Source organism: Cheilinus undulatus, linkage group 20, assembly GCF_018320785.1.
Source record: "Cheilinus undulatus linkage group 20, ASM1832078v1, whole genome shotgun sequence".
In the NCBI taxonomy this organism is placed as follows: Eukaryota; Metazoa; Chordata; class Actinopteri; order Labriformes; family Labridae; genus Cheilinus; species Cheilinus undulatus.
This window is the reverse complement of record NC_054884.1, coordinates 4,973,723-5,096,045: the sequence shown is the minus strand read 5'-3', so window position 1 is coordinate 5,096,045 and position 122,323 is coordinate 4,973,723. Positions and strand designations below refer to the sequence as shown.

At 39.1% G+C, this 122,323-nt stretch overlaps 3 protein-coding genes across 9 annotated transcripts; 1 reads left to right on the top strand and 2 right to left on the bottom strand.

The window, feature by feature from the left end:
- Positions 1-2,056: 2,056 nt before the first annotated feature.
- Positions 2,057-16,817, top strand: zgc:194990 (uncharacterized protein LOC568410 homolog). Of its 2 annotated transcripts, none has more exons than XM_041816307.1 (11): positions 2,057-2,146; positions 2,515-2,613; positions 3,618-3,709; positions 3,818-3,916; positions 6,444-6,551; positions 9,134-9,292; positions 9,478-9,618; positions 9,922-9,973; positions 10,299-10,325; positions 15,248-15,274; positions 15,365-16,817. In XM_041816307.1, the coding sequence occupies exons 3-11, from the start codon at positions 3,647-3,649 to the stop codon at positions 15,922-15,924; spliced, it is 1,236 nt and encodes a 411-aa protein (XP_041672241.1). In that variant the 5' UTR covers positions 2,057-2,146; positions 2,515-2,613; positions 3,618-3,646; the 3' UTR covers positions 15,925-16,817. The 2 variants fall into 2 exon arrangements, with proteins under 2 accessions (XP_041672241.1, XP_041672240.1); XM_041816306.1 differs by having other exon boundaries at positions 2,462-2,613.
- Positions 16,818-18,176: 1,359 nt separating this feature from the next.
- On the bottom strand, positions 18,177-76,015 carry itgb4 (integrin, beta 4). 5 transcript variants are annotated; one of them, XM_041816224.1, is made up of 43 exons: positions 67,306-67,373; positions 67,054-67,170; positions 53,330-53,412; positions 49,208-49,290; positions 46,429-46,530; positions 46,100-46,304; positions 45,917-46,013; positions 45,638-45,809; positions 44,226-44,489; positions 44,028-44,117; positions 43,795-43,917; positions 41,990-42,157; positions 41,812-41,888; positions 41,501-41,706; positions 40,912-41,015; positions 40,731-40,826; positions 39,480-39,612; positions 39,272-39,397; positions 37,817-37,935; positions 37,698-37,731; positions 37,398-37,592; positions 37,203-37,306; positions 37,052-37,110; positions 36,934-36,957; positions 36,698-36,846; positions 36,430-36,609; positions 36,198-36,346; positions 33,944-34,151; positions 33,543-33,860; positions 33,264-33,436; positions 32,994-33,174; positions 31,531-31,668; positions 31,263-31,445; positions 31,049-31,177; positions 26,264-26,431; positions 26,030-26,179; positions 25,567-25,710; positions 23,644-23,793; positions 23,360-23,548; positions 21,295-21,450; positions 21,027-21,191; positions 20,124-20,222; positions 18,177-20,038 (listed from the first exon to the last, which is right to left on the bottom strand). In XM_041816224.1, the coding sequence occupies exons 3-43, from the start codon at positions 53,403-53,405 to the stop codon at positions 19,908-19,910; spliced, it is 5,817 nt and encodes a 1,938-aa protein (XP_041672158.1). In that variant the 5' UTR covers positions 53,406-53,412; positions 67,054-67,170; positions 67,306-67,373; the 3' UTR covers positions 18,177-19,907. The 5 variants fall into 5 exon arrangements, with proteins under 5 accessions (XP_041672158.1, XP_041672159.1, XP_041672157.1 ...); XM_041816225.1 differs by lacking the exons at positions 67,054-67,170; positions 67,306-67,373 and adding an exon at positions 75,951-76,015; XM_041816223.1 differs by having other exon boundaries at positions 67,054-67,373.
- Positions 76,016-83,753: 7,738 nt separating this feature from the next.
- LOC121528924 (SAP30 binding protein) lies at positions 83,754-115,625 on the bottom strand. 2 transcript variants are annotated; one of them, XM_041816574.1, is made up of 11 exons: positions 115,503-115,625; positions 111,556-111,665; positions 107,312-107,356; positions 101,828-101,867; positions 92,012-92,100; positions 88,977-89,000; positions 87,767-87,858; positions 85,664-85,776; positions 85,532-85,590; positions 84,931-85,018; positions 83,754-84,523 (listed from the first exon to the last, which is right to left on the bottom strand). In XM_041816574.1, the coding sequence occupies exons 1-11, from the start codon at positions 115,594-115,596 to the stop codon at positions 84,345-84,347; spliced, it is 933 nt and encodes a 310-aa protein (XP_041672508.1). In that variant the 5' UTR covers positions 115,597-115,625; the 3' UTR covers positions 83,754-84,344. The 2 variants fall into 2 exon arrangements, with proteins under 2 accessions (XP_041672508.1, XP_041672509.1); XM_041816575.1 differs by lacking the exon at positions 88,977-89,000.
- Positions 115,626-122,323: the final 6,698 nt, after the last annotated feature.

Genomic DNA, 122,323 nt, shown 5'->3' with positions numbered 1-122,323 from the left:
AAATAGGAGACAAAAAAGTGAAATTATGAGATGAAATATCAAAGTTATGATAGAAAATTTCAAAATTATAGGAAAAAAGTTACAATTGTTCTATAAAAAGTCATAACTGTGACATAAAAAGTCATAATTAGGAGATAAAAAGTTGAAATTATAAGATTATTCTATAAAGACTCATATTTATGATAAAAAAAGTCAAAATTATGAGATAAAAGTCAAAATGATAAGACAAAAAGTTAAAATTTTGATAGAAAAAAATCAAAATTATGAAAAAATAATAAAAGTATGAAACAAAATTTGTATTTATGAGATAAAAAGTCGAAATTATGGGATAAAAGTCCAAATTATGAGATAAAAAGTCATTCCTTCTCTGTTTTGTCCCCTCTCTTTTACTTTCTAAAACATGATCTCACTTCTCATGCTCAATTAAAAACATTATTATTATTATTATTATTATTATTATTATTATTATTATTATTATTATTTTTATTTACATGCTATAGTTGAAATTACCTGGGATCCAATTCCCCACATATTAGAGACACTATAATTTCATCTTTTGATCACATGATTATGAATTAGGATTCTTCTTCTTTTTTTTATTGCCAAATTTTCACATTTTTCTTTTCAAGTGGCCAAAACTACACTAAAATGTTATGTAGTTTTCGTCTGACATTCAAAATGTGTGATTTTTCTCTACTGTGAGTAAATGTATCAAAATGCAATGCATCTATATCACTTTTGCCCCTAAACTGTAGAAAGCAGGGACCCCAGGATTAGCAGAGTCCAGAGAACACACTACCATGATTTGGTACCAGATTTAGGAAAGAGAATAAATGCTTGGACTAAAAGTAAAGACTAAAATGTGAGGACTTTTTATGGACTAAACTAAACTAAAAAGGTAGACATAACTAAAATGTGACTAAAACTAAAAAACATTCATCAAAATACCAAGACTGAGATAAAAATTAAAAATAGCCGCCAAAATTAACACTGTAATCACACACCTGCACTACGCCTATGCACATATTTATATGCAAAACCCTTTTACTAATGACAAAACAAATTAAAATTTAACAAACAAATTTTACAAAAAGCCCAACACGAAATTATAAAGTCTGAATCACTTTTACGAAACTTGTAACAAATTTACAAAGTCTGATTATTGCACTTCCAGGCCACCATAGAAATCAGGGGATTTATTTGTAGATATTTGGAAATTTTATACGAAATTCTGGGAGAAGGAATATCCTACATTTTTATGGCAACTTCAGGGGAATTTATTTGTAACTTCTTGGCATATTTTGGGTGGAATTTTCATGGAAATTTCAGGGAATTTGAAATTTCTGGTGAGAATCTGATTCAATCTTTCAGCTTTTTTTTCCCCCAGAAAGTTTGACAGAAACATTTGGGAAATATTTCAGTATTTTTTTTTTTTTTTTTTTTTCAAATTTGTGGGATTTTTAGAAAATACTCAAGCATTTCCACACAATTGTGACACCTTCTTTAAAGGAATACAGTTTGCATGTAGATAATCAATCAATTAATAAACCAATCAAACAAAATTTATTTATATAGCACTTTTCATACAGGACAATGTAGCACAAAGTGCTTTATAAGCAGAAACTTACTATGTAGATTATGGAAATTTATAATTTATTGGTATCTATTTTCATTAAAAATGAAGGCGTATTAAGTAGTTGAACTGGCATTTGAATGGTTAGTTTCCTGAAAATTAATACAAATTTGTTATTTCTCATCAGGTCTCATGTTGATAGAAAAATTTATGTTTTTTTTTTTCTGCTATTTAAGTATGGCTTCCATTTTTTTGAACACAAAGAGGCTGTGGATAACACATTTAAAGGTGTCTGAGGATTAAAGTGCACGTATCAGTATCAGTTGAATGACCCTTCTCAAATCCAAATCCATAAAAGTCGCCATATTTGGACTCTCCACTTGTAGTGACGCAATAGCGACTCCACGCGGCTCCTTCTTTGAACTGCAGCTCGGTGGTACATTAAAGCGCGCGCTGTGGTTGTCTTTCCGCAGTTGAGGTGAGGATGAAGCAGGAGAGTACCTCTGAGCAGAGAGAGGCTGGGTTTTGGATATCGCTGAAGGAGCAGGGCAAATAAAACCCGCGTGTTAGAAGGTAAAATCACCACTTTGTTCTCATTTTATGTGAATTTCTAGAAGTTTTCCTCGTGCTTCTGAAAATGCTGTCAGTAAGTGATTTTGCTTGCATGCTAATCGTAGTTGACCATTTTGGAAAAAAATGCTCTCTGCTCTGCATAGCAGCTATTTTGCTCGTCTGCATTGCAATTCCACTAAAACATTATAGAATATAATGGAAAATGTGTTTTTTTTCCCACTGTTCATTCAGCTTTGAAAATACCCTAAATACTTTTAAGTGCTGCTTTCTGTGCACGGTTGATTTAAACTATCTGTTTATGTTGGTGGCTTGCAGGTAGAGATCGGTCCCAATAATAGAAGGTCACTACTTGTGTCTGTACTGCAAAGGTACCCATGGTAATCCTGGATTTCCTCTAATCTGGCAGCTCCTACATACACAGCTCCCCTGCATTGATCACGCGAAAATAAACCCTTTCATCAAACCAGGTGAGAATGAACACCTCTCTGAGTTGTTTTTTTGGTGATTCATTGTAATGACGTGTGCTTTTTCCACATTTAGCTTCAGTTGTTTTAACAAATTGGATTCTATATCAACTTAATTGATTAACAGGCTCAGGCACCAGGCATGTCCTTGTCCTCTCAAGCACGTGTTTAGACGTATGTAAACAGCTTTGACATATGACTCACAGGGTCCACCACAGACTATGAGTTCAATAACCAATTAAGTCATGTTTCATCTATGCACACTGCCTGATACTATGATAAAATACAGTTTCAGTCTTGGCTGATAGCCCTTCAGATGTTTTCTCTGCCAAAGTTCTCAAACTACCACCTCCATTAATTTTCCTCAGTCCTTGAAAAGTCAATACCAGCATCCTTTGGCTCAGCTGCCACCTCTTCATCACAGAAAGAACAGCAAATCCCCTCAGCGCATCAAACTGGCGTGCAGGGGTGGACTGCTGAATCAACAGCAAACCGGTCCAACGATCCCCCGCACCCTCCGCAGTCTTTTAAAAATGCTCTGCACTGCTGTCTCACATCTCCTAGGGAATAAATTTCCAATTTCAAGGCCATGATCAAGATGCCTCTACCCACACACGTCAGGAAATTCAGTTACTGTGCAGTATTTTCTGCCTGTTACTACATTGTTTCTACCTTAGCAGCTCACTCGGGTGTTTTTGTGTGTGCTGAGTGAGTGGGGGTGTCTCTTTTCTACTAATGTGTGGGTCCTCTTCTCTCCCCTCCTCCTCCGGTGATAGCTTTCATAATGAGCCCTCTGTGGGTTTGTGGTGCAGAGGTGTAGTGAAAGTTCTGCAGTGCTTATCTGTTTCTCTCTTTACACGCACTCGTACCTTTTGCCACCTCTCATAAATTACGTATTTCTGCCCCCTCATCGATTTGCGTGTGGGCGACGGGAGCCCAGTCAGCTTCACTTCAGCTCTGAGTGAGTGAGAGCCAGCGTACTAAAGCCTTTTATTATTGTACCACAGGGCATCGGCCACACTCTCCCGCTGCCAGCATGATGAAGGACTGCCTGCAGTTCCTTATCGAGCCGGCCAAGAAGCTCAAGATCCGGCTCAAGGTACAATAAACAACTCCTCTGATAGTCAAAGACCTGCTGCAAGTGCTGAGTTTGCTCCAGAATGTGCCTGTTTTTGGTCTTTTGTAATCATCAATTTCTTTGCTGCAGGAGTCTCGTAAGCGAGTGAAACTTGAGAAAAAGGAGCCGCTGGTGGAGAGTCAGGTCTTTATCATGGAATTGGCCCGAGAGCTGAACAAAATATGCCAGGTAAGCACTCTTGTCTCTTTCTCTTTTTAGTAGCAGGCAAACATGCATCTGTGACGTCTGACTCTAGAGCTTGTCTGGCTTGGTTTGGACAGCGTTGGAGTCTGGTGTCACTGACACTGATATATGGAGATGAATTTCTTATGTTTCATAATCAAAGCTTAATGCTACCTCACTGATACCGGATAATAGTAAAGATGGACAGAAAATCAAAGAAAAGTGGGGGGAGACACTACACACACTCTTTTGCTTTTTCAATGGCTACCCATTAGTTGAATTTCTTCAATTCTACGGCTGTTGAAAGATAAATTTGAAATTGCAGTAAATCTCATAATTTCTGTAGATCATTGCAATTAATCAGACAATTTTTATTGCATTTAAAATTCCACTATTTTGCTATTTTTGCTATGTTTAATCTTTTTTAATCACTTTTCTTACCCTTTTCACCACTTTATTTCAACCCATTTTTGCAATTTTTGATCAATTTTTACCACTGTTATTATTTTGCTTCTGTTAACTTATTTTGCCACTTTTATCCCATTTCACCACCTATACTGCCCATTATTGCCAGTTTTTGTCTTTTTGCCACTTTTTAACCCTTTCCAACACCCTTTCTGCCTGTTTTTGCCTCTGTTAATCCATATTTTGACACTTTCCACCTAGAGGTGGGAGAAAAAATTCAATTCTTAGATGCATCGTGATGTGGAGGTGGGAGATTCTGAATCAATTTATAACATCCCATTATCGATAATAATAAATTATTTAAATATTTAATACTGTGGAATAGCAGGAAGCTGCCACCTTTGGTTCAATGCAATTCTAAATTTCCAGTTTACACACATCTCCCATTAAAGGATAGTGGAAATTTTACTTATTTCTTTTTTTTTTACTAAACACAGATGCATTATTTTTATTATGATGACACAGTGACAACAACAGAAACAGAAATTTAAAAAAAAAGTGCATTAAAATGCATCAATAATCGTTTAAGAATCAAAATTATAGCCCTATGAATCGTAATGGAATTGAATCGTGAGGTGCCTAAAGATTCCCACCTCTATTTCCACCTATTTTTCTCTCTGTTAACACATTTACTGCCACTTTTTACCCTTTTTCACCACTTTTGACTTAGTTACCAACTACTTGTTCCATCTTTTTTACCCTTTTAAACCCATTTTTGAAACTCTCTGGCTATTTTTTCCGTTATCTAATTTTTGCCACTTGTATATTAATTGTTGTAAGAAAGGGGGTTTATATTTTTAAGAAGGCTATGAACTACAGCATAAATTAATACAAACATAGTTGATATGATAGGACTGGTTATAATTCAGGTTAAACAAATATGGTTAGCACAGCTCAACATTAAAATGGGCCATGGTTTTGTGGACCTCCATGGGCTCTAGAAAGCTTGGTGTCAGTCCACTAGTGATAGTCCAACTCTGTAAAGTCAACTGATATAAGCTTGGCTCACTGTAATTACAAATCCCATCATGCCCTTGGGCAGAGTGTCTAGGTGTGTTTAGACATTTTCCATGTTTCAGTGATCCCTGCTTGGGTTCTTTTGCTCATGCATCTGGTGGATTACTTTTGTTTTTGATGTGAGACACATTTGAAACATGAGTGAAGTTATCCACTGAGTTCCTGCATGTGACTTTAGGTGCTCCTAAAGGATGCATAGTGTATATTCTTCATCAGTATGCATTGTCTTGCTGTGAGGTTGACTCTCTGCTTTGTTCTTTACAGAGGAGAGTTACTGCAGCTCTGTTTTAATGTAAAATATTTTACCTTTAAAAGTGTAGTTCAACTTTATGAGGTATGGACTGACAAAGACACTTTTAAAGTGTTAAATTTAATCTATTTGAGTTTAACACTGTACATCAAAGTATCTTATTATAAATTAACAGAACACAATGAAAACAATACTTTTTTTTCTTGAATATTGTTAAATATGTCTCGCTGAAATTAAATTCAAAATTACAACTGTCTTTAAATCAAGGTTTGCTTCAGCACTAAAGCAGGACCTTTGATAGAGTCAGATTTCTTCAGTTGCACAGAAGAGAAAAGGAAGATTTCATGTTTGTGTTAAACTGTGGAGAAATTCACAAAACTAAAAATAATTAACACGTTTATCCCAGGAGAATTAGCCCAAAGAAATCAGAAATCACTGTTTAGAAGTTTAATATTTAGAGTCTTGGACCGAAATGTCTAAATTGATATAAAATGACCTGTTTATGTCTTTTTTTTTTCACCTGTAGTATGTCCAACAATTTTAAATTACTCAGAGCTCCTCACACACTGTGCACTTAAATCCCCAGGTTATTGGTTGAACTGACAAAGACACAATAGCAAACTTTTTTAAGCCACCTTTATTTCAAGAATTATGTTTCTGCCTTGGTTTTCAGTGTCTTTTTTAAAACTAATAATGTCTTTCAGCCTGTTTAGGGCTGATGGTATTTCTGATGAACAGAACTATTAAATCTGTCATCAGTAGTTTTCACTGACATTTTCTCTTTCCCCACATTGTCTCCAGAGGTCAAACATCCTCAGCCACATCTGGACCAGTGAGGACATTTGGCCGGCCGCTGTGTGTCGTGATTTTATTGTGGAGTGGTCGGCTGTGCTGGAGAAGAGAGTGCAGGTGTGTTGGGTTTGTTGTTGCAGATTTAACCTTAACCATTTTGGATTTTGTCTCTTATACTGTTATACTCTTATACCGGCTCCTTTTCGTAATTTTTAGCCTCTTTAGTTTAAGTGGACATAAACTGAAAAACATCGTAGTCTAGTTTTAGTTGATAAAAAGTCCTTAGAATTTGGTCTTCATTTTTAGTCAAGGCATTTATTTTCTTTGAACTGATTTAATCCGCCAGATTTTGAAATTGACATAAATGTAAAACAGTCATAATTGACTTTTATATGACAATTTTGACATAACTTATAGGAACAGTGGAGAAATATCAGGGATTTTTAGTGTCCAACAATCGAGCAATAACATTTTAGTCTTGCTTTAGTCTCTGTGATAACACTAAATTTATTATTTGAGTGTTTTTATCCCTAAAGATCTGTTTTTAGCTATTCTAAGTCTCGTCTTTCTCATGAAAATGTAGTCCACTGACATTTTTATGCATAGTTTTAGTTGCTGAAGTTAACACTGACTTACAGTCAGGTTTTTTTTTTATTTCAGTGTGAGAAAAAAAGATTTTATTCCATTGGGTTGTAAGGTACAAAATATATTTCACTAGTGAAAGCACACTATTAGGATAAAACTGACTGGAACTAAAACATAAGTGTCTGCCCCAGTCTGAGGCACAAATCGTGACTCTTTTTTAATAGACGATAATAAAAAAAAATGAAAAATGACTTGAGTGGGATATATAGGTTGTTTAGAGCAGGGATCATCAACTGGCGGCCCGAGGGCCATATCAGGCACCCAAGTCTTCCCATCCAGCCTCCAGAACATTCTTAAATTCAGAAATATAAAGTGGAAAAATAGGTTGATTTATATAAGGTACCTTTTAAAAATTCCCTACAGCTATTAAAAAAAAAAATGAGATTGACAAAAATGGTCTGAAATGGTTTAATGTTTGATTCATTTTACAGAAATATGCCTGTCACCTATTGTTAGCAAATATGATACATGATAAACACATATTTTGAGTTCATTATTGATTAAAACTATGGTTTTCTTTTGACCTCAACACTAAATATATTTTTTTGCACAGGTTTTTCTCCTATCAGGGCACACCTTTATAGCATTCAACTCAGTGATGTCGAACATAACTGCCCTGGAGATATTCAGCTAAAATATCTCAATCGCCCCCTTGTGGCTGGCTATGGTATCTTACTTTTAGAGGCTAAAAATGACATACATTTGAAATGAAATAAATATTTTCAAAGTATGTTAATTAGACCAAAATGTCTCTGGATTTAAGTTTATTTGAAAATCCAGTCCCAAAGCATCCACCAAGCAAAACCTGGCCCTTGTATAACTGTAGATGACCCCTGGTTTAGAGTGTTGGATGAAGTTTGAGTGAAGTTATAGACTTAGTGTCTTGAAACCAGCAGTGACAGTCACCATAGCTAAACCCTCAGATTCAGACCAAAGGTTTGAAGAGACGAGTTGACACTCACACATGCTTTCTTCAACGTTCTAAACTCCTGTCAGTTCACATCGCTGTGACTGAAGGAGACAATGTCATTTTGAAGCATCAGCTCCCGAGGTCACTTAGTTTAAAGTTGATATTCCTGAAGTTATAGCGAAATAAATCTGTCTCTACAAAGAGGCTAGTCCTGCACATTAACAACAAAAATTTCCACAGTCAAATTTAGCTTCTACAGCCTTGAATTTCTCATGTATTATCTCATGTAGGGCTGGGCAATTAATCATAAAAAATTAAATTAAATCACAACATGGCCTGCTGCATTTTTTTACATAAGGTGCAATATTTTTAAAACCTGAAATGTGCGTCAAAATATCAGTATAGAACCTTTTTAAGCAGCTGAGATGTTGTGCATTACATATCATACAATCATCAAAGTGCTATATTTTAAGAACAGTCTACAAAAAACCTACTTGGTCATTTTTATATGTTTTTCTTATTAAATATGAGAATGATGTAAAAATGATCACTCCCTTCAATACAACAATTCTTAATAAATTTGCAATGAGTTAAAATCATCAGTTAGATATTTTTCACAATTGTTTAGCCTTAGTTAAATCCAATATTATGTTAGTTTTAATATACAGTGATTTATTGCTCGTTTGTTGGAAAATACATAATATGAGGAACTTAAGAAATATTGCATATCAAATTGCAATCACAATATTGGGAAAATTTATCACAATTAGATTATTTTCCACTGTGCGCCACATGGCACTGTGCATAGCTGATATAAACAAGAGACTTTTCATAACAATATTTCTGTTTCTCTTTTATATTTTTATCTGCCTTTGGGGAATGAGTACATCTATGTTTTTTGAAGTTTTAACACGAAACTGCACGTTTATTCTCCTGTCTTCTCTATCAGCTGAGAATTATGCTGCAGCTTGAGGTATGCTGCAGCATTTTCCCCTCTGCATTGGTAAATTTATGCACCTCTGCCTCAGCCTCAACTGCTTCCTGTCTCATGCATCAAGAAAAAAACACTTAATTGTAGATAGCTGAAGATTCTATTTGCATCAGTTTTCTAATAGTTGCAGCTCTGTTTGTGTTTATTATTCAGCCAAGAATCACACAGTCTGACTACCAGTATGAGAAACCAGAGAAGAAAGACTGGAAAGAACAGCTCCTCTGCATCCTGGAGTCAGGGGGGGAGTGTGACATGGGGCCCCACAAAAGAGTCATCATGGACTGGGCACGGGAGATGAAAAGCAGACCTCAGGTAATAACAGACGATGAGGATGATGTGTACCGGTGACTTGGTGTCTCCTCTGCTATTAACCCAGTTCTCTCCATGCATCTGATAGGGATGATTAAGTCTCACCCTGCCCTTGTCAATCACCCCATCATAATACTCAGCAGCGTGAGCCGACTTTGTTGTGTAACCCTGACTGTGGTTCTTTCAAGCCCACAATCTGGCCGGGGGAGCCCGTCCTCATGATGCTAGACGACCTGGAGTTCCAGTGGAAGAGGGGTCGTCTGCCCAACCTGCTGCCCGCCATGGAGCTCATCATGCTGGCTGTGCTGAATGCTGACAGCCCTGTGAAGGTGTGTGAGTTTGTCACATAACACCCCTCATTAGCATGTGTTAAATTCTGGCCTTGTTACAGAACCAAAGAACCTGTAATGATTAATGACTGGATAAGCAGTGGACCAGTTGCACAAGCAAAAATTCTACATACTGTACCTTTAATTAGCAAAGCTTGATAACATGACACACTTACATGATTTCATTATAGTAGAGTGTGAGGCATTATGCATGGTTATGAAACCTAGTCGAGCTAATCTCTTTATCCCTTTGTTAACCTCACCTTGGCCTGCTTTGTCTGTATGTGTTGTGATTGTGTTTAGGAGGATGTGACAAAACAATGGCTGGTGAGAAAGCAGAGGAGCCAGAGGATCGGTGCGTGCATTTCAACTCTACTTAACAAATGAAAGTCATAGACACAACCAGGCTTTAATAAAATTACATATGAAAGAGTCAGTCAGCTTCAGGAGGCTGAAAGGTCGTCGCTAAAGTGTGAATCGCTATTGATTAACATGGCATGTGTGCACATAGAAGCACTATTGACTTAATTAAATTCTAAAAGCGCTAAAACTTGCTGAGTCATTTTCATTAGAAGTAATCAGGGTCAATGTTTGATGAAAGGGGAGTGCAGAAAAGTAGCTTACGAGAGCTTTGTGGTGTTTAGAGTGAAAGTAATAACAGTGTTCACCTTTTCTTTCAGATGCTGTCCGCTACATCCCTCATAGTGGTGAGTGCAAGTCCTGACTGCTGTTAAAACTGACAAAGAAATACTCTAAGCATTCAAATATATCATCTACTTTCATGATGCTGATTTTCACGGGTAAAGATTAATGCTGATGCTGAAATTTTCTTACATGCAGGTGGATCTAAAAGTGAAATATTTATATAGTCTAGATCGATGGTAGGAATGGGTGGTATTCATTTTTCACAGGGGTATATGGTACTGTCAGGTGTTTAAAAGCTACATTATGCAAGCCCTTGTTGGCATGCACAGCAAGCAGAGCATGCAAATCTATAGGCGTTTCATTAATGCCTTTGACAAAATGCTTCAAGTCTGTAAAAGAAAACATTTTTATTAGGCGATGTTAACAGGAGCGCTGGGAGTGATTTATAGTTGCAGCATTGTTTCACTATTTAAAACTGATTTACAGTGCCTATAAAAAGTATTAACCCCTTGGATGTTTACCCTTTAAGGATTTTATAAATCATTTAGGGTCAATATAATTTTTTTTTTTTACCAAAGTCAAAGTGAAAACAGATTTCTACAAAGTACAATTCATGAAATATGCAGTGATTGTAGTATAAAGACACCTGTGTATGGAAGGTTCAGTCACTGGTTGATCAGTATTCTTTGCTACTATTACACCATGAAGACAAAAGAACACTTCAAGCAACTCAGAGAAAAAGGTTATTGAAAAGTGTAAGTCAGGGGATGGAGACAACAAAATCCAAAACACTTAACATCCCCCAGAGTTCAGTTAAATATATCATCAAGGAAAGGAAGAAATGACACTTGTGTAAAGCTGCCTGTATTAGTGGTGTCCAAACTATGGTCCGGGGGCCAAATGTGGCCTGTGGCCCATTTTTGATTGTCCCCCTCAAAAATTCTTTAAGTTAAATGAAATATGGCCCTCAATAGAGAACACCTGCGCTACACTTTATTATTCTTCTCAGTTTCAGCACATGGCAGTGCTACCATGCTTATACTGTAAACATTTTGACATGAAGGATTTATTGCTGTTTTTTCAGGACTAAATTGAGACGACTCTATAAACAGTAAAAATAATGGCATCCACAGGGAGTAGGTGGCCTAGTGGTTAAAGGCACTCCCCATGTACGTGGGCGGCCTGGGTTCAAATCCAACCTGAGGCCCTTTACCGCATGTCTCTCCCCCACTCTTGACCCTGTTTCCGACTCTATCCACTGTCCTCCCCTATCTAATAAAGGCACAAAAATGTCCAAAAATAAATCTTAAAAAAAAAAAAATGGTGGGGACAGCATCATGCTGTGGGGATGCTTCTAAGCATAGTAGAAATTTGTTATCACTTTGATATTTAAGAGTTTTTTGTTTTTTTTTTGTTTGTTTTGTCAAAAAAGCCAGATTGTATCGATCATGATTGATTTATAAAATCAGTAAAAAGGTAAAACATTCCAGAGGGTGAATATTTTTCTTAGGCACTGTAGTTACAAAAGGGCATGCACACATTTGATTTTTACTTCATTTAATTCCCAAGATAGATAGGTACATCACTGACTGAACTACAAGTCACTGGTCTGCAGATCATGTGTTTGATTGGGGGGTCAGACATCTCACACTTAGTAGCTGCTGAGAACTCAGCACTCCATGAGGCTCCAACCTCATGGAGTGCTGAGTAAGCATCTTAAACTCCTGTCAGAGGTTACAGGTGACTGCTGGAAAAGTGAGAAAGTAAGAGCCTGGTGCTGATTCAAGGCAGAGCTTGAAATAGCAGGGCAGAGAGAGAGAGCGGAAATCTTACGGCTTAGACAGGCTGCCAATTTGGAGGATGTTAGTCAGGTGATTGGATAATGATGCGTGTCAGGTGTGAAATCAGTGCAGGTCAAGTTGTCTGCCAAGTGTCCCTCCATTTTTTACGCTGAGGGAAGGTGGCAAGTCTTACTGTTTTATGTAATATTCTAATGTGTAACTTATGTTTTTTTTTTTAAATAATAGATCTTAGTGTGACTAGTTCATTAAGACCAGATCTGGCTGGATAATTAAATATCTATCATCAGTTGTTCCATTCACATTTAAAGCTATGTTAAAACTAGCACTGTCTGCATTAATGCAGTCATCACAAAGGTCCAAAATTAGTGCATAGGTTTTTTTATGGCATTAATCAAATGCTTTACTGCCCCTTTTATCCCACTTTGATTCAGATTTTGCAGCTAAAGTGATGTAAAATAACTCCACCATCTCTTCTTAATGTCTCATTTTAGTTTAAAAATCTCTCAGACAGCTCAGTGGATGGGTTAAGATCAAACATTTCACTTTTTACTCTCCTCTTATTTTTATATCCAGAAGATTTAGGATTTAGCAGATAAAATTCATGCCATAATCTGCAGTCTACCTGAAGTTGCTTATTTTCTTCCAAAATAAAATCAGCGTTTTAAATGCAAAATAATAAAATGTCAAAATGTGACTAAATATTAATGGCAAGTAACGATAAAAATTCTGAGATCAATTGCAATGACAAAATAAATCATTTGACAGCCTAATTTTCAATGAAAATTTACAAAAGTTGCAAATTATGTCACACTATACAGATTATATATGGTAAAATAAAATAGATTTTAGATTATATAAAGATTATATAGTCTGACTTAGAGACTAATGCTGCTTTCCATTTGTCTTGGAACTCGGATGTCAGAGCTGAGATTAACATTACAACCGAGATAAGTGTGTTCCAGTTGCTACTGGTTGGTAACTCAGGATAGTTGCTCCAAGTTTCCGGGTCGAAATTCAGAGTTTAGGGCACATTTTTGATGACATTATTTCCAAGTTCCAAGATTAACTGGAATGCACCAAAATACAAGTTTTAGGCATGTAGGGCCCTTGGAACATCTACAGTACAAGTAGGGGGTCGTGGCAACCCTACTATTGGCCCTGGTGGTACCCCAAAGGCCAGCTCATACTACACAAAATCTTGACCCATCTTGTCTCCGCGACTGTGTGCAAGTTCACAGGTCATCGGGGGGGCGGGTCAAAGAGTGTCAGTCACTTTACAACGGAAGCGCTCTATTTGACTTTAGCATAACCTGGCACGCCAGATGGTAAACCTCTCATAGACAGCGTATGGGAAAGGGCAGAGCCTTTGAAAAAAAAACTCAGAGGTTGATTGGATGAATGTTCTGTCCGTCACATCTTTACGGGCCAATCAGAGCAACAAAACACGTGATGTAGCCGCTACCAAGGGGAGTAAACTCCACAGAGAACTGCATAACGCGAACCATGGCAACTGTAGACATGTCAGTACACGACTTTTGTCGTTTAGAATAGAAAACAACTCACTGCTGTTCTTTGTTCTTCTTTCAACAAAGAAATGTCATCAAGTTCTGATAAAACTGACGATTTAGCAGCATCCACGCTCATCTCTTCCTCCGTAATTGCACCGGCCTCTTGTTGCTGCTTGCATACGTCACGACTCTACCATGCCTGAAAGCTGACGTTGATTGGTCCTTTCACTTTCTAACTGGGCCCAAACGGTTCAGATGGGAGCTTTGCAAGATGGATTTGCCAGTGAGAAACAAGGAAACGGGCGTATCTATCTGCTTTGCAAGGTTAACTGTAGCAGTCTTAAGCTTGTAAAAGAAGGAAACAAGAAACAGTTATGGACTGGATTATGGATAATAATTTTGGGTGTATCAGAAGGAGGACAATATGGACTGGCTCTCCTTCAGATAGAACTTAAGGTATGCATGTTGTTACGAAAATAAAAAACAATAAAAAGAACACACTAGTTCCCCAGAGGGAGAAACAGTAGGAACTCTTGTAAATGATGATGCAAAAATAAGGAGCAAATGCTCTCCTGCAGTTAGACGTTGGGATTCACTTTGTTGACATTAGGTCAGGGTGTTAAACTAGATGACTATGAAAGAAGAATTCTGACATGCTAGTCTTGTTGAATCATAGCTGTGGCGCGTCTGGCATGCATCGTTTAATTATGCCACACTTCAGTGTGTTTGTCAGCGCATTCGGTGTGGGTTTTAGGGCTGAATAATTTTGGAAAATAATCTAAATGCAATTTTTTTTTCCCCAAAAATTGCAATTGCGATTTAATATGCAATTATTCCTTAACTTTCTTTTATTCCTAAACAAGGGCTAAACAATTCTGTAAAAGTGTTTAATTCTGATGATTATGACTCATATTGCAAATTGGATATGAATTATTGCATTGAAGGGTTTTTGTCATTCTAATATTTGATAAGAAAAAAGTACAAAAATGAAGAAGGTAGGATTATTTTGTAGACTTCTAAAAAATGGCACTTGAATGATTGCATATGTTATGTATAACATCTCTGGTAACTGGTATTTTGACACAAATTTCAGGTCAAAGAAATATTGCACTTTCTTCAATTTGAAAATTGCAGCAGGCCGTATTGCGATTTAATCTTATTTTTAATTAATTTCCCAGTGGGTTTGTTTTCTTTTTCAACTGAATATTTTACCTTGTCCCAGGTAATATGCAAGGACATTCAGATCACAACTGAATTGTGTCAATCCTTCAGCGCCCAATGGTGCCTTCAGGCAGGCGTGCTCACTACATCTATGCCTTACTTCAGCCTACATTTTTGGCCCAAACATGCCTTCAACTTCTGCACGGTATTGAAAGGTGATTTAAGGTTTCTGTGAATCATAACACAACTATAGCTACCATCATATTACAAAGTCAGCACTGTAAGCTTTCTAACAATCAGCTGCACAAAGACATTTGTCCTTCTGATTCAAGTAAACTCAGTAATAATCCAGTGTTGTGCTTTGGGTGTAGTATTTACCACAGCCTATCATTTCTCAGACTTTGCATGAGCATTTGTGAAATGTTGACTGTCGGCCCTTCTGATGTTGCACAGTTGATTGACTCATGATAGAAAAACAGACGTGTTTTAAGAGCTTTTCTTTTGTTTTCACAGTGTGGAACTGGATTTGTGATGCTGCAGGTATGAAAAACATCTGTCTGATCGACTTTATTCCTTATTTTTGTCCTTTATTTACATTAGTTTTAACTGTTATAATTTGTCCCTCCACAGAGGATGTCACTCTGGATTCAGAAACAGCCAACACAGACCTGCTGATCTCCAGCGATGAAAAGCGCTTGCGGTGCGGATTGGAGCGCCAGGAAGTCCCACGCTGCCAGAAACGCTTTGACGGTTGGTGGTGTGCCACGGGCCAGGAAGGCTACACTTCAGGCCGCCACTACTGGGAGGTGGAGGTTGGTGAGCGGGATTGGCGTCTCGGTGTGGCCAAGGCCTCCGCTGTACGGCAGGGCTTCCGCACGCTCAACACAGATTCAGGCTACCTGACCCTGCGGCTGGAGAGGGGCACGGATCTGAAAGCTCTGACCGTGCCGGCCACCTCGCTGTCACAGAGCTTGGTGCCTAGGAAGGTTGGGGTGTACCTGGACTATGAGCAGGGTCAGCTGTCTTTCTACGATGTGGAGAAGCGCTCTCACCTGTACACCTACAACGAGAAGTTCACAGAGAAACTGTACCCGCTGTTTGGGACTGTGGAGGTGGTTAAAGACCTGGTGATAAGGCCTGCAAATGTCAGACAGCCATGCCTCTGCCCTGGGCCCTGCCTCTGGACCTGAACTTCTTCTGACACTTAAGTCACCCCTCATTTCGGATCCAAACTAAGCCAAAGAACCCAGGTTTCTATTCTGGACCATGGTTTAGGGAAATATCACCCAATGGCCAGGCTTTTTCTGTGGGAGATATGGAAAAAAGTCACCATCATTCTTTGATACACTATCTTTTCCTCTGCCAAACAGGGACCTAGATGGGCTGGCTCCAAACCTGGGATGTATTTTGATAAAGGCATTAGATATCGTAGGCATCAGCTGATGAAGATCTGCATTGGTATTGACTCCGGAAGAACATTTCTGTCATGATGACATGTTGGTTACAGGCTTTAGTTATGCTCACAAGATGCATTTTTGACTGATCAGATGATTTTATGCTAATCGCTTTCCTCGGAAATACAATTTACGGTCGAATGCACCTTAAAACTGTTACACTGAAATGAATATGGCATGTTTCACATGTAATGTGTTGCAGATTTAATCCTGTTTTTACAGTAAGAATATGCATATTTTTGAAAAGCATTGTATATCATGTCTGCATTCTCTCGTGGGCAAAGAGTAAGCATAGTGTAATTCAACTTGAAAAACTTTATTGACCATGCAGAAAATACATGCATAGGTTATTTGCAGAAGATGTCACCCAGCTGTAGACAACTCCCCTTGGGATGCAAGAAGTGATTTCTGCATAGAGAAACGCTACCAAAAGGCCATGTTTGAGCTGATTATGACTATGCCAAGCATACAAGGTGATAGAATAAAATCAGCATACCTTTGCGCACCATCAGAATCATCACTGCAAAGAACCTATAGAATTTATATCTGATGTGTATGAGTTGGAAAACATTGGTAAGTGTGATACAGAAAACGGTTTATTGAGTGGTGTTGCATAAAGAATCATGTCATTTGTTCAAAGTTTATTTTTAAATTCCATTGGTTTGAAAAGCTTTTGTCTTTTATGCCAAAAAAGTAATACTTAGATCTATTTTTGATGACTTTTTCACAATTTAGGGCTGAAATGAATGCTGTTAAAGCATGAAAGCACAGTAAATGGAGGTGCAAGCCACACCTTAGAGCCTGAGTGCTCAGACACAGTGCAGCTGCCGAGGGCTTTCTAATGCAGTGACCGTAAACAGACTGGGTTGATGCATGTGAAGAATTGAGGCTTACTGCTAGCGTCTTTGTCTCAGGCTTATGGCGAATGTTTGTCAGGCATGAGCTTATTCCTGCGGCTGTTATTATGTGTGCAATATTAAGATGCCAGATCAATGCAACAGTGTCAATAAATTAAATTTAAAATCTCCATTTTTTTTCTTGTCCTGGTTGTGGGACAGTAGACCAGCTCTTTACTCTTGCAGGACTTCTTGAAGGAGCATGGGAGTTTGCTCATTCAGTCTGAAGAGGGTTTATGATCATGTCCCTAGGGGGGTCATGTGAGGGGTACTGGGGTTCTGTGGCAAGCCATCAGGGTCCTGTATGACCAAAGTGAGAGTTGCGCCCACATCCCCAGCACAGAGTTGTCTCTGCTCCTCTTTGGGGTTTTCATAGCCAGGATCTCAAGGTGCAGTCAGAGGGAGGGGGGGTTTCTGGTTCGGGAAGCACAGAATTTCATCTCTACTGTTTGCAGATGATGTGGTTCTGTTGACCTCCAGCAGGAAAACAGTGCTTTGCTCCCTCAGGGTTGAGAGTGAGTCTTTGCCCCAAGTGAAGGAGTTCAAGTATCTCGTGGTCTTGTTCAAGAGTGACGATAGAATGGAACATGAGAAGAGGGAACTGAGCCAGAGAGCAAAGCTTTTAATTTACCACTTATTCTTGTTCTAACCCTCATCCATGGGCGTGAATTCTGGGTAATGACTGAAAGAATGAGATTGTGGGTTTAGGTGGTTGAAATGAGATTCCTTAGGAGGGTTTGGGCTCAGCCTTGGAGGCAGGGTGAGGAGCTCTGACTAACAGAGGGATCTTGAAGTAGAGCCACTGCTCCTTTACATTGAAAAGAGCCAGTGGAGATGGTTCGGGCATCTGATCAGGATGCCTCCCTGTGGAGGTCTTCCAAGCACGTCCAACGAGGAGACGACCCCGGGGCAGACCCAGAACTCTCTGAAGGGATTATATATCCTGTCTGGCTTGGGAACACCTCTGAATCCCTCTGGAGGAACTGGAAAATGTTGCTGGGGAGAGGGACGTCTAGGTAGACTTACTTCACCTTCTGCCCAAAATCTGGATAAGCAGAAGAACATGGATGGACAGAAAGAAAAATACAAATGCAATCTTTTAAATCTTTATTAAGTGCAAAAGAATTGACATACCAAAAAAGGAACAATGCAGAAAACAATCATTGATACACGTCGATCAAAAGTACAAGAATACTTGAGTTTGTTTTTGGTGTTCATCCATTTATCTACATGAGAGTTTTCTGACAAAAATACCCACTTAAAATGTTTGTTACAACAGAAAGTTGAGCCAAAATACAGTAGAAAATGCATGGAAGCAAATACAATCTCAGTGTCTTTATTAACTATTTCTCAAAAATCTCAGGCGGTCATCGATGAATGCTGATAAATGCTGTTATAGCACTGTGAGTACACATTAAAACCCATCTGCAGCAGTATTTGTAGTGGGAATTTTTAGAAATACAACACATCAAACAGATCTTTGATCGGGGGTCTGCACTGCCAGTAAAATCTCGCCCCAATACTGGTCTGAATGAAAAACCTTATTTGGCTTTAACCTAATGTTGGTCCGCTAAAGTAAAAATCTTACAAAGTTTTAAATATGCTTGAAAAAAGGTTTAAAAAACTTTAATATAATACAAAACTATGAACAAAACTCCCAAACACACCACTTTTATAATCGTGATCGCTCTGGATAAAAACACATGGCTGAAAATCATGAAAATAAACTTTAAAAAACATCCACAGAAATATGAAGACATTCTCTCCTGCACTTTGAAAGGAAAGTTGAAATTCACCAGAGCGTGTCACACTGACGTCTCTTACAGACAGGTGGAAGATAGCAGACCAGGGGAAAGGTCACTTTGGATTACTGAACCGCAGCCAGATTACTGTCCGCTGTACAGGTCTGACTTTAAGCTCAGAGAGTTTCCAGATCTCATCAACAGAAGAGGAGTTCATGTGAAATGCTTAGTGGAAAAACATGAGCGGATAAAAGCAACACTGAGCATGACTGTAAATGATCAGATTAGAATATGCATGGAGATAAAGTTTGTAACAGACAGGACAAAGCCTTTACACTGAATTTGTTTGTGGGGTTGCAGAATCTCACATACAGGTTCATCTCAAAACAGAATATCATTGAAAAGTTCATTTCTTTTATGCGATTTACTTCAAAAAGTTATACCTACATATATTCTTGATTCATCTCATGCATAATGAAACATTTCGAGACTTTATTGTTTTAATCTTGACGATTACAGCCAATAATCCACCATCTATGAAAAATAGAATTTATTGAAAAGTCCAATTTAGTTTTTTTTTTTTTGATCGCCAACTGGTCTGACCCAAATCCCACAGAGAATCCTGGGCTTCATAACACCCCAGCAGGACCACGGACTGATCGGCTCCATGCCACTTAACATAGATGCTGGAATTTGTTCAAAAAGGAGCTACAACCAATTACTAAGTGCATAAATGAGCATAATTTCCCAAATGTCAACATTTTTGCATTAAAAAATCATTTTTTGGACTGATGTGTTTTTGATATTTTAAAATATTCTGAGCTGTAAACTGAAATAAGCAAGATTAGAAAAAAAAAAGTCTTGAAATGTTTCACTTTGAGTGAGATGAATCTAGAATATATGAATGTTTCAGTTCTTGAAATACATCCCAGTAAAAATTTAACTATTTAATGATATATATTTTGCTGCACCTGTATGTATAAAAACATGCAGTGATTGTGATCTCTTTTCAACAGAGAGTATCAAACAGGATTATATTGGACCTTTGTGGTTTACATTTTGGCACAGTTAATTTCAGATTTTAGGATTCATAAAACATCTTCTTTGTGACCGTGGCTCCTCCTGTGACGCTCCTCTGAACCACTTCCTTGGTGATCTGACGGGTCATCATGCCACTGGTCTCTGTGCGCTGTGTGGTCATCATCATCCCATCTGTCAGACAAACACAGCCAATATTAACGTATGAATGCTTTCTTATCCTGATGCAAGAGGAATGACTGTGATGCCGAAGCTGTACCTGAGAAAAAGGATTCTAGCATGTTGTCATTTGTTCGCACTGGCATTCTGGAAATTTCTTCCATCTGCATTGATTGCATGTTGTACTGAGACATTGCACCTGCAAGAAGAGAAACACATGATTAAGATCAGAGGATCTGAACTGGTCTAGAGCCAGGAACCACCACAGCTGTTTTAATGATTCAAATATCCAAACTAATCAAATTTAATTCATAAAATGCTGCAGTTTGGCCTTTATAACATGATTAAACAAAGAGACAAGCTAAAACAGAAACTTTTATAAAGTGCCCCTAACCTTTGGGGCGTGTTTTTTTTCTCCTCTTCCTGGGATAACATGCAAATTTATGTATTTTCAACAAATTAACAAATTAAAACCCAGCTTTTTTATCTCATGTTGATGAGATAATGAGCTGAAATCTCAACAGAACAACCTAAATTTACTGCTTGTCACTGCAAAATTTAGTAAATCAAAAGATTTTTAATCTCGATGTTTTTTCTCTTGATTAAATAAAGGTTAAATAAATAAAATAAGTTAATATTTACTCAAAACGCAGATATCTAGCAATATTTTTGTTCAATACATATATAAAAGGTACAATTATCTATCCAATAATGTGAATTTGTCTGATAATGCAGGGTTCCTTTTAAGCATTTAAGCCCCTGGTGGCCGAAATGAGTATTACAAAAACAAATAAAACTGTAATACTTTACCCAGTCCTTAAACTTTTTTCCCTTTTTTTTTAAATAGCATCTTTATTTTTTCAATTAAGCTAACTTTATCCAACTACTTTTTTCATAGCTGGTATAAAAAATATATATTGCTTGTTCTTAATTCTTCTCTGAGGGTTCCTGTTTGAATTTAAGAGCTTCATTCATACACTAAGTTCCGTCAGAAGCATCTTACCTCCATCCTGAGACTCGATGGTGATGATTCCCTCTCTCTCAGGACCAAAGCCCTGTGTGGTACGAGCCTGGACTTTAAACTTGTAGGGAACGTTCTCCGTCAGGTTTGGGACGGTCAGACTGGTCTCAGCGCTGTCTCCATTCACCTGGAAGGACCGAACATCTCCTAGAAGAAACAAGACAGGAAATAATCAAGCTCAAAAACACAGGCAGGGTCATGACAGTGTAGAAAAAGCACGCTTAAAATGTTTATTTTCTGATATTCTCACCTCCACCATGCAGCTGTTCACAGGTGACCACATATCCGAGGATGTCTCCATTGGGTTTACGAGGTTTATCCCAGCTGAGCTGCAGTGAATCAGGACTCAGTGCAGTGAAGACCAGGGGGCCTGGGGCACTGGGAGTGCTCAGAGTAAAAGGGGAGCCTGCAGGGAAATATGAAAAACACCAGTATAAGAAGAGAGGCACTACATTGATGGGATACATGGAAACAAACTCAGCAGGACGGGTCTGCAAGTTAAAGAAAAAAAGAAACATTTACTTTCTCATAGAGGATTTGATTTTTATCCTTAATTTTATAACCATCTAAGGAAGATTTATCACAGCCTGCGTCATTATAGAAGACTAAAGTCTGAATGAACAATGAAAATGTTTATCGCCTCTGGAAACTATAACTAAACACACTATACACTCAAACTATCATATATTATAACATCAATTTTAAAAATACAATCACTAAAATTAAAATAGAAATAGCCAAATGTTATATAATTTACAGTGATGTGAAAAAGTATTCGCCATCTTTCTGATTCCTAATTTTTTTTTTTTTGCATATTTATCACACTTGAATGTTTTGGATCATCAAACAAATTTTTATATCTCACAAAGACAACCCAAGTAAATAGAAAAAATTCAGCTTCTAGATGATGATTTTATTTATTAAGGGGAAAAAATCCATACCTATCTGATCCTTTGAGATAAAGTAATTGGCAGCAATAACTGAAATCCAGCATTTGTGATAACTGGTGATGAGTCTTTCTCATCACTGTAGAGGAGTTTTGGCCCACTCTTCTTCACAGAATTGTTTTAACTTAACTTTGGAGGGTTTTCCAGCATGAACTGTCCGTTTAAGGTCACACCAAAGCATCTCAATTGGATTTTAGTCAAGACTTTGACTTGGCCACTACAAAACCTTAATTTTGTTTCTCTTGAGAGGTGGACTTGCTGGTATGTTTCAGGCCACACACATTCCAGAAAGTTCAACTTTTGTCTCATTAGTCAACAGAATATTTCTCCAAAAGTCTTGGGGATCATCAGGATGTTTTTAGACAAATGTGAGATGAGCCTTTGTGTTCTTTTTTTGTCAGCAGTGGTTTTGGCCTTGGAACTCTCCCATGATGCCATTTTTGGCCAGTGTTTTTCTTATGGTTGAGTCGTGAACTCTGACCTTAACTGAGGCCAGTGAGGCCTGCAGGTCTTTGGATGTGGTTCTGGGTTCTTTTGTGACCTCCTGGATGAGTCGTTGTTGCACTCTTGGAGCCATTTTGGTTGGCCCAAAATGACTCCAATTTTGGTTCCCAGTTTTCTCCATTTGTGGATAATGACTCTGACTGTGGTTTGCTGGAGTCCCAAAGCCTTGGAAATTGCTTTGTAACCTTGTCCAGATTTAAAGATGACTGAATATTTTTGGATGGCGCCATGATTTGCTGCTTTTTGAGACCTTGCAGCCTACTTCAGTTTGTCTGGCGGTAATCAGGCCTGGGTGCGGCTGGTGAAATTGAACTCAGCTTTTGAAAAAATGTGGTTAATCACACTTTATTCATGATTAAACAACAGTGGGGACTTGCTTTTTCATATAGGGCCAGGTAGGTTTGGAAGGTATTTTCTCATAACAAATGAAACATTTATTTATTGGCTTTTTTGCCTTTATTTGATAGGACAGTGGATAGAGTCGGAAACGGGGGAGAGAGCAGGGAGAGACATGCAGGAAATGGTGCCACGGGCCGGATTTGAACCCGGGTCGCCTGCGTATATGGCGTGCGCCTTAACCACTCAACTACGGGCGTGCGGATCTGAAACATTTACATTTGACAAATGTACAAATCCTAATAAATCAGGTAGGGGAAAAATGCTTTTTTCAGAGCTCTTTATTGTAAAGAGAATTCAGGTCAATGCTGGTTTACTTGATTCCTGAAAGATGCTCTGCTGTCAGTGGAGGATTTGAATGAGGACATTTATAACCAGTACAGCTGAAAAGTGGGCAGTCACATTGAGCTTTATAGTGTCTTTGTGTTAATGGAAAAGTTGTGACAGAAAAATGTGCAGAATCGGTACCTGGCATGGGGCAGAGAGGACTCTTGGGATCGACAGCAGACTCGATGGTGATGACTCCCTCTCTCTCTGGACCCCAGCCCTCCTGGCTCTGAGCCTTCACCTTAAATAGGTAGGAGTGATTTGGCAGCAGGTCCTGGATGATGACAGAGTTCTCTGCTGGGTTTGTCACATTAATACGCTTCATCTCACCTACAAGAGAGGAGACATTTTTTGAGAGATTAGCATGAAAAGATGTAGAGCAGAAGTAAAAGATAAACTTGAATAGCAGTGACTGAATGATTTACCTCCGTTGAGGAGCTGGTAGAGAACACTGTAGCCCAGGATGTCTTTCTCACAGTGGGGCTCCTGCCAGCTCACCTTTAGGGCAGTGGGGCCCAGAGCGGAGAACACCAGTCTGCTGGGGGTGTCTGGGACACCTGGAGAAAGCCGGGCATCTGATGGGTGACACAGAAAGACCATTAAATATACTGTTGGATATACTTGTTTGTGTGTGTGGTCCACCTCTGATTATACTCAGACATTAACGACATGGATATCTAGACTGAACCTATTCAAAGGTGAATTTCAGCGTTAAACTTTAGACCTTAGTTTTTTAGACTATGGGGGTTTAAATGACTTCACAACTTTTTGGGTTTCAAGACTAGATTGCTGATATTGCTGCAGCTAAAAGAGCTGTCAAGGATGCAATAAATTCAGTAAGCAGTTTGGGGTCTGTACTGACATGCCCAGACTGCTCATTTTTGCCACTTTTAAAGCTTTTCCTCCCCTTTTTCTGCCTGTTTTTGCCAACTCTAAACCAATTCTTACCACTTCACGCCTATTGTTGCCTCTGTTGACCCATTACTGCCACTATCAACCAGTTTTACGCCCATTTTTTCCCCCCATTTTAACCATATTTCACTATTTGTTATGCCTATTTCTGCCTATTTTTCTGCCTCAGTTAACCTGTTTTGCAACTTCATCCCATTTCAGACACTTTTTAATTCCCTTCAACCACGTTTTATGCCCCATTTTTGCCACTTTAACCCATTTTTCCTATTTTATTTAATTTTCGCTACTTCTAACCCATTTCTGATGCTTTTAAAATCCAATTTCACCACCTTTTCCACCAATTTTAGCAAATTCCATTTTCAAGAAAGGGATTTATATTTTTAAGAATGCTAAATACTATGGCACAAAATAATTAAAAAGTATTTGTTTGTTTGGCAAGAGTGGTTATTATTCAGGTTAAATGTTAAATATTGATATCATAGCTTAACTTTAAAGTGGACCATAATTTTGTTGACCTCTGTGGTCCCCTAGTCTGGCTTGGCCCCAGAAAGCTCCCCCCTTTATCCCCCCTTATGGGCAGCCTTGTCTGCACATGATTAGTCTTTAATATGCATGGCTGTGTTCAACTACCTTCAGGTACAGTGGGGTCTCCAGTCTCTGGCACCTTTATTTTAGGGGTTGCAGGCTGAAAAGGTTGAGAACCACTGTGCTGAAGCATTAAGATTGGCCTCCACAGGATACAAGGTGCCTGGCCCAAACCTTGAGAAACAGCCCCATACATTATCCCTTCACCACCAAACCTCACAGTTGGTGCAATGCAGCCAGGGAGGTAATGTTTTCCCAACTTCTACCAAACACATTTCAGAACACATTTCCCCTGCTCCAGTCCAGTATTGGTGTACTTTCCACTCCATCAGATGCTTGGCTTTCGGCTTGGTGATGTGAGGCTGCATGCAGCTGTTCGGCCTTGGAAATCCGTGATTTTACATGGTGTTTAGCTTTGTGGCTGAGTTGCTGTTGCTCCTAAACGCTTCCAGCAGGGAGGAAATGTCACAAACTGTCTTATTGCAAATGTGGCATCCACCACAGTACCATGCTTGAAGTCTCTGATCTCTTCAGAATGACACATTTTATATTACAAATGTTTGCAAATGGAGACTGCATGACTAAGTGCCTGATTTTATTCACCTGTGGCGATGGGTCTGATTGAAATACCTTAAATCAATAATAAACAGGTGTGGCCAAATAATTTTGTCCATAGAGTTGGTTTGATACGCTCTCAAAATGGTCTAAGTATTGAATGAAGAGTGCTTTTACCATGATATGAAAATGAGACAAACTCAGAGGCAGAATAAAGATGACAGAAGAGGGGTGCATGACACCTTAAACCCAGCAAACACATCCAGTGCCTTCATGCTTATATCCTGCGGACTTACCCTGGAGCACTTTGTCCAGATTATACAGAGCTTCATGGACGTCTGAAGATGGCGTCCTGGCCCTCGAACCCTGAGTCATGTTGAAGCTGAATTGGCTCTGAGAGCTGCTCTGCATCCCAGTGTAGCCGAACCCACCTGGTGGCGCTTTGAGCAGAGGGCAAAGAAGGAAGAGGACAGGTTTGTAAAGAAGAGAGGTCCAGGAAGTAGCACAATGAGAGAGAAAGGGAGAGGGGGGCAGGTAGGGAGAAACAGGGATAGTCAGCGTAGCTCCTGCAAAGTCAGTGCGCAGCCAATAGCCCCAACCCTGCTGTCCAAGCCCTCAACCTCAAGCACTTTCACAGTTCACCGTGTAAGAGGCCTCTTAATTATAGAACTCCAAAGAAGAGCTACTTTTTAACTAGAAAGACTGACCTAACGCTTCTTAAATTTACTGCGGAGTAAACAGGAACCACCTAAAACCTACCAGGACTTTGGAGCTTGCTTGACAAATCTCCCATGACAATAGAGTCCCGGATGTGCTCATCTGTGTAGCCCCTGTTCTCTGAGCGCTTCCTCATGATGACATCTGTCGTGTGAACTCCTCCACCAATCATTTCCGTCCTACGAGTACCTCCTTCAGGAGAAAGAAAGGATGGTAAAGACAAAGCGTATCAAAACATTTCAATTCAAAAGATGCCCTCGTGGGTATGTATCTAACCTGGACCAGTCATGTAGGTGGTGGTTGTTTCCGTGGTGAAGGTGCCGCCGCCTCCTCTGTAGTTTGAGCTCAAAGTGGACATCGGAGAGGATGAAGCTGACAAGTTGCGCGTCCCTGATCCGCCTGGGAATAGGAAGTTCTGGTCCCACTTCCCATTCACTGTAAAATCTGTGAAACAGCACATTAGGGCCAGATTTGTTAGCAGACAGAATACAGTACATGAAAATTTCAAGCACTGAGACATTGATTGGAGCAACACAGTGCTACTGACGTCAAGCACCCAAAAGCAGGAACAGCCAATCTACAAAGGAAGCACCCGCAGTTTTACATCAATTTTCAACCTACAGAAGAAGCAACACTTCAGCAGGTTTGCATGGCAGGTTGGCCTGACATACAAGGATAAACTTTGCCATCTGAAGACAGTTTTGGTTCTATTTCAACAGACTAGTGATTATTTAAATCATACACTCCATGCCCTATTGAGTAACTAAACTGTAGTAAAACTGCATTTTATGTCATTAGTTAACAGTGCCTATAAAAAGTATTCAACCCCTTGGATGTTTTACCCTTTAATTGATTTTATAAATCAGTCATGGTCAGTATAATTGCGCTTTTATTGCAAAAAAAAAAAAAAAAAAAATGTTAAAAGTGAAAACAGATTTCTACAAAGTAATGACAATTAAATAAAAATATGTAATGTAAAATAAGGGACTGCATAAATATCCACCCTCTTCAAGTCCTCCAGAATGTTCCTGTAATAAGCATAATTCATTTTCCCGTCTACATGCCTTCTCGGCAGCTGAGAAGCCTTCCCACAGCATGATGCTGCCACCACTATGTTTCACAGCGGGGATCCGCCAAGCATGGAACATAGAACTTTCTTGCACTTGGCCATGGAGTCTCCCACATGCCTTTTGGTGAACTCTGGTCCAGATTGAATCTGATTTTTCTTCAACAGTGTCTTTCTCTTTGCCACTCTCCCATAAAGCTCTGACTGGTGAAGAACCCGGCCAACAGTTGTTGTCTGCAGAGTCTCTCCCATCTCAGCTGCTGAAGCTTGGAACTCCTTCAGAGTAGTCATAGGTGTCTTGGTGGCCTCTCGCACTAGTCTCCTTCTTGCATGCTCACTCAGTTTGCAAGGACGGCCTGATCTAGGCAGATTTGCACATGTGACATATTCCTTCATTTCTTAATGATGGCTTTAACTGAACTCTGGGGGATGTTCAGAGCCTTGGAAATGTTTTTATTTTTGTACAGTCAACTTAGACACATTCACTGCAATCAGGTGATCCACATTTCACTTATTGTGAGACTAACAGCACCAAGTATCTGGACCTCTGATTAATTAGGTCAGTCACTTTAAAGGAGGTGAATACTTATGCAGTCACTTATTTATATCATAGTGATTATGATGTGAATGAAGACCCCTAGCCAAGGCTCAGTGGATAAAGGGCATGTTTTAAGAGGAGGATGGTGATGATAAAAAAAAAAAAAAAACTGTTAACAAACTTTAGGAAAAGGCAGTTCTTAAAAATTTAGGGTCTAAACTTCCAAAATGGTTTGATGCCTTGTCTCTAGCTGCAATTGAGGCTGGGAAATAAAGATTTTTGTAAACATTCAACACCTGTGCTGTGCAAAACCTCTTTTTTTATGCAGCTTTAGGTCAAAATGGATCAAGCAAGCTTCATAGGTTTTCTTCACGTCAAAATTCCAACAGAACACTGATTAAAACTGTCTGAATGGCTCCATTCACAATAACCTGCAACCTGCTGAATAATAATGGGTAAGAGTTCACCATACTGGTTTCCTTAAGTGCTTCAGGAAGCACAACAGAGTATAAAATCATTATAGCTGCAAGAAAATAATGTGATTGCCCTGCAGATATGAGGCTACATAAACAAAACAATCATTATAACAGCCACAAAGTTACTAAGCCTTTAAACACACCAGACAAGCTGCTTCAAATTCACTACCTCCCCAGTGGGATGGACAGAGCACAGACAGAGACAGGCACCTGGAAAAGCCTGCCCCTGATCATCAACTGGAGGAGGGGCAGTTGATGCCAAGCCTCCTCTGTGTGCAGGAGGATAGACGGGATAGGTGCAAACTAGGGGCAAGTGGACAAGGACTGAAGCCCGAAACGTAACGATTAGGCAAACACCGATGTGTCGACAAGACCAAATCATGAAGGCAGAGAGAAACGCTGGTTGCCTTGCCAGACACCTCACTGGCCGTGCAGAATAGCTGGCATGCTAGCTCCCTGTCTGTCTTTCTGTGGGTCTGATGGAGTTTTTCTTCACCTGGCAGGTGTGATTTGGTGTAGCTGGGGTGGGGGGTCTCATCTGAGCTCGTCTCTGTGTCTGTGCTGAGCCGATTTGGGATGACGTCCACTCGCTTTTTCCATGACACCTTACGGAGATCCAGGTTGGATCCCACCAACTTCACATGATTCCAGCCTTGTATGCGGGGGTTACAGGGGAGAAGCAAGCAGGCGGAGGATAGATATGTAGCGGAGAACTATCAGTGTCTGGGTCTCCTGAACATTACTCCACAATAAAAGCTCTTCAATGTATATCTATCAAAGGGGAATTCTTAAATGTGAGCATTTCCAAAAATCTATGAATGTAAGACTATATTTTCTACACAGATAACGTAGACACGTAGCTCACATAACTGCTTTGTGAGCTTAGCTTTAGCTACATTAGTCACATAGCTATGTAGCACTGTTATCTACAGCTTAGTTAGCTTAACCAGTGTGATCTCTCACACTCCGGATTTGTAAGATATGGCAGCTTGCTTGGTGCTAAGGCTTCAAAATTTGACATTTAAGATAACTAGTGTTAATTGTTGGCAAAATTGTAAAGCTTACTTTTGGTCTAGGAATATTAAAAACTACAAAATCTTGATTTTGTGGACCAGAGTTGGATTCCAGTATTAAAAAAAAGGGCAAATTCTAACTTCCTTTGAGAAACTGGCCTTCCACGCTCATTACTTTTGTAACTTAAATATTCCCAGTCATTCTTAACCTAACCACATGTTCTTGTGGTGCCTTAACACAGTGGTTCTCCCCCGAAAATAAAGGTGCCAGAGACCGGGGACCCCCACTGTACCTGACGGTGATTGAACACAGCCATGCACAATTAAGGATAGTCATGTGCAGACAAGGCTGTCTATAAAGGGGGATAAATGGGAGAGCTTTCTGGCACCCAGCAAAACTGGGAGCCCATGGAGGTCAGCAAAACTATGGCTCATATTTTATATTTAACCTGAAAAAATAACCACTCTTATCAAACAGACAAATATCCTTTTTTCAATCATTTGTATAGTAAATAGCCCTCTTAACGATGCAAATCCCTTTTCTTAAAAAAAAAAAAAAAAGAATTAAAATGGTTTAAAAATTGCCAAAATGGGTTAATAATAGCAAAAATGGCTGAAAAGGTGGTGAAGCTGGATTTTTAAAATTAGCAGAAATGGGTTACAAGTGGCAAAAATGAGAAAAAAAGGCAAAAAAAAGGCAAAAATGGGAAAAATAGGGGAAAAGGGGATTTAAAAAGTGGCTGAAATGGCTTTAAATTGGCAAAAATTGGCAGAAATATGGTGAAATGGGATGAAAAATAAATATAAACTAGCAAAAAGGGTTTACTTAGAAAGAAAAAATGGCAGATGTTGGCAGAAATTGGTTAAACTAGTAAAAATTGGCATATCAAAAGGTGAAATGTGGTTTAAAATGGGAAAAATTGGGCCTAAATGTGGTAAAAGGGGGTTAACAGTAGCAATAATGGGTCAACAGAGAAAATTAAACTTAAGTGCCAAGATTTGGTTTAGAAGTGGCAAAAAACAGGCAGAAAAAAAGTGGTGGAATGAGTTTACAATCAACAAAAATAGGTTTAAGATGGCAAAAATGTGTTAAAATTGGTGAAAAAAAATGATGAAAAGGGCATCTGGAGACCCCCTCTCAGCATCTCGCAACCCTCAAGGTTGAGAACCACTGTCTTTACATGTGGAAAACTTGGACAATTACAAGATTAACCATCAGTTCTTATAACAACACATCCAGAACTCATAAGTTGTACACCCCATCAGTCATATTTTGAAGCGTAGAGCTGATGATCAAGCTGCCACAGCTGACATGTCAGGAGTATGAATGTTTTTTATAGTGCAGAAGTTCAAATTGTCTTTGAGGTGAAGGGCAACGTAAGCATTATCTTTCAGAGAAAAATATGCAGAGCAGAGAATGACAGGCTTAATGAGAACAGGCTTTGCGGTTTGGGATCGTAACGTACTTCTGTTGCAGATACCAGCAGATGCAAAGCAGATTTTTTTGCTGCTTAGCAGGGGTGTTGCCTGCAGAGAAAGTGTCCCCCAAATGAAAATGTTGAAAAATACAATTTCTGAGCTTCAGTAGTCTGCCGAATCCCCCTAAATGACATTTATAAAATATGTCAACAAATTAAAGAGTAAAATATAAAATAGGGAGAAGTCTCACATGCTGGGTGAAATCCTATAGATCTCATTTCAGTTTACTGCTTCACCCTCTGACAGAGCAGTGATACCACAGCATTTACTGCGCACGTGTTGGGGTTCAACACTTTGGCTGCAAGAACAAAGCAAGATGCCTGGGAGCACTGATAACAAGGGCTGACATAATTATATCCATATCTATCTGAAAGTCTGGCAGTCATATGCATCTTTCCAGAGCCAAAAAATGCATTAGAATGAAGCTCTAGCAGAGTTTACACCGTCAGCTGCTGAAATAAGCTTGTGGTTTTGGCTCCGGGTACCTACCATCACCAGCGACGCTGGGTGTCTTAGAGCCTGCAGGGGACTTCATCACCTCATTGCTGTACATCAGGAAACTGTCATACTCATCTCCCGCCTCTGCATCCACAATAGGGATATCTGGAATGATGGGAACTATGGACAGAGAGAGGATGAAATAAATCTCTTGTAAGGGAAAAAGACTGAAAGAGTCAAAAGGTTTTTATTGCAGCTGACTTACTGGACAGTGGTCTAGCAGGCTGTGATGCCAGATTGATGGTGGCATCTCTGAAGGGGCCCCAGCCCACACTGTTCTTTGCTCGTACTTTGTACTGGTAGGTCTGGGCATTCTGGAGGTTCTCGATCAGCAGCATTCTCTTCTTAGGATTGTCGATCTTTACTTTCTTAGAGGCACCGACCGGCTCTGTAGGGAACGTATGTGAAAGTGATGAAAATGACACCTGACAAGTATATCACACAGTATTTCCTTTTCAGGGTGGGACTCTTACTCATGTCATCGTCGATGGGTGTGTAGATGACCTCATAAGCAGTGATGTTTCCGTTGGTTTCTGCAGGCTCTGCCCAGCTGAGCTGAGTGACAGTTGGACTGATGACGTTAAAGGCAAGACGTCCAGGTTCACCAGGGACTGGAGGAAAAACAGGACAGGAAGTTCAAGGTTAGTATGGTTAGAATTACAGCTGTCAAACTGTTTACATTTTCATTAGATGACCACACTCCAAACATTACAGACTAATAACTATTCCTAAATAAAACAGAAAAAGACTAGAGGTCTGATCCAGGATAAAATCATGCATAGATCCCATTTTGAAGTAGTTTCTTGAATGGTGGCTTGCATTAGTCTTGTTAGCTTTAGCTAACAATGCTATGCTAGCTACGTGTCCATCCTTTCTGCATAGGCCACACTAGCTACCTTAGCTTTAGCTAGATTAGTAATGTAGCTATGTAGCACTGTTATCTATAGCTAAGTTAGCTTTAGCAATGTGATCTTGAGCATACATAGCCAAAGCTGACTTAACAACACCGATAGCATGGATACATAGCTTACATAACTGCTTTGCAAGCTCTAGCTACATTTGTCACGTAGCTATGCAGCACTGTTATCTGCAGCTAAGTTAGCTTTAGCAATGTGATCTTGAACAAACATAGTTTAAGCTGACTGAACTACACAGATAACATGGACATGTAGCTTACATAACTGCTTTGTGAGCTTAGCTTTAGCTACATTAGTCACGTAGCTGTGTAGCACTGTTATCTACAGTTAAGTTAGCTTTAACAATGTGATCTTGAGCAAACATAGCTTAAGCTGACTTAGCTACACAGACAACATTGATATGTAGCTGCTTTGTGAGCTTAGCTTAAGCTACTTAGTCACGTAGCTATGTAGAACTGTTATCTGCAGCTAAGTTAACTTGAGAAATATGATCATTAGTGAACATAGCTTAAGCTGACTGAGCTACACATATATCATGGACATGTAGCTTACATAACTGCTTTGTGAGCTTAGCTTTAGCTACATTAGTCACATAGACATGTAGCACTGTTATCTGCAGCTAAGTTAGCTTTAGCAATATGATGAGCAATGAGAGGCCATCAGAGATGAACAGTCTGAAGCCAGACTCTGGATTTTCTTGAGAAACTGTTCATGGTTTTGCTCTAACTTTTTATTTGTACTGTCTTAAGTTAAAGGTTGTTTACAACCTGTTTGGATCAAAACCTGCTCTAATTTTTTATTTTGAAATCGTGAATCTCAGGTAGATAACAACAGCTTAACCATGAAAAAGAACTTGCTCTGGATTGACGTGTAAATGAAAAATGCTAAAGGGAATGGTATCAAAGTGAAATGTTTGATTTCAAAGTTTCAAGTCAAGTTTTTAACTGCCTATTATAATGATGGTAGAGTCTGCAATACAAGAAAAAAACAAAAGCAGTTCACTAAATTCTCAGAATTACCATCCTCCAGAGTTTGACAGGAAACCATGTCTGTATCGTAGCCATCTCCCAATGCGTTGTAGCCGCATACTTTCATCTCATAGTCACAGTAGGGGTACAGGTTGGTCAATTCAGCATGAGTAGTCTTCACATCCAGGACCTGGGCATCTTTCTCTGGGTCTCCATAGATCCAATATTTAACCTTAATGAAAATGGAAATAAAAGATACAGAATTTGATGGATTTTCTTGTGTAAATAATGGTAATTATGATAAAGACAGATGTGAAGTACCTTGTAGCCCATAGGGTTACCAGGTGGTGGGTCCCAGTTGAGATGAATGCTTTTTGGTCCAGTTGCTTTGGCCTTAAGGTTTGCTGGAGAGAGAACGTGACCTCCAGGGGAGGTGGCTTTAGAGTTGATGTAGCCCTTCTGCTGCAGTGGGGCCATTTCTGGAGATCTTGGAGCTACAGGAAGGAAAGGAAGTCAAATATGATAAAAGCATTTAATACATACAGTACCTATGTTACTTTCTTCATATATTCTGTGGCAGATTACTCCCTTTTGTCTCACCTCCGTCAGTTATATTAATAAGTGTGGTCTTTCTTTCTCCAATAGTAGTGCCATTACTTGGGTCAAACAGCTCCAAATGGAAGGTCTCTGGTTTGATTGGTCCGGGGTGGGCCTTTGGGTCGATTACTATGTTCTTCTCCGTCTCTCCTGGAGCAAACTTCAGTGGGCCTGATAGGTCAAAGCGCTGGGCTTTCTTGGTGCGCCATTTCACTGTTGCTGGGCTGTCCGGGTTTCGAGTGCGGACCACAGGGATGGTGTAGGTGGGGTCTGATGTGGAGAAGTTCTGGGTGCCCTTTTTGAACATCACCACACCGGGGTCTGGATGGGGATGGGGGATTCAAGCACTGAATACAAATAACAACATCATAAAAAAAACCCTGATTTAAAACTTCTTGTCCTACCTGGTTGGTCTGCGATAGTGACGGTAGTTCTGGGGTAGCGTCCCAACTTGGCACCCTGTCTTGGGTTACTGAGATCCATGACAAACTGCTTGACCTGTTTGTCTTCTAGGAGGCCATCTTTCTCTCCAAGCTCCAGCAGACGAACAGGCACTATTTTTTGGGTCTCACCGGGATTGTAGGTCAGGTCTCCTTCCACCGTCATATAGTCCTAAAAGACAAGGAATAAAAAAGCTAAGAGTAATGGAAAACTGCACCAACTATCTCACCAACTAGACCTTAAAAACTGGTCCCACTCAGAGCTGTCTGTTATTCCAAATAATCGTGATTAATCAGTTACTTATTTCAGCAGTAGGCCTCATTTGTCCCTAACTTTCCATAGAGATGAGACACCAGTTTAAACTGTTTTCCATGAAAATTTACAGAGAAATGGCCTCAGAGTCTGGTGATTGTGTTGCTTCCAGAAGCACAGACCCCACCTGGACAGTACGTTGGTTTTATAATTGAGGGAAGGAAAGCAAGTTACTCTGGGAATGCAAGCCTGCCCAAGAATGTATTCATAATAGTGTTGTAGTCAAGACCACACTATCTGAAACCAGAGTGCACAGAGACCAAGACAAGACCAGGACCTTTGGGGGCAGAGAGAGAGTGGTAGACAAGACCAAGACCATAAAAATTAATGTTAAAAATCGTCTCAAGGTTGAATACTAAAAGAGCACTCTCTCTTTAATTTTAGTTTTCTTTAAAATAAATTCGATACCAAAAAACAAGGTGTCTCTAACTCTGTTTTCAAAGCACCACAATGCAAAAATCTCAAATCTTATCAAATTTGTTCAACTAAATTCTTATCAAAATAAATCCTTGTATGTATAGAAAAACAGACGATTGCAGAATTGTTTCAGATATTTGGTAACTAGACATTTATCTGGATTTGTCTCCTCTATCTTTCAGAAAATATGCACTGAAACAAGCCGTTCTCAGATTTTCCCCTCGTGATGTCATGTGGGGAGTTAGCCCCACCCCCAGGTTTGGTTGGCCCTCCCCGCTTGGAAGAAAGTCCAGCTCTCCTCTACTGATCCTTCTCTCAGCTGGCAGCTCAGAAGAGGATCAGGAGAGCCACATCCAATTCCTGAGAGGGGCGGAGTCACACAGCTCATTGCCATTTAAAGCTACAGACACAGAAACAGCTCGTTCAGCAGGGCTGAAACTTAAAATGCGTCCCCTTTAAGAGGTAGATAATGTACTGAATAGATTTCCAATTTCCAATAGATTTTGTTTTAGCAAGTGCTTCTCCTTATTATTACAATAATGGCAATGAAGAAAAGCACATCAGTGGTCGTCTCCGGTCTTGATGAGAAATCCTGAATCCAGCCAGTCTGAGACCAAGACAAGACTAAGTAAAAATGCTCTTGATTCCAAGACCAAGACCAAGACATCCAAAAGACCGTTCTCCAGTACCACAACATTACTCTATAACCCCTCTTGTCCACCAATGTATGACACTAATGTCCATATTTCTGTAAGTATGCAGATAATGCCTCCTAGAGTCCAATGCAAGGAATTGCACTCATTATGCATGGATAGAAGCATGATAGAAACTGCCTGTAGCCATGGGAAGAGGATAATATTGTTGTAATATTGTTTTTTGCCATTCAGTAGCTTGGAATATGTGTTCAGGGGATCTATCGGGCCTAATATAGCATGCCCATATATAAGTGAAGAAGTTGCCCAACTGTTTAAGAAATATTTTATCAGAAGAACGTATAAGCTAAGCTACACTAACCTTTTTAGCCATTCAAATGCTCATTTGTATGTTCAAAGCAGTTTACTACTATTACTACTACTACTCTATCACAAAAGAGTCACAAAGAAAGTTGGCCAAAGTTGAGCACATATGGTTCCTTGCCCCATAAACTGTCAACATCCATTGCTGTCATCCTCCACTAATTATGAACAAAATTATTAGATTGATTGCTATGGAGGTTAACATCCTTGTTAACGGATTTATGGTTAATAGAGTGAGACATTTGTCAGCTGTGCCCATCTCTGGTTATGCCCCTGAAGTCAATAGGGCAAATGCCAGAGCTGGTTCAATTCCAATTAGTCCCGCCAAAATCTTTTTAATTCTTGGACATCAAGTAAAGCCCTTTGCCCTTTTCAAAGGTACATTATCTACATTACCTGTTAGTATCAGGGTCAATTATTTACGTAGGCATAAAGGATACAAGGCTAAAATTAGTGAAGTGCATAAGCTCACCTTCTTATCCTTGGCTGTGAGGTCCCGGGTGCGATAGGTGACCTGGGTGCGTCCATCCTCTATAATCTCTCTGCTGATTGGGATGTTGGCAACACCGTCACTCCTGCTGTAAGTGTAGGCCGGCTGGAGGAACGAGAAGACACTGGAGGCTGGAGAGAGGAGAGAATCTGTTAAAGCAATCTGTAGCTTAGCTGTCTCATTTTGAAGATTTATATACACTAAAATGTCTCACCATGCTCTTTGATGATGGTGATGTTCACGAAACGTTTTCCAACTTCTGCAATGCCCAGCGGTACATCCACAAGTTCCACCTGCAGCTGTTTCTTGTCATCATCTTCATCCTTGACGAAGAGGGGAACGTGAACGTCTACAGACTCCACACCTTCTTGGAACTCTATGGCTCCGGCAGCCTCTGCAGAGGAACAGGTGATTACAACAGTTTCTCAGAGAGGGCATGAGAGCTCACACTTCATCTACAGGCATGAGTAGATAAAACACACCTCTGTCTGTGGCCACAGTATAGTAACCCGGCACCACTTTAAGGTCGCCCACGTTTCCAGACTGGACATTTTTCTCAGTGAGTTTGACAATATCCGGGTAGTTCCCACGTGGAGCAGATAAGACCGTGTCCATGATGGCGTAGTCCTGCCTGAAGAGCAAAGAGAGGTTAGACATGCATTATCTTCATATCAGTAAAATCTGGTGTTCTATTTCTACCAATCAACCAGATGCTCACCTTTTTCCAGCATTTCTTTGCATTCTGCAATGAACAAAACAGAAATGATGAGTGAACAGTATTAAAACCAAAGTGTCTGCATGCAGTGGAAAGGCAGATGAAATGTCACACATCTCACCTGAAGGAGGTCTTTTGCACCTTCTGTGCCCCTGGAATTTGCTTGTACACTTCATTTAGCTGGATTAAGAACATATAGTGCACTCAACATAAAGCTTTCTTCAATTCAATAAAAAAAAAAAAACATAGCTGCAAACCAACAAAGCACTCACATTGTCGGCCACTTCTTTACGGAGCTGTTCAGCATCTCTGGACTCTGGGCGAGACAGGTTCTCAGAAAACAATCTGTTCAGTCGGAGGGAGATGGGGTACTGGACTGCAAGAAAGGAGAATCATGAACCGGGATTAGAGATCAGACATAAAATATCTAACTCGCCCAGTTAAAAGAACTGTTCATCATCACTCACTTATCTCTTTCGGGCTGGGTTTAATCAGAGCCTGGGGGTGGTTGGGTGGTCGGTGTACGTTGTCAGTTACCTTCCAGCGAACCACATCGGTCCCCTTAGGGGGGCCAGTCCTCACCATTGGTGTGTCCAGATGGTCTGAGGTGAGCAGAGACTGACGAAACAAATACTCATCTTCCTTGAAGCCAACCATGCGGCCTGGAGAGATTCAATTTAAGGCGATGTTATAGAACATGGTCATCGAGGGAAGGAGAATACAACATTAAAACAATATGGCGGCACTGAATTCAACTAAAGTCTTACCTCGTCTACAGCAAGGCAGCAGGGCGAGGCAGCTCTGTGTCAAGAGGAGACAGAAGGCATGACTTTAACTCTGACTTTAAGACTATCATGTAATAATGTAAATATTTATGGTTTTATACCTGGCAGCACGTTTTGCAGCAGGCGCAATATTTCCAGCAGCAAAGCAGGAGAAGCGCCAGCAACAACAAGAGGAACAAGAGGAGAGGGAGCAACCACAGGAGGCTGGCAGCGGGGCAATCTGAAGATTCATGAGGAAAAGACGATCAAGTTAGAGGTTCAACTGTCATGCAGTACACTCCTGTAATAAAACTGCAGTAAAACAAAACGTGAATATGTCTTGGGATGAAATTATGATCTTAATTTTGTTATTTCAGCATGATTAAAAGATGATCTTAGGTGTTGATTCCACTCAATAATACATGAATATTCTCATTCTGTGGACAAAAACACTGGCAGTTCATCTCAGTCAAAATAAAGACCATTTTATTGATTTTATAAATCAATCATAGTCAATACGATTTGGCTTTTTAAACACTTTGATTTTACAGAAAAAAAACTAATGTTAAAGTGAAAATAGATTTCTACCCTCTATCTTTACAAGCAATTCAGGACCAGCTGCCGAGAAGCATCCTCACAGCACGATGCTGCCACCACCGTGCTTCACAGTGGAGATGGCATGTTTGTGGTGATGTGCAGTGTTTGGTGGCTCCATTTTGGTCTCATCAGTCCAAAGAACTTTCTTTCTCTTGACCATGGAGTCTCCCACGTGTCTTTTGGTGAACTCTAGTCCAGATTGAACCTGAGTTTTCCTTCAACAGTGGCTTTCTCTAAAGCTCTGACTGGTGAAGAACCCGGCCAACAGTTGTTGTCTGCAGAGTCTCTCCCATCTCAGCTGCTGAAGCTTGGAACTCCTTCAGAGTAGTCATAGGTGTCTTGGTGGACTCTCTCACTAGACTCCTTCTCGCACGGTCACTTACTTTGCGAGGATGGTCTGATCTAGGCAGATTTACACAGGCACCATATTCCTTCCATTTCTTGATGATGGATTTAACTGAACTTCAAGGTATGCCCTGTGCCTTGGAAATTGTTATGTATCCATCCCCTGACTTACACTTTTAAATAACATTTTCTCTGAGTTGCTTGAGGTGTTCTTTGTCTTCATGGTGTAATGGTAGCCAGGAATACTGATTAATCAGGGACTGGACCTTCCAGACAAGGTGTCTTTACACTATAATCCCTTGAGACAAATTCACTGTACTCAGGTGATCCCGTTTTCACTAACTGAGAGACTACTAACACCGGCTGGCTAGACCTCTGTTGAATTAGGTCAGGCCCTTTCAAGCGGGTTCATGCAGTCACTTATTGTACATTACAATTTTTTAGTCTAATTGACATTACTTTATAAAAATCTGTTTTCACTTTGACATTAAATTTTTTTTTTTTGTAAAATTGTCATGTCAAAAAAGCCAAATTATATTGACTAAGTGGGTGAGTACTTTTTAAAGGCTCTGTATTGATCTCTTGTGTTTTTTTACCCCTGCCCCTTAAAGCAGAGAGCACAAGTAACAACTCACCTTTCTTTTTGAGCACCTGAACCTCTAAGTCTTTCACTGCAGGATCTTTAGGGTTTTCAACTGTGTAGTGGTACGTACAGTCGTCATCCTCATCTCGGAAACTGCAAGAATCCAGAACCTTCTCAGCTGAAAACACAAATACAAAAACGTATGAACAAGAGAGAGCCACCAAGAGATGACAGTCATGTTTCGTGTTGTAAGCCCTTACATTCTTTGAGCTCATCCACCATGATGACTTTGAAAGGACACTTATCACACTCCTCCTTCTTCTTCTTCTCTCCTGTCTGCCAGGCCTGACACTGGACACAACTCCTGGTAGCCTCGCACGCTCCCAGCTGGGCCTAGATTCACACAGTCAGGTCAAATACAGTGGTATGATAATGTTAGAAGCTTAAAACAAACGTAAGGTCCAGCATTAGACACGTTCAATGAGTGGAAGATGTATTAAAGGGTAGAATCCCTATTAAAATCCCCCCTTTCTTATACACGGTGCTGTGATAAAGTGTTTTCCCACTTCCTGATTCCTTATGTTTTTGTGTATTTGTCACACTTAAATATTTTCAGATAATCAAACAAATATTGATTTTAGACAAAGATAACCTGAGTAAAAACAAAGTGTAGTTTTTTTAAACTATGATTTAATTTATTAAGGGAAAAAAGCATCCAAATACACCTGGCCATATCTGAAAAAAATTGCCTCCCTTGTTAAATCATGAATTAACCATATTTTTTGCAGAGCTGACATCAGTTTCACCAGCCACACCCAGGCCCAATTACTGCCAGACCACATCATGAGGCCGTAAGCGGAATAACAGCTAACATCTCCAAAGTCATCGACAAAAGACGGTGCCATGATGTGTTGCTTTTTGAGACCTACTTCACTTTGTCAGTCAGATTCTATTAAAAGGATTTCTGGATTCAACAGGCCTGGCATTAATCAGACCTGGGTGAGGCTAGTGTAATTTTACTCAAGTTCCCCAAAAATGTGGTTACTGACAGTTAATTCATTATTATTATTATTATTATTACTATCATTATTAAGGTTTATTTATTAGGGACAGATACAATAAACATAGGCAGCTGAGAACAGGCATCCCATGCAAGTATCATAGTGTTTGTAGTGAAAGCTTATTTGCAACACCCGTCCCTAGAAGGGCTTCTGTAAGAATACAAAAGCTAAAACAGTTTTTTAAAGTGGGAAAAAGTGACAGGGTACAATAGAGACAGTAAAAAAAAAAAAACATTAGACAGTGACAATGTTACAGAAAATCAAACATGAGAGCAGCTCTGTTTATCTGTTTCTGTGTATTCTGTATTTACGCAGGTTATCATCGCCTCCTATCAAAATTTGTTTGATCATCTAAAACATATAAGGGAGACAAATGTGTAAAAACTAGCAGCACTGGACATCCAAAGCCTGACTTATGAGTGAACATGCATGCAGAATGTATTCACAAACCTGGAAATTTGGCTCACAGGATGTCGTCATCTCAATCCCTGAAAGTGGACACTCACAGCGGCCACACATACATTTACCTCGCCCATTGCAGATACCCTGGGACAGAAAAACACTCAGTCAGACACAGGGTGAATTTTTAGGTGGCATGATAACACAATATAGAACAAAAATAAGGACTCACTCCTTTGGAATCCAGACAGGTTTGGTTGCTCTTGGGACACTCGCAGGCGTTTCCCTCCCAGCCCTCTGTGCATGCACAGCGACCCATTACACAAGAGCCACGGTCTGATGAGAGAAGAAGGAATAGCATTTTAGTTTTATCCCTGTGAGGGGTTTGCTTTCCATTCTGTCTTTGCTCTAAGCACGTGCTGCCTTATTTAAACGGATCTCGCCAGGCTATGCTCTGCAAGCTGCTCTTGCAAACCTCCTCCACCCCAGCTCCTCCTTCACTCTGCTTCTCACTTAATCAATGTCATTCTGTTGTCACTGAAGCCTGCTTTGCTCTGCTTCTCTCCATGCCTTAGGCTTTCCTTATCATAGGAAGGGCAGGAACATGTGCTGTTCCTGCTTCATGCTTTGAATGTCACTTTGCATTATCTACTACATTATTTTCCACCATATATTTTTCTGTCATTCTGTTCTGAGGTTTGTAAATCTATTTTAAGGTTTATCTATTTCTAGCTAATTTTAGTGTCCCACATGTGGGAAAAGGTGGTCAACAAACATTTTAGTTTTAGTTTTAGTCAACGGCATCAACACTGCTTTCATACCATTGCAGAGGAATCCTCCGAACCGTTGACACTGGGTCTTATCATACTGGCAGTAGGGTCCTTCAAACTGGTCTGGGTTGTAGCACACACATAGTCCACAGTCCGAGCATTCACCGCGGCCTGAACACGGTTCAGTAGAGCCTGGAGCGATACACTTACTGGTGTCCGATGCAGAACCTGCTGTGCAGTTACAGAATGTACTCAGCCTGAAGGAGACACACGGGCAGAGCAGAGTAAAATATCAAATATTACAAAGCCTGTCGGGAGTGCTGCTACACCAAAAATCAGAATAAACACAAAGAGCCTCTCACCAGCCAGGATAGCACTGACACTTCCCACACACAAGGTCGCCATTGCCGTAGCATCTGGGTGCATTTGGGATTCTGGTCTAGGAAACAGAGAAGAACGATAGGGGGGATTAATCTTCCTCAAACACTTAGGACTTTATCAAGACTTTTTATGTGTTTCACTATCACTCTGTGTACGCACATTCTCACATTCGCAGGTTGGACATAAAACTGAAGCCTTCAAATTGAAAGCAGCATTAAAGGTCGTGGGTTTGATTCTCAGTGTTCCTTCTTTCTGATCTGGGTCCAGCTCGCAGACGGCCTCCTTCTCAACCTCTCGGTTGGCTCTGAGCAGCATCCTGAACTTGCCCTAAGAAACACACAAACAGTTAGCATTCAGTTTGATGAGTCTTAGCGCTAATCTGGTAAAAACCTTGTTAAAAATCACTATATGGACCGAAGTATTCAGCTGCCAGACATGACAATGTATTCAAATACATGTACGTTAATATGGAGTTGACCCCCTTTTGCAGCTATAGCAGTCTCCACTCTTCTTGGAAGGCTTTCCACAAGATTTTGGAGTGTGCCCATTCTTTCTGCAGAGCATTTATGAGGTCAGGCACTGATATTGGACCAGAAGGCCTGGCTCACAGTCTCTGTTCCAGTTTATCCCGAGGGCGATCCATGGGGTTTAAGTCAGGGCTCCATGCAAGCCAGTCAAGTTCTTCCACATTGAACTCATTGAAATATGTCTTTATAGTATGCTGAAGCATTAAGATTGGCTTTCACTGGAGATAAGGGGTCTAGACAAAACCCTGAAAACCTGCAAATGACCCATTTTTAAAGGTAAAACAATGCACTTTCCTTTATTATAAGTTTTAGTGTGTTGCAGTGTCTATAAAAAGTATTCACCCCCTTGGATGTTTTACCCAAATCAATCATGGTCAATATAATTTGGCTTTTTTGACCAATAAAAAAATTCAAAAAAAAAAAAAAAATCCCTCTTTGATGTCAAAGTGAAAAAAAAAAATTCTTCAAAGTAATGACAAACAAAAATATTCAATGTAAAATAAGTGACTGCATAAATATTCACCCCCTTTAAAGTAACAGAGGTCCAGCTAATTGGTCTCACAATTAGTGAAATGGGGATCACCTGAATGCAGTGAATGTGTCTCCAGTGATTGTAGTATAAAGACACCTGTGTCTGGAAGGTCCAGTCACTGGTTATTCAGTATTCCTGGTTACCATTACACCATGAAGACAAAGGAATACACCAAGAGAAAAGCTTATTGAAAAGTATAAGTCAGGGGATGGGAACAAAAAAATCTAAAGCACTGAACATCCCCCAGCAAGAAATGAAGGAATATGTCACATGTGTAAGTCTGCCTAGATCAGACCGTCTCTCATCAACTAAGATGAGGGCGTGGATTACTTTTTCCAGGTCTTCTAAGGTTTTGATGTGAAAAAAGCAAGACTGGACAACTTTATTGATATGAAGGTGAGCTCTTAATAAAATACCCAGAGATTTTAAGCTGTGGGTCTGACGTTTTCTGAAAGGATATCAAGACTGGACTGTATGAGGTGGGTACAGTTTTGAGTTTGAGTTTTTAAATGATCATTTTGGACAATTTTGACAATGATTTAGGCTCAGCACAAATACCCACAAATAAAAAAAGTGTGTTAAAGTATTAAACAAGCTTAAATTAACATTAAAATGAAATTTAAAAGGGTAAAAATCAATTGTTAGGCTTGAATAAAGGAGATTCTTCTTAATTTGATGTTTTCTTTTAAAAATTTTCTATCAGAAAGGCCGTGTTGTTCCTTGTTTAAGATTTCTGAGTGAAGAATCAAATTAAAATTGAAACTTTATCGTAATGAAAGGAAGTGCAAAAACAGGTAGGACTCTTAGAAATATTGAAAAATTGTCATTGTGATCATTTTTCAGCTATTTAACTTCAAATTTTTCATCTGAACACAAAAATGTATGTTTGTGGGAATCATTCTTACTTTTTTGCCCGGCTTAAAATTGAAGTCCCCGTGTTGAGAAAGAATTCCACTGATGGTCCTGAACTCTGTTGTGAAAGCTTTTGGCTGATCCTCTGCATGGATGCTCATCTTAGAACGGATATTCTACAGAGACATGGAGGGAAACACACCGGTTTCATGACACCAGATTCAATTCTCTTTAGAGTAGTACATGCAAGACAATCTCCTAGCAGAAAGGAGGGCTGACGATTTACCTTAAAGGCAGCCTCCAAGAGCTCCAGGATGTTGGAGGAGTCTTCTTGCAGCAGGTCAACCTCAGCGATGGGGAAATACGTTTGCAGTTTCTGAATGGACGGCATGCACATTACAAAAATAACGTGACCATAACTGTGAGCTTATGTTTTCAATTATGTCACAAGCTAAACTTTACTGGTAAACAGAAGTCTGCTGACCTTGTAGTATGTGTAGGAGTGGTTGGTGACGGCAAAGATGGGGATGATGTTGTGTTTACGCAGAAGACGGACCAGGGTTGGTATCGAAGGATAATCCTGGTTTGTGTCCTCCGTGTATTTACCGTCGTCGTTCAGGTGGCAGAGCTCATCGTTACGTTTGAGGATGCCTGAGAGCACGTTGACGCCGTCAGATTCATAATGGAAGGCGGACTCAGTGGAGAACACCAGGAGATGTGTGCTGTGGGGGCGCCAGCCAATTTTGTCCTATGATATGAACACAAAGAAAAACTAAACACTGGGAGCTGGGAACACAGAGATCAGCCAAGATTAAAGCCACGATATGTTGAAATTTGGTTCAGTATGCTTTGGTACCCACCTAAACAAGTTGCTGTTAACCACCCCCTCTTAGACAAGATGTATTTGTTAACAAATACATATGTGAAACATCAGTTACTTTTAGCTTGTTTGTAACAGGCTGAAGTTACACTATGTAATTTGCTTTGTCCCTCTCAAATAAACTTAATAATAAAAAAAACAGTGGGGAGAGACATGCTAGATAGGCCACAGGCCTGAGTGTGCTAGCAGGAGCCCCGAATGTTTTGAAAGAAGCCCCAAATGTCAAACAACAACCAGACTGGCAACTTTCCCATCCATCACCCTCCCTGCTTTACCCCATGTCCCTCTCTCTCTGTCTGTGGACGCTCAATCTCTCCGTGACCAGATTCAGACATAAATCTTAAAAGAAGACTGTAAATTGAATTTGAAAATGTACATTTCAAATTTTCAGTTATTATTTTTCAGGTTAAAAACAAAATAAGATCATCACATTTGCTGACCTCCATGGCACTTTTGGAAGGGCCCCAGAAAGCTCCCCCCCTTATCCCCCCTTATGTGCAGCCTTTATAGTAGCCTCACCAGACCAATAGGACTGCCATAGCAGATTTTAAACAAAAAGGTGTGGAATTATATCAAAATTAACATTTGATTTGTCACAGTAAAATCAGTTTTAAATGACAGACATCGTGAGACCTCAGAACAGTGCCTGTGTTTCTGAGTCATTTCTGAGTCATTTCCCAGCACTTTATCTGCAAACACCTGTGCATTTTCTATAGTACTGTTTGTTTTTAACTTATTGTTGCGATCTGACACTGAAATGTATTATTTATTATGACGTGTGCTGCTGACCTCTTGGCCAGGTCACCCTTGTAAAAGAGATCTCGATCTCAATGGGAATTATCTGGTTAAATAAAGGTTAAATAAGAAATAAAAGTATTTCATATATTTCCAATGTTATAACCTATCACCTGTTTTTCACTCAATGCTAAAAATTCACCTGAGTATGGGGAGGGAAGTTTGGGATCCATTTGTGGACCAGCAATTATCACTTCTTGTGGTTACAAGTCAGTTCTTACCCCACAAACTGCAGCCTGCAATATGGCATCAAAGCCTCCTTCAGGAGCATCCAGGTTGCCTGAAATTTTCTCCTTCTGAAGCTCGCTGGTGAAATGGTCCAAGTCACTGGTCAGCTTGATGACATTTTGGAATGAGAACGGGGGGTCGCTGTTTGGCCATGGCTGCGCTAGTCTGAAAAGAGTTTTTAACAGAAAAGAAGAGAGAAAAAGTAAAATTAGATAGCTGCATGTATGCAGTTTTGTGCATGCTTCGGTGTGAAACTGTCTACAGTATCTTACTTGGATGGTCTCATATCAGTCTGTGGCTCAATCACTTTGTCCACAAACTTCCCAAAGCCAATAGTGTAGTCGTTTGACAGATTCCCCACCACAGAAGCTAAAGAAAACACATTCCTCCTCAGCATCACAGCAAAAACTTACTCAACAGTCATTACAACTCTTTGCTACTGCAAAAATGCTTACCGAGCTTCCGGCCCATCCTCTTCAAGTTGTCCAAATCATCAGCCATGGAGTTGGAGAAGTCCATAAGGATATAAAGGTCCAGAGGACCTTTGGTAGGAGCAAACACCTCCACTTCCATCTCCCTCTCCTCTCCTGGTAGAAAGGTCATACTCATCAGCTGTGGAGACATCTGAGACTGCTGAAGGTTCACGTTGATTTGTTCATTCTGAGCCAGCAAAGAAAAAAAAAGTTCAGTGAGGATTTTTTCATTTTAAAATAAAGTTTTACAAAAATTCAAAGATAAAGAACAGTGGGATGACTGAGGAGGAATAATGATGATGAGGACCTACCTTTTCCATCTGCCAACTACTCTGAGCTGTGAGAATCACATTAGCCTTGCAGCCGTGGGCCAGAATGTTCTGGTACCGGTCACAGCGAGGGCCATTAAACTCCTGAACAGACAGGACATTTGATAAGTGACATTTACTACATAATTATGAGATTGCCCTCAACAAATATGGCGCTACCTATCAAAGAAAGCCAAAGCACATGATCGAAAATGGATTAAAAATGGACAAAAAGACGCTTATTATCTAACGCCATGGATTTGATCTTTCAAGACCCCGAAAAGTCACTGAAGTTATGGGCTCTTTAAAGATTGGCATCCTTAAGTGCTACGGAGCCATCCAGGGTAGCAAATGGAGGGTAAAATGGTCAGTTACAGAGGAAAAAAGTGTCGATGACTTATGGTTTAAAAGTTATTAAAGTTTTTATAAACTGTGTCCCTTCTTAGTGTCCTCAGAGACGCCGGATAGTCAGCCAAGTTCCGGGCTCACTAGAAAATGTTCTCTAAGAGCTATGAATGCACGAAGAACATATTTAGAAAGGCACAACACAGACCTTTCGCAGGAAAAAACAAGTTAGGGTCTACGACTTACAGTTCAAAAGTTACCAAGTAATTTACAAAGGGGTATGCCTGCAGCATGGATTGGTGCCACATGAGCTCTAAGGGTTTATACCAACATGCATGAGATAGCGATAACATAATTAGGGCCTGAGCACTGAGTGGTGCGAGGACCTAATTGTAATCGCTCTGATTATTTTTATTATGATTTGCTGTCATTGCATGGACTTTTGAGGGCCTAACATTTCTGAATTTTCGGGAAACTTTGCAGGTACATCCGATACCAATACAGTACAATAGCGCCCCCTAACAGTTTTCAAAGTTAAAGCCCCTTCCTTTTATTTTGTCATAGATTCATGAAATTTTGTGTGCAGGTGTGGCTTGGGGAGATCTACAAAAAAGCCTCTTGGGCCAACACTCTATCTCCAACAGAAAATCCGCCATTTTGAATAAATATGCAAAAAAAGGGGCTTTTTTGGCCTTTTCCAGGGGTCTTATCTGGATTAATTCCTCTGAGGGATTTCATCTGATTGACTTGTACACTGGCTTACAGCTAGATGAGACATGGCTGATGAACAGTTATTCAGGGCTTTTTCGTTGGTGGAAAGGTATGGCCGTGGCGAGCCCTCAAATTTGCACACCTTGTTGCTAGCAACACACCTCGACATGCAACGGGTTGCAAGGGCCCGTTATCAATGCTTGCAGATTTAGTTTTAATTGTTTTTCAAATTTATTTTCAAATTTAAAGAAACTTAAAATGTCACATTGACAAACAGTATTCAGACCCTTTACTCAGTACTTTGGTGAATCGTCAGCTGCAATTACAGCCTCGTTTATTTCTGAATATGTGGCAACAAGCTTTGCACACCTGGATTAGGGGATTTCCTGCCATTCCTTCCAAATCCCCTCCAGCTCAGTCAGGTTGGCTGGGGAGCATTGTGGACAGCCATTTTCAGGTCTCTTTAGAGATGGTGGATGGGGTTCAAGTCATTGCTCTGGATGAGCCACTCCAGGACATTCTCAGTCATCCCTGAGCCACTCCTGTGTTGTTGGCTGTAAGCTTAGGGTCACTATCATGTTCGAAGAGGAACCTTTGCCCCAGGTCCTGCACAGGTTTTCACTGAGGATATCTTTGTACTTTGCTCCACTCAGCTCTCCCTCAACCCTGCCCAGTCTCTCAGTCCCTGCTGTTGAAAAACACCCCCACAGCATGATGCTGCCACCACCATGCTTCCCTGTTGGGATGGTACTGGGCAGGTGCCTGGTTTCCTCCAGACATATTGTTTTGAACTGAGGCCAAATCTTGGTTTCTTCAGGCCAGAGAATCTTGTTTCTCACAGTCTGAGGGTCCTTCAGGTGCTTTTTTGAAAACTCCAAGCAGGCTTTCACATGTTTTGCACTGAGGGGAGGCTTCTGTCTAGCCCCTCTGCCATAAAACCCAGATCAGTGGAGGGCTGCAGTAATGGTTGTGTTTCTGGAACTTTGCAGGATCTCTGGAGCTCAGTCAGAATGACCATCAGGCTCTTCGTCACTTCAATTACTAAGGCCCTTCTCCACCAACTGCCTAGTGTAGCCAGCGACCAGCTAAACTAGGCAAACTTCTTCCACTTGAGAATTCTGGAGGTCACTGTGCTCTTGGGAACCTTTAGTGCAGAAGTTTTTTAAGCCTCTCCATATCTGTGCCTGTCAACAAAGCTGTCTCTGCAGCTCCTATGACCTTTGACCTCATGGCTTGGTTTTTGCTCTGATATCCATTGTCAGCTGTGAGGCCTTCTATAGAGAGGTGTGCGCCTTTCCAAATCATGTCCGATCAGTTTAATTTACCACTTGTGGACTCCAATCAAGGTGAAAACATCTCAGCAAAGATGCAGAAGAATGGGAGGAACTTGGGCTCAATTGTAGGTCTTGTTGCAAAGAGTCTGAATACTAATGTCAAAGTGATGTTTCAGTTTTTATTTATAATAAATTTGCAGAAATTTCTAAAATTCCCTTTCCACTTAGTCATTATGGGACACTGCGTGTGGATTTATGAGAATATTTGTTTTCAACTGAAGCTTCTGGCATAAAAAAAATGAAAAAAAAAAAAAGCTTCAGATGTAAAAATATAATGCACAATGTGACTGACACAAAAAAGGAATTACCAAAAACACAGTGTGTGGACAAATCTCTCAGCTTCCATACTATACTAAGAATAAGACAGCACTCCTGCTATTTTCTATTCTCACCTCTTCAGGGCAGTAGGCGCAGCCTTTTCCAGCCTGCAGGCACTCTGAGCACGTCTTGTCCTTGGCAGCAAAGCAGTAGTTCCCTGTAGGGTAAAAATGGAGATGGGAGAGGAAGGAGGATGTGTGTTAGGAAGAGTCGGAGCCACAGAGAGGCAACATAGAAACCAACTTCATCAAAATATACAGGTGCATTAAAAAAAGTAGAATATCAAGGAAACATTCATGTAATTTAAAAGGGGAAAAACGTGCTTACAAACAGCTCACAAAAACCCACTTTGCCAAAATATTAAATAATACTAAACACTACAAACCATATTTATAATACAAAAATGTCTAACTCTGTAAAATTATGCTTGTTCATGCACTCAGTATTGGTTGAAGGCCCTTTTTGCACAAATTCCTGCCTCTATGAGGCATGGAGGCGATCAGCCCAGGTTGCTCTGAGAGCAGCCTTCAGCTCATCTGGATTGATGATTCTGGTGTCTCTCATCTACCTGATATTCCCCCAGAGATTCTCTACAGCAGTGTTACTTAACCCTGCTTAACCAAAGAGCCAAATTGTTGAAAAACACATTTGCAAGAGCCACAATCTAAGTAAGGAAAAGCGTCAATTAAAATAAGTTAAAGGTGGCAAAAGTGGTCAAAAAGCAGCAAACACTGGAAGAAAAAGTGCAGAATGTTGCAAAAATTGGTGGGAAATGACCAAAAGTTAAGTTCAAGGTGGCAAAAAAATTGTCAAACAGTGGCAAAAATCTGAAAAAAGTTGGGAAAAATGGCCAAATATCAGAACAGAAGATGGGAAAATGGGTAAATAAATGGAATTTAACTGCAAAAGGAAGCTTAAATGGGCAAGAAGTGGCAAAAATAGGCAAAAAGGGGCAGACACTGAGGAAAAAGTGACAAAAATGTGGAGAAAAAGTGGTAAAAAAAAGGGCAGAAAGTGGCAAAAATGGGTGAGAAGTGGCAAAATATGAGTTACAGGTGGTAAAAATGGTCCAAAACAAGCAAAAACGTGACAAATGAGTGAAAAGTGACTAAAAGGGGCATAAATCTGAAAGGTGGAAATATGGGAAATAAGTGGAATTTAACTGCAAAAGGCAGCTTAAATTGGTGAGAAGAGGCAAAAAATGGCAAAAAAGGGCAGAAAATTGAAAAAAGCAGGATAAAAGTGTCAAAATGGTTGAAAAGTGGCAAAAAGAAGTTATAATAATGGGGAGAAAAAGTGGCAAAACAGGGCACAAAGTGGTAAAAAAAAGAGCTACAGGTGGCAAAAATTGGCCAAAAGTGGGAAAACTGTGGCAAAAAATGAGTGAAATGTGACTTAGATGGGCAAAAATCAGAAAAAAAAGGTGGGATAATGGGAAATAGGTGGCATTTAACTGCAAAAGGCAGCTTAAATGGGTGAAAAGTGGCAAAAAAAGGCAAAAAAGGGGAAAAAACTGCAAAAAGCAGGATAAAAGTGTCAAAAAGAAGTGTTAAAAATGAGAATTGTTTCAAATTAAGACATGAAAGAGTCACAAATTATCACAAAAGAGCCACATGTGGCTCCAGAGCCAAATGTTGAGTATCACTGATCTACAGGGTTCAGGTCACACCAGTTTGACCAATCAAACACAGTAACACCATGGTCTACAAACCAGTTTCCGGTAGATTTGGCTTCCCTGTGAGTGGGTGCTTAGTCCTGCTGGAAAAGTAAATCAGTATCTCCATAAAGCTTCTCAGCAGAAGCATCTATGAATTCGTGTAGTTAGCCTCAGTATAGGTTCTTTGCAGATGATGCCACACAGCAGCTGAGAACTCCAGATGGGGGGCAAGAAGTGATTTCTGCATAGAGAAATGCTACCAAAAAGGCCATGTTTGGTGCTGTTAAGACTATGCAAAGAAAATGAAAAACATTCTTAAGACCCCTGTTTTTCCCGAAAGGAGTGAAATACGGAGGCAAAAAGAAGAAAAAAAAAGTTTGCGGAAAGTATGGATTAAAAAAGCCTGGACAGTTTTGTCACAATTCAGCTAACTCTTTGTGACTCCTTGTTCTTTGTGATGGTGAATCCCTCTCTTTTTAGAGATCCAGATCATTTGGCTCAGCTCAGGACGTTTTAACAGTTTGGCTTTTTAAACGTGGATAAAACAACGACAAAGGATGGAGGACAGGAAACTGGCACTCAAATGGGAGCTAACTATCGTAGCTTGCATTAAAGAGCCATTTCATAGAACAAGCTTGTTCATGAATGGCACAGTTACTCAGCCCGTCCTGTTTTCCCAAAAGAAAGGTTTAAGACTCACCGTGGATTCTAAAATCCAAGAAGACGCCTGACCAGACGTATCTGCTTCCGTGCTAAACTAAAAACAGTAGCCTTCTCTAGGATCGGTTCATTTGCCGAATTCACATCATATGTAAGTAAACATCAGCTAACAACTGCTGAACACCATGAACAATAAACACAACAGGATCTATCAAGTTTCATGTCACTGAGTGGTGTTACGGTTTAACACGTAACCATGTTAACTGATGAATACACAAATATGTCTGGGATATTAACAGGTATTGAAAACTTAGAGCCCCTTTGTTTAGTTTTTTCTTCAGCATATCTTAGAGATAACAGAACATGTTCAGTGTTTTAAGAAGTCACCAGTTAACACGGTCACTAGTTAAACCACAACACCCACTCTTCTACAGCAGCATCAGCAGTGAAGGCTTTGGATTTATGATCATGTTTCCACTGATGAGTTTACGAGAAATGTGCTTCTGCTTAGGCCCACACATTTAATTTTTAATAAATCATTTTTATTTATTTATTATTTTTATTTAACCAGTAAAAGACCCATTGAGATCGATATCTCTTTCACAAGGGTGACCTGGCCAAAAGGTCAGCAGCACATGTCATAATAAATAATACATATTCTTTATCATTGTAATTAGCTGCTAAAAATGCTGCAAATATGTAAAAAAGCAATATCTACAGCACATTACATTAAGCATATAAATGTCAAATAATAATTTACAGCCCCTCAGTGCACAGCAGACTGGAGCAGATGCTGAAATTATCATCCTTTAGAAGAAATAGTGAATGTGTTGTGAATCAGAAATCGGTTTCAATTGAAAATTGATTGTGATTAGAATTGTGACCCCCGGATTTGAAATTGAAATCGAATCAATTCTTCAGATACTCAAAGATTCTCATCTCCAAGAAGTAGAGCCTGATAAGTAAAAGACCCAAAGAGTAACTGTTAACAGCATAACACATCTCGAGAGCGCCCTGATTCTGAGATTTTTGACCAAACATCTTGGCTGTGTATCGGAAAGCTGGTAGGGGAACGGTCAGTCGTCAGTCAATAAGAGACATTCATTTTTTCTGATGATGGACCACAAGAACTTGTAAAGGCCAAATATGAGCTAAATTTCCACTAAAATTATGAGTGATATCCTAAAAGAAATAAATCCCCTTAATTCTCTAATTTTTTCCAAGACATAATTAAAACATCCTGCCTTTTTTCACATTAAAAACATAAAAAAAACATTGCTCCCCAAACATTATGAAAAAGCCCAAAGATTTAAAATAAAACTTTCCAAATAATTTCATGAAAGTTCCTGAAAAATTCCAAGCAAATTCCAATTAAAATTTTAAAGCAAACTACAAATAAATTCAACCAAAATTCCATGGAAAATTTCCAATCTAATGCCCCCAAACATTCAAACAAATTCCCCCAAATTCCCATTGATATTCAAGAGAATCCTTACAAAAACATCCAATCTAAAGACCCTCAAATATTCAAATCAGTTCCAAGCTAATTCCTTAAACTTGTATGGAAATTGCAGATAGTTATTTAAACAAATATTTTTGCAGAAGTTAAAACATGCAGGGTCTCAGGAGGATATGACTTCCATGAAAGTGAATGTTAAGAGTCATGTATGAAGCACATTCTTCACTGATCTCTAATCTATGCCTCTGACCTGTAGGGATTAGTGTGTCCTTGCACATTTAACTATGAATGGAACCTTTTCACAGTTTTTGATGTTTTAGGGGAAAAATAAAACATTTAAAAATTTCATGTTGACAGAGATTGTAAATCATTGTGCTTTCAACATTTTCAGGCCTCTTTCAGGACTGTTGACTTCCTTACCTTCAGCATAACAGCAGGTCAGTAAGATGGCCAGAAGCCCGAGCCCCGCTGTGAGATGTAACGACCATCTCCCCATCTTCTTCCTGAAGCACAAACACAAACAGAAACATTTCAACATGCATACTTAAAACCCATTTAATCACACTGTTAAAGAGAGAGGCGAGAGGGAGGATTATCCCACAGTAAAATCTCTGCAGACTTGAACCACCTGTACTTTTCCTCAGTCATGTCCAGACACTCCAGTGGTTAGGAACAGATTAAAACTTGTACCTGTTTGATATCATAGCAACAGAAATTGAAATCATAGCCACCAAATATTGGAGTATACATTGTTTTTAATGTCAAAAATGCAGGCCTGCATACTGTCTGAAATATAGGCAACATTTGGAAAAGTCGTGTGGTTTCCTTGCAGGAAGAACGGCTTTCCCTCAATAGTCACCAGTTCAACCAACTTTCTCAAATGTTTCCAACATTTGTAGCCAGACTGTCCTGGGATTGACACAACCCCAGTAGTGTTCTGGATGTCCTTGCATATTACCAGGGGCATGAGAAAATAATGAGAAAAAAATAACAGAGTCCACATAATATACACTCAATTTTAATAAAGGGGTTTCCTTCCCAACAAAATACAACACACTTTATTTCTACAGTGTTATCCAAGAAATCTATGATTTACTCCCTACGCTAAAATATGTTGGAGGCAAACAGGAATGTGTTTTTCAAAGTCTAAAAGTTTTCTATAAAACTATTCCCTGTTGAGGAATAAGAGAGTCATATGGGTCTGTGTCTTGCTGATTTTCTGCTGCTTTTAGCCACAATCACAAATCCTTTTGTCCATTATATAAGCAAGCCTTTTTGGCAGTAGTTGCTGGGGGAGGGGGGGTTGGGCTGAAATACTCAATAATAACTTGCTTTTGCATTGTAGCCACAGCCATAACACTCAACATATCACCGTCCTTGCTCATGCAGCCACTATTTGCCTTTTTGCAGCATAAATAAATACTATTTATACAGTACTCATCTGAGTTCGCTGCAAACCTGAGCTATGCAGTCTGTGCATGCTTGCCAGTCTGCAACATGCCGTCTCTGAGGTTTGTGGATTTGTAAAAAGCTCTGCTAAAAAGTTTGAAATAAGTTCACTTCTTTAACCATGTCATAACGTTTGTCAGGATTTCCCCAAGCAGTGGCACACATTTATGTCTGAAGATTTACTGTCGAGTCATTCTGAAGTTAATGCATGCTTCATGACATAACTCAAAGGAGAGAACGCAACAGCTGAATTCAGGAAGTTGTTTTGGATCACTGCTCCGTTTTCATGTAAGTAGTGTATCACCTGATGATACACGCCCCTGAGAGGATAGCTAAACACTTTGTTGGCATTTCTATTTTCATTAACAGTTTAACACTTTTATTGCTCTGGGCCAAACTGAGCCTGAGCATTGATTCCTCCTGTATGCACATCATCATGTTATCGATCAGCACATGCATGGGTTTGTTTACATGAAGCATGGTCTCAGAGTCTCCGTGCTTGGACGCGGCATGCTTCCCTGGCTCTGGCACGAAAGGACAAGGTGGACTAAAGCATGGCACGAACCCAAATGAAGGAGCACAAGTGAGGGAACGTGACTTCACTTGATGCCAGTGTTTGTGTTCCCATATATCAATCCAGGAAGCGTGAACTCCTCAGCTATGGGCATGTGATTCTCAGGACGCTTTTCTGAGCACAACACCTGCACCAGGTTATGCAAAATAATACTGAAATTATACTAACTGCTTATGCCTGTTTTTTCATATTACATCCTCTGATCCCAACATTAACAGCAAAAGTCAAAAAGACATATCATTTCCCGTTTATTTGATTTTGTTTCAGGAATAAAAACAAGAAAATGAACCATTTTTTCATTATTTCCTATTCAATTATCAATCAAATATTAAATGAATGAATGATACACTGATTATTTTTATATGTGTATGTATTTTCTGATATTTTTTTCTTCTTTATTCTAAATGTACAGCATTCCACTCACCAAGCTTTTTTGGCCTGAAATGTTGAAGACTATTTTGTGCTGTTATTCTCCTCCTGGGATATCTAAAAACAACAGCCTTATTAAACATGTAAGAAGTACTCTTCTTTCTGATGGCACTGTTTACTTTCATTTAGAGCAGTGATACTCAACGCGTGGCTCTTTTGTGATCATTTGTGGCTCTTAATTTGAAATATTACTCCCCTAGAAAACCTTAAAAAAGGGAAACTTTGACCTCAGAAATTACCCATTGCAAGTCACATTAATCAGTTTGTTTCCCACACTTAAAGAGTTTGCTTTATTTGTCAACCCTAATGTTCTGTCTCTATATTTCCATTGCCCTTGTATTTTTTGCCACTTTATTTCAATTTTTTGCCACTAATCATTTTTTACTGCTTTAAGCTCACTTTTGCCACATCATGACGCTTCTTTTTCCCATTTTTGACCTTTTCTCCCACCTTTTTGCTGCTTTTAACCCATTTTATTCACTTAGCACTAATTTTTGCCATGACTATGCTGTTTTTCTGACCATTTTTGCCACTTGCAACTCATTTTTTGTCACTTCTCACCCATTTTGCCACTTTCTGCCCTGATTCTGCCACTTTTTCTGCCTATTTTTGTCACTTTTCACCCAGTTTTTGCCATTTTATGCCTACTTTTTCCCTTTAGACCCATTTTTGCCAGTTTTTTGCTGCTTTTTGGATGTTTTTAGTCAGTCTTTGCAGTGTTTTGCCCACTTTTCCCACCTTTTGCTGCTTTTAGCTCATTTTAGTCACTTTTCACTCATTTTCCTGCCATGTTTTTGTTGCTTTTTGACTATTTTTGCCACCTGTTACTCATTATTTTGTCCATTCTCGCTCGTTTTTGCCACTTTGTCACTTTGCAACCAGTTTTTGCCACTTTTTTGTCATTTTTTTCACAATTTTTGCCACCTTTAACTTATCTTTTTTGCCACTTTAACCCATTTTTGCCACTTTTCACCACTTACATTGTGGCTCTTGCAAAGGTATTTTTCAACAATTTGGCTCTTTGGTTAAGCAGCGTTGAGTAACACTGATTTAGAGGCTTTCGTATTCATGTAAAAGCTCATCACAGCTGCTTTCCTATGAAACTATTTAAAAAGGCACATATAAAGAGCTGGTGGAGACTTTATCAAACATGATGGAACAATCCCAGCAGGAACGGGCTGACTCTGGGCGGAGCCTTGGACGTATGTTGTGTAGAATCTCCATAATAAAACTACTTTTATGATTTTATGCGGGAATGTTGGACAGATAACAATCTGATAGACAGGACGGCACAGAAAAGGATCTCTACTACAGACAGGAGGAGGAGCGTGAACAAAGGGCACTATGTGGCATAAATGTCTCAGTAATTGTCTCGGTGGGCAGAAAAAACGAACTCTGTCAGTGACACCACAAAAATGCACCAAAATAAAACCATGATTTGTGCTCTGAAGATTTACAATGTCAGGAAAGAATTTCTCCTTAAGGCGAGAGAATGACCTGTCCAAGTTAAAAACACCGTCTGAAAACACATGGGAAAGGTACCTTCACACCCTGTTGTGAACTTGAGAAGCTTACAGGTGTGTGGTGTCACATAAATCACTGACCAAGAGGAGGAAAAACAGAACAGACCAGCTCCTATCCTACAAATGTGGCCATCCCTGAGTATGAGCAGAGCAGAGAAAGGCTGCACAGTAAAAGCATCATTTTATCATTTTTGCAATTCAGGCATTCTCAATAAAACATCACAGAGGGTAAAAATGCACAAGGTTCATCTTAGCTAAGCTGATATAATATTTTCTCTAACCCCTGGACTGAGAGTGCCTTTATAATAAACATGGCTGTTTCATACTGCCCTCTACAACATTATTGCAAAATGCTGGTTTGCAAATCCAAGAAGAGGAAAGAATAAGAAGCAACTGCATGCATCTTTAACTGAGTGGTGGTTGTTTATGTTTCATGCAGGCAGTGGAGTCCATCCTGCTGCTATGAAATGTTTTAATCACATTTCAGATGCAAACAATGACCCTTTTCTAACCTCTGCATTCACCTGTGTAGCATTCACAGGTGGATTGCTCAGTGGTTTACATCACCATGGGGAGACATCACTATGGTCAGGGCACCAACAGTACTGTGTCTCAAATGTAAGTGGCTGTGGACAAAAATGTCTGCAAAATCAGTGGTTTCCAAAGCAGGGATCACAAGACACTGAGAGGAAGGTTGCAGGCTGCTTAGAGTGATTTAAATTTTATATTTTACCCATTACCATAAAAATAAAAGCATGGAATTAGTTAATTTTAAAATCAAACTACAGATATTTGGTGAGATTTGTATTAAATCAAAGTAATGTTTAAAAAAAATCCTTAAAATTTAAGTGCACACGACTATCCTTGAATGTGCATGGCTGTGCACAACTATTCCATATCCATCTCCAGAGGTGGAGAGAGTCTCCAGGTCTGGCCCCGTTACTTTGGGCTGCAAAGTTTGGTAACTTCTTTGATAAATGACACTGTAGCATTGCAGAAAAGATGCTTTTCGAAAAGACAAAAGATATTTTGAGTTGTCTTTTGCAACTCAACTCACAGACTGCAACTTCCAGTCATCCTTTAGGAAAGTCATATCAGACATTTTATTGACCTGCTGCAACTCTCTGTCCTGGGTTTGGGCATGGTTGCATTCACATCTCCTGTGCACTAGTTAGAGTTGTTCTGATCAATAATATGTCTGATACCGCTTAAAATGCAGGTATTGGTATTGGTGAGTACACGAGTCTAAGCACCGATCTGATACCGTTTGCTCTTTTAAAAATCCTTTGCTTTGCTTAGTCATGCTAAATATGAGAGCTGGTGAGCCACACCAGCAAATCCGATATTAAACCTCTTTTTTTTCTCCATTTTAATACAGTTACAATCATTTATTACCACTAGCTCAAATGCTAACCACCATATTGTTTACCCTCTGTGAGGGTCTGTCAGCCAATGACAAGCTGTTCTGTAATCATGTGATGCTATACAGCAGTGATACTCAACATGTGGCTCTTTTGTGACTATTTGTACCTTCTTGATGTCTTCATTTTAAATATTATTCCCACAGAAAGCCTTAAAGGGAAACTTTTTTGCCCTTTTTCACAATTTTTTGCCACTTTTCACCCATTTGAGCTACCTTTTGCCATTAAATACTAGTTGTTTCCTATTTTTTTCCCATTGTTGCCATTTATTTTTTCCACCTTTTCCCATATTTGCCTTTTATCCCCACTTTTCACCCATTTAAGCTACCTTCTGCCATTGCATACCACTTGTTTTTCTGAATTTTATGCCCATTTTTGCAAATCTCGACTGCTTTTTGCCCATTTCAGTCAATTTCCACCCATTTTTTGCCATGTTTTTGCCACTTTTGGACCATTTTTTCCATTTACCATTACCATTTTTGGTCACTTCTCACCCATTTTTGCTATTTTCTGACCCTTCTTCCACTTTTTCTCCCAATTTTTGCCCCTTTTCACACATTTTTGCTGCTTTTTGACCATTTTTTGCCACCTTTAGTTTTCTTTTAATTCTACTCAAGCCATTTTTTGTCACTTTTCACTACTTAGATTGTGGCGTTTGCAAAGGTATTTTTCAACAATTTGACTCTTTGGTTGAACACCGTTGAGAAACACTGCTATGGCAAGACTTAATCTAACCACTGATGCATTCATGTTTCAGTCACTTAAATGTTAGAGATTGTAAAACCCATTAAAATGAACAGATTAGTCATAATAGCACAGGAATGTTTAAGTAGACTTTGAATTAATAATTTAACCAGCTACTAGCCAAGCCATCTAAACCAGCAATTTAAATATTAAGCAGTATTTTACCTCTTAAATCTGGTAGTTTAAAGTTATATGCAAGTATTTATGAAGTACCAGTCATTTACCTCAAATCTACAGTACTTGAGTGTCCTAAATACTCATCATTGCTCTTGGGTTAACAGAGGTCTTTCAGTAATTTCCCTCATCTCCAAAACGTCAGCAGGAACATCTTTAGTACATTTCAGCACTGCTAACAGAAAAATCTAATATGTTTAGTGCAAAAAACACCATTATTTAGTAATCGGGTCAAAGGATGATCCAGCAAAAGATGCTTTCTAACACATTTAACGTTATTGTCAGATAATGTCACGTCATAAAAAAATAAAAAACTCGATCTCAAACAGAAGAGTAATGTTCTGTGACACTACTTTCACTTAAACATTAGCTGTGGTCTTAAACCACATTGATGTTCACAGCAGGCTAATGTAGCGCTGAAACATAGCTTACTTTTCAGGCATTTTAACCGTGAAACTGGACAGACGTCACTGAAGACACTGCGTTCTGGTGTTTTAAGAACTTCAGTGTGGAGGATCGTCATGTTTTTATCCTCAGAGACAGCCTCTGTATCGCCTTCATGAGGCAGCACAGGAGAACGCCGTTCAGGCTGGTCTCTTTCACCAAGCATGCAGGCTGCTGTGTTGATTGGCTAGAGCTCATGTGACGTTTTAGCCAATCAGGTAGTGTTGTGGGCGGGGCATTAGATGAAAGCCTGAGTGGAGGAAAACAGAGCCAGAGGGGAAGACACACATGCAGAAGTTGTGGACTTTTTGATTGATTAGTTAATCATATTGGTGATTGGTGGAATGAAATGCAGATACTGACTATCAGCAAAATGCCGAATATCGATCAGACTGATCGACCCCTTACAGCCTACTGTGTCGACTCATGCCTTAGACCAGTGGTTCTAAACCAGTCCAGCATCAGGACCCACCAGTCTGTCTTATGACCAATTGCAACCCAAGTTTCCAAAAATTTTCAACAACCCATTTTTACTTATTTGAATATGTTGCAGTTTGGAGCATGATTGGACCAACATACATGATATGAAAAAGAAAAGGGACAAAACTGACAAGTTTTTCACCCTCTTCCCCACCATTAAGTGTACATTTTTGCCAATTTCCAGAGACCTTGAGAAGCTACCCCTTACATAGTTTGTCCATGTCTATGTGTTCCTGTAAAGCATCCTTGGGTTTCTTGAAAGGCGCTATATAAATTCAAGATATTATTATTAATATTATTATTATTATTATTATTATTATTATTACTTCACTATCATAGGAAAAGTTGCGTTTTCATTGCAAGAAAAGGAAATACATTATTGGAAATGTTGATCAAAAATTTAAATTTACCCAACTTCACAGTAAAACAGGGAAAAATAAAAGGTATCAATGCACGTCCACTAAAGACTTGAGGACTTTTTGACACCCCTTTTTTTACACCCACTAAAAACTGCTCCGTGACCCACCAGCTGAGAACCGCTGCTCTAAACCACCTCTTCAGATGGACTCAGGACCAGTCCCAAGGTGTGCTACGTTTTGACTCAAACTGCTCACCAGAGAATATCTATGTGTACATTCAGAATGGGCAGCAATATAGTAAAGCCGTATCATAAAAATAGTAGTAGTATTGTTTTATCGTCATGACAACAGTGCTGTGTTATGAGCAAAAATTTAGAATAAATCTCTTGAGAGTTTGTGTCTGTTTCTGGCAGCAGCACCACTGTCTGTCTGTGTAGATGCTCTTAATGACAGAACTGTTCATTTATGTCTGGCTAATTTGCCAAACAAGGGTTTGGGAATGAAAAGGCCTCACTTACATTTACTGGCATTGCTGCAGCACCGTGCTTTAGTCTGCTTTAAAGTCAAACTGTTAAACAGCAACGCTGATAGCATAAAAATTCTGGGGGTGAATCAGAGATGGGAAATCATCTGTTTATATCTGCATGTAAATTCTGTTTATATGTGCTGCGAGCTACAGCAGCACCATCAGGAACAATGAAAACCATCACACATTTTTATCAACATTTAGATGCATATGAACCCTCTGTACAGGACATAGATGAAGTTAAAAGATTCTCGCATGCTAAACTAGTCTGTTATCTTTTACCTCCTCAAGGCCACAGTGAACCTGCAGCTGAATGAACCAACAGGAAATATGGCTTACTTCTATCGGTTCAAAAGCAGAGGACACTTTAATATTTCTAGATCCCATTTGATAATAGTGTGGAGTATTATTTTACATGTAGCCTCTTAAGGAGAAAGGAAAAGAGAGCCCAAATGTCTTATTATGCATCGAAAAAGAGAGCAAAACAGAGACGATTTGGTCCTCTGTCCTGATGAAACTCAGTTTACCTGTGGAGTTTGAACATATGCTACAACTTCCAGCACCCCTTAGCCAAGTTTTTCACATTAAAAACATTAGGGTTAGGCAGTTTTTATTCTTTAATACTGTCATAACCTCCCCAGTTTTTAACGGAGTAGATGGTATTACCACCATGTGTTCAAAAATCCCATTATACAGACAACTCTTGGTACGCACATGCAAACATGGTCATAAAAATGTTAGACAACTTCAGTGCCTAAAACAGGACTATCAAACTAAATAACAGCAGGGGCCGAATTCTGAATTTGGGTCCAACCTGAGGGCTGAACAGGTCCACATTTAACCATAAACCTTGTTTTCACCAGCAATGAATTACTGGGGAAAAACGTTAGCAATGATGAGAAATGATTTTAAGAGTGAGAAAAATCAAAATGATAAGTTTAAAGGCTCAAAATCTGAGATAAAAATTCAAGTGTATTTTCTCAAAAGGTCAAAACACAGCATTTAAAGTCAAAATATTGTTTTTAGAAGGCAAATATATGAGACAGAAAGTTGAAATCATGATTTTCAATGGTCAAAACATAAGATAAAACTATGAAATCATGAGTTTTAGAGGTCAAAACATGAGATCAATTTCAAAATCATCGGTTTAAAACATCAGAGTGTGAGAAAAGAAATTTAAATTTTGAGTTTTAAAGGTTAAAAAAATTACTTAAAATTTTAAATTGAGGAAACAAAAGGTAAAATTCTGAGATAAAAGTCAAAATAAGGAGATAAAAAGGTCAAAAAGTGAGAAAAAAATCAAAATCGTGAGCTTAATGGTCAAAATATTACTTAAAACTGTAAAATTGAGGATCTAAAAGGTAAAAAAAGAAGATAAAAAGTAAAAATGTGAACTGAAAAGGCCAAAATATGAAATAGTCAAAACTGTAACTTTGCATCATAACTGTGAGATACAACATTAAGAATATAAAATGAAAACAGACATTTATTTCCCTTATTCCTGACTTTTTATCTAATCATTTAAACTTTTTACGTATTCCCATTTTATGACTCAACAAGGCTATTTTAAATCATCAGGGTTAAGTTAGCATTTTTAAACTGGAGGAAATCTGCAGACCTCAAACTGGTGGGCCAGCTTTAATAAGTCTGATATGATCTGGTGGGCCTGGTGTAACTGTACCACGGGCCGGGTTTGGCCCCCAGGCCTTGAGTTTGACACCCTTGGCCTAAAATAACCAACAAGCAACACTAAACTCTGACAAGGCTGCTGCAGGACAAAAAACTGTTATTGATATATGAATACAGATATTAATAAACTTTATCATTTTTCATCACTGATCTAGAAAGAATTAAAGTGTTTTTAAACTCATGTCTTGGGTCACATTACAGCCACGGTGCAGGTTTAAGAGTCTGACAAAAGAAGACCACACCGCAGTGCCAGCCGTGCCACACCGTGGCTGATGAGTCTAACGCTCCAGTAGGGCTGGGCGATATATCGAGTATACTCAACGTATTGCAGCTTTTGCAGCGCTCAATGTAAAAACTGACTACCGGGAACATCGAGTATGAATTATCTGGAAGTTTTGAGCTGTCAGTGTGCTTTGGAGAGGGAAGGAAGTAGACAGAGCAGCAAGGCAAGTTAGCGGCGTTCAGACACAGAGAACGAGAAACCGCGCTGGATCTGTCATCTGGCAGTAGTTCAGATTTAGAAAAGAAGAGGTCAAACTAACGCAGTAATCGTTAAAATACTGCCAAAGACATCTCCCCAGTGTTGTTGAGCTAGGATTTAAAAATCTCATAAAGACACTCCACCCAGAATACGTGATTTGCCTGGGCGTGAACATTTTGCTGAAAACTCCCTGCCAGAGACGTACATGTCAGATAGAAGACGGCCCAGCAGCAGACAAATGTGATCCACTTCTCCACAACTACGGAGACTTATCTCAGCCTAACAGCTCAAAACACTGACAACGAGGAGTTAAAATGCTCCTGCCTTCAAACGAGCTTTTCCCCCATGATCACCCAGGAGAGTTTCTTGAATAAGGTCTAAAGATGCTCTCATGTTATGAACTTGTCAGAAACTGGTCCAGCTTTCACCAGCAAAGCTAACGGACTAACATAATCACAGCTGTGAGCCCGAATGGTGGACTAGACTGCAAAGTTTTGGCCATCGTCTGCATGCAGGATTGGTGATTTTTGTGTAGGTTTGCTTCACCCCTAATAAGAAAAATAATCATTTTATAATCAGCAATAATAAACACAACATAGAAACCATTCCAGAACTTACCATACACTGTAAAAAAAATGTGTATTTCAAGATTAACAGTGCTTAACAAATTTATTAGACCACCTGCCATATTCGTCTCAGAGACCATCCAGCATCATGAAGTGCTTTAATGCGGACTCTTTTATTTTCAGTCAGCTCTCCACCTTTTACCATTTTGAACAGGAATGAGGGATTTCAAACTGAATTCACCCAAATCTGAGCCGGCTCACTGGGCTTCTCTGAGAAGTCAGAAATTAATCAAGCATAACATTCAACCACTAAAACTCATTTTTCTGTTCAGGAATGCCAGTAAATAACTATAATTTGACATATTAATCAAGAAGTAATAATGTGCTTTAATATTTTTTCAGTCATGTTGTAAATCAGTAAATTTGAAAATTCATGGATGACAATAATAATTATATTTTAGCATTAAAAATATCATTTGGGTTAAAGAGCTTCTACATATTGGTGTATTAACCATTGCAGAAACATAAAAGAGGATTTTGGTAATTACCAATGCTGTTAATTTAGGGCTGCTGTGGCATAAACCTTACTTTGGTTCGGGTTAGAGTGGTCTAATAAATTTGTTTAGCACTGTATGTATTTTGATTTATTAGGAAAAGCTTGAATGAAGTCTAAATCATAAAACTGATATTGATTTGTGCCTTTTCTGCACACATTTATTTTCGTATATCTAATAGAACAGTCTATTTTTATCTCCATACTGGTGTAATTTAGGACTTAAATAAACATTATACAGACACTTAGAGGACATTTCAAAATATTCCTATATATATCATGAATCTGAATATAGCAAAAATACATTGCAGTATAAATTTTCACAATGTGCACGTTGGTTGTTCGTCAAGCCATCTTTAACAGGAGTTCCTCCATCACTTTTAAAGCATCTTCACACACAGTGGTGCTGCTGGTGGAAATAGACACACACTCTCAAGGAATACATTATAAAAGTGTGCTAATTGCTAGGGGTGTAACGATTCATTGATCTGGATCGATATATCGATTGTTTGAGCAATGATTCAGTCAAATCAATTGAAAGTATATACATCGATATTAATCACCATTTTTACCTTATGCTTTTAATTTGAAAGTCCCCCCATGTGTTTTTGGTTATGACAGTGTCCGCCCATCCACGAGTCTCAGCACAGCTAGGTGTGGATAGCAGGTAGTGGCTAGCAGAGAGTATCAATATTGTGTTTTTTTTCTTTTATGTGAAAAGTAACAGATTGTGGTAAATGGGTTCCCAATATCGTCTGATATCTATCGCAGGCCTCTAAATATATTCGAATCGAAATCGAATCATGGCGGACTTTGTGATATCAGCAAATATCGAATCGTTATTCTAAAAATCGATATTGTATCGTATCGTGATGAAACTGGTGATTTACACCTCTACTAATTACATGGCACCATCTTCATGACGGCAATTCAAGCAACACCATGGCTATTTTTTAATAACCTGGGATACAGTATTAATGTATTAGCACTAGGCCTGGGCAATTAATCGAAATTTTGATTTAATCACAATACGGCCTGCTGCAATTTTCAAACTGCAAAAGGTGCAATATTTCTTTGACCTAAAATTTGTGTCAAAATACCAGTTGTAGTTCCTTTTTTTCAGCAGAGATGTTATGCATGACATATCATGTGATCACTCAGGTGCCATTTTTTTAGAATAGTCTACAAAAAAAACCTACTTTCTTCATCTTTGTACTTTTTTCTTATTAAATATAAGAATGAAAAAAAAAACCTTTAATGCAATAATTCATATCCAATTTGCAATACCAGTCAAAATATTCAGAATTGGACACTTGAATTGTTCAGCCCTTGTTTAGGAATAAAGGAAAGTTCCCAATTAGATTATTTTTTTAAATATCAGACCTAATTACCACCCATTCCTACTCTACATCTATAATAGGAGCATCAGTAGAGGCATGTGCTCTGATCACCATGATAGTCAGCTAGTGCTTGTTCCAGCCTTTGTAATGTTTTTTTTTTTTTTTAATGCCTGGCAGTAATACTGTATACTGGGGTCAATTATTGACAAGGGGCTGCACGGCGATGCAGGGGTTAGCAAGAAGGTCCCTGGTTGGCTTCCAGGCCTTTCTGTGTGGAGTTTGCATGTTCTCCCTGTGCAAGCGTGAGTTCTCTCCAGGTACCCCGACTTCCTCCCACCACCAAAAACATGCTCATTAGGTTAACTGGGGGCTCTAAATTGCCCATAGGTGTGAGTGTGAGCATGCCTGGTTGTCTGTCTCTATATGTCAGCGACCAGTCCAGGGTGTACCCCGCCTCTCGCCCAATGACAGCTGGGATAGGCTCCAACCCCCCCATGACTCCCAACAGGATAAGCAGTAAAGAAAATGGATGGATGAATGAATTTTTGCATCTATTTGGGAATCATTTGATGTATTTTGTCATCACATTTCCATCATTGTTCAGCAAAGACCTTTCCTCTTTCTCAGACAAAACACACAGAGGCGTTTATATGACACTGACGATAAAGTGGGAGACGCAAATTACAGCTTCCAAGAGGCAGAAAATAGAACTGAGTCAGTCATTCAATGACTCTGTGGTACATAATAGAGGGGCCATTTTTTCTGAGTTCAAAGCTGTGGTTGTTGTCTCCTCAGACGACTAAAAGCCTGCCAGGAGGACATACCACCGCTGGGTGTGGGCCTGACCCCTGTACGACATCATCAGTTACAGGTTGAGGGGGTCTTGAGTTATGGGTTAAGGGGTCATGCTAGGAGGCCTGGCTTTGATACTCGCACGGCTGGAAAATCCTAGTCTTTGAAGCTATGGTGCATTCAGAAAAAACTCAGATCAAACTAACGCAGCAGGTTTTTAAGAGACAGAATGTCATGCTAACCTCTCTCCTCTTTGTTTTGATCCACTTCTCTCTGGCGCTGCACTATAATCTTTGCTCTCATGTGAGCAATCATGCAGAAAATAACAATTAAAAAAAGCTCAGAGAGAAAGTGAGCACGCAGCTATAAGGAAATCTCTGCAGATCTCTGCTTTCAGTGTTGCATGCAATTGTAAACCGCATGCTGAGATAAAGTTACTAAACTGTCTCACCTTGCTGTAAAGTGACAAACACCAGCAGAATATTCCAGCACTAGTTCAATGCTGAGCAGAAGAAAACATTGCAGGTGAAGGGCATTGAAAACAAAGGAGCCATTACGAAATTTATGACGGGAAACAAAGAGATTACTGATCAAACAAACCTCTTACTGTGCCCGCACCCAGTCCAAAGAGTCCAAAAGTCCAACAATAAATGAGAAGAAAACAAACAATTCCTTTTTGTTTCGCTGACCCGAGTGTTTGAAAAAGTTCCTATCCACCTGTAAAAAGAAGAAAAAACTCTCACGTCCAAGAAAAAGTTCCAAAAAACAGAGGACTGACTTTCTGTCTCTCTGTTGTCTCCTCTTGTTCAGTCTAGTCCGGTCAAAGATTTACTTATTTGCCCTCAAACTTACTTGAGCCGTGCGTGTCTGTGTCTCTGTGTGTTATGAAGTGTGTGCAGAAAGATATGAGAGACAGTGAGGCTTGGAGCAACTGAGTGAAAACGACTTAGTTTGCTGAGACTTGATCCCTCCTTTACCCTCTGCTCACCCACACCCACCCTCTAACACACTCCCCTCTCATATCCAGGTGAGGAGCAGTGACGGAGAGGGTTAACTCCCTTCCTGTAGCTCCGCTGTATCTCTCCCCACCCTGTAAGAAGTTGAAAGCTCCACACCTCGGTGTGTCAGAGACCCCTCCCTGCTGCATTCCTCCCAACACGAGTTCACCTGTGTGGGCTTGAGAGAGGGGAGTCATGCCCCTCCTTCGTGGCCTCCTCCCAAGCTCTTGGGAGTGGTGCAGAGAACAGAACTCTGCCTGCAGGCTATGGGAAACAGCTCTGTGACTCTAGTGTTTACACAATCGTGTGCTCATACTTGTTGGCACATTTTCGACGCATCAAATATTGAACATTTTGATTGCCACATTACTTTTCTTCCTTTTCTGGAGATGAAACAGCTTTCGTAGCACCACTGTTGATGCAGAGATTCAGTATTACACATTAATAATAATGAGTAAAAGTGGGCGATATGGAAAATATCACAACCTTAATCCTTTAATTCAAATTATTAAGACTGATTTGTGAGTTTCTGACCCAATAAAGCCAAATTTCTTGTATAACCCTTTAAAAAGATACAATCTGTGGAAATTCTGCACCATAATTACAGTGGTATAAAAACTATTCACCCCCTTGGATGTTTAACCCTTGAACTGATTTTATAAAAAACAAAGTTTCATGGCTACCATTACACCATGAAGACAAAAGAACACCCCAAGCAACTTAGAGAAAAGCTTATTGAAAAGTGTAAGTCAGGGGAATGATCTAAAAAAATTCCAAGGCTCTGAACATCCCCCAGAGTTCAGTTAAATCCACCATCCAGAAATGAAGGAATATGTCACATGTGTAAATCTGCCTAGATCAGACCGTGCAAGAAGGAGACTAGTGAGAGAGTCCACCAAGACACCTATGACTACTCTGAAGGAGTTCCAAGCTTCAGCAGCTGAGATGGGAGAGACTCTGCAGACAACAACTGTTGGTCGGGTTCTTCACCAGTCAGAGCTTTATGGGAGAGTGGCAAAGAGAAAGACACTGTTGAAGAAAACTCAGATTCAATCTGGACTAGAGTTCACCAAAAGGCATGTGGGAAGAAAGTTCTTTGGTCTGATGAGATCAAAATGGAGCTTTTTGGTCACCAGATGAGACGCCAAATACTGCACATCACCACAAACACACCATCCCCACTGTGTAGCATGGTGGCAGCATCATGCTATGGGGGTGCTTCTTCTTGTTAAGATAGAGGGTAAAATGCATATGTCAGAAAAGAGGAAAATCCTGGAGGACAATCTGATTCAGTCTGCATGAGAGCTAGGCTTGGCAGAAGATTTATTTCCCGGTTAGACAATGAGCTGAAGCATACAGCGAAAGCTACCTAGAAATTGTTTTAAGGACGAGCTAAATGTCCTGGAGTGGCTGACTTAAAGCCCAGACCTCAGTCTAATAGAGAATTTGTGCAAGTCTGATTGAGTCCAATCCACACAGACTCAGAGCTGTGATTGCAGCCAAAGGTGCATCTACGAGACACTGACTTTAAGGGGGTGAAAACTTATGCAGTCACTTATTTTAAATTACATGTTCTATTTAATTGGCATTTGAAGAAATCTGTTTTCACTTTGATATTACAGAGGTTTTTTCTTTTTCTTTTTTTTTTTTGGTCAAAAAGCCAAATTATATTGACAATGACTGAAGTAAATCAGTAAAAGATAATGTTTATAGGCACTGCACTAAACAAAAATCCAATGCTTTTCATTCATAAATTTCTCAAACCTGATACGCCATCTGGGAAAGCTTCAATAGGAAATGTTTGAGAAAAGGCAGAGGATTTGGAAAAAAACTCAGAGTATGATTGGGTAAACATTCTGTCAGTCACATCTGCAGGCCAATAAGAGCAACAAAACACGTGACGAAGCCACTATCAAGCTGCACATGCGCCAGCTACTCACGAATAACGCGAAACATGGCGACTATAGACATGTAAGTACTCGACTTCTGTTGTTTTTGAAAAGAAAACAACTCACTGCTGTTCTTTGTTCTTCTTTTAACAAAGAAATGTTGTCATGTTCTGATAAAACTAGCACTTTAGCAGCATCCATGCTAATCTCTTCCTCCATAACTGCCCCAGCTCTTGCTGCTGTTTGTTTATGTCTCGACTCTGCTGCACCTGAAAGTACTGCCCCTCATCACTGATTGGTCCTGTCACTTTCTAACCAGGCCCAAATGGTTCAGATGGGAGCTTTGCAAGATGGATTCGCCTGTGAAAAACAAGGAAACGGGCGTATCCATCTGCTTTGCAAGGTTAAAATTTCTCATAATGAGAGAGAAATGCACTTAAAAAAGCACTTCCACATTTGCGCTGGATGGAGTTCCAGGATCCACTTAAGTGGTGCTTCCAGCACACATGTGCATTCTGGGAACTTATTTTAAGATCTATTTAAGGGGTATTTAAACAAACTGTAAACATAATGGTCAATGCATGAGCAAGCAGTGAGTAATATACAGACACAGAGCAACAGAAGCATGTCTACGAAGTCTTGATCCTGTCCACCTGATGAAATAAAAATGACATTCTAGTTTTTACGTCCTTTCATAAGTTCAGCAACAACTCAATATCTTTCAATATAACTATTTTCAAGTCTTAATTTAAAGGGGGCGGGGGGGTCAAAACTGTTGTTATGTTCATCTATGTTTTTAATGTCCACTTTTATAGGCTTTGAATTATTTGGAATGTTAAATCTGTTATTATTTTATTATTATTATTATTACGCTAATTTCAATGTTTCTTATTTTATAAATTGTTTCCTTAACCACTTTGTCTTTTATCATTTTAATCATTCATCTTTTTAATTATTTGAGTGAATTACTTTTTGGTGTGCATTAGTGTCTAAATCAGTTTTTCTTTTTTTTTTAGGGATGCAAGATATTGGGGTTTTTGCCAATATCTGATATGCTGATATTTACAGATTCATTTTAGCCGATACTGATATCTATATGTGCTTTTCGGACAAATAATGTCAGTCCTTTTGGACACTTTAAGGTTTAAGGATAACCAAGGAAACAAACTTTAGTCCTTAAAAAACACATTAAAAATTAAAGAATGAGGATAAATAAAGAAAAAGACCTCACCTGAGATAGGCCTGCTGGTAATTCATTAGTATATATGGACAAATTATACAGTCAATATATGCTGAAACACACAGGCAAAATATCGGATATAAATATCGGCAGAAATTTTGTTATCTGCCGATACTGATACCAGACCATTTTACCTTTTTGTCAGTCACTTTTGTACAATCCTGTAAAGCACTTTTAACTGCAACTGAATTTGTTTGAAAGGTGCTATATAAGAAAACAAAGCTGATAAGACGGTGAGACTGAATGAAAGAAGTCAAGATAAAAACCAAATCAATGAGGCTGGTGAAAATAATCATCTCTATAAGCACTTCCATGTGACAATGAAATAATCTGACACATTTTTTAAATAAAAACCCGGTATAGGCTGGTTTAAAGGGGACATATGCAAAAATCACCTTTTCAGGCTTTTCCAACATAAATATATGTCCCTGGCCTGTCCACAATCCCCTCAAGTACCAGAAAAATCCATTCCCTCTCCCCCTCTCTTTCTCCACCCTTCAGAAAATGTGTGCTAAAACAAACCACTCTCAGGTTTTAACCCTTGTGACCTCACATGGGGTGCAAGCACCCGCCCCCAGGTTTGGTAGGCCCTCCCCCACTTGGAGGAAAGTTCCGCCCTCCTCTACTGATCCTCTCAGTCGCCAGCTGAGATGCTGGATAGCTCAGTGGGTTACCCTGCTGACTACAGTCTGGGAAACTGATGGTTCAAATCCCAGTCAGGTCCTTAACTTTGGATAAAAATGTCTTTAACATCCATTACCTTAGAGGGGTGTGGTCAGAGGCGGAGTCAGAGAACTCATTAAGATTTAAAGCCACAGCCACAGAAACAGCTCGTTCTGAGAAGGGCTGAAACAGAGGAGTTTTTAGACATGCAAAAATCCTATAATAAGGGTTTTTTCTGCAACAAACTTCACAGGCATGTTTTGGGGACCTTTGAGAACAATATAAACTTGTCTTAAAAGGGTAAAATATGTGACCTTTAAGGGAGTCTGATGGCAATGTTGTCACAATATCTTCCATTTTTCAAAGATATGATTTTTGCACAGACTTTTGTCTTTAACTTGATGGAAAAATCTAAATCATTTACATTTTAAGGGCGAGAAAATCCACAAATTATCACTTATGACAACTTTTTATTTCAATATGTATTTCAATGATTACGATAAGATTTCTTACAGTTATTATATCATCACTACCACATTTAAACTGATCACAGATTTTGATCAAAAAAATGATGAATCTTATTAGCTGTACCCCTAAATAACAGCAGCATAAGCTTTGGTCCACGCTGTCTGTTAATAAAGGAGGCTCCCTGTTGTTGATGCTTAAGTGTTTGAAAGGGAAATGACTCAATGCTAACCTGGCCAACACTGCTTCATTTTTATCATTTTCATAGCAAGAGTTTTATTGATGAATCCCTCACAGATTCCCACCACCACTCATATTATGAAACTTCCAACAGTCTGTAAAGTGGTCAGAATCAGCAGCTAAAGAAGCTTAGTAATAGTGCTCCTAAACCTGGAAAATAGCTCATGATAAATGTGATTTTAAAAATGAATGCATTTATGTCAGACCTTAATTGAGCCTCCATTAATACTCCAAAGTCTCCAAAGGCCTAAAAGAAACCCAAAATGTACAGGATATTCTCTACCACTGCTGCTGGACCACACTCCATCATCCACCTCATAGATTCATAGATTCATGAATACTCCTGGTGGACCTGCAGCATCAAATCTGGGACTCTAAGAGTTAACGTGACTCTTTCCTCCTCACTGTACACACCACACTGGGCAGTCTGAAAAGGGACATACACAGTCATGCTCCTAGCAACCAGATCTGCTCTGATACAATGGCTAACTTCTTTCCAAAGGAACAAAACCTCTGAAGGATCATCGTGTCCCTTCCTCCCTGCTTTCTTGGCGGACACTCTGGCAGTGATGCCAGTCTAAACATGGAAGAGGAGGAACAGGAGGGGAGGGTCCCAGGGGGCTCTATCAGTTGTCTGATTCATGTTTGGACGACTACAGTGCAGAAGAATAAAGAGCATCAAGCACCATTTACAAAGCAAATCAACAGAAACTGTTAGGAGTTCATGGTGAAGAGCTACAGACGGTGTTGTGAAAGAGTTTTCTTTGCATATTTGTCAGATTTCAATGTTTCAGATCATCAATCTAATTTTAATTTAACCTGATTATATGCAAAATGGTGGACTTCCTGGTATGTTTGGGATCATCGTCCTGCTGCATAACCCAAGTGTGCTTAAGCTTGAGGTCATGACTGATGGTCGGACATCCTCCTTCAGGATTTTCTGCTAGAGAGCAGAATTCATGGTTCCATCCATTACAAGTTTTCTTGGTCCTGAAGCAGCAAAGCAGCCCCCGACCATCACACTGCTACCACCATGTTTGACTGCTGGAATGATGTTCTTTGGATGAAATGCTGTGTTGATTAAACTTTTGTCAGGTCAGTCTACAGAATATTTTCCCAAAACTCTTTTAGGATAAATCAGGATGTTTCCAGTCAAATGTAAGTGGTGGTGTTGTGTTCCTTTTTTGTCAGCAGTGGTTTTGGTCTTGGAACTTTCCCATGATGCCATTGTTGCCCAGTCTCTTTCATAATGTTGAGTCATGAACTCTGACCTTAACTGAGTCAAGTGAGGCCTGCAGATCTTTAGATGTGGTTCTGGGGTTCTTTTGTGACCTCCTGGGTGTGTTGTCCATGGGCATAGCACGGGGGGGGGGGGGGGGGGGGGTATTGTTTACCCGGGTCCACAGTAGGGAGGGGCCCTTGAGAAGACTGCAATCAAAGGTGTGTCTTCATGACTAGTGTCATTATTGAATCAAAAGTGACTAAATTAATCAGTCAACAGACTGATATTTGTATCAAATAGAATAAGCTCCTGCTCCTCCCTTAAAAATGTCCAAATGGTGTAGTCCAGCGCGGCGCCCAAAATCCCTAGCTACACCCCTGGTGTCGTCTCTGCAGCCATGGAGTCATTTTAGTAGGCCGGCCGCTCCTGGGAGGGTTCACCACTTTTCCAAGTTTTCTCCATTTGTGGATAATGGTTCTCACCATGGTTCACTGGAGTCTCAAAACCTTAGAAATAGCTTTGTAACCCCCTTCCAGACTAACAGATGTCACTGACTCTGTTTCTCATCTGTTCTTGGATTTATTTAGATTGCGGCATAGAGCCAGGCAGGTTTGCATGTTATTTTCCTTTATAAAAATTTTGAAAATGCATTTTGTATTTACTCGGGTATCTTTGTCTAATATTAAAATGATGATCTGACACATGTAAGTGTGATTGACATGCAAAAAACAGAAATCAAGAAAGCAAACACTTTTCCACAGCACTGTACTGCAGCTGTTAACCTCAAAATGGTTTAAATCTGCACATTTCTATTAAAAGCTTAACATCTTTAACTCATATTTACCTGTTTGTTTGTGGATTTATTTTGTTAGTACGTCAGTTTCATAATTGTTTACCTAGACAAGCTAAGAATCTTTATCTTCCTTTACATTAATTATCTCTTTGTCAATTCTAAATCAAGAATCAGGGAGCTATCTTATTGACTAAGTATATTAAATTAACATATCCCTCTGTGTTAAAAGTTAAATTGAATCCCTGCCGGGTAATTTGACTTTGACAACTGTTGCAAATATTTTAGGTAATGCAAAAAATATGTGACAAAGTTGTAGTAATTCTTGGATGCATGTAGACGTGTTGTATCTAAAAATGCATGAAAAAACAGAGAGGAACCTGGCTGCAGACATCTGTAAACTCATGCATAGTTCATGTATGTGCATGAGCAGACTCATTAACCACTATCCACAGCTGCAGCCAAAGCTTTTGAAAGGAACTTTAACCATTATATTCTGTTTTTTTTAGCTGCACTAGTATTGCCCTTTATGTGGCACTAAAAGTTAGCAACCCTAATCATAAATGACATATGATCCTCAAGATTCAAACAAAGGTTGATGATGAAGGTTGATGATATGGCATTGAAACCATCAGAATCATATCATAACAGCTAACTAAATCAGTAATAAACCTTTAACAGGAGGGGTAGCCTTAGTTAGGGCTGAACAATTTGCAAAAATAATCTAATTGCAATTTGTCTTATTGGAGATTGCAATTTGATATGTGATTATCATTAGGTTGCTCATATTGTGTACTTTTCAACAAATTCAAGCAACAACTCATCCTATATTACAACCTACATTTAGTCAGGAACACTGTCATCATATATTTAAAAATTTTATTGCAAAATGGATCTACTCCAGTTTCACTTGGCGGTGAAAGCTCTGCTCTAAAGATTGGGTTAGTCAAGCATCATGCTTTGCTTTTCAAGGGAGTGCTTAGCTAGAAGCCCCCATATGGATAGATGCACTTATAGCAATGTGCATTGAAAATAATAAAATTATTCAAAAGTGTTTCATTCTTAGTGGCATGAATCTGATTAGGAGGGAGCAACAAGCTTTAAGCTATAAAGGAGGAGGCTGGGGTGGAGGAGGTGAAGCTTGGCCAGCAGCAGTGTGATGCATCAGCATCGATGCCAGCAGGGATTAGTGAGAAGTACGTCATATTTAAATGGACTGCTGTGTTGACAGGAAGAGCTGTGATTGGCTGTGGGAGCTGGAAGGTGATAACTGGTGTCAGCTGGCTATCAGCCAGCTGTGGCTAGGGGTATGACGTGAACTAGCTTCATCAATATTAGAATGAACTAGGGCAGAATATATCTTATTGCAATTATTGTTGCTCATACTGCAAATTTGATATCAACTCCTATATTGAATGTGGATTTTTGTTTTGTGTCACTTGTTTTAATTAAGAAAAACATACATAAAACATAAAAAAGGACAGTTTTTGTGAACCATAAAAAAAATGACGCTTGAATATTTGCAAAATGTGCATAAAATATCTGCAGCTGCAAAAAAAAACCGAATGTATCAAACTTGTATTTTGATCTAAGTAAAGTTAAAGCAACATTGCAACATCTGTGATTTGTAAATTGCAGCATGCCATATTGTGGTTTAATCTCATTTGCGATTAATTGCCCAGCCCTAGCCTTAATGGCAGAAAAGTGTTCATTCATAAGGACAAAGTTGGCAGACCTGGTCCAAGTTTATAGAAATCTGTTCCAACTGTCCCTGGTCTCCCCTGTAACACAACACACCTCTGTAAATGGCTTTACCCTGTTGGTGTCCACATCAGGAGAGTACTGAGGGATATGCTTCACTTTGACCATAAATATCTCTCTGCTAAAACACAGAAACACTTAACTACTAAAGACGAGAGCTGCCTCATCTCCTCTGGGCTGGTTATTTGTTCTTCCAAAGCTGCCAAACATGACTGAAGACTGTACTCACTGTGAGCCGGATTCTGCCGTGGTGACCTGGACTCATTAGCAGGGCTTCATTTTCCAAACAGGCTGCAGGGACACAAAAACAATCCCTCAAACAAAAAAAGTTAAGCTGCACAAGTCTTAGTCACTTAAAATCCTTACAGGACCGTCTCCACCTTCAGCCCTTTCAGCGCTGCACACGGAGTCTAGTCTGAGCCCGACTCGTCGCCAATTTACATGACAAAAAGTGCTCTTTTTGGATCAGTGAGTTCATTCAGGGCACAATGGCGTCACTCTTTTTCTGTCCAGTAATCTGAGTGATGTAGAGACTGCAGCACAGAGGACACCGGCGACATTTCAATCTGTTCACGGACATGTTTGGACTAACATGTTCAAAATACATTTAAATCACCAGACAAGTGGACTGTTCATAGCAGAAAATGCATATAAAGAAAAACAAAGTGTAGGGATGTACCATGATTCAGCTGGTTTCCTGTCATAGGATTTAGGCCTTTCCCCATTAAACCTAACTTATTAATATCAGTTACAATATTAAAGGCAATAATAATACTTAGACCAATTTTACTCAACCCTGCTCAACCAAAGAGCCAAAATGTTGAAAAACAGAGCCACAATCTCAGTGGTGAAAAGTGGCAAAAACGGCCTGAAGTAGCAATAAAATGAGTGAAGGTGGCAAAAATGGTCCAAAAGGGGGAAAAGGTGGCCAAAAAGAAAATGACAAAAGTAACCAAAATGGGCAAAATGTAGTCAAGAGTGGCAAAATAGGGCAAAAAATAGGGAACAAGCGATATTAAATGGCAAAAGGAAGCTTAAGTTGGCCAAAAAAAGAGAGGGAAAAAGGGTAAAAATTGGATAAAAGTGTCAAAAACAAGTGGCAAAATGGGCAATAAAGTAAGGAAAAGTGGTATGTAATGGCATAGGTAGCTCAAATGGGTGAAAAGTGTGAAAACTGGGCTAAAAGTGGCAAAAAGAAGCTGAAAAAATGAGTGAAAAAATAGGAAAAAGTTGTAGGTAATGTCAAAAAGCAGCTTAAATGGGTGAAAAGTGTCAAAAAAGAGGTGCAAAGGTCAAACATGGGGAAAAGGGTCAAAAAGAAGCAGTAAAAATGGACAAATAATAGGAAAAAAATTGTACTTAATGACAAAAAAGCAGCTTCAATGGATGAGCAGTGTCAAAAAATGGTAACATAAAAATGGGATAAAAGTGGCTAAAAGAAGTTGCAAAAATGGGCAAAAAGAGGAAACAAGTGGTATTTAATGACATAGGTAGCTTAAATGGGTGAAAAGTGATTAAAAAATGGGGGAAAAGGGCAAAAATCTGACAATTAATTTTGACAATGAAAGCCTTGTGTATAAGACTGGGAAACGAACAGTATCACTGCCTTAGACTCAACCCTACAAGCATCTGCAGGTATTTTAAATCATTTTTCACACTAAGTCTTGCATAAACCTCTTCTTTGTCTTGTGCGTTACGACAGCGGATGGATGCAGAGGGGAAAGTTGTGACCTGTCTGGTTCTTTGGGTGTGTCTCGTGGCTCAGCTGCAGAGTGTGCACACTCACTTGAATTCACACACACACCTGCAACGATGAAACGCTCGCGAAAGTGAATCAGCCAGATAACATGCCTCTAAGGACATCCTGACTCTGTGACACATGCTTTATCAACACTCAAAATATGTTAAATATTTGGCTTTGTTTTAATACCAGCTGTTCTACTAAAATGATCAAACAGGGAATAGAAATTTAACATCTGTGTCAAAGCATCAGTGCAAAGGTTGGGTCTGCTTTGTTCATAAATTCAGGGACATTTCTTCACTCCTCATCTTGAAAAAATAAAAATAGAGTTAGGTCATTATTAACTAAAAACCTTAAGTGAAAATTATAAGATAAAAAGTCATAATTATGTCTCCAAAAGTTGAAATTATGAGACAGTGAATCATACAATATATGGACAAAAGTATCTGTACCACCTGGCCATGACATCAGCAGGGACTGTAATGACACTGCATTCAAACCCATGACTTTAACATGGAGTCGGCCCCCTTTTGCAGCTTCAACAGCCCCCACTCTTCTTAGAAAGACTTTCCCCAAGATTTCCGAGCGTTTCTGTGGGGATTTTCGCCCATTCATTCTGCAGAGCATTTATGAGGCCTGGTACGGACCAGTCAAGTTCTTCCACACTGACCTCATCAAAGCATGTCTTTAGAGCAGTGGTTCTCAACCAGTGGGTCGGGACCCAAAGGTGGGTCCCAGAACAGTTTTCAGTGGGTCGCTGATGTGTGTCTGTAAAAACAATGGTGGTAAAAAGTCTATGAAGCACTGAATCCCCTAGTGGGCATGCATAAGATAATAGAAACATACCGGCCAGAATCCTGATGATGTCTTAGATGTGTAGTTTGATGTCTGCGTCGATGTGGTGATGTTTTAGTTTGCATGGCTTCACATGACGTCTAAGTTTTGATTTATTTTGATGTTGTTGAGGTATCATCTCGATGGTTAGATTCTTTCAGTGTTTTGGATTCTCCTGATGCTGTTGGGTGTCACTCGTTCTGTTTTCTTTGTCCTTTATTTGGGTTTTGTTGCTTTGTTCTTGTTTGCTTCTGCACATGTCAAAGCATGCTGTAAATATTATAATTATTATTATATTAGATAAACTTTTATTGATCCCCAATCAGGGGAAATTTGGTCATTTCAACAGCTCAACAAGAGCGAGACAGCAATTAGAAATATTTAACAAAAGTAGAACTAAACTGTGCCAACAATACTAAAATACAATATAACCAAAATATGCAATAAAATGATAATATTTACATATTGACATGTGTACACCTTCGCTTATGGAAGGGCAAGACCTGATACCTTTTATTTTACCTTGTTTCACTGTGAGGTTGGGTAAATTAAATGTTTCATCAAAATGTAAACTCATTTATCGCCATTTCTTGCAATGAAAAAGCTGCTTTCCCCATGATAATGAAGTAATTTCTCAAGATCCCTGGAAAAAATGGCAAAAACTGACACTTAATGATGGGGAAAGGATTGTAAAAATATATATTTTGGTCCAATGAAGCTCCAACATATGTTAAATTAACTAAAGATGCGTTATTAGACATTTTTGGACATTAGAGAGACTGGTGGGTCCTGAGGCTAGACCAGTTGGGAACCACTGCTTTATAGTCCTTGCTTTGCGCACTGGGGCAGTCATGTTGGAATAGAACAGGGTCTTCCTGAACTGTTTCTGAAATGTAACTCTCTATTTTCAAACCATAAAGGAAACAATTCATTCTAAATAAGATTAGATGTACATTTTAAATTTACATAAGAGAGGAAACGATAGATGAGATAAACTTTCTCACAGAGGGAGAAATTTGTCTAGGGCTCTTCAACCATGCTGCAGCCGTAGACAGCACTCAACAAAACACTGACATAAGACAGTGAATACTGATAAACAATTTCCATAAAACCTAGAATATAATACCATTACATTCTTAGAGTACCAATACAAAAATGCAAGAGAAATCCCAGTCCTCTCCAGTGCCATTCCTGTCTGATTTGCTGTTTAACAGCTTCACAGACAGGAATTAAGGCATTTTTTAAACTGCTCAGTCTACAGCAGAGAACCCTGAACCTCTAACCAGAGGGCAGCAGTTACAGGAAATCCCCACTCTTTCAAAGCAACATCCCTGACGAGCATGGCGTTCATTCACAACCACCGTAGTGCCAGCAGACAGATTCTGTAAAAATTACACACCAGGTATGAGCGCCACCTATGCATGAATGTCAGACAGACGTCCTGAAGAAGGAACGTAGAAACATGTCAGCAAACAGGAACAATGCTCCTCTACCTCACCAAACGCTACTGTAATGCCCCCATGGACAAATGTTTGTGTGATTCAGCTGAAAGTCAGAAGTGATTCAGAGTTACGCCCCAACCTGTTCCCTACAGCTCCAGATCCAGGTCTTCATCAAAGATGTGAGCAGTTTCTACAAGGCCGACAATCAAAGAGTCTTCAACTTTAGAAACGAACTCCAACTGTTCCAAACGAAGCTACTGTTAGCTTTCACCCACTTCATCTCATTATTACTGACATTACTGCAGGTTTACATAGATATAAATAGCTTTGCATATTTTCTTTGTTTAGTTAAAAGGCGGCACCCACATGTGCTATCATAAAACACAATTATTCTCACAAAGCAACAATAAACAAGGAGGAATTCTTTAATAACTGGTTTTAGTTGGCCTTCTGTCAAAGGGAAACGTCGGATACTTAACCTCCTGAAGCCTGAGCTTCTGTTTGGGATGCATTTTTAGTTTCTCCCACTAACTATTATTAGTTTTTAACAAAAAAAAGAAGTCTGCAAATCTCCTGAAGGGCCAGTTTCTGCAGAAAATACAGCACTGGATCAGTTTTAGAGCATCGGCTGGGGTCTTCAGTCAGTAAGAAACAGTGTCAGTCATGAACAAATTTCCACTAAAATTTCTGTGTTTTTTCCTCTAATTCACACAAATTCCCTATAATGTTAAAGAAATTACCAAAACAATCTGTGAAAATGCTTAAACATGTTTTGAAAGTGTAAAAAAAAAAACCCATAAGATTTTCTTCAAACATTCCCCAAATTTTTTCATGACACTTCATCACAATGCCTAAACATTCACATAAAATGTTTCCCCAAATTCCTCCTCATCTCCTGAAATGATCAAGGAAACATTTCCTAAAACTTCTCATCAAATTCCTCAAAATGTACAAATACAAAACCCCAAATTGCATATAAAAACTTGCAAATTTCCCAAAAACATCAAAACAAATTACCGGAAAACTTCATGAATATTATTGAAAATTTCAAAGGACGCCCCCCAAAATTCCCAATTAAATAAAAAATATAGAAACAATTAATTTTTCCAGGTTTCCATGACAGCACCTAAAATTTTAAAGCCCCCTGCTCCAACATACAAATATGTATTTTGTGAATCCCATGCAAAGGCCTGAACATTTCTTAAAAAATTTCCCCAAACATCTAAACAAAGTTCCCAAAACTCCCAAATTCTTAATATGCCCAATATGAAACAGAATTAAAGCAAATTTCCCCCAAATGTTCCAGTCAATTTCTCCAAAAGATACAAACACACCCCAAAAATGTCCATGAAAACACTTTAAATTTTGGTGCTATTTGCTCCAAAATATCTCAAAAGAAATCCCTTAATTTTCCAAGAATATTGTTAAAAAGTGATCCTACATTTTTAATTGAACTCAAAGAAAATCCTCCCTAAATCTATTTTTTTAATCAAATACCCCAAAAATCTTCAAATACCCAAAGCTCCATGAAAAGGATACAAATTACCCAGAATCTTCATGAATATATTTGATAATTTCAAAGAAAACCCCCACAAATTTCAAGTTATGTTCACAAAAATACAAATACATTTTCTAATTTTAAATACATTTCCAAATATCAAACAAATTTCCCAAAAACCCTTGAAAACACCAAAGAAAGAGTTATTTTCTATAAAAACTTCCAATGAAATTCTAAAAAAAAAATCCACCAAATTCCCTAAAATTTCCATGAAAATTCCTCAAAGCTTCAGGGGAAATCGCTCAACATTTCAAACAAACTACTTTAACTTATACTGCACAACAAACCTTATTTTTTTTCTCCTGTGAAGTTCCCCAAAGTCCTGTATTTCTGGCCCGGGTCAGGCCTCGGGTGTTTGGGTACCTGAGTCATTGCTGGAAATGAACCGCTGCTGGACAAACGGACATTCAGGATAATTACCTCTAACATTCTAATAGCAGGAGTTATGACTATGTTGTAGGAAAGCTAAAATTAAATGTCCTCGTATGTACATGCTGGGATTTAGGGGGTTAAACCCAGAGCGGTGCCTCAGACATACGTTAACCTGTTAATGCCGCCCAGATAGAAGTCAGATGTGCAGACTGAGGTGAGAAAGAGCAAAAGTCGCACACACACCTGGAGCACACATGCATTTACTGAAGGAAAACACAGAAAACTGTGGGAGCATGTGTGTGTGTGAGAGCCAGAAAGTTTAGTTAGATTCAGGCCAGTGCCTGCAGTCAGTAGATCTAGGTTGTAATGAAAGAAATGTCTGTTCTTTTCCAAAATAAAGATATAAAGCTTTATTACTCTAAAACAACAGACAGAGAGCTATGAAGTTCGACCCACACCTGAGGGAAAAACAATTTATCATTCACTATGGCTTTGTACTGTCTGCTAAACGCCAGGATGAAACAGCAGATAAACCTCTGCCTCTGACGATGGTTCGGCAAACATTATTTCCCAATGTTGCCAAAAGGGCTGATAATGACTATGACTGGTCAGATTTGTTTTCAGACCTGGCACAGTCACTACAGACTGGAGCTTTGCAAGATGGATCTGCCTGATGACAGACATGGAATCTGGACAACTGGCTTTGCAAGATTAGAGCAATGCACCTAAAAGTGTACTGCCACGTTCACACCCGAAGATGCACACATCATTGCTTTCAGCGTAAACATGGAAGTGTACTTTTAAATGCATTTCTCCCTCATTATGAGAAATGTATGAATGAAAACAAATATTAGTTTTCTCTTGAGTAAAAATGCCTCAAAAGGTGCAGTTTTACTGATCAGTCCTCAATTCAATATAAGTAGTAAAGAGAAGGAGGCTGCAGAGATTGGCGATGCTGATCAATACTGGTCTCAACCCGCTGGGTGTAAACGATTGAATTCCCAACTAATGAGAGCCACTGTCCAAGAGCAATTATAACAACTAAGAATTTCTCTGTCTTTGAAAACTTTAGGAAATATTTGAGCTACTGTAAGACCCAAATTACAACTATAAATCCTGTTACATAGGGGCAGTCCTTTTTTTAAATTAGTATACAGTACTGTGCATAACTTTTAGGCATATTTGGGCCAAAAATGGGGCGTGTAATGGTGAGTAAGCCTGCCCTGAGGGCACAGCAACCCATGTTGTGCTCTGGGTGTCCTTGCATGGAAAATAATCTGTTGAAAAATAAAGAAAAGTCTACACCTTTAGGGCACAGTAAGGGGGATGGATGTGACAATAAGCATGGGGGGGGGGGGCACGGGGCTTTGTCTGTCCTCAAGCTGTCAAAATTAGATTTGCAATTATTGACAAAACCAAGATAAAGCAGTTACTAAGTTGTTTGTACGAATGTTTTTTTGATAAGTAAAGCACATACAGGCTTTTCTTAGGGTTTTATCAGTGAAACAATTCAAATCTACATTGATTTTTGATGGCAGTGTGTCCCTTTTTCTTCTCTCTTGGGTCCTGGAGGGGCTCCGCTTTTCTTAGGTGCATGTAGGGGGGCGCCAAGGAAAAATGGGTGGGAAACACTGGCCTAGGGCACAGACTGGATGGTTAGGAGGTCTGCCACAATCCCTTGGTTGTGCTGTGGATGTACCAAGGGCTGGAAATGGCCCCACAGTAACCAGGAATATCACCAGGGGTGAAAAGACCCTGACAAAAGAGATGCCATCAAGCTTAACCTTGGGTGTCATGTCAACATGTGACACATTGGGCCCCATGATGAATCCTTTGCTTCCTACATGCTTTAAAGTCAAACCCACGACTCTGGAAATGTAAGTGCTAAAATTCTACATTGTACTTCTAATCTCAGCTGTCTTGTTTCCATGGTTGTTGAAAGCTAAAATCAGAAGTGAAACTGAAATAAATCATCTGTCCTGCACTCACCTGGTACCTGCTTTACAGACAGAAGAAGCAACCCTGAACAGTTTGACTTGTTCTATATGTTTGGGAGGCCTTGTAAACATGACAGACTGATGCAAATGAAAAGGAAACATCTGATCCATTTATTCCACTTCCTATCAATACATATGTACAAGTGTAAAAAAATCTAACCTCACCAATGTTTACATATCAGTGGAGAACAAAAAAAGCTGAAAAATGATGGAATCATAGAGCTACGAGTCAGAATGGCTACAGGTGTCATGGAAATACTGAGCCAGAACTGCATAGATAATAAACAGATCAGGTCAGATATCTCCATCCAGTCTGTTTGGGGCCATTTTCCTTTCTAACAATTGTCACTTTTGTTCTGCTTGACTGTGTTGGACATAAATATAAAAAAATAACAGGTGAGATCATGAAGTAGTTAATTTTAAGAGGAGTGAATTTACCAACCAGAGCATTTGGCTTTTGTGACATGCTAAGCTTGGCTTCAGCCACCACTGACCCCCCTAATAATAATTAGTACAGCTATGGATGTAGTAGTGCAGATACAATCCAGACATAAAGGCAGTTTTAAGATAGTCCACGTGTACCAGAGTTCATCTGCAGCTCTTTTAAGAGTGTCCATCACTTCCTTCGTCCTCTCTCCACAATAACAAAGACCATCAACAGCGGGCTGGCTCTGCGTCTTCACTGCTTCGCTTTCTTCAGGATTGTCCCCACTGCAGAGATGACGGTCGTCTTGGTGCCGCTGGCTGTGGTTGTCACAGAGACGACGGCAGGCAGGGTTGCAGTGGTGGTGATGAGGGTGGGCTGGGCGAGGGTCACGGGGATGGCAGAATCCCACTTGCTTTTCCTCTTCTGAGCCTCTGTTGAACACAGAAGTGTGAAGGGTTTAACGGCTGCACAACTCCAAGCTCTTTCAAAGGCCTGACATGACCTGAGTTAAAGCTACTCAGTCAAGTTTAGACCAGTCACTGTGCAAAGGAGCGATCGTTAAAGTGTTGTTTTTCTCAGGGTTGTCCATCAGTAGACCGAAATGTTATGAACTTGTTTATGACATTCCAAAGATAAAAATATGAGCTTACTTAATTTTAGCCTTGTCAACCTTGTAAATTCATCATCTATCTGTCATACTGAAAGCTTCTTGGCCTGCACATACAGGTTTCTGTCCCCTAAAGGCTCCTTTTAAATATGTTAGGGATTCATATTAGAGCAAGAAACAAGTGTTATGAAGGATATGTAAAGTGGACGTTCAGGTGATGTGGGTGCTTACCTGTGGTGGTGGTGGTGCTGCTGCTGGTGGTGGAGGCTGCTGTGCTGGAGGGGTTGGTGCCCTTCTTTGTTCCTGTGACAAACTCGATCTGTAAAACATAAAGAATATAAGAGGTGCAGATTTTCTATTGTGATATGTGTAACTCTTTTTATCTACAGTGTTTATGAGAAGACAGCAGAATGTTATTCACACAGCCTGTCTGGTTTCATTCTCTCATCAGAATCATCTCACCTTAACTCTACTGAGGCATGCATACCACTGTCTACATTTCCCAGCAGTGAATAACAGAGCAGCTCCTGTAGAGTACATGTCCTTTCAAGTCCAGTTTATAACTGAGGTGCAGCTGTTGAGATCAGACTGCAGCAGCATGTATCACCTCTCAGTGATAATACAAATGGAAACCTCTAAGGATATGTATTTACAAGGAATCAAAGATAAAAACATGAATAAGGGCTGAAACCTGGTGATGTCGATTCCTGCAGAAGTCTGATTAAGATATAAAGTGCACATTAACTACAGCTGGTGGAGACTTGCCTCTGACGCAGACAGAGAGGAGAGCTGACTCCTAAATAATCCTCCTTTTTGTTATTGTTGGACTCACCTTTGTCCGCTCCTTCTTGGCTTTCTCCAGTTTGTCCATCTCCACCTTCTGAGCTTTGGCTGAAAGAAGAAGATGCATCACTGTCAGGTGCTATCTAATCACAAAGAGCTTCGATGAGGAGAATGAGCTTACCCAGAGCTTCATAATACGAGTCTTCTGACCAGCCGTGAGGATCGAACATGTCTTTGGGGTAGTTGGTTCCTAGTTCATCGATACCACAAAACTGAATGAGCTTCTCATAAATGCTGAAAGGAAAAAAAAAAAACTTTAAGGAAACTTCTTGGGAAACACACTGAAAGTTACACAGGATTATTGGAATAAGAAGTTTGAACTATTAGATTCCTATAAATAAAGCCACAAAACTACAGCTGCATCCAGTTAGAGTGAGTCCATCAGAAGTGGTTATTATGGGTTTGTAAAAAATATATGGGAATAGGCTCTGCACAGATACATAATATTGTTAAGCTTAAGACTCTCTTAAGACCAGAAACAACTTTTTTATTACTTTTGCATTGTTTTCAAACAATAAACTTTGAATGCAACTCTGCAGCTGTGCTGTGTGTGGATCCTGTCAGATCAGCTAAACTGATCTTATTATTTATTATTACTACCACTATTATCATAATTTTTCTCTGCATAAAACTCCTCATACTAATGACCATAACACTCTAATGTCACAACAGCTGTACTTCTGAAAATCTTTGCTATAGGCCTCAGGTAGTCTGAATTGCTGTCTTAACTGTCTTCCTTGAATTTTTTTTTTCTTATAACTTGTTGTACTGTTATTATATACACATTTTTTGTTACTATATTTCAGTATTACCAGTATATATTAATAGATATCTCATCTCTCACTGTCCCTCATGTACAACTTGAATATCACTTTTCTGCCTTGTCTTATTTCTCACCAGTAAAAAAAAATTAACCTTGGAAACCCAGGAGTAGGGATGGCTACAAGTACTTGGGTGCTCAGGCACTAAAGTACGCATTAGAGATATGATGATACTAAAAATTCAAACCACTACCCATCTTATTCCGGGAGGGTCTACTGTAACTACAAATGTGGGTAGAACTTCTGGTACAGGAACAATAATAGCAAATACACCATTCTTCCAAAGGCTTACTAAAGGGATTTAGCAACATAGTGGTTATTTTGAAAGAAATAAGTATTTGCTGTTGCAAATACTGCTTCATTTTTGTTAAATCAAACATCTAGCCAAAGTTATTATAAGCTGAAAGTTCTAAATTATATTTATTGTAATGCTCAGTACCTGTTGCTCCGTTTGTGGTACTAATAACGTGACAAAGTTAAATATATGTCTTTAATAACCGTGTTTTAAACATGCTGTTCACTGTCTAAATGCCTCGGGATGTGATTCTTTCAGTTTTCGTTTATTGTTAATTCTTCATACATAATCAAACATTTATCAAACTGAAGAGCTGACAACTTGAGTCATGGATAGTCATATCAATATAATCCCCACATTTTAAGAGGGCTTAGTTGGTGAAATAAGAATTTTAGCAACCCCACAAACTAATTAGAGAAATGTTAAAGCTCTGGCTGGGCTTTACATCATATCTGAAGGTGGTGTTCCAACTCCTTTAACAAAACGCGACTATTACTATACAGATACGAAGCTAATAAAGTTAGATAAATACGCTTGTCCAGGTCTGAGGCTACTGTGTATAATTTGATTCAAGATGCTGATGTGTTTTTAGCTCATAAATTGATCCGCCTATGGCTGAAGTGCTCCTTGTGCTTGCTTGTCTGTGCCTCAGCACTGCAACGGTCACAGTGAGTGCTGCAGGTGACAGAGAGGAGAGACAACAATGCCTCCTTCCTTTAATGCATTTTATATCTGTTTGCAATAATACTGAAGCACGGTTATCACTAATGATTAACATGATAATTGAAATATGAACAGCATGATAACCAAGGGGGAATTTCATCACGTTGACTGTTTTCATCTCTAGTACTCATAATAGTAACATTATAGGCGAGATTTTTGGTACTCATTTAGAGGGTAATGGGCGTACTCAAGAACTGTAAATGCCCACCCCCACACAGGAGCTGCTTTTGTGGTTTACCACTGAATAATTTTATTTCTTTGTTGGGAAAATGAATGAGCTTCTGAGTGCAAGCAGAAAATACTACATCTGGCTTGATGTAGTTTGATGAAGCAGCACTCCATGTGTTTGGCTGGCTTGATTGCATACTCCAGCTGAGCTGCATACCTGGGGTTTCTGAATTCTTTCTTTTTCTGTATGTGGCTGTTTGTGTCAAAATCGCCATGGAGCTTCCTCTCGTACAGCTTGTGGATCTTGTCCTGGAACAAAACAAACAAACAAAAAGGTGAGGGATGAGAACAGACTGAAGATCCTCTCTCACTATAAGACTCCTCTGCTTTGACTCAACTTCCTCCTCACTCTGCATTTGGTTGGCAACGCTGTTGGGATTATCAAATAAACATAACCCATATGTGATCCACACATCCTAAAGCAAAGGTCCAGTGAATGGACCTGCTGTATTTTAAGATCCTGATTCCTTTGGGAAATATTTAACATCCAGGTTCAACTGAACCACAAGGAGCTGGCAGGTTTAGTCAAGACAGCAGCAGTGAAAAATGAGGGCTGACGTAAAACAAGATGGAAGAAGGAAAGGCTTGGAAAAGCTCTCAAAACAAAGCCTATTCTGATCCTACACCTATACTGGCTTGAATTCAATCCCTGGCTTGAATGTTGTGTAAATGTTTAAAAAAGACAAAACAAGATAAAATTAATGTTGTTATGTTATCAACACTTCTTGTGCATTTTTATTGAACATCTCAATTCCTGCTAATTGCATCAATTTTTTTGCTTCTTGCATCTTTTACCCCATTGCATTACGGAACACAATGCATTTAAAGTCCCTGTAAAGAGAAAAAAATCTGTATTTTAAGTTCTTCGTATGATTGGCCATTGTGTTATGAACCGCCAGGCCGAATTTCAGTAATGAAAAACATCTCCAATTTTATTAAGCTTTAAAATCACGAAAAATGAGGCAGTAAAATCTGCTCTAGAATGGTGTAGGCAAGTAAATTTATGAGCTGAAGCCACGCCGACTCAGAGAAATAATATCATCTCAGAATTAAAAAAAAAGCTACTACCTGAATGGAGGAATCATCTGTCTGCCATGCTGCTATACTACAAATATCTTTTTTAAGCCATTTCCCGATGTTTCTCTTTAAAATAAAAGTCTTCAATGATGATCAACATTAGAGGCTTTTATTGTGATGGACTTAGCAGGAATAGAACATGTCTATCATTTGACACTACCAAACTTTAGCACTGCAAAGCTAACAAACATGAGGGATTGGATTATGCTGCTTTGAGAGAGACAAAGCCACCATCTGCTTCTTTTAATCACCCAAGACTAAGAACAAGTGAAATATGGATTAAAACACACCTTCAGCAGGTAAGATGTTTGTACCTGCAGAGTAGAGAGACATATTGGGGATTAAATTTACTGTTTTCTGGCACAAATCTTTCTGTTATGACACTTTAAATCATAACACCCCATATGCCACTGTGGCTGATCGATTTGGAAAACTTACCTCATAATGACCAGAAACACAGCATTTAGCTGCATTAACATAAACATAAGGAAACAATAAAATAAGAGAATGAACAAGGAAACAAGGTTCAACAGTGCCTGCCCATTTCTTTGGCAGCTCTGGCTCCTGAAGTACATTCGCCAATCATGCCCCCGAGATATATGTTGCAAAATCCTTATCCCAAAACTTTTGATGCATGAACCAAGCCAACCACCTACCTAAGTATTTATGATTGTAAAACATTTGATTCAATGCAAAAACGGCATTTAAAAACAGAGAAAAGAGGCATATTTCTGTGTACATATTTCTTGATGAGGATGAAGAAACTTTGTGGCCCACAAATTTCATTGTTTAAGAATAAAGCTTTCTGACTATTAGACTGTGGGAGACCAACTGAGGCCACAAGCTTAAGGTTCTCAGGGTCCAATCTCATGGTCTGGGTCTGCCTTTTTTTGGAAGCTTGTCATACAGCAGATAAATTCCAACAAATGGTTAAATCCCATCAATGTTGCCATTTAAACATACACTATTCACATGTGTCTCTGCTCCCCCGTGACCTCAGGGCTGGAATAGGCAGGCTGTTCTGGTTAGGATGAATCATTATTTGTTCATCTGATAGATGGGGAGTGTTTGCCCAGAGGGGATACTTGCTGAGCTGTTCATTTGCTAAGTCAGGTGTGTGTGTCCTGACCTGCCTCAGCTCCACACAGAACAAACCTTACCGCAGTTAAGACGCAGCAAATCCACAGCAGCGAAGGCAGGAAGAGAGCAGTGCTGGTGATACTAAACTGATAGAAGATGACACTGTGTGCTGGTTTAATTACAGGGGTGAGTCAAAGAATTTACGCAGCCACCAGAGTTTATTTCAAACCCCAGAGGGAGGTAGAAAAACGTCTAAATTATTCACTTGGTGGGGAGAGCAGGTTGTTTTGCATCCACACCAAGATGAATGGTCTCAGGATGAGGTATCTCTCAGACCTGAACACTCTGAAGTTCAACTCTAAATCTTGAACTTGTAACTCCAAGTGCTGCCGAGGGGCGAGGGAAAACGGTTTGTCTGCTTATGAAACCACCAGTGACAAGTCAGAAAACTTTTATTACCTGGAAAGAGTTTATCAGACACATAAAACAAACCTGCAGACATGCTTAAACACAAAACACAGGGCACCAGGATACTTTTATCATGCACTCAGAAAACCCACAACCCCCACTGTGCCACAACGCCCTCCCTGCCGGTCTGGTTAGTAGATATATGGATGGGAGCTTGAATGTAATGGCAGTTGCTGTATACTGTTAAATTTAATGTCTGTGTAAGTACAACGCCTATTCCAAAAAAGTTGGGGCGCTGTGTAAAATGTCAAGTACAGCATGCAATCTTACTTATGCAAACATATTTGATTCACAATAGAACAAATTAAACAAGAGACACAAGCTCAGTTTGAATTTGGTGGCAGCACATCTCAAAAAAGTAGGGACAAGGCCATGTTTACCATCCTGTAGCATCCCTTTTTCTTTTAGCAACAGTCTATAAACATCTGGGAAGTGAGGAGACCAGTTCTGGTGTTTTAAGAGAGGAACGTTGTCCCATTCGTGTGTGAAATGTAGGGTTCTAGCTGTTCAACAGTCATGGGTCTTCTTTGCTGGATATTTTGTTTTATGATGCTCCAAACTGACTCCAGACTGCAGGCAGGCCAGTTCAGCATCCGGACTCTTCTACTGTGAAGGCCTGCTGTTGCGATGGATGTGGTATGTGGTTTAGCATCATCTTGCCGAGTTAGTCATGGCCTTCCCTGAAAGAGACATTGTCTGGATGGGAGCATATGTTGCTCTAAAACCTATCTCTACTTTTCAGCATTGATAGTTTCAGATGTGTAAGCTGCCCACACCATAGGCACTAATGCAACCCCATACAATCAGAGATGCAGGCTTTAGAACTGAGCCAGGATAACAAGCTGGATGGTCCAGCTTCTCTGACCACAGAACAGTTTTCCCATCTTTCTTCAGTCCATTTTAAATGAGCTTTGCCCTTTAGAAGACGGCAGTGTTTCTGGATCCCGTTCACATGTGGTTTCTTCTTTGCATGATTCAGCTTCAACTTGCATTTGTGGATGACACGGCCAACTGTGTTGACAGTGATTCCCGGAAGTGTTTCTGAGCCCATGCAGTGATTTCCAGTACAGAACCATGCCAGTTTTTAATGCAATGCCACTTAAGGGCCCAAAGATCATGAGCATTGGCCTTGTTTGCACAGAGATTTCTATAGATTCTCTGAATCTTTTGATGAAGGACACTATGTTTTAAAAAGCTAACACAACTACAATATCTACAAATGGATTCAGCTGAAAGTCATTAGTTAACAGTCATTCTTTACCAAAACGCCAGGACCGCTATGTCTTCACTTGAGAAAAATTGGAAAAAGAGCAGACAGTGCTGGGTTCTGGTCTTAGTCATCTTATCCGAATTTGACTGTTACCATTAATAATTGATGTTTATAGAGTTCTATTTTCTTTAAGTGTTGCCATATTGTAATTTACATCCCACACATCAGGTAGTCGTCTACAGCCTGATTGCTCTGGTGTGTGCTCTAGAGGTAATGTGTGTTGCACTTAGCTAAGTATATTTACAAAACTGCTCATAATGCAGCTGGACTCAGACCCAAGCACAAGATTAAAAAGCCAATTTTCTTCTGCCTTACAAGGATGCTGAGTCAGTCAACTCGGCAGTTATATCTTTTTCGAAGTATTGGTCTGATCTGAGGAGAGCTTCCCAAGTCCAAATCGAACCCATCTCATTTTTCTTGCACCACATAAATGAAGGGAGCTCAAGGAAGGCTTTGATTTAAAGTAATATGATTAAATACTCGTGTAACGGAGGAGGCGTAATCTACCTGTAGCTGGCTGGAGCAGCGTCCTGGGGGCTCGGGGGGAATCCTGATCTCATCAGGTGACATGTTCCTCACCTTCTCGGAGAACAGAGCTGGCAAAAAGACAAAATTATCAAAGATGAGTGCTTACATGTTTTCAGCTGAGCTGCTTTCCCTCTCTGCTCTTTCTTACATGTCATTACAAGCAGAATAGGGATTAACTGAGATAACACTGTTATAAAAACAAAACAAATCTGCTTCAGTGTTGAAACTGAAAGATGAAAAACAAGAGGGAAGGTAGGATATCAATATGAAGTGTGAACAGCTTCAGTTTATACAACAAAGGTTGAGTATGTGTAAAGCTAAAGTTGCTGGTGAATTCCTGAGCATCCTGTTGTTCATCACAGTCCTACGTGTATGCCAGGGGTTTAATAGAACAGTGTGGTATGAGGAGTGCACGTCCCGGGCAGGGTGTGGCTGTTGTTGGGACTTGTAAGGAGAAGGGAGGCTCCCCGACCCTGCCTCCCTCCCTGCCTTTGGACCCATGTCTTGTTTGGCTCTCCCTGCTCGACTTGTCTGCCTCTGCTTTCTCTGACTGCAGGCCAGGCATTCTTCAGTGTCACCTCATATCCAAATCAGACAGAGAGTCGTCAATCTTCCCCTGAATAAATGCTGCGAGCTGTGCGCCGCGTGTGCGCGTGCGAATGCAGGGACTCATCCAGCTGACATTCTGCACAGATCGTCAGCATGTACGAACTTGAATGGACATGAGAAGATAATTTTCTGAAGTGCTGTCTTTTTGCTGAGTCTGGCTGAACACTTTATCTTTTAAAACAGAGGAAAATTTCCACAGTCCTGACATGTTTGAGCATCAGCCGTCCTTAATGGGAAGTGTCTAGAGGAGGGATTTTTTACTGCTAAAAAAGTGTTTTTGTCATTTTTAAGAGACATCAAGTTATTACAGGATAAAGAATCAGTAATTTTTTCAAAGACATGTGACTACCTTTTTTTAAGATCACATATTTTTATAAAGTAGTGCATACTTGATTTGCAAATGACTGAATAAATGGATGTGTTGTCTTTAAGAGCAGCCACAACCATGTAAAAAATCTTAGTTTTTTTCCATTATTCCAGGCTTGACCCCTTAAAAAGAGTGGTTCCAACTAACTGAGGTTGTCTTGTCCTTTATTAACCAGCAACTATATTCCTTGTTTTCACTCTCTTGCTTGGAGTGCTTGTTGGCCTCCTCTGCTCCTCAATTAAATTAAAGTGAGAGTTTTCAGATGGGAGGAGCAGAGCGCACGCTGTGCTTAATAGCCTGAGCTAATCGCCTTCTTGAGTGACACGATATTTGTTGTTTACATCCCTCACGTCAGATAGTGGTTTACAGCCTGGGCACTCTGACGTGCCTTCTGCCATATTTCAATATGGCCTGAATATCATATCATAGTATTTTTTTACTTTCCCAGTAACAGTATTTCAGTTAATCATGGTATTATAAATTATAAAATGATAAATGCATATTCAGGTGCTACAGCCTCCGTATTCCCCTAAAACATACCTGTGATGGCATACTCAGCTCACGTCTGAATATCACAGAATATCACAGAAAAATTATTTTATTGCTCTCTCTGTGTTCACTTCTTTATAACTGCACCCACAGTTATAAATAGTGTCTCTACCCTGCTGAGGTGTGGCAGGCTGCAACTGACTGAAAGCACATTTCCTGATAGGGCTGGGCGATTATGGCAAAAATCAAAATCAGGATTATTTGAACTTTTTTTTTTTTTTTTTTTTTACTGTGATAACAATTAATGAACAATTATAGATGTGTATAATTTCAAAACAAATACCCGACATTTTGTATATTTTGAAGTTAAATCCATCAATCATGTGTACTTTAAGAACCAAATTTATGTGGATAAATCTTTAAAAACGTTGCTCCCTTGTAATAACTTAACTTAGAGGAGTACTGGTTCCAGTTCCCAGGACCTTCTCTGATCCTAAATCAAACTAGTCTTCACCAGAAATTGTGTCACAGTGTTTATTTAGTCTGCTTTATTAGTCCATTATTTATGCTAGCACTGCTGACTCAGTGATTAGGATTTGTGGGTTCATCATGTTTTATATCTGAAAGTTATCAATACTGACTGATGTTTCCCAATTACAGATGAACAGCAGGGGCACACGTGCACATGAGCGGTGAAGAAAACAGATCATACGTAGATATTTAGTGGAGACAACAAGGGATATGTCTGTTCATGTAAAATGTTTTAAAAAGTTTCTCCTCTGCTTAAGAGCTCCGTCTGTGACGCTGCTCTCTGTCTGTTAAAAGAACACAGGGCAGCATTGTAGTGCTGTGCACTGGTATGTTTACTGTAAGTGCAGCATGAAACTGCTCAGACCACCAGTGTTATAAAAATGTGACTTAAGAGGGGCAAATTAGAATATGGCAGAATAGATAAGACTATGGCGATCATGCCCTTGGGTGTGATTGGGAATACCTTTGCTTGTATTTTCTGGTGGGTTGTTGCTGTTTTGATGTTAAACACTTCTGCACCATGAGATATGTTATCCACTGAATAAGTCTCTTCCTGCCTGTGGCAAGGGATGGTTTACAGAAAAGGGTGGTGTCCTGGTTTTAATCAAAGGAATTTTCCTGGGTATGCATTTGGCTCTCTTGCACATCCAAGCTAGAAGACACCAGACTTTGCTAAAGATGTTTAATACAAGTAAGCAATCAGGTATGAAATTGCATTGCAATGTGTTGATAATTTAAACTACAAATATCTCAAAATTACACCTATAGTGAAAGAGAAAAACAGTGTTGTGTTAAAAGTACATTTTAATAAGCAAAAAACAACACAGTGAGTGTTGAAAATGAACTCTACAAGAGAGTTTAAATATCAACACTTTTCAAAGTGTAAATTTAACTCAAACCATGAGAATAAGTATTAAATTTAACACAAATGATTTTGCTTTGTCTTGCCTAAGGACACGCTGTCACGTGACTGTGGCAGCTGGGAATCAAACCTGTGACCCTCTGATTGCACGGAAAACATCTAGTAACCTGCAAAGTTTCAGAAAACAGTTTCATCTTGCAGAGTACCGGTGCATTTAACAATCTTGCATGTTGAAAATATTAATGCCATGACATTGTTCTGTGCATGATGAGGCTCAGTAGCTGCAGTAATGCATGCCATGTCTGTATATTGGCTACAGCATGCCTGTTGACATAAACATTGCCACTTCATAGTGAAGCAATCCCTTCCTATGGGACCGTGCCAGCGCTTAGCTCTAAGGAGTTTGTGTGCAGACAGGACCCTGTTGTATACTGACACACTCTTTCCAGCAGCCCCTCCCTTCTGCATCTTTGCTATTTTTTTTCTCGGTCTACTGACCATGCAGGACCTCAGGTCCACACGTGTGGATTGACTCGCCACCCTGAGCTCTCTTTGCTCTGGAAAATTCATTGCTGATTTGGCTACAGTTTAACTGCTCAGCTAAGTCAAAGGAGGGGCAGGGCGTTGTCTTTGTTGACTAGACTCACAAGTAATGCTAAGCATGTGCAAATGCATGCACACACACATTTTTGACAGCAGAAAGCGAGCAGGTATGCAGTTACATGAGCGTAAACGGTTCCATACGTGTAACTGTATTGTACCACCCTCACTGTAAAAACACAGAAGAGACTGTAGCCTCAAGGCACAAAAAACCTGACAAGGCAAGTCAGATGAGTCACGGCATCAGGTGGTGGTGGTGGTTTCTCACAGTCACACATGCACAAACTGTCACAGACAATTACACATTGTAACTGCAACAGAGGTTTAGCTTTGTGGAAGCCTGCTAATCCACTCCAGACAAAGGGGGATTTAGTTGATTACTCTCTATCCTTTTAAACAAACTCTAATTTAATACCAAACACCAAAATAAACTCTGCAGCCTCCACAGCTGTGTGAAGTTGTGTGAATAAATCACAGCCTGTGTCACAAACGCACCTTTTTTTAAATTCAGCTGAATGTGAGAGTCGCATAACAGGAGCACTGTCAGAAAGTGCATAGAGACACAAAGCAATAAACAGACAGAGGAAAGATTCTGTTCTGCAGGAAAATTACCATCTGTCCTCCCAAACACCAGAGGGCAAGTCTTAATCTGTGCCCTCGGGGTCTTTTTGGATGGACAGACAATGGCAGCCTCTTCAGCGAACAGACAAAGAGCCGTCTTGAGCTTGCTGACATGACGCCTTTTGCCAGACTTACAGTGACATTTACAGACTGGCAAGCAGAGGAATCTAGCTCTTCTGCAGTGAAGTGTTGAGGCTGTGAATCACACTCTGCCAGTACAGTACACTGATGGGGATGATGGAGGCTCAGTGTTGCGCTATTGCCTTTCTTCGCTTTCCCTTGAGACTTCTTTTATGGCTTCAATAAACCAGAGGGGTGGTGTTAATGGAGAAAGCAAATGTGTGGGCAGAAGCCACCAACTCTGTTGGTCCCAAATATGCTGGAGGAAGTCCAAAAGGAAGGATCCTTGTGTTAGTTTGTAAACACAATGGCAAGAACACAAACTGAAGCTGGTCCCCTTGTCAAATCATGAATTAAAGGTCATTAACCACATTTTCTGGTAAGCTGAGTTCAATTTCACCAGCCACACCGAGGCCTGATTACCGCCAGACCTGTTGAATCCAGAAATCCCTCAAATAGAACCTGTCTGACAAAGTAGGCTAAAAGAGCTCCAACACATCATGGCGCCATCTAAAGAAATTCAAGATCAGTTGAAGGACAAAGGCCCCGTCCACACGGAGAGACGAATTCAGAAGTATACTCCAAAGTTTTCCGGCGTTTTATCCACACGGAATCAGCGTTTTAGGAGGCCATACACTCTACTTTTTGATACCGGGTCCCACAGAGAACAAATCTGTAAACGCTTACCGTTTCATCTCTTTGTGGACAACCAACTGCATCTTTCTTGAAAGGACTGTCATACATAGCCCAGCCCAAAACAACAACGGCGAATTAAAGGGTTGTGTTGGTGCTGCAGAAGCTATTGAGCTTATTCTGGCTTTTACAGCAAAATCTGACGCTCCTTTACCACCACCGAGAACAGCATACACTAGATGTTCTTAAATCCACCTCGGAGAACGACAAGAAGAGCAACCAGGAGAAAGTTTGTGTCAGTTTTCTGTAATCTTCGTCTCTCTTTTGGTGCATTTCTGCACTTACAGGCTTGGCATATATACTACGGCGTTTTCAGTCGTTACGTGCTTACACGGACATTTCCTGAAATGATCCCATGTTTACAGAAAACTTTTTCAAAACGAAATGGAAATATATAATGTTTTCGTCTCTATGTGGGCAAGGCCTAAGTCATTGACATCTATCAGTCTGGAAAGGATTACAAAGCCATTTCTAAGGAGTTGGGACTCCAGTGAGAGCCATTATCCACAAATGGAGAAAACTTTTAACAGTGGTGAACCTTCCCATGAGTGGATGGCTTACCAAAATGACTCCAAGAATGCATCGACAACTCATCCAGGAGGTCACAAAAGAATCCAAAACAACAAGTTTTGTTAGGTGTGAGTCCCACTACATCTGGAGTAACATCATACCAACAGCTAAATGTTGGTATGACGGTGGTAGTGTGATGGTCTGGGCCTGTTTTGCTGCCTAAGGACCTGGACCACTTGCTGTAATTGGTGAAACCATGAATTCTGTAACCGGACACGCCAGATGGATTTGTTACACACATCCTGTAAACCTTCCATAGACGGCGTTTGGGAAAGGGCAGAGCCTTTGAAAAAAACTCCGAGGGTGATTGGATGAACGTTCTGTCTGTCACATCTTTACAGGCCAAACAGGGCAACAAAACACGTTGTGTTGCTGCCCCAAACCGAGGTGTGCTGCTACTGAGGAGTAAACTCCATAGAGAACTGCATAGCCTGAACCATGGTGACTGTAGACATGTCAGTACATGACTTTTGTCGTTTTTGAAAAGAAAACAACTCACTGCTTTTCTTTGTTCTTCTTTTGATGAAGAAATGTTGTCAAGTTCTGATAAAACTTAGGCTTTAGCAGCATCCACTCTAATCTCTTCCACCATAATTGCACCGGCCTCTGATAGCTGCTTGCATACAACGCGACTCTGCTGCACCCAAGAATACTGCCCCTCAACATTGATTGGTCCTGTTGCTTTCTGAGTGGGCCCAAACAGTTCAGATGGGAGCTTTGCAAGATGGATTCGCTAGTGAGAAACCAAACTATTAATTCTGCTCCCTTATTTTGACTAAAACAAAAAATACATACATGAAAAAGAGGATTCTTGTAAACCATTTCAAAAAAACTGACACTTGAATTATTGCATAATGTGCATAAAATCTATGCTGCTACAAAAAAACGAATGTACTAAACTGCTATTTTGACAAATTTCAAGTTAAAGAAATATTGCAACTTAAACTAAAGTCTACTTGCTATATAATTGCCGTATAAAACTACAAACAGAACCAGTAATTATCTGAATGCTTTTTGTGTCCTTCCTCAGCGTCGTAAACAAATGTATCAGGTGGCAAACACAAAACGAGAACAGTCTAGACTTGATCTTTCCATTAACTTTCCTATCAGAACTATTTTCTAATGATTTGGCACCATAAAATAAAAGAAAAGAATTTCAGTAATTTATACCAGGATAAAGATTTCTGCAACATGATGCTGTGGCTGTTGTCTACAAATATTGCAAAATCAAACTTAAACCAAATTTCATCTTTCCTTCTTTCACATCAAATAAGTCATCTCTCTTGGAGTTCATTGAGAAATTCTTCAAATCACATTTTCTCTTTAAACTTCATTGGGAAATCATACGTCTTAATTATTTTAATTCAGCTCTACACCCACATTGCAACACATTTTGCTAATATGAGTCAATTTCCACTTTCATATGCAGTCAGATGGGAGCTGTATTACATTATCTGCGCTGTCATGTGAATCCAGCTATGAGCCCACACAAACAAAGAGCAGAGAAGGAACCACAAGCTGATGGTATAACAGACTGGTGTTTGTGATGCCACTCCCTTTATCACTCATATCCTGTCTGCTCTGATGTTTTCTAACACACCTGTACTGGTCAGCCATTACTCACTAACCACTGCCAGCTCCCAAGGTTAAACCTTTATTACCTTCAAACTGGCAGTCAGTGGACAAAGAGGCTTCCATGATACACCTAGGTCTAGCAGGTGATTCATACTTTTACAGCACTAACACACAATAAACACAATTAAAGATAAAGTTTAATTCTTGCAGAAACCTGTAACTGTTTTATTGTACATGTATAAACCTCCAGAGGCAGCTCCTGTTGTGTTAGACTGTCATTAAGACTTAGACCAAATATTATGCCATTCAGATCCTTGGGACTCAGCCTTAAGCTGAGTTTTTCTTTTAGAAAATGGTAAAAATATGAAAAGGTTTCATGTTTTAAAAATTGTTGGAATATCATTCTCCTCAAAACTGCTACCAGGTGCAGAGCTCAGCCATGAATCTGACTCCTTCTCCTAAAATCACTACTGAAAAAAAATTCATTTACCCATCATTCGCACCCGTTTAACTTACTAGCTACAGACACAGATGTGGTAAATGGGCTTGAGCTTGTAAAGCGCTTTTCAACAGTTCAGAAAAACTTTGGTTCAGTATGTACTAGGTTTCAAAGCCACAGTTCAGTATGTTTTTGGTATTGTTATTAAAGTAGACACAAAAAATAATTAATCTTTCTTAAACATGGGAACATGGAAATTTCCTTTGTACACATTTTTACATTTTCAAAAATGAAAAATGTTGAATAGGCTAAATAAATAAAATTAGGAATAATGCTGCAACCTCCTTCCAAAAGGTCATTAATCAAAAAAAAAAAAAAAAAAAAAAAATTAGACAAAACTGAATTCATTTATTTCTATTGATATATCGACATTTTGTCACCCTTTCCTCCAATTTAAAAATTAATAATTTTAACTAAATTATGGACTCTACCCAGTGTAACAAAAGGAGAACAATATGGTCCGACTCTCCTTCAAATAGAACTTGAGAATGTGATAAAATGTCAAAGAAATCACTATATTTTCTTATAAATCCCTGGAGGGAGAAAAAGTGGCCGCTTGTTTAACGTCACTCTAGTAAATGATACAAAAATAAGGATTAAATGCTCCCGTATCAGTCGGTGTCAGGATTTACATTGTAGACGCTGGGTCAGGGTGTCAAACTAGATGCTGATGCAAGTTGTTAAAACTCAGGCCCTGTCCACACGGAGACAAAAACGATATACTGCCGTTTCATTTTGAAAAAGTGTTCTGTAAAGATGGGATCATTTCAGGAAGTATCACGTAAACACGGAACCACCGAAACCACTGAAAACGCTGTAGTGCATGTGCCAAGCCTGTAGGTGGTGCTGAAATGCTGGCACGGAAATGCACCAGAAGAGAGAGAAGAAAATCACAGAAAACTGACACAAACTTTCTTCTAGTTGCCCTTCTGGTTGTTCTCCGCGTTGGATTTAAGAACATATGGTGTGTGCCATAATTGTTTCAAGAAAGATGCGGATAGCCGTCCACACAGCGACGAAACAGTACGTATTTATGCACTCTGGGACCCGTTTTCAAAAAGTATCGTTTACAGTCACCCCAAACGTCATTTCCATATGGATGAAACGCCGATACAACAAAAACTTTTGTGTATACTCATGAAATTGTCTCGGTGTGGACGGGGCCTCAGTTGTGGGGCATCGGAGGCGTGGTTAATCATGTCACACTACAAGAGCGTTTGTCATTCCCAATGCTCATAATTGGGCCGAGGTTGGACGGTGAGCTGTGGGAACGACATGCATCGGGCCAAAATCTGGCTGAATTTGTGTAGTCTGAGCCGGCCTTCAGTCAACCACGCAGGTGATAATGAACACATAAACACAGATGCAGCGGCTGAGACAAGGATGGTTCTGCACTCAGCACAGTTTTTGTAGACTTTGAAGAGCCTTACTGCAAACTCATGTCATGCAGAAAGGCATGCATCATTTGGGCTTGATGGCCAGAGCACCTATGGCTAGCTGAGGTGGATTCTACTTGCTCTGGGCTTTCTAATCTGCCGCAACAGTGAATGAAACTTCAGCTGAGGGAAGAGCCATCAGTGACGAGGACTGTACAGAACTATGCACAGTGGAGGCTTCTCCATTTCTTTAGAACAACTCTGAAAAAAACCATGGTGGTTGGGTTAGGTTACAGTTGAGATCATCAGTAAGGAATATAACGGGACAATTGACGGTAAGACTCAATTTTAATTTGTAACGCAGAGTTTTAATGTGGTGTGTAGGTTAACACTGAAGCACTGGTTAGTTATTTGCTGGGACCATTTGTTGGTGTTTTAAGTGAGGTTAACTGTTGGACTCAACTTCTGCTGTCACGGATTTGGGTCAGGTTCAGACAGAGACGTGTTCTGAGCCCTGCTTTAGCTCAAACACAAAGCTGTACTACAGTGTTGATGCTTTTGTGTTGTATTGCTGTTAATTGCTAGGTTATTAGTCACATGGCTATCTAAATTATATGTCTGGTAGTTGTTTTGATTGGCCAAAATTTTTAAACACTGCTGACCATTTTGACCAAAAAAAAGTCTAGCATAAACCCTGCTATCTAAAATAATAGAGCTCTGCAGCCTAAAAGAAAAAGATTGGTCGAGCTTTGGATACACACATAATACCTTTCAGAGAGATTATTTCATTGTTATTTTAGATCCTTTCAAGGAATTCATTAAAAACTGTTGCCAACCTTATCCCCTAGGAGTGGGTCAAAGGTACGCCTGTTTTTGTACTCACCAACTAGCTCATTGGGGTCCTTTCTTTCTGCTTCTGGAATCTGTAAAAAAAAGAAAAAGAGGGACAAGAGGGGAAGGGTAAAGAAACAGAGATGTGGAGTTTTTAGGTCCCTTTGGTCTGGAAATATATTCATGAACTCATTGTAGAGGATAGTATCTAAATAAGAGCCACTGTTGGATACATAAAAGCCATGCCCCAGCTTAGATATAGTTCAGCACAGTGGACTACCTAACACCTGTAAATCACAGGTGCTGTTCCAACAAACTGCACAGAGAAGAGGCTGCTAGGAGAAAGTAATAGAAACCAGAAGACTAAGTCTTGGCTGTTTTTAGTGAATGCCTGAGCTCAGCCAGAGAAGTCTCACACAGCTTCTAAAATATGTGGCCTGTTGTGCCAGCACTGTGGGCATAACACAGGTTCAGCACAAGGGAACAGTGCTGTTATTCACAGGCATCATGCTGTCACTTAGCAACTGCACAGGAACATCAAAGAATCGTCCTGGAGGAGGACAAATCAAAAAGAGGAGGGGGGAGTGGACAGGCGGACATGAAAAACCAGCAGAGCTCACTAGCAGAAATCCAAACCAAAAAGAAAGGAAAAAAGAAGAGTAGCACCTTCTATTTCAGACAAAAGCAACAAAAACATTACTTACAATAAATTATTACTAAATATCTTACATGTACAGTGTGGTGAAAAAGTGTTTGCCCTTCCCTGATTTCTTATTTATTTGCATATTTGTATCACTTAAATGTTTCAGCTCATCATAAAATGTTAACAATAGACAAAGTTCACCTAAGTAAATAAAAAGTGCAGTTTTTAAATAACCCTTGATGGGTGGATGTGGCGAGTAAGCATGGCTGAGGGGTTGCCACAGTCCCTGGTAATTCCTTGGATGTCCTAAGGGCCTGAAAACTGCTGGAGGTCTCTGAGCGTTTTACCAAGTGTGAAAAAAGCCCTGACAAAAGAGATGCCATCAAGCTTGACCTCCGTTTTCGCTGCTTTCTGTGTGTTGACATGTGTCAACCTTGACTCTCCCTCTGCTAAATCCTTAGTGCCTGACATACCTAAAACGTATGCAGATGACTGTCTACACTCTATGCCAGGGGTTCTCAATTGGTGGGTCAGGGAGCTGTTGATAGTGGGTCGCGAATGTTTGCCTCTTGAAAAATGGTTGTAAAAATCTGTGCAGTACAGACAAAAGCACTAGATACACATTCATACAATTTATTTTCATTGTGATAATTGGTAAATGTTCATTGATTATTTCAATTCATTTATCTAATTTTCTTGGTTTAACAAAGCAGCTTTTCCCTTGATAATGAAATAATTCCTCAAGCTCTCTGAACAATTGTCAAAAATGTACATGTCATCTTGGATAAATGGAGTAAATTGAATTGTTTCTCGCTTATCTTTGTTCATTTAAATAAAAATCTGCTCTACTAAGCCATCTAGTAGACAATAAATGTATAACAGACAGAGTGATTATAATGACACCATGGCTTTGGTGTGCGAGGCTTCGGATTAAATAAATCAATGTATTGTGATGCCAATATATACATTATGTAGTATTATTATGGTGTCTGTCTTTATAAGACCATGGCTGGGTCAAAAAGGAAAGCAGAAACAAATTGGGGAGAGGGTTGTGACATGAATGTGCTTGTGTTACTTTGCATATGAAGAAATGAAACGCCACGCCCGTGAACCAGCTCCTGACGTCACCAACTACGTCATCAGCACAAGCCTTGATACGCACTTTACAAAATTCTTACTGGATTACTCGTCACACGCTTCGAAACCTCGGCACAGGAGAGCACATCACAAACAAAAACACTATTTATAAACTATTTAAGATTGGTATAAAATTTTCCGACATTTGGATCCTAGATTGTTGTTGAAGACACTGTAGTGGGTCCTGAAGCTACGCCAGTTGAGAACCACTGCTCTAAGCAGTTTGGGTTGTGGTAAGGGTGGGCGATATCGAGTATACTTGATGTATCCCAACTTTTACCATAATAGATCTATAAATTACTACATCCTGAACACTGAGTATAAATTACATAGAAGTTTTGAGCCACCAGCGTGACCCTTTTAAAGACAGGCAGAAGTTTACCTGCATAAAACAGCACCAGATATTACAACAGATGCAAGTTTAGGTTTTGAATGCACTTGTTTTTATGTCTCTCTTGTTTACTTTCCAGGAAGTTACCAGCTCTTTTTATCTGCACATATTCTCGTGTCTCATGTTTATTCCCTGATAATGAAAAGGGCAGATCATACAGAATGTAGACTGATATCACTTCTGTGTTTTAGGTGTGGTTGCAGTCAAAAAAAGCCTTTCAGACTCCTTTCCATGACTCTAGGACTTGAAAAACATGTATTTGAGCTTCCTGTCTTGTCTTAATAACCACAAAATGGGTTATCCGTGGGGGGGTTGAAGAATCATTTGGCAGCTGAAAGACTGGCTTTAATTACTAAGCTTAGCCAAAGGATCTGAATCTATTAAAAAAAGCCTGATTCCTATCACTATAGGTTCCTTGTGCAGCAGCAGAGAACTCCCCTTGGGGGCAAGAGGTGATTTCTGCATATAGAAATGCTACCGAAAGGCCATGTTTTTAGCTGTTTAAGACTACGCCAAGCTTTCAAAGTGCAAAAATATAAATAGTTTTGTATTCTTAAGCTACTTTTATGTCCTGGAAGTAGTGAAATATTGTGGTAACAAAAACAAAGTTTTAAAAACTCACAAAGAAATGTCTGCTGGCATGAATTAAAAAGCCTATGTCTCTAAAGACTGGACAAACAGTGTCACAAAACCCTCCTGTAAGGTCCAGCTCGGTTCAGCACAGTTTTGCCATTTTTAGCACATTAAATGGTGATCTTGTCCACGTTTCTCCTGCTGATGTCCGCCCAGCCTCATCTGTCGTGACAGGAGATCGGTCTCCTTTAAGAGATCCAGATCATTTGACTCCCACTGCATTTGGTAGCAGTTTGACTTCTTAAATGTGGATTAAATAACGTCATGGAGTAAAGGAAATTAGCAATCATACGGGAACTAGCTATAGCAGTCCAGTTCTGATACGAGTATCAGAAATACATCCAATACTGTTTAAAATGCAGGTATTGTATCGGTGAGTACACGAGTTTATTCACCGATCTGATACCGTTTGGTTTAGCTTTATATTTTACTTCTTTTAGCCATGCTAAGTGTTAGCGCTATAAACCTGAAATCAATTCTTCTTTGCTGCCGGAAAGCACTGCAAGCACAAGCTACTGTTTTTAGAGCAAAGAAGAAGAACCAAAAGATCCACTGCAGCAGCAAAGAATAGCGGCTGCTTGACAGTTTTTCTCAGTTCTTTTCTCTCATTAAAATGCCTTCCAGACCGGCGCTGACGTACACGACAAGAAGTGACACAGTTTATCAAAAGTTAAATAACTTTTGAACCATAAATCGTTGCCTTTTACTTTTTTTTTCCTCATGAAGCTAACCGTTGTGCCGTCCCATTGACGCTATTGATGCTTTCGAACCTTTGCAGCAGTACTTTCTGCTAGCCTGGAACTCCTGTGGCTTTTGGGGACTTTAATAATTGAATCCACACCAGTAAGCCTGCTATTTAATGCAATACAATCATTTATTACCGGTAACTGCCAATATGGTAACTGCTATATTGTTTTCCCTTTGTGAGGGTCTGTCAGTCAATGGCAGACTAGAGAATACAGAAAGAGATAGTGAGAGCCTGTGATACAGCCCCCTGTATTATTGTTATTTCAATATTTAGCAGTAAAACTCAATAATCAGCAGAAAAACAACTTTAGGCTCACAGAGATGCTATATATTTGATTCTATTTGTTGAGCCATGTTCTGAGTCAAATATAGGTCTAAAATAATTTGCTAGTCTGCACAGTCAGTCCAAAAAGTTCACACTGGTATCAGATCAGTACCCAGTATCGGTCGATACCCAACACCTTGGTATCCGAATTGTATCGGGAAGGAAAAATGGTATAGGAACATTTCTAAGCAGTTTAACATTAATGAGCCTTTTTGTGGCACAGGCTTATTAGTGAACTGCACATTTCTCCGTTGCTCATCAAACAAAGTTTATTTGGTTGATAGTACATCATTAGTTTCAATTAAAAGCATGTCTGTAACAAAACGAGAATTTTTTTATATGTTCAAGGGGCTTGGCTAGACTCTTGTCTTTCTTCATCGGCTAAATCATGCTAGACACTCAGAGGTTTTCAGGACTAAGTGATTTATGTTATTGAACATGTCCACGCCAGGTTAATCTGTTTAACTGTGGTTAAAATCACTTTGTGTAAAGTTTAGGGATGGAACTTAATGCATGTTAAAATTTTCTGATAATAACTGCAGCGTACAAGTCCATTTAGAGCTTTAAAGTACTAACTCTCCTGTGTTCCTATTCATTACTAATGGCTATCCACTACTTCCTGACCCCCAATGAACATTCAGGGTCACGTGATTACAAACGACCTTTCAGAGAAGCTGGACAGACATTGGTTGTGGAAGAGCAAGGAAGATCAGAGTTTACTGCACCAAATCATGGCACTGAACTAAACTGGTGGTTGTTGGTGTTTACAGCAATGTGTCAGAGAATTCCTTCGTATTCAATCACCCTGCTGGAATAAGATTCACGTTTTGTCTGGTGACTTAATCTTCAGTTATCCAGAACAGAAACAGATAAGACAACTGCAAGGAAAAATAACAAAAACAGAGGAAACACTGGGACACAATGTAAAAATACTCTCTTAGTCTATCAAATCATAAATCTATATCCTGCTGCTCATGTCGACTGCTTTAGGCTACAGAACACATTACATGTCAACCTCTGTAAGATAATTTAAGTAACACTCACTGATGCTATCTATAATACTAAGTAAACAACATTAACACCACAGCTTGCCCAGAGATATTTTATATCTTTAATGGGGGTAATTATACATGACTACACATGCATTATTGGGAAATCGCATCATGACATGACGCACATTGTAAGAATAACTAAATCACTAAGTTTGCACGTTGCCAGCTCTGTTATCTCTTCTTCAGCACTCACAAACCACCAGCTTATCACATTATAATCACCTATAAAACACCGCCTCAGACGGAGCAAAGTTACTTTCACAACAACTTCTTTTATGTTTTGTGACTCACTCCCGTCTCACTAAGCAGAAGCTTGCATGATGTTCAGCTCAAACAGCTTTAAGACACAAAGGGTGGGGTTAGTAAGGTGTGCAAGTCCAAGCAGTGCTCTGGAAGGAAAAACAACACTGATGGTTTGAGACAGAAAGTACCTTTTCTGTTTATGTGAGCGTTTATCGAACAAGCATAAACCCACAGCACCATCTAGTGAACATGCTCCGTTATAGCACGTGGGGAAAGAGTCAACAAAGCCACTATTTGGGGTTAGTCACAGGGTGAGAAATCAGTCTTTTCCAAATCCATCCCACACCAGGTGGGGGTTCAAATACCTCAACATCATCTGCGTCCCTCCCCTCGTCAGATTCGTCCATTTCCTATAAAAACAAAAATGCACAAGGTTAACGCCGTAGGGGTCAAAAGGAGAGCAGAGCAGGAGGGGGGAGAAAGCAGCAGTACAGGCCAGATATCAACCAGCACCCAGAGGCTGACTGCAAAACACTGGTCAACATTTTTTATACAGCGCCATGAAAAAGTTTTTACCCCTTTCATATCAAACAAATTTTAAAATTAGACAGAGACAACCTGAGTAAATACAAAATACACTTTTATAATAATGATTTCATTTATTCATACTGATGTGGAGGAAAGTTAAAACATTCTGCTTTGCAAAATTGCTTTAATTCAGCCACATCAGAGGGTGTTCTGAGTTCTTTTGTGACCTCCTGGATGAGTCATCCATGTGATCTTGGAGTTTGGTTGGTTTGCCACTCCTAAGAAGGTTCACCACTGTTCCAAGTTTTCTCCATTTGTGGGTAATGGCTCTGACAGTGGTTAGCTGGAGCCCTGAAGCCTCAGAAATGTCTTTGTAACCCTTTCCAGACTGATAGTTGTCAGTTCTTGAATTCTGTTAGATGGTGCAATGTTATGTTGCTTTTTGAGATATTGTAGCCTACTTCACTTTGTCAGACAGGTTCTAGTTAAGGAATTTCTGGACTTCTGGTGTGGCTGGTGAAATTGATCATAATTCTCCAAAATGTGTGGTTAATTAAAGTTAATTCATGATATAACAAGAGAAGGTAATGGCCTTTTTACATAGGGCCAGATAGGTTTGGATGGCTTTTTCCCATAATAAATGAAATCATCATTTAGAAACTGCATTTTCATTTACTCAGGCTATCTTTGTCTAATAATAAAATTTGCTTGATGATCTGAAACATTTAAGTGTGACAAATATGCAAAAAAAGACAAATCAGGAAGGGGGAAATACTTTTTAACAGCACTGTAAAAGTAATACTATTACAGTCTCTTATAAACACCATAAACTACTCAGACATCTAAGCATTTCATACAGAACAAAAATATCTATTGTAGAGCTGTGTGTAGGAACATTGAACATAAAAACACTGCAAACCTGTAGCTACATGCAAGCTTTCCGATCCGGTGCATTAATGGAAATTCAACAAAACTACAATATCTAATTTGTTTTAAAACGTGTTTTGTTCAAAGGATTGTTAGGATGATTATTATTACTTTACTGGCATAGAGATGCTAGAAATATATAATAGGAATTATAGGATTATGAAGGATTGCCCACACATTGAAAACAGTTAGGGTCACAGCTAGGGCTGCAGTAATTGATAATTTTTGTATTTGAGTACTCTACCGATTCTTCTGTCGATTAATCGAGTACTCCAATGAGAAATATTGCTTTTTTTAATCAATCACTTTTGCTTTTTTCCAAAAGAAATAGTATTAGACAAATGAGAAAAGAAGGTGGGTCCCTTAAATGGGCTACTTGTATGTTAAAAAAGGTATTAAAAGGTTATCTAAATAAAATAGCTAGAATAGTTCTGATGGCACTTTACACTGATTTAAGTTAAAAGGAAAGGAAGTCAAATAACTCCATTAGATTATACATGATAGGAATTGGATCTATTTTTCAAAAGGTGTTCACTTTTAATTTCTGCAACCACGTTTTTGTTTGACCCACTGTGACTTTTAACACCATATGTGGACCTGGGAACAGGTTTTCAGGTAAAGCTGCATCTGTGGTCTGTCGAATCCTGACTGTATGATGATGAACTGTCATTGCTAGTCTATTATCTAATACCATCAAATACTGATTAGACTGATCACTGTCCATTATCCCTCAGGACTTAGTAGTCATTAGTAACTGTCAACTTAGAGATCTGAACAATGAGACTCATGATAAAACTTCATAACCAATGAGAGTTAGGGTCATTTGATGTTGATGAAGATTGATTTAAAGGCAGATTTCACTTCCATGTTAAGCTCAACGTTCCAAGAATTATTGATCAAAATATTAGTTTTCAAGAAGAAGATTTTTATTATGATCGAAATTAAAGGTTTCCTTTTATTTAAATTTGGTACTTTCTAAACATGCTCACGGAAAATCTCCAAATGACTTTTGCTGTGTAGAATTTAAGTACAAGTCTTCTTAATATTGCTTGTAATCTATTCTGTTTAGAGTAGAGACTTTTTAAAGGCTCTCTTCATACGTTTCAAGACTATCACAGCTTTAAATCATCACATAAACAACAGTTACGAATGTGTTGGTAGGACAATAACGGAACAAAGAAAAGAAAATGTTGGTAGAATTTCCTACTGTAGAATGCAAAGAAGCCTTCCTGGAGAATTTTGAGATCAGAATGAGAGAAAAAAAACGATACATAAGTAGGGCTGGTAATCACTAGTGTTCCCACAATATGATATCATCACAATACTTGGGTCACGATTCGATATTATTGCAATTTTAAACATTTTGTGATACAGTGAGTATTGCAATATATATCGTGATCTATAACATTTTTTCAACTTTTTAGCTGACTAAGCAGTAGTCTTCCCATTATGTTTTTCGTTCCGCAGTATTTTATTTTCATGTAGCACTCCTTGCAAACCTCATGTGTCATGTCCATCTCTTTTGTGCCCTGCCTGTAGTCCTAATGTCCTTCCCCTGGTGCTGCCATGTTTGTTTTACTGACTTTCTCCTGCTCTATGACCGTCACCTCTGCCGACCTCACTGGACAAACAATTGATTTTATTTTTTCCATTATCATAGACTTCAGTTCATATTAGCATTGATTTAGCATTGATAGCATTAATACTTGGTGGACGAGACAATACGATATATCACCAGACAAAATATCGGGACATTATCAATTGATTTTTTCCCCCACCCTTATACATAAGGTAGCTGAATGGAAGGTCTTATTTCTTATGTAAGGGGCTTAAAGTAGTCATACCTCAATGTAAAAATATCTATTTACAAGTTTTGTGTTGCATTGAAAAGTAGAACAGCATACATTCAGGTTTAAAGGAAAAAAGCGCAAGGTATAAATGCCTATTTCAGGGTTCTTTTAATGCTCTTTAATTCTGATTTTAAAGTATTTTAAAGCATACAACCTCTTTAGTGGAAAAAAAACTATAAACAAAATTTAAGACCTTAAGTTCTTGCATTTAAGACTTTAATAGTTTTTAAAAGCATTCATTTTGGTTTAATTTAATCAACTTTTAACACTTTTTAAGACCCTGCGACCACCCTGATTTAACAAACATATCGTTAATACTGTTGGTACTCTTCATCTGATTGAAATTAACAGAAGTAAAAGAAGACATTGGTTTTGTTTAGATAAAGGTCACTTTAAACAGTGAAGGTTTAAATAAAAAATCTGAATGAAAAGGGATATTTGATTGAAAATACAGACATAATGTCATTTAACGTCGCAATAATCCAGGGCCTCAGTGATACAGTTTCACTGTAATAGCAGAATGTTATGATTATGAAAAAGTGTTATTTTTAGCCAAGTTATCCAAACTTTGTTTTAAAAAATGCCACACAGGACTAGTATTAGGGGTCGACTTATACTGAGTTTTTAGGGACACTAATATCTACGCTAACTATTTGTAGTTCAGGACTGATGACCGATATTGGCCTCAATGTTGATTTGCACATGTGACGTAAAGCCAATGAGGGGGTGTTAAAGTTGGAAAATTAGGCAAGAGAGCGGAGTGAGGGAGGGATAGACGTCGCTAAGCAGAGCTTAAGAAGCCCACTTTTTAAACTGATTAATTTTATCAGTTATCAGTAAAATGAAACACAAATGCTGATTATCAGACCTGATGATGGACCAGGCCGATAATTGGTTGACCCCAAACTAGTACCATCAGTGTTTAATGCCAGGAGGGAAGTGAGGTTTTAAAACCCTTTAGACATGCATCATAAGCATGTTCCGTATGCAATTTAAATGACACACTGCAAACAAAAAGGTCTAACATTGAAATGGATGTATTTTACTAGCAAACCCAAACAAGCTCCTAACAGCTTCCCCATTCCCCTAAGAGATAGGTGGAGACTCAGAAGTTCACACTGTAACCTCATCAACATGTCAACAAGCACTATATTCTCTGACAACACATCCAGTGCACAGCTTTCATTTTTAATGATGCTCAACTATTTTCATACAAATGAATGATCCAAAGAAATTCATCCTGAAGGATGAAGAACGTCCCTCACCATAAGAAAAACATGCTTTGTAAACATTTAAATACTGACCGAGTTGCTTTCTCTGCTGTCTTCATCTGCAGACGCCTTGTCCTCTCCCTCTTCAGTTCGGTTCAGGTCATCATCGCCATAACCGTACACCAGACCTCCTCCTCGCCCCTCTTGTTGTGGACAGAGAGGGGAAGACAGGAAAGAAAGAAATACTCAGGCATAAGACATGTTACTGTTACTGTTAGTGTTATTTTACTTTATTATAAAAGGTGTGACTTTACCTAAACAAGCTTGTTGGAGATGTGAATTCTTGAAATTTATTGCCGATAAGGAAAGTTCATTTTTTACTGTACAACTTCTCAGTTGCTACAAAGACTTGGCAGTTTCTAAATCAACATTAAATCACAATATGTCCTACTGCAATTTTAAAAACTGTACAAGTTAAAATTTTTTTACCAGAAATGTGTAAATAATAATAATAATAATTTTCATACAATTTATTTGCAGCAGAGACGTTATGCTGATCATGACTTTCAAACAACAATTCACATTTTGATTTTGCAACATGAGTCAGAATAATCACAGATATATATACTTTATTTATTTTTCAGCCCTACTTTTCATGTTGATTGCTACAAGGCTTTAAGTTCAACAAATCAGTAAATGTTGGCTACTCCTGTGACCGAAGTAGATGTGATTCAAACTGACTCATGCATCATGTTATATCATCCTGACATCCGGCCTACAGGAAAGAACAGTTAATGTTTAATCTATGTAATACTGTGCAGATCAGAATTAGGGCCAGACAATTAATCGAAAATTTGATTCAATCCCAATGTGACCTGCTGCAATTTTTCAAATCTCAGAGGTTGCAATATTCCTTTAACCTGAAATTTGAGTCAAAATACCAGTTTAAAACTTTTTTGCAGCAGAGATGTTATGCGTGACATATCATGCAATCATTCAAGGCACATTTTTTAGAACAGTCTAAAAAAAAAACCTTTCTTTATTTTTGTAAATTTTCAGATTAAATATGACAAGGATATAAAAATGATCATTCCCTTCAATACAATAATTTATATCTAATTTCCAAAATTATTCAGCCCTTGTTTTATCTAATATTGTGTTGGTTATAATACAGAATGATTTATTGCTTGTGTTTGCTGGAAAATACATAAGATGAGGAACTTCAGGAATAATTGCAAATCAAATCACAATCACAATAATGGGGGGAAAAAAATCGCAATTCAAATCATTCAGCCCTAATCAGAACATAGTAGGGATGCACGATGATATCAGTCTGGTATCGGCAGATATAAGCTTAAAAAGGCAATTATCAGTATCAGCAGATATCAAAATTTATGTCGATATTTACATCCAATATTTTGCCTGTGTATTTCAGCATATATTGATTGTAAATTTTGTCCATATATATTAATAAATTAGTGGAGTTTTAGTCTAAACCAACAGACCTATATCAGGTGCAGTCTTTTTCTTTATTTATTCTCATTCTTTAAACTTTAATCTGTTTTTTAAAGGACTAAAGTTCGTTTCCTTGGTCATCCTTAAACCTTAAAGTGTCCAAAAGGACTACAATTATTTGTCCAAAAAGCATATTAAATATCGGTATCGGCTTATCGGAATCTGTAAATATTGGCATATCGGATTTCAGCAAAAATCCAATATTGTGCATCCCTAGAATATAGAATAATTTTTTTTGCTTGAGTTTGTTAATAAATACACAAGATGGAGGCTTAAAAATAATTGCATGTTAAATTGCAAATGCATATTGAAAAAAAAATCCCATTATTTTCTGAAATTGTTCAGTATCAACTCAATACTTAGAGTAAAACCTAAGGATCTATGTAAGTGGAGTAAATTGTCCTGTTATTTTTGGTTTATGAGTATCATTTATGTATGTCCATTTTGCACTCGGTTTACATATTCAAATTAATTTTCTATCAATCGATCATTTATCTATCCATCTATTGCATACTTTGTACTTTTACTGTCTTGAGACGATTTATAAATCAGTACTTTTACTTCATTTAAGTAAGTTTTAACCAGCGTTATTATACTTTTACTGGAGTACAATACTTTTTTACTTTTTCAAACCTGGGTGTTTCTACATTGAAGAGCAGCTAAAATCAAATATGCGCATGCCCAATTCTTTTCCTGTATCTAGTTTGCAAATCTAGCTATCCACCTTATTATACATTTACATGATAGATTGTAACATATATGATAGATGATATGTTGGGTGAAATGCTGAGTGATAGTTATGTATATATTAATGTATTTCTTTAGATCTATTATACATTTACATGATAGACTATAACATATATGATAGATGATATGTTGGGTGATATACTGGGTGATAGTTATGTATATACACTGCCTGGCCAAAAAAAAAGTCGCCACCAAAAAAAGGTCCCACACTGATATTTCGTTGGACCGCCTTTAGTTTTGATTACAGCACGCATTCGCTGTGGCATTGTTTCAATAAGCTTCTGCAATGTCACAAGATTTATTTCCATCTGGTGTTGCATTAATTTTTCACAAAGATCTTGTATTGATGATGGGAGAGTCTGACCACTGCGCAAAGCCTTCTCCAGCACATCCCAAAGATTCTCAATGGGGTTAACATCTGGACTCTGTGGTGGCCAATCCATGTGTGAAAATGATGTCTCATGCTCCCTGAACCACTCTTTCACAATTTGAGCCCGATGAATCCTGGCATTGTCATCTTGGAATATGCCCGTGCCATTAGGGAAGAAAAAATCAATTGATGTAATAACCTGGTCATTCAGTATATTCAGGTAGTCAGCTGACCTCCTTCTTTGGGCACATGATGTTGCTGAACCTAGACCTGACCAACTGCAGCAACCTACTACCTATTTGCTTAGTTAAAGCCGGGTGGTGACTTTTTTATGGCCAGGCAGTGTATTAATGTATTTATTTAGATCTATTACACATTTACATGATAGATTATAACATATATAATAGGTGATATGTTGGGTGATGGGTATGTATATATTAATGTATTTATTTAGATCTATTATACATTTACATGATAGATTATAACACATATAATAGGTGATATGTTGGGTGATGGGTATGTCTATATTAATGTATTTATTTAGATCTATTATACATTTACATGATAGATTATAACACATATAATAGGTGATATGTTGGGTGATGGGTATGTCTATATTAATGTATTTATTTAGATCTATTATACATTTACATGATAGATTATAACACATATAATAGGTGATATGTTGGGTGATGGGTATGTCTATATTAATGTATTTATTTAGCTCTATTATACATTTACATGATAGATTATAACACATATAATAGGTGATATGTTGGGTGATGGGTATGTCTATATTAATGTATTTATTTAGATCTATTATACATTTACATGATACATACATTCAGACTGACAGTAGCGTCCCCAGGAATAAGGTGGATGTATTTAAAAACTTTATACATTTCCCTGCTATTATTATCAGACACTGAGTTGATTTTTGTCTGTTTTCCTAACAAACGCACATATTTATAAATATCTTACATGGGCTTTATTGGTATTTTCTTTTATCAATAATGTTTTTCATTCCTACCATCTTTATTATTATTTATACTTTAACAAAACAATCAAACGGAAACTAGATTTCAGAACTGAGACCCTACTTTACATTTGATCATATACTCGACATTAAGAGGAACAATATTTACCCAATATTTCCCACTAAATGACCATCATACACATAAAGACAGTCTTAGGAGAACAGCTGTAAACGTCTTTATTTCATGTTTCGTATATAAAGTTTAAAAAAGGAGAAACTCTCCAGCATCATCTTTGAAGTTAGCCGTGTATGCTAGTTTTAAAGCTAGCGTTAGGTTCAACATAAAAACGGGCTGAGAAAGGCAAATTAATGGGTGTTTTTAGTTCAAAAAACCCGGAAACCACTTATTGATTAATTTATTTAAACACATACCCGTCTCTTCTGTTTCTGGCTCTGAGTCTGGCTCTGAATCGTCTCCATAATCTGCCAAAGAAGAGAGCAGAGCACTCTTTTTACCGCTCGCCATTGCTGCTGTGTGCGTCGCATAAACGAATGGTCGCGGAGTATTAGCGTCATCAGACCCTATGACGTAGGCACTAATGCAGAACCGGAAGACTCGCTCCGTGCTGGCAGCGGTAAAGCTGCACACCGTCAGATTACCGTCACTCTCCTCCCCTCAACCTTTGGTTTTAGTTTTCAAGTATATTTGTAATAACTCTAATATTAAGAATAAAACATTATTTTATTCTAACTGGTTAAAAATGGTAATTTACTGGAGTCTGCTGTCCGATGAAAAAGGGTTCATATATTATTACAGAGTTTCTTGCAAGGAACAATATACCAGCAACACCAAAAGAGTTTTTAAAGCAGTTGCGTCAGTGTATGCTTGTAGGCAAAATTTGCTTTTCTGTTTATTAAGGTCAAATCAAATTCTTATTTTAACACGTTACAATCACTCCTCCTACAACAACACTTTACTGGAAGAATTTAGTCAGCAATACTAAATGGAAAAAAAGGTATAGTATTTATCATAAAAGTTTCTGCTAACTAATAAAATAAAAGACGTTTCATTGAAAGTAATTCTTGGATTTTACTCAGTAAAGCATTCTACAATGACTTTAATGTAAATAGTTATTTTTGTGAAATGTACCCTGAGACTGTTTCTCAGCTGTTTTGGTCATGTGAATTTTCATATAATTCATGTGGAGAGAGCTTAGCTCCTTTGTAATCTAAAACACATGTTCTAAATTCACCTTGTAATATAAGAATAATATTTTTGATTATCTTAATTACGACAGGAAAGAGCATGATGCATCCATTTAATTTTTTTTCTCTGCTAAGTCTCACTTACACAAATGTAAATTCACACAAAAAAAAAACAGTTCAATGTTTTATTGAAGGGGATTGAGATGCACGTAACCTTTTAAATGGATGTTTGCAAACTCAAGTCTGTGTGGTGTCATTGTACGAGTTTTATATTTCTCAAGTTTTTTAAATTTTTGTCATGACTTAATATATCGTCAGAGTTTGTGTTTATGTCAGTTCATTGTACATCGGCTTAATGAAGTTAATAAAAAAGTTTAATTTTTAATTTGTTCTGACATTTGAGAGTTTTCGCAGCACGAGCAGGAAAAGAGGACATCGTCTAAGTTTTCTTTTGAACTGTGATGAGAAATGAGCTGATGGAGGAAATGAAAATACAAATGGTAAGTTTGCTCTGTAATGTCATTTATGAGACAAAAAAGTGCACACGTTTTAAAAAGTAAATTTTCAATAAAGACCTTTATCAGTAAAATTAGCTGTAGCATTAAAATCATGGGGACTATTTAACAGCTTTTTCTGAAAATTAAACATCAACTGTCTATTCCATTTTAATAAAGTTATACATTGTGCAATGTGAAGACAAAATTTAAATTGTGTATGAGATAATTTAATATTGATTTTATTTTTAGTCCAAAAATGCAAACATTATGAAAATTAAAAGCACTTCCAATAAAGACATTTAATTTTAAAATTAGCTAGACTGTTTAAATAATGAGGACTATTTAAGAGGTTTATCTGGAAATTAAAAATTAAATGTCTGTTTCATTTTGATAAAGTCATACGTTCTACAATATAAAGAAACAATTTAAAATGCTTATCAGATAATTTAATATTGATTTTATTTTTACAATGTATAAAATGCAAACGTTTTTGAAATTTAAAGCACTTCCAATGAAGGCGTTTAATTTTAAAATTAGCTGTACCATTCAAATATAAGGACTATTTAAGAGCTTTTTCTGAAAATTAAAAATTAAATGTCTTTTTCTATTTATGTTAATAACGCCATACATTGTGCAAAGCGACAATGAAATTGAAAATGCTTATTGGATAATTTAATGTTGACTTTATTTTTGAGTCAAAAAGTGCACTTTTTTAAAAAATTGAAATGCATTTCAGTTATTGCCCTTAAATGATCAAATCAGACTGTTCATTCAAATTATAAGCATTAAATATCAAAGCATTTTCTGTAAAAAAAAAAATTTAACCGAAGTAGTTACAAAATGCTCCTCCTTTTCCAGCCTCTTGTTTTCCCGTCCCTACTTTTTTGAGATTCATTGCTGCCATCTTATTCAAAATGAGCTCATATTTTAATGGTCAGATGTGTCAGGTTCAACATCTGGCATGTTTGTGTTTTATTGTAAGGTCACAGAGTTTGTTTAAATAACTATAGGTGACTTTGCAGATGCCTGCTATAAAAGAAAATCTCTCATACGCAGTAAAAATGTGGAGGTAAATACTTTAAATCTCCTGTTATGGGTGTTTGAGGGTTTCTGTGGGCCCCAAAAGATTTTCAGGCTTCACTTTGGGCGTGAAATGAAAGTATGACAAAACTTTGAGAGAATTATGTTCCACATTTTTCAGTTTATTGCATCAAATTTACACCATATTGCTCCTAAAATTTGATTTCTGTACATGAAACCTACTCGCCTACATCGACTTGCAGCCTGGTGGCTGTAAAGCTGAGCCAGTGAGAATTAAAATGAATAAAGCTTTTACAAAGATATGAGCTCGGCTATTTAGTCTCACTATGTTTGCTGCATCACTCTTCACATACAGAAAATAAGCACAGCTCAGACAAATCAATATACAAAAAAATGACACATAGAAGAGAGAAAGCAAAGAGGACCCAAAGGAGGACACCTTGTTGAGTTAGCACTTGTCTAGATCACCATGTTCTCTGTCTTCTTCTGCTTCTTCCTCCTCGTATGGCTCTCTGGCGCTTGGCTGCAGCAGCATCCGTACAGCAGGGCGAAAACAACCAGAGACAGAGTTCCAAGTACAAACAGTCCTATGACCACAGCACCGCCCAGCGCCCACGGCTCCTGGTGGAGTCGGTACAGGAACCATTCCACCCAGTCCTCAGGTGACTCTGTGGGCTTCAGCTTCCCTGACACACTGAGACAGAAGCCACATATACGCTATGAAAATATTTAAATGACCAGCTTATGTACACAAGCCACACTATCTGTTCATAATAAAAGGCCTACGCATTTTTTAAAAGAAGCATGTGTGCTGTAGAGAAAACTGCTGACCTTACATACAATTGTTACCCATAACTCACCTCTCCAAAGCCATGTCCTGCTGAGTGACCTGCTCACAGCTCAGTGGCTCCCAGCAGAGTGCAAACACATTGTAGTGAGTGTCAACCGACCGTTTCAGCTACTGTTTTTATCCACTGGCAGGCCTAGAGCTATCTGAATACATTTAAGGCAGTTACAGTTAACCGTTAGTTCCCTTTTACAGTTTCCATTTTGTGCTGCTCTGCAAGGGCAGGGTAAACTGTGAGCAACGGCTCATGGTTAATGTTTACTAGAAATACAGACTGGTGGGGGCAAAGCAGATGATAAGGTATGCACACAACTGTCAGCACTTTACTGCTGTGACGTCCATTCAAGTTTATTGAGATAAAAATATGGAATAAACTGACGGGTTATTTACACTGGAGATCATACAAAACTTTTACATACTCTTCAATCTTTACATTTGTCCCTAAAAAAGAAAGCTAACTGTTTTATATTTGTTTTTATAAATAGATCCATCAGTTAAAAGAACAAACACTAGCTTTCCTCATACAAATGAAGTAGAAATAACACATTTTTGTGGCAATATAACAAGAAAATATCCATAACTGTCTGTGTGACCAGCTAACAGGTTTTTTGTATTGGCACAGATGCAAGAAAAAGCTCTTGAGTTGGCCAGTAGAGGGCGCCCAAGCCTGATAAAAACATGGAATTGAAAGCCTCATTACACAAGTTGGAATGTCTGTAATTTTTTGCATATTTCTTCACATTTCTGATGAACAACCGTAGGAAATGAAACCAGTCCGCTTGTTAAAGTCTAAGTGACCGCGGCGTTCGAAAACAAATCAGCTCTCTCACTGAATCTTTTCATCCATGGCTCACTACAGGGTTTTTGTTGTTGCAAAAGGCTGCCATACAGAGTTTCATTGTCCTGGTCTGTAATGAATCTTGATGAGTCGAGCCATTCTGCTTATTTATGTGGATTCCAGCGCCACGGCTCCCCGGATATGGATCCAGTTTTTAATCCCAGAACTAGAAACATCATAAAAATGTACTCTCATCCTTGTCATAGTGGTGAAATCCTCCAACAACCTTAAAAAAGGACAAAAAAAAATTAACTGAAACAGTGATGGGTGATTGAATGGCAGATGGTAGAAATGAGTGTTGTTATGTTTACTTGAGGAGTCTCTTCTCTGGCTGAGCGTCAGACAGGCTGGACTTTGGTTCCCTGGTATTTTGGCTTTCCACAGCAGCAGCAGTGGATGCAGGACAGCACAACCATGAAGATAACTGTGGCTGAAGGAAGGACAGGAGGGCACAGGATAGAAGTTAGTTTGATATTCTGGGTAAAGCTTTTCAGCTAGAATTCTCAAGTAGGTATACAACAAAAATAAGAAACATTTTTGCATTGTTGTCATAATGTTGGCCATTTGGCAAAGCATCTTAACTCGTAGAGTGAAATGTGCAAGCCTATCTAATGTCTCCTGTTCATTTAACCAATTAAATTCACACTATATGGACATAAGTATTCGGCCGTTTCACCATTACATCAACAAGAACTCTAATGACATTGTATTCAAATAGTTTCCTTTTAATATGGAGTTGGCCCACCTTTTGCAGCAATACTACATGGAGAAAAGTATTTGGCCACATCTGTTAATTATTGAATTCAGGTGTTTCAATCCGGTCCCGACTGTACTTGAGCCCAAAGTCTGGTTCGCTTGGGAACGGTGAATGCAATGAACTCCACCCGGGCCCACTTGGGGAGGTGGTCTTGGGCGCAATTCAAGTGGACTCTGGCATGGTTTGGATGAGATGTGAATGCAACCGCGCTCGGACAGAGTATCGTATCACCTTTATGACATCATTGTAAAAATGAAACTTCTTCCTGCAGCGCGGCAGTTCGTTCACACTTTACCTCAGTAAAGGGCAAAAATCATCAGAATCCAGCCAATAAACGGCCTGTTGTGACTCACCTTACAGATAAACACAAGTTAGAGTCAGTGAGAGGCGGGGCAAAGGCAATAAAAGTCTCCTGTCACCTCAAAAACCGCTCTATCTGCGCAGCGTCGGCCCATTTAGGCCTCTAAGCTGTAGTAGATGTGCAGATAGGAAGAGCAAAGTTGCTGGCATCTTAAAAGTCATTTTAATCATCCATGGCTGCAGGATGGACTTTTTGCCGGGTTATAAACCAGCTACATGAATACCGCCACCTGCTGTTTCAGACCGAGTAAATACACAAGTGCGCAGTGTGAAAGCAAGCCGGGGGGGGGGATCATGCCGTGGCACAGTTCGAAACAACTGGGCCTAATGTGAAAGCGCATTTAAAGCCACAGACACAGAAATGGCTCGTTCTGAGCAGGGCTGAAACAGAGGGGTTTTAAGACATGCAAAAATCCAAAACTGGAATGTTTTTTTCAGCAACCAACTTCACAGGCATGTTTTGGGGACCTCTGAGACCAATATAAACGTGCCTTGAAGGGGTAAAATATGTGACCTTTAACACCAGTGAAGTCCACTCTTAATGCTTCAGCATACCAAGACATTCTGTACGATGCTATGCTTCCAATTTTACAGCAACATTTTGGGAAAGGTCCTTTTCTATTCCAACATGACTGTGCCCCAGTGCACAATGCAAGGACTATAAAGACATGATTTAATAAGTTCTGTGTGGAAGAACTGGACTGGCCTGCACAGAGCCCTGATCTCAACCCCATCAAGCACCTTTGGGATGAACTGGAATAGAAATTGTGAGTGAGGCCTTCTCGTCCAACATCGGTGCCTGACCTCATAAATGCTTGACAGAATGAATGGGCACAAATTCCCACAGAAACACTTCAAAATCTTGTGGAAAGATAAAACCTTAAAGTTACCTCAGTTAATTGCCATTGATCCTCAAACAGCTAGAAAGTGAATGCAAACATTAATACCATGATTAGTTGAAAACTGAAACATACACCCTTAATCTATAACCAGCTAAAAATAACAGTTGAGGTGACATTCAGTCGTCATACATTCTCCAATCTATGAAGGAGAACCATGGCTGACCCAAAACAGTCAGTAAAACCCTTTCCTCTTCCTCATCCTCCAAATTAAACAACCAATCAGGGCATCCAAATGTTAAGGTTAAGTTAGAACTTCCATTCAAACTAGGCTTTGTTTAAAACTATGCATAGCTGATGCAAACATAAGAGAAAATATTTGTGAAAGGGCTCAACAGCAGCAAAAACCTACAGAGAATCATCAGTGGCCTTACGGCTCCCATTAGTTCTGTTTGTTTCCATGGCTTTGGTTTTATGGAAGTTCACAAGTTAACTATTTTGATTCAATTTGCTGCCCTTGCTTTTTTCCAAGCCACGCTGTTACTGGTTTCAAACATTATGGGTTAGATTTGTGCCTTGCACTGATTTAGCAGAAACTTACCAACAAACAGGAGCAGCACAGAGAAAGCACCCAGCTCCAGAGGACTGGCACGCGGTAGAGACTGCAGTTTGATCCAGACCTTCTCAAGGATATGCATAACTTCTTCTTGCACGTCCCCCATCTTGACTCGAGATGCAGCAGGTGGGTTTCAGGAAAGGGAACTGAAAAAGCAGGATGAATACACTGAAGGAACTGGAGTTTATGTCTTCAAAGAGACATTCTGAATGTAGAAGTTTATTTTCACCCTCAGCTCCACCCTTCACTACT

What these genes read in the sequence shown, in the direction of transcription:
- zgc:194990 (XM_041816307.1), top strand. Translation starts at nt 3,647, where the DNA reads ATGATGAAGGACTGCCTGCAGTTCCTTATCGAGCCGGCCAAGAAGCTC. An exon ending in AGCTCAAGATCCGGCTCAAG is followed by an intron (nt 3,710 to 3,817) that starts GTACAATAAACA and finishes TCTTTGCTGCAG; the next exon opens with GAGTCTCGTAAGCGAGTGAA. An exon ending in ATGCTGACAGCCCTGTGAAG is followed by an intron (nt 9,619 to 9,921) that starts GTGTGTGAGTTT and finishes GATTGTGTTTAG; the next exon opens with GAGGATGTGACAAAACAATG.
- LOC121528924 (XM_041816574.1), bottom strand. Translation starts at nt 115,596, where the DNA reads ATGGCGAGCGGTAAAAAGAGTGCTCTGCTCTCTTCTTTGGCAGATTAT. An exon ending in ACAGCAGAGAAAGCAACTCG is followed by an intron (nt 107,357 to 111,555) that starts GTCAGTATTTAA and finishes TTGTTTTTATAG; the next exon opens with GAAATGGACGAATCTGACGA. An exon ending in GGACCCCAATGAGCTAGTTG is followed by an intron (nt 92,101 to 101,827) that starts GTGAGTACAAAA and finishes TCTTTTTGCCAG; the next exon opens with CTCTGTTCTCCGAGAAGGTG.
- itgb4 (XM_041816225.1), bottom strand. Translation starts at nt 53,405, where the DNA reads ATGGGGAGATGGTCGTTACATCTCACAGCGGGGCTCGGGCTTCTGGCC. An exon ending in CCTGTGAGCCAAATTTCCAG is followed by an intron (nt 39,613 to 40,730) that starts GTTTGTGAATAC and finishes GTGTGAATCTAG; the next exon opens with GCCCAGCTGGGAGCGTGCGA. An exon ending in GTAAAGAAGTGGCCGACAAT is followed by an intron (nt 37,111 to 37,202) that starts GTGAGTGCTTTG and finishes TTCTTAATCCAG; the next exon opens with CTAAATGAAGTGTACAAGCA.